The 144,179-nt window shown below is 41.4% G+C and overlaps 6 protein-coding genes across 17 annotated transcripts in view; 5 read left to right on the top strand and 1 right to left on the bottom strand.

The window, feature by feature from the left end:
- The window catches only part of slc43a3a (solute carrier family 43 member 3a), a 26,716-nt gene extending 6,304 nt beyond the window's left edge, over positions 1-20,412 (bottom strand). The window contains 4 exon segments of the mRNA XM_079649611.1: positions 220-266; positions 7,783-7,912; positions 8,415-8,732; positions 20,323-20,412. Of these exon segments, the coding sequence (XP_079505737.1) occupies positions 220-266; positions 7,783-7,912; positions 8,415-8,604 (367 nt within the window). The 5' untranslated portion in view covers positions 8,605-8,732; positions 20,323-20,412.
- Positions 9,765-29,595, top strand: LOC307019004 (uncharacterized protein; the record flags this gene model as incomplete). Its single annotated transcript, XM_079649600.1, has 3 exons — positions 9,765-9,844; positions 27,658-27,768; positions 28,550-29,595. The coding sequence occupies 3 exons, from the start codon at positions 9,765-9,767 to the stop codon at positions 29,286-29,288; spliced, it is 930 nt and encodes a 309-aa protein (XP_079505726.1). The 3' UTR covers positions 29,289-29,595.
- A 29,135-nt stretch (positions 29,596-58,730) lies between these two features.
- Positions 58,731-103,333, top strand: ctnnd1 (catenin (cadherin-associated protein), delta 1). 10 transcript variants are annotated; one of them, XM_079652733.1, is made up of 23 exons: positions 58,762-58,860; positions 69,304-69,451; positions 72,182-72,256; positions 72,493-72,618; positions 72,850-73,130; positions 73,670-73,760; positions 74,527-74,720; positions 75,752-76,013; positions 77,896-77,967; positions 80,517-80,667; positions 83,536-83,737; positions 88,932-89,049; positions 89,411-89,567; positions 90,683-90,700; positions 90,937-91,002; positions 91,149-91,276; positions 93,839-93,989; positions 94,078-94,273; positions 95,235-95,428; positions 98,502-98,549; positions 98,667-98,749; positions 99,622-99,676; positions 101,375-103,333. In XM_079652733.1, exons 2-23 carry the CDS (start codon positions 69,311-69,313, stop codon positions 101,431-101,433), a joined length of 2,868 nt encoding a protein of 955 aa, XP_079508859.1. In that variant the 5' UTR covers positions 58,762-58,860; positions 69,304-69,310; the 3' UTR covers positions 101,434-103,333. The 10 variants fall into 10 exon arrangements, with proteins under 10 accessions (XP_079508866.1, XP_079508859.1, XP_079508863.1 ...); XM_079652737.1 differs by having other exon boundaries at positions 99,622-99,716; XM_079652735.1 differs by lacking the exon at positions 58,762-58,860 and adding an exon at positions 58,894-59,105.
- Positions 103,334-103,352: 19 nt separating this feature from the next.
- On the top strand, positions 103,353-115,665 carry LOC307021005 (uncharacterized protein). Of its 3 annotated transcripts, none has more exons than XM_079652708.1 (7): positions 103,353-103,490; positions 104,357-104,472; positions 104,565-105,532; positions 106,409-106,507; positions 108,006-108,492; positions 111,569-113,611; positions 114,566-115,386. In XM_079652708.1, the coding sequence occupies exons 2-7, from the start codon at positions 104,370-104,372 to the stop codon at positions 114,967-114,969; spliced, it is 4,104 nt and encodes a 1,367-aa protein (XP_079508834.1). In that variant the 5' UTR covers positions 103,353-103,490; positions 104,357-104,369; the 3' UTR covers positions 114,970-115,386. The 3 variants fall into 3 exon arrangements, with proteins under 3 accessions (XP_079508834.1, XP_079508835.1, XP_079508833.1); XM_079652707.1 differs by having other exon boundaries at positions 103,466-103,620; XM_079652709.1 differs by lacking the exon at positions 111,569-113,611 and having other exon boundaries at positions 103,461-103,620; positions 114,566-115,665.
- A 50-nt stretch (positions 115,666-115,715) lies between these two features.
- timm10 (translocase of inner mitochondrial membrane 10 homolog (yeast)) lies at positions 115,716-118,499 on the top strand. The gene is made up of 2 exons (XM_079652828.1): positions 115,716-115,902; positions 117,325-118,499. The coding sequence occupies exons 1-2, from the start codon at positions 115,832-115,834 to the stop codon at positions 117,518-117,520; spliced, it is 267 nt and encodes an 88-aa protein (XP_079508954.1). The 5' UTR covers positions 115,716-115,831; the 3' UTR covers positions 117,521-118,499.
- A 146-nt stretch (positions 118,500-118,645) lies between these two features.
- On the top strand, positions 118,646-138,740 carry unc93b1 (unc-93 homolog B1, TLR signaling regulator). Its single transcript, XM_079676137.1, has 13 exons — positions 118,646-118,842; positions 120,305-120,421; positions 120,536-120,671; positions 120,743-120,896; positions 120,990-121,151; positions 123,461-123,590; positions 123,717-123,810; positions 125,493-125,617; positions 127,723-127,905; positions 128,622-128,895; positions 129,144-129,265; positions 129,454-129,576; positions 136,865-138,740. Exons 2-13 carry the CDS (start codon positions 120,305-120,307, stop codon positions 137,093-137,095), a joined length of 1,851 nt encoding a protein of 616 aa, XP_079532263.1. The 5' UTR covers positions 118,646-118,842; the 3' UTR covers positions 137,096-138,740.
- Positions 138,741-144,179: the final 5,439 nt, after the last annotated feature.

Raw genomic sequence — 144,179 nt, 5'->3', positions numbered from 1 at the left:
AAAGGTTGTAGATTTGGCGAATAGTATTGAAAACAATTGGCTAAAATGAATTTTATTAGATAAAACATGATATCAAACAAGTTGGAAAGTAATTAATCTCACCTTGTGGGGCAAAAATAAATACTAAGTGTTACTTAAATAGTGTGTGTGTGTGTGTGTGTGTGTGTGCGCGCCCGTGTGCGCGCCCGTGTGTGTGTGTGTGTGTGTGTGCGCACTTGCCTGCACTGGAGAAGGCCACAAGAATGGTCCCAGTCGTGTATAAAGATCTAGGAAGACAAATATGAACAATGAAAAGTACAAACAATTATTGTAAATATTTGAACAGCAATATGAACTCACATTTGTTTAATTTTGATGTATTATATTTTGGGATTTATTCTTACTGGCATTAGGTCATATAACAATGACGTATTCTATGAGTTTGAGATCTGGTTGAAATTAATTAATTAAATAAATAAGGTGGTAGGGTTAAAATATGTTTCAAAACAAATACTACATTATATCTACGTGTTTTTCATCGGTGGACTCTTTTACCTTATTTAACCTTCAACACATATAACTATATAAGTGCATATTTTAAGATATGCATTTATTTGCACAGGAAGCGATAAATAAATGACTTTATTTACTTAAATTGTCAATGTATGAACACTGTAGAAATCCACATTCCTTACCGTTTAAAGAGCAACTTGCAGGTTAGAGACACCAGTGAATAAATGTGTAGGAAAATGATGAATACACTAGATTTTCCAAAAAATATACAGAAATATACACTACATTGACGTTTGGCGTCGTTTTAGTAAGACATTTTCACTTCCACATAAAAAAGCCTCCGCACGTGACCTCTGTTACAGAATGGTTTAGGCTAGGTTGCAGCTCCACCCTGTGGACGTATTGTGCCTGTGTTATATATATATCTGCCTCACGTGACTCTACCCCAGTTGTATGATTACCTGCTTAATGTGAATACACGGCGTTGAGACACAGCCTGATTTGCCTTGTTTATTAATGCACCTACATCTACGAACATGGTGTCAGAAGCTCAAATAGGACCCTGCTGTGGACTGCATGCTACTGTCCGTCGCTGAGACGGCGTGTATTTATTTGTTTTGGTGAGGTTTAGCAGTTTCAGTTAGCCTGTTAGCATTAGCGTCACGTTGGAACAATGGCATCCAGCATCCCACCTCCGGAGCCTATGAAGATGGCGGGGGACATCCACGGCAACTGGGTGAACTTTCGAGCAGAATTTGAGGATTATCTGCTTGCGACCGGGCTCAGCGAGAAAGAAAAGCCGGTACAAGCAGCTGCGCTAAGGAGGCTAATGGGGAACGACTGCCGCCATGTTTACAAACACAACCTGGGACTCACCGCGGACCAACAAAAGGATGCGGGTGATATACTGGTGGCACTGGAGCAATACTTCACGCCCGCAAAGAACGTAATCTTTGAGAGGTACGTTTTTGGCAACCTTAAACAAGAGGATGGAGAGCTCTTGGATGCGTTTGCTACCAGGCTGAGGGAAAAGGCTGCCTCTTGTGAATATGGAGCTATAAAAGATGAACTCATAAGGGACAGGCTTGTTCTCGGGATAACTGACGAGGGTGCTAGACGTCGTTTACTAAGGGAAAAGGACCTTAAATTGGACGAGGCCATTAAAATTTGCCGTGCAGCCGAGGTCAGCAAGTTAAAAACCATGTCACTGGGCAGCTCTGGACCTGGAGACAGCATTAATGCCACACAAGGACAGCGATATGGACGGAGGTCTGCCAGCAGGCCATCCGAGTCCACCAACACATCTGCATAACCACAGAGCATGAGAGACGCTGGCGAATGCAAGTACTGTGGCACACGGCACAAGTGCGGGCGGGACCTGTGCCCTGCTTTTGGTAAATCGTGCCGCTCGTGTGGCACTGCTAACCATTTTGCAAAAGTATGCATGAAAAGAGGCCAGCAGGCACGCCAGTTGAATGCTGTGGATGACCCGTTGCCAGGGGAACTGGAGGACAGCGATGAGAGAGACGTGTACACAGCGGAGAGCGTGGGGGCTGTGAACACTCAAGGTAAAAAGTGGTTTGTCAACCTGCCACTGCAAAGTGGGGTTCAGAGGTGCCAGCTCGACTCTGGAGCCACTTGCAATGTGATGAGCATCAAGGACAAGACGAGACTGGCGTCTAGAACGCCTCTTCTGAAGAGTCTCACCAGATTAAAACTATACAACAGTGAGTGGATGAGCTCATTAGGTGTGTACAGCACACAATGCGTCATTAGGGGTAAGACGCACAGACTGGACTTTGAGATCGTGCATACTGGCCAGAGGCCCTTGCTTTCGGGTGAGACATGTGAGAGACTTGGTCTGATACGCTTCACCATTCCTGAGGAGCTGAATAAGGTGGAGCACTGCAGGAAGGGAGACCTGACCAAGGAGTGTCTTGTCAGCACCTACCACGACGTGTTCACCAGCCCTGTTGAGTCTCTGCCTGGTGATATTCACTTTGAGCTGGACAGCACTGTGACACCGGTGCAGTGTGCTCCCAGGAACGTTCCAGTGGCCCTCAAGGCAGCTGTTAAGGCTCAGCTTGATCGATATGAAGAGGAGGGACACTTGACCACAGTCACTCAACCCACGGACTGGATTAGCAATCTAGTCATAGTAAAAAAGCCAGACAAATTGAGACTATGCATTGACCCGAAGCATCTCAACCGTGCTCTGAAACGGTCCCACTACCTTATGCCCACTTTAGATGACGTGTTGTATAAGCTGCCAAAGGCACGTATATTCACCCTGGTGGATACACGTGATGCATTCCTGCAGTGCCGCTTGGATGAAGAAAGCAGCCTGATGACAACATTCTGGACACCGTGGGGTAGGAAACGCTGGCTGAAACTTCCTTTTGGTGTGTCAGTTGCCCCGGAGCTGTATCAAAGGAAGCAGCATGAGCTGCTGGCTGGCTTGACAGGGATTGAGCCCATAGCTGATGACATCCTTGTAGTCGGCTGTGGGGACACAGAGGATGAGGCCAATCGGGACCATGACACAAACCTCATCGCTCTGATGGACAGATGCAGGGAAGTAAAGCTGAGACTGGGCCTGAAAAAGCTGCAGTTCCGAGTGAAGGAGGTCCGCTTCCACGGCCACATACTGTCCGCGGAGGGCCTCAAGGCTGAACCTGACAAAGTCAGGGCGGTGCTGGACATGCCAAACCCCACAGACGCAAAAGGGGTCCAGCGGTGTGTCGGATTTGTGAACTATCTGTCCAGATTCATGCCACGCTTGTCAGCGGTATGTGAGCCGCTGAGGAGACTGCTGGACAAGGATGTGATGTGGCACTGGCTGCCCAAACATGATGCCGCCATGAAGGAAATCAAGGCACTGGTCACGGCGGTGCCAGTCCTAAGGTACTATGACGTCCGCAAGCCAGTCACCGTACAGAGCGACTCCAGTCAGGCGGGTCTGGGCTGCTGCTTGCTTCAAGGGGGACAGCCTGTCGCATTCGCCTCCCGGGCATTGACCCAAACAGAGCAAAATTATGCACAGATTGAAAAGGAGTGCCTGAGCATCGTATTCGCCTGCCAACGCTTCCACTACTATCTATATGGGAGGGGTGATGTGACTGCAGAGACCGACCACCGCCCGCTGGTGTCCATCTTCACCAAGCCCCTCCTCAGTGCGCCAAAGCGCCTTCAGAGCATGCTCCTCACACTTCAGAATTACTGCCTTGCGGTGGTATACAAGCCAGGCCCTGAGATGTACATAAGTGACACGCTCAGCAGAGCCACCACCCCGCCACAGAGAACAGACACACTGTACCAACGTGAAATGGTCTGCAGCATGCAACAGGAGCAGTGTGACACGGCGGCCATTCAGCAGGCAGACTATTTAAATGTCAGCAGCCAACGCCTGGCACAGATTCGGACACACACTGAGGAGGATGTGTGTCTTCAAACACTTAAGTCTGTCGTGCTGGAGGGATGGCCAGGACACGAAGAGGAGACCCCTGTAGCCGTCAGGGACTACTGGGCCGTCAGAGATGAGATAAGTGCACAGGATGGCGTGCTCTTCAGGAGTCAGCGCGTCATCATTCCAAAAGCTATGCGCCCGGAAATGCTGAGACGGATCCACTACAACCACGTGGGGGGCGAGGCGTGCTACAGGCAGGCCCGTGATACACTTTACTGGCCCGGTATGCAAGGGGAAGTCAAGGATTATGTGCAAAAGTGCTCTGTGTGCAATGAGTATGCACACGAACAACAGAAAGAGACTATGATGTCACACCCGCTCCCCACACGTCCCTGGCAGCTAGTAAGCATGGATCTGTACAGCTACGCAGCACAGAACTTCTTGCTCGTGGTGGACCATTATTCTGACTTTTGGGAGATCGACCTGCTCCCTGACCTATCAGCGGACACCACGATCCGTAGATGCAAGGCACAGTTTGCACGCTACGGTGTCCCAGACAGGGCCATTTCTGATGGTGGAGGCCAGTTTGCCGGTGGAGAGTTCCGGGCGTTTGCGAGAGAGTGGGGTTTTGAGCATGTCATGTCCTCACCGAGGCACCCAAAGGCTAATGGCAAAGCGGAGTCAGCAGTGAAAATTGTAAAGAGCCTGTGCAGAAGGGCAGACCGTGCCAAAGAGGACCCCTGGAGGGCCATATTGCATTGGAGAAATACGCCCACTGAGGGTATGCATTGCAGCCCAGCACAGCGGCTTATGTCGCGGAGACTGAGAACCCTTCTCCCTGTGGCCGACCAGCTACTGGTGCCTCAGGTCGTCACGGGTGTTCCTGACAAGCTGAAAGTGAAACATCAAGCAGCAAAGCTGACATATGACAGATCTGCCGGAGCTGAACGTCGGCCAGCCCATACGGATGAAGCCGCTCCCAGGAGACAGGACGGGCCGATGGAGGAGAGGTGTGTGCCTTCAGCAGTTGGGACTCCGGTCCTATCTGGTCGGTGTGGAGGGGACCACGTATCGGCGCAACAGGGTTGATCTTCGACCAGCAGAGGCGGCCCTTCTCCAGCCGTCAGTTCTCCCAGAATCGGCCCCGGAGCAGCCTGCGAGTGGGGGGAGCGCCAGAGAGGTCGTCTGCGTCCCCGAGGAGTCTCCAAGGCCATCACCCCCGAGGTCGTCGCGGTCTTCCCCGCAGACTGGGGGTACACCATGCCGTGAGTTACAGGGCCGGGCCTTCTCCCGGAGCGGACGGCTGATTAGACCTCCTGACAGACTTGACCTCTAGGACACACACACGCACTCACACACACACACTTGGACTGTGCGCACTCAAACACACATGGACGATAAAGATTTAAAAAAAGAAAAAAAAAAAGGAAGTGGAGAGATTGTAAAACAAATGTGATTGATTGTTCTGGGTTTATTGCTGATGTGTTCTGATCCAGCTATTATTGAAGTGTCTTTGCTAGGTGCACTATTTGTTGTTGAAATCATTTGATTAATGTTCTGTTTAAAGGTCAACAGTTTAATGGCAGTATTGATCCTGTGTTGTTACTTAACAAAAGGAAGGGAGATGTTACAGAATGGTTTAGGCTAGGTTGCAGCTCCACCCTGTGGACGTATTGTGCCTGTGTTATATATATATCTGCCTCACGTGACTCTACCCCAGTTGTATGATTACCTGCTTAATGTGAATACACGGCGTTGAGACACAGCCTGATTTGCCTTGTTTATTAATGCACCTACATCTACGAACAACCTCCCGCGTGTGACGTAACATGGGGGAAACAAGGGGGAGAGCGGCCGGTCTAACGTATGAATAAACATGGATCACAATGCTAGTTTTGACACAGAAGAGGTTGAAAATATATATTCGAATGCATATGATTATAATTATGAGCCTGCTAGGCGTCCAAGAGACCAGGAGCAGCCAAGGATTAGAAAAAAATAACGGCCATCGCAGAGAAATGGAGCTTTGGTGTGTGGAGAACCAGTGGAGAACAGAGCAGCTGTCTTGGTGAGTGACCGGCGTTAGCATGTTAGCTAACGTCAGTCACATCACAACATTGTAAAGTTAGCAATCATATATCAGGCTATAACTAAAGTAGTATTGATAATATAGTGACGTTACTGGCAGGACTGTTGATACTGATCCATAACAGAAACTAATGCGCAAGTATCAGCCGTATCTCGCGTTACCAAATGCAACTCCACACTACGGTGCTGACCGGAGGGGAGACGCGAGATACGGCTGATACTTGACGATCTGGCGGAGAAAGGTTGTGGAGCCTCCGTTGATATGCCGTTGTAAATGGCTTGATGGAAAGCAGGTGTGTAGTTGGGGAGGGTGCACAGCTGATTGCAGCAGGTGAGTGGAGGTTGAGCCGGGAGCCAGGAGTGACAGCCACCACGCCCACACAAACAACACAGACAGGGGGAAACAAACAAACTCAAAGGAGACGGCTGGAGCAGTACAGCCACCACAGCGTTACCTAATGCAACTCCACACTACGTCTTACGGTGCCGTGTACCGGAGGGGAGAGAGAGCAGCGAAGGGGGGAGAGAGAGAGCAGCGAAGGGGGGGAGAGAGATGTAATACAGTTTCTTGATAAAGCTGTGGAGACGGAGTATGTGCTGCAGGGAGGTGGATGCACAACGCACCCAGGAACGAATGCTAGCTCCGGTCCTTTTCCTGTAGGGAAACTGTAGACTCGATGTCCTGACAGGCTTGAGTTTGTGCAACCTGCACAAACACAAGCTCACCATGATTACAAATGGTGAAATGCAATGTAAAATTACCGAAAAAATACCAGCTCACTAAATCACAACTGCTCAAACCAACTACAAACTACTACCGCGGATTGGGAAGAGAAGGAGTCCGAGAAAGTTAACTCCCCCATGTGACGTAATATGACGCGTTTGACGTATGACGTTAAAAAAAAGCATTTTTTAGTAGCAGAGCTCAAAACGGCTCCTTTTCCTCTGAATTCCTGCCCTTATGTCTTGTAAAACATATCAAATCCTGCATTAACATGTTTAATTGTAATTTTCAGGCAAGGTTAAGCATAAATGTAGTAAAAAAAAACCTGCAAGTTGCTCTTTAAGGAAAACAGTAACTTTAAGAAAGAGAGATTTCCATATTAACACAAATATATGCTGCCACAAAAAAACAGGGGGATACAGGCAGAGCATATTCCCCATTAGGTTTTTTTTCAACCATCGTATACTTTTAGATGTGTGAAAATGTTGCAGGCAAATAGGGTTTGGGGTCAAATGAGGTGACTCTAATCTCTCTGCCCAGACACTCTTTGCTTTTATCTCTGCAAGCCTTACTGGCCCTTTTTCATATTAACTGTAAACTGTAGAAATAACTGGAATACAAACTGTATTACCAATTTAAGCATGTATACCACATGGATGTCATGCATTATTGCAGGTAAGCATGCAAGTAAATAGTGGACTGCAGAAGAGGCATTACGCATTAGCTGAAAGGCAATCTGGGAACCCATTTGCTATCATGTGCCGATTTTGCTTTCTATTAGCATGATTAATTATTGATCATATGCAGATATATGTTTACAGAAATTAGCCATAGAACTTGTCCCAAAGCTCTGTTCTCGCGCTAAGTTGCAAATCAGACTGTAAACCATGACTAGCGTACAGAAAAGGATGTCTTTGCTCTGATATCCATTAGCTGCATAAACATGCAATTTATTGGCCGTATTGAGATTTTGACACTGCGAAAACTGATGCTGAAGTCATTTTTTTAAATGGAACCTTGAGATTTTCCTATTTCTTTTATGGTTGAAAATAGGAAAGTAAGATCAACTCACATTGCAAGCAGCCTGGTTACCATGGTGCCAAATCGATCGAAGAGGTAGCCATTGATTAGAGTCATGAAGTTGTTGAGGAACGAGGCGACGGTGAAGACCAGAGAGAACTGCTCATCCTGCATAGTGCAGTCTGTGAGGTTGAGAAAGCTTGGGATAAGATTCTATTTTGAGAACATTAGTGGTTGACACCAAAATGTGTCAGAAAGAGAAGAAATTATACTGGTTTAGATTTCTCAGGGTTCAGAAACAATACTCCAATGCGACGCTAATGTTACTCTGATGTTGTAGCCATAATAGTCGAGACACAAAGTAATCCGCCCTATAGCACATGCTTTATTGTCTATTTTACTTTATGTGACCATGACTTACAAATTGAACAACATGCTGTATTAGAGAAGATTTGAAACTAGTGATTTAGACCGAAAACTGGTCTGAAAAATGTTTACTGAGCCATTTGACTGAGTCATTTTCTCATAGACTTCAATTCATTCAAGTGGAGTAACCCTCTGCAGGCCATCAGGGATGAATTCAGTTTTGAGACACTTGACATTGGCTTTACTTTTCAGACCTGGAGGCTATGCCATACTTCTTTTATACAATCCATGATCAAACCTTGAACGAGGGTTGCTCACCGGTAGTGGTCTTGGTGCCGTTGGTACCTGGGACGCTAACACACAGATGACTGAAGTAGCCATCTTCCTTCAGCACAAACACCAGAGAGGCGAAACCAAACACTACACCGGCAAAGCCCAGACACTCCAGCATCCCCGAGGCCAGAGTCAGCCTGTAGCGCAGCCTGGTACCAGCCTCCAACCCCTGCATGCTCTCCAGGTCTATCTCCAGGTCACCAACAAGTTTATTTCCAGCATAGGTTTGGTCCTAAAAGATGACTTTTGGAGTTTCCCTTATTAAGTACAGCCTGGGCAGTGAAGGTCTCTGGATTAAAGTTTCTAAAGGAAAAAATCAGAAAAAAGTGTTTTTCATATCTCTGTTTACAGCCCACACAGTAAAATATGGTCTCCAGAAATAAAATCATCCTGTTTGGTAAATTAAATGCATTTAACACCTACTGTATGTCATCACAATTGTACAGCTATTTCATGTTGTTTATTTAATATTCCAAAACTGGCATGTTACTCATTTTATTCATCCAACATTATTAATTTTGGAATTTTGTTACTTAAAATACACTTTGTATATCTACATCTCCCATCACTGTGTTTTGTTTTCTATTCATGTCCAACTCACAGTGCAACATGTGGACAGTGTGGCAGTTATCGGCAGGCTGTGCTGACTGTAATCCAGATTAGTTCACTTAATATGTGTACTGACACACATGGCACCACGCAGACAGAAACACACTTGATAATATATTCTTATACCAATACAGGATTTATTAACAATCATTTAATACATAGTGGACATCTGATATCATCAATATGCAAAGCGTATAGGCTATTCATCATAATAGATTACTAGCAATACATTCTGTATCTTTTCTATGTAGAGACGTTGAATTAATTTACCTCAGTACCGGGACAAAGCATGCATAATTCGACTCACACCTGCTATTATTTACATTTTAAATGATGTTTACCTTGTTAGTTCTACGTGATCCACAAATTACAGTCCGCGTGCGCCTCTTCTCCGCAGTATCTGTCTGTTAGTCTGCCACTTAGACAGAGATAAAGTAGTAAACTCAAGCCTAAAACCCATATGTTCCCAGGGCGGGAAACATATGAGTCTTGGGTTTAAATATATCCGCATAATACTAATGAGGTGTTATTGTTCTTGTGAATTATAGGATAATCGTACGGATTTAATAGCCTACTATTTAGCCTACGTGATGACAACACATGTCCCGGAAATCCTGGAGATAAAATATATTAAAGAACTGACACAATGTGACACATGGTAGGATTAAAACAAATAATATAAAGAGTGTCTTGAGGTGGTAAAATGTCAAAACTAAAACATGTCCGATGGTTAACTGTGAGGAGGATGAGACTTTACAGCACCTCCTCATGGACTGCTACAGAGCCGAGGAGGTCTGGTCACATCGGTTTGAAATTCAATATCAAATATAGCTACCTCAATTATGTATTGTATTCTGGATGAAAAGATGGACATAAAAAAACAGGGAACTTTTTTAGCTTTTCATTTGCATCACGTGTATGCAGGTCTGGAAAACGAGATGCAAGATGATATTAAATCAGACATAAACAGCCCCGGAGGATGCAGTTTCAGGACCACGGTCCTGGGAATTGGATGCCCACAAAAGCACAACCAGCGAGTATTGAGTCTCATACAAAGCGATTCTCTTTAGACATTGTAATGTTTGTTATTAACGATCTAAAAATGCATGAAGATGTGTTTTTTTTTACAGAAATTAAATTATCATTTTTTTGTATTGTATTACACCTTCGAAATAAATCAAATCAAATGTGTCTTTGAAGAGGTGCTCATAATACATTACATTACATTACTCATAATACACACATGCACACAGAAGGATTCAAACTTGTATTTCATGATCCGCAAAAGGATTCACACTTTTATTTCCGGATCCACACTTGTGTTTTTCAATGCACACACAAATGTGTTCGGTTTCATATACATGTAAATAAAATCCAAATATAGAAAAAGGTTTTAAATATGTATTTTTGATCCACACATATTTGTTTTCCGTTTAAGACCTCTGAACCTGCAAACACAAACAGCTTTCTGTGCTTGGATCGCTGTGCATTAGTGTGTGTTTTTTTTTAGACTCCCCTGACGGCCAGCCGATTCGTACTTATAATTTTTTCTATCTATAGCCAATCAGATGTCTCCTCAATTCTAAGTCAATCACATGAGCGCGCCCCCACGAGGGTAGATTTTTTGCGTTCATGACGTAGCGCTTCATGTAAGCATTTTGCGCAGTCCGGAGCTGACAGGTCCATGGAGCTAATCAGGACACCTCCACTCAGAGCCGGCCCGACCCAGTAAGCGACATAAGCGGCAGCTTAGGGCCCCGCAGCCACTAAGGGGCCCCCTAGCAAAAAACATTTTTTAAAATATATATATACAAAGAAAAAACAGTACACAGTCGCCGTGATAAGTACGTTTAACTAATTGTGTTAATATGCGTAGATTGCCTAATCTCAAAGTCATGTATTATATTATTGAGTCAATAATATAATACATTAACCGTGCTTTACCTGAACCTCATCATGAGAGGATTGGAGGATTGTAATTTCCCGTGTTCACTGAATGCAACAGAGGCAAGACACCAGACCAACCAGAGAGTTAAATGGAAATAAACATCTGTCTTATTGGCTGACAGGTACCTTTCCTGTGAGCTGTGACAATGTTTAAAATAAACTGTCAGTCGGACTCAGAGTTTTTGAAGATGGACATAAGAAAACATTTTCTTAAAAAAGACGACAATTCATGGTGGCTCAACAACCCCAGAGCCACCACTTGAGCCAGGTAAACAAGGTATGTAAATGTCAGTAAACTTCCAAGTTATGCGAACATGTAAGCAAAGAATAAATTACAGCTACGTTGACGTTACTTTGAATCGCGGGGGTAAGCTAAACCGTTAGCAAGTAGCTATAGCTAGCCAGATATTAAATAAACACTTTGTCATACAATCTAAATGTTATGTTTTTTAGCGTTTCAAAGAAAGCTCTCTGGGAAATGTTGACCTACTGTTCGACATGAAGCTAGAAGCTACCTTACAGTACACAGTTGATCCGGAGTCCTGTCAGTTAAAGTGTTTCATAGTTAGCTTAGCTAAGCATCAACCTAGCACTGAAATACATGGATGTTATGTGACAGTATTTCTGAGAAAAAGTCAGCTGAAATGGTGGCATAGTTGCCACTGTGTGTCAACAGCATGTTTGAACGTATTTGCAGCAGTAAATGTGGCTGTTTGGCCACTGACGTTGCCATAACAACACCTGCATTTAAATGTGCAACCTCTTTTTGTGACAGATTTTTGCAAGAAATTATAATTCTTCTGAATGATATTCCTATTGACAGCTAGTTTCTATGTGAACATTATGAGATGAACAGCCAGAGAGAATAAATGAAAAACAGTTATGAAATACTATATGACAAAACAAGAATACAGTTTAAGTGATTTGTAAAATATCCATAAAGAAAAATCTGTTTACAGTTCTGTTTCATATGGGTGTTGAGAGATGTATCCATAGATCTCTTAATTTTGCTATCAAAGTGCACCAGATTGATGCTTTTAACTTCAATATAAAAAAAAAAAAGATCCAGGCGGAGCATGCCCCCGGACCCCCCTAGAGGAGGTGAGGACCCCCCTAGAGGAGGTTAGGTCCACAGTGTTTACATGCTTATGTATACAATATGTGTGCTTATGCTAACATCATAAGACAAAAGTTGGTTCCGTGTTGTGTGTAGTGAGAACACGCTAGAGTGAGGGGGGCCCCCAAGCCAAAGCTCGCTTAGGGCCCCCAAAAGTCTAGGGCCGGCCCTGCCTCCACTCTCAGTACATTGTCACTTTCCGAACAGGAAATGCACGCAAATACAAGCCTTTATATTATTAAGTTACAGCGCCACTTTCCGAACCATTGATGAATGCTTGTGTGTACACAAAAACGGCGGGCAAAACCGTTTTAAATGCGTGTTTCCTGTATGGCGAATACAGCTGCTTTATTTATGTCTGTATGAAGTTGTTGTGAGTGTGGAGGGAGCAGCTACAGGTTAGCTTAGCCTAATCGATCAGTGCATTAGTGCTAGACAGTGAACTGTCAACGGGGTGAGCCCCCCCCTTGTGAAACAAAAATATATTGTAATATATTGGTAAATATAATACAATATACTGGATCGTACATTTCCATATATGGGAAAGTAGTCCTTATATTTTTAAATATATTGCAATATATGCATGGACCATGTATGGCTATATATTGATACATATAAAAAAATATATTGCAATGAAAACAAAACTGCAGTATACATTTTTATATGTAATAGTTTTATTGAAACACTCATTTATCTTTCATGAGTTACACAAGTTTACATAAAATTGAACAGATATTCATAAACAGTTATCTCACTTCGTTTTGTATATAGTTACCCACTTTATATATGAACATATGTTTGATGGTATATATTAAAAAAGTACAAATTGTCATAAACATTGGAAATAATATACAGTTTATAAATATATACAGACACACACATATGCACGCATATATATATATATATATATATGCATATAAGCACGCATATATATATATATGCATATATGCACGCATATATATATGCGTATATATAAATATGCATATATATATTCACATATATATATACAAATATATATAAATATAAATATGCATATATATACATATATATATACACAATTGTAATGAAAATGGGATCTTACTAACAAAGAACAATCCAATATTTAGATTTTGGGTATCCTTTTGTTGAACGGTCTTTTTCAAATGAATCGAAGCATCAGACTAAAAAAGCTTTTGAAAATAACTGAATATTTTGATTAAGGTCAAAATATAATATTTGTAAATCTGACTCTGAAAGAGTCAGTACCTCACCAGCCTTGAACCTCACTAGACGTCACTGATATATATAAATGTATATGCATATATTACGGCCGACCGGCTATTTGGAGTGGAATGCAGCCCATCCACGGCAGACAACCCAAACAGTAATAGAATGCGCCACTTCCGCTGACAGTGGCTGACCTCCGTCTTCGCTAAACATAACTCTCTAAAACGTGTTAACGTTCTCATTGGACACATTATGTGATCATTACCAATCAATCTCACAGATTTCGGGGAGGCCCCCCCCCTCTCCAGCAATAGATTGATCTGATTGGCAGATTCAAATGGCGGTAATGCACCTACAAGTTGGTTTGCCAACCGCCAATAAACAGGAAAGAAAGAAAGAAGAACTGAGGTTACCTACTGTAACCCCAGCTTCTATGAGTAAATGGCGCAGCCCTCTAAGGCTATCGCTATTGGGTAATCCCCCTGCGCCCCCGCGCAGCACTCAAACACTTGTAGTCCACGCCCACCCGCAAGGTGGGCCCCACCCTCGGGCCTCCTTCCGGTATAAATAGGAAGGAGGCCCGGCAATCTGCTCCCATACCAAATAACTTTTCTTCAGCTATTCGTAGAGCCAGTGGGGCCCAGCGCTTAGAGGGCTGCGCCATTTACTCATAGAAGCTGGGGTTACAGTAGGTAACCTCAGTTCTATTTCGTATATGGCTTCGCCCTCTAAGGCTATCGCTATTGGGTTAAGGGCGAAGCATGATGTAGTCTGCGCCCCACTGGGTCCGCCCGGCACTAAAAGCACAGACACACCTGCTAAATAACACCCCATGCCTGTTGTGCCATGCGTAATGGCGCATCACCGTCCCTGGAACATAGCAAAACATGCCTATCTTCCTGAAGGCTGGGAACAATACATACCGGCCGCTGTGAGAAAGTAGAGACGAAGGTCCCACCTTGCCCAGCGATCATAGAGGGGGAACAGCAGCTCTCTGCGTGTCAGACAGGTAGGAGAGCACCCAGCTGAATCCCTGACGTCACTCACTCTGACCAGGCACTCCGTACAAAGTGTGTCAGAGGAAAAAGGAACATCACTCCTATAAGAGGGGAAAAGGGCCGCTCTCCGCGTGCCGAGAGGCAGGAGAGAGGCGCACAGCTGGCTCCCTGACGTCACTCACTCCGACAGGACACCCAGTAGAGGGTGTGTCAGAGAGGAATGGGAGACATCCCTCAAATAAAAATGAATAAACGAACAGGGGGAAGACCAAGATGCAGCAGTGCAAATGTCTTCCACTCCACATTCCTCCGTGCAAAGCCGTGGAGGGGGAAAGTCCTCTGGTGGAGTGCGCATTGATGTTCTCCGGGGGCTCCACCCCAGAGGAGACATGCCTGTGACACAGCCTCACACAACCTGTGTGACAGCCGTTGTGCAGACAGAGGTTGCCCGATCGAGCGCTCTCTATAGTGCACAAACAGGAGCTGAGAATGGCGCAAGGCAGCCGTGCGCGCCGCCTAGCAAGACAGCGCGCGCACAGGACAGAGGAGATTTAGAAAAATAGCGGGGGTAAAAACCGCGCAAGACACTGTTCCTGTTTCTATCCCATGGAACTGCTGGGGGTAGAGGCTTCTCTGTGAAGTGCCGTAATGGTCTTCATGGTGACGAGCCACGCCATCGCCGCCGCTGCCCGTGAGGCAAAAGGGCTGCGAGGGAGTTTCCACACGCTGCCTTTCACTCCGTCTCTCCTCATGAGGCGCGTACACGCCCAGGGGATGAGAGGTGTGTGCATGCTGTCCACACGAGGCGTTATAACGGTGCTCGTGGGTTATTATGACCGTGTGTAGGAGGCATATCTGGGACAGAGGAATGCCGCGAGCTCTGCAGTTTATAAACCAATAGGTTAAAACAGCAGGCTTCTGCAGCGAATGAACCACCTCTGGAGTGTCCCCCTGTTGGAAGAGACCCAAGGGGATCATCACGTGACCAGCTGACGCCAACGCCGAGCAGCTGCGCCACGGAGAGGGCTGTGTGGGTTGTGACACGCCGGAGGAGAGCTGTCAGTTCCTCCCCTCGCTGCCGCGAGAGTCGCGCTCTCATGCTGGCTGAGTTTAACTCCACTCCCAGATAAACGATTGTCTGAGAGAGAAGAGGACAGCTCTTCTTCCAATTTATTATGAAACCCAGGCTTTGACAGATGCAATACGAGATGTACCGTCTGTAAAGCGACTTCCTCCCTGGAGCGAGCCAGCAAATAGCAGGTCGTCCAGAGAAAAATCACACTCTCATCCCTCCTCTGTGTAGTGGCTACAGCCTTCTCTACACAAATGCGAGGAGCCAGGAAATATCCGAACGGCAGACGATTGTCTCGTCTGATATTCCCTGAATGGAAAACGCAGGAATTTCCTGTATTTCGGGATGATGGGTACGTGGAAGTATGCATCCTTCAGGTGGAAGTGAAAACATTCCAGCACCTGTTTGATCGTCAGCATGTGGAATACTGACAGATCGAGTCTCATTCCCCCAGTCTTTTTCGGGATTAGAAAAATAACGGGAGTGAAAACCCCTGATTTTCCTCCCTTTGAGGAACCCTGGAAATATCCTCTTTCAACAGGAGTTCCAGCAGCTCGGATTGGAGCGCAAGACATAGCTTCTGGGAGGACAGGAGTGTTTCCTGTATCCCATTGAACTGTGGGGGGGGGGGGGGGGGGGGGGGGGGAGAGGCGAACTGCAGGACGTATCCTCTGCTGATCAGCCTCCATCTGTCCATCAGACACACGCGCTGCCACTCTGAGAAAAACTCTAAGAGCGGGCGCACATGCTCGAGATGTTCTGTGGTCGTCATGGCAACGAGCCACGCCAGGGAGCCTCCACATGCTGCGCTTCACTCCGGCTCTCATCATGAGGCGTGTACACGCTCAGGGGATGAATGGAGGTGTGTGCAGTGCTGTCCACACGAGGCGTTATAACAGCGCTCATGGGTTTATTATGCCCGTGCCGTGTGTAGGAGGCGTATCTCGGACAGAGGAATGCCACGAGCTCTGCAGGTTATTAACCGAGGTTAAATCCGGCAGGCTTCTGTAGCGAGCCCTACTGTCTACTTAATCAACAGATTAGTGGCAGCCGGCTTAATTAGCGAGCTCTGCAGGTTATTAACCGATAGGTTAAAACCAGCAGGCTTCTTGCAGCGAGCCCTGGCGCCGTGGCGCTGCCGCTGGGGGCACTCAGCCTGGAATACTGCTCATTCCCCCGTTCTGGCTTCTCTGTGATGCCATTGCCCTCGCCGCCACTGTGAAGCGAAAGGACTGTGAGGAAGCCTCCACACGCTGCGTTTCACTCCGACTCTCATCATGAGGCGCGTACACGCTCAGGGGATGGATAGAGGTGTGTGCAGTGCTGCCCACATGAGGCGATAACGGCGCTCATGGGTTTATTAAGGCCGTGTGTACGAGGCGTATCTCGAACAGAGGAATGCCGCGAGCTCTGTAGTTTATTAACCAACAGGTTAAAACCAGGCTTCTGCAGCGAGCCCTGCTGTCTACTAATCAACAAATTAGTGGCAACCGGCTTAATTAGCGCGCTCTGAAATGTATTAACCGACAGGTTAAAACCAGGCTTTAGCAACGAGCCCTGCTGGCTATTAACTGACAGGTTATAGGCAGCTGGTTTAGACAGGGCGTGAGGCAACCCCAGGTGGGCTTGGACCGAACGGGCTGCGCGGGGGCCTCCACACGCTGCGTCTCACTCCGACTCTCATCATGAGGCGCTACGCTCAGGGGATGGATGGAGGTGTGTGCAGTGCTGCCCACATGAGGCGTTATAACGGCGCTTATGGGTTTATTATGACCGTGTGTAGGAGGCATATCTCGGACAGAGGAATGCCGCGAGCTCTGCAGGTTATTAACCGAGGTTAAAACGGGCAGGCTTCTGCAGCGAGCCCTGCTGGTAATCAACAGATTAGTGGCAGCCGGCTTAATTAGCGAGCTCTGCAGTTAATTAACCGATAGGTTAAAACCAGCAGGCTTCTGCAGCGAGCCCTGGCGCCGTGGCGCTGCGGGCGCTTCCGCTGGGGGCACTCAGCCTGGAATACTGTTCATTCCCCCGTTCTGGCTTCTCTGTGATGTGCTGTAATGGTCGTCATGGCAGTGGCGGTTCTACGGGGTGGCACGGGGTGGCAGCTGCCACCTCAGAAAAATGCCTTGCCACCCCAGCTGGCAGCTTTGTTTTGAAAGAAAAGTTGTGGCTCATCAGACATTTATGAGAGAAAATCTCTAATGTCCGAGTGCAAGTGAATGCAGCACAAGACGCTAGCCTTGTAACCAATCCCCCCCCTTGGCGCGAGCTTGGAAATCTGATTGGCGGCGATTTCGTCTGAACGGGAGGACAGCGCAAAACGAAAAGCATTTCGGATACAAGTAGACAGAAGGAATGAGGAATTTGCGGTCAGGGTATGGCTGGGGTAGGCTACAGCCATACCAATAAATGGCTTAGCCCCACCATGAACAATGATGTTAAAGTAAGCAAAATAAAGTCTGCCAACTCGCGGAGTAAATTGCACAGACAGCAGTTAGTAAAATTGATTTCAGTAGCCACTTGTCTGGAAATAAATCAGGACAGCAGATAGCTTACACATCTTCCGACGCAAACTGAAAACTCATCTCTTTAGACTCCACTTCGAGCGATAAAATTACAAAGCACTTATATACTAATAAAGGGCTGGCTTTCTAAATGCCAGTTGAGTAGCACTTGAAATGTTTGGCTCTATGAAACCTGATGTACTTATATGATTCTGTTTTCTTAAAGGTTGTATCTTCCTGGTCGAATGCACTTATTGTAAGTCGCTTTGGATAAAAGCGTCAGCTAAATGCAATGTAATGTAATGTAAAATACCGAATACTAGAAACGGTTTTGAACACTTTTGTCATGTAGTGATCGTCTTCTCAATAGAACATCTTTGATAATATCTTCTGGCCAATCAAAATCACGATAACGGCGTGGTGTTGTTGCTGGAAGTCCCGACGGAGAATACTTTTGCTGTAGTACATCTCTATATACATCGGTACAACTATAAGACCCCACGGTTTGATGATTGATAGGTGTGTGGGCTGTCTTTCATTTTGACAGACAGAACAATAGGGGCTATCCACCCTTATCCACAATGTAAAGTAATTCACTCTTCCCTCTCCTCTCTGTGAGGAGCAGCAGGTTCAGCTTTCAGAACAAAGTAACAAAAACGGCATTAATTTTTTATAAATACGTTGTGTAGTAATAAATATGTATTTATTTTTCTTCTCAAGAGAGCACCAGAATGTGTATTTGATGTTAGTATTTCAAAAAATCTCCTGGGGGACAATCCCCCCAGACCCCCCTGCAGGGGTTGGGTTTTCAACTCTTTCACCTGTGGGGAAATTGCAGGATTGGCTCCAGGTCGCCCTTTTTATTTACTACAAGACAAATGTGCCTTTTTATTTCATACTGTTACATTTGGATTGAGACAGGGAAATAATCTAAACCTCACGCGTGGCGTTTCACTGTCAAGGGGAGCGTGTATGTAATTACATTGTAAATACTGACTTGAGCCCCACCACTGTATGGGTTAGGCCCTACCATAGATTACCCAACACAAATACTCTGGCGCCGCAACTGTTTGCGGTCTACTATGACAGAGAAGAGCCTGTCAAGTTTGGCTGTACTCAGCATTGAATCAAAACGCACCATAGCTTTAAATCTTAATAAGTTTGTGTGGCGTTTTGTTGCTGATCAAGATGGTAATCGCCACATTCAGCTGTTATAGACATGCCAACTTGATGCTCTGCTCACGGATGAGTCGATGAGAATAATAAACTGTTTAAGAAGATGACCTTACATGTGTAAATATATGTTTCTTCTTTGTGAGGGTCTGCCCCCAAAAACAGTTTCAAGTCCTGAGAAAGTCAAATAAGACGGTGTGCAAAACTTCACTGCCCAGCCAAAAAAAAGTAACCACTTTCATTTAACTAGGCCAGTAGGTATGGGCATTCCACTGGATAATAACTGCAGCGATGTATGTTTTGGCTGAATACACGTTTTTTTTAACCTTAACTGATGCAGTTAGTCATTTCTTTAATGTTTGTTCTTTCTGATGTAAAGTCAAGGTTGTAACTGTTTGCAATGAAGTTGTGAGGCGCTGAACTGTTCCTTTGATTCTTTTGAATTATGATAGTAATTACTGGTTTTTCAAATTTGAAGGAGGGTGAGCAAGCATCTTGAGGAACATTCATCATTAACTCATCCAAAAAATATAGTTTATTTAATAATAACACTGAATATGTGAATCATAACAGTGATTGACAGCTGATAGGAATAATATGATTGTTAATATTATCATATTCATACAGACACACATCGATGAGACAGTTAATTAATGTACTTATTGCAGCAGTCTGCATATTTGGTACCCCTGCTGGTCTAAGAGTTAAACCAACTCATTCAGTTAAAATTAATTAAATTACGCCTGCCACCTTATATATTTATATTTAAGGCTTTACTGATGTGCTACAATAATGTCACCTAATGTTATTTTGTTAAAATATCAATATTGTGGCTTTCCAAGTTAACATTGATTGATATGACTGCGATTAAATCAGAATATACTTCTGCCAGGGGATGCCACCCCTGAAATTCTCCATTGCCCTCGCCGCCGCTGCCCGTGAGGCGAAAGGGCTGCGAGGAAACCTCCACACGCTGCGTTTCACTCCGGCTGTCATCATGAGGCGTGTACACGCTCAGGGGCTGAGTGGAGGCTCATGGGTTATTATGACCGTGTGTAGGAGAGGAGGCGTATCTCGGACAGGGGAATGCCGCGAGCTCTGCAGGTTTATTAACCGATAGGTTAAAACCAGTAGGCTTCTGCACGGAGCCCTGCTGTCTACTTAATCAACAGATTAGTGGCAGCCGGCTTAATTACCGGCTCCGCTTCCTCGGAGGCTCTCGCGGAGCAGACCAGGAGCTGGGGAGCCTCACTCCCCTTTGACTCACCGCTGGGAGACCCTGTCTCTGGGGTGGCGGGGGAGCGGAGACGTGGGACGGAGCCCCTGCAGCCGCCGGGGCGGTTGCTGTGGGCGTCTCTCCGCTTGCGGCCTCCTGTGGCCGGCGTGGACGCCGCGGCTGCTGCGGGCGTTGGTGCCGCTGTGGCAGCTCAGCCGACTGAAGCCAGCTGTACATGCTGGCGAATGCCGTCCACCTGTTCCGCGGCCGTCTTCATGGACTCCACCATGGCCTGGAACTGGGGTCCGAACAGCCCCGTCCGGGCTGATTGGAGCGTCCAGAAGCACTTTTCTGGCCGTCTCCGTAACAGACGCCACCGCGCTGTGGTGACGGAGAGGGGGAAACCATGTTCGGCCGCAAAGCTGGCACCCTGCTCCGACTCTGTCTCCCCCGTCCGGGGGAGAGGAGGGAGGGAAGAACCGAACGGTGAACCGTGGAGGGAGGCGGGGCAGGAGTTGCTCCGGACTCCTGCCCGGCACTCTGCCACGACACGAGGCCCCGTCCGCGGGCTCGTAAGCCTGGACGGGCCAATCGTCCTCCTCGGCCACAGCAGCAAAAGTGTCCGCTCTCCGCTTCCTGTCGCCCGAGGGGAGACGAGCGCAGTGCATGCTACCTGCTGGTTTAGAGCCGCGCGTGCGCTGACCCCCGGCAGGATTCGCATACTGCTTTTATGTCTGCAGCCAGGTCATAACTCATTATGAACCCAGAGCCACATGAGGGACAATCACGGACGCAGTTGTTGCTCATGATGATTCTCAATTGCTGTGCTTCAGTAACTGTGCTGGTTTGCTGAAAAAAAGAGGGAGCAGATTGCCGGGCCTCCTTCCTATTTATACCGGAAGGAGGCCCGAGGGTGGGGCCCACCTTGCGGGTGGGCGTGGACTACAAGTGTTTCAGTGCTGCGTGGGGGCGCAGGGGGATTACCACATAGCGATAGCCTTAGAGGGCGAAGCCATATACGAAATAGAACAGATTCAAATTAGTGATGGGAATTCCGGCTCTTCTTGGTGAGCTGGATCATTTGGCTCGGCTCACTAAGAAGAGCCGGTTTCGGTACCAGATGTGTTCGGGCTACCATATGTGTTCGGGGGCCGTCTCTTACCAATGACGTCACGCATTGTACGCATTGTGATTGGCTGTACGGTAATTTACCCAGGGGTGCTCGGGGGCAAATCACATCTACAGATCATGACGAACCGAATTGAATGATTCCTATGCTCCTAGCGTGTGAAAATGTTTGTGAAAAACATGTTAAAAAAACATGAAAACGGAGCAATGGCTGTACGCCATTGGCTGTACGGCAACTCAAGAGGACCATCATACACGGTCAAATTCCGAACATTTAAACAGCCTACACTTCATTCTTTACTTTGTCCGTTATTATATGTAGAAGATGAACTACCTCTCTGAAAGGTCCCAATGTGTTCATTTTGATGGGCTGTCTTCTGAGTGGTTAAACATCACTAATGATTTTCTGACTTCTGACTGCTTTGGATATATAATTACACCACAATAAGGTTTTACTATCACAGTGCACTGAGATTTGTGACAAACTGTAAAGCACTTACGCATCACTGTACACTGTAAACCAAGGCGGTTTTGCCATCACTTACTGTACTGAGGCTCAGTCACTGGTACATTTTCATTTACAAAGCCATGTTGGATAAAGTACCATCTTATATCTGCTCCCTGATCTCTCGGCAAATTGAAAGTACTTATTGCCTGAGATCTCATGCTGTGGTTTTATTAAATGTGCCAAGTGCTAGGACTGTCTTGGGAAGAAAGCTTTTAGATGTGCAGCTCCACTAACTTGGAACAGTCTGCAAAAAGAATGTAAAATTACCAAGCTGGTACCACTACATGTTTTTAAAGCTTGGTTGGATGCTCCACAGTCAGATGCTGTTGTTACCTGTACATGTGGATAGATATGTAAATTGTAATCCCTGTAATTTTTGCTGTATGATGTCCTTTTGTTGTTCTGTTGTTTATGTTTTTATGTCTTCATGTGGAACCTACTGCTGCAGGTCTCCCTTGAAAAATAGATCATTGATCTTAATGGGATTTCACCTGGATAAATAAAGGTTTTGAATTGAATGTCGAGCATTAACTGCAAGTCACTCAAATGCATAAACTGGAGAATAATTATGTTACAAGTGTTACAGAAAACATATCCAAGTGTAACAAACATCCAGTATTAACCTTACTGTTTTTTACTAACAGTAACCAACTAATAATTTTCATAAAGTGCATATTTATTCCAAACTCACAATATATATATATATATATATATATATATATATATATATATATATATATATATATATATATATATATGTATATGTAATAAAACATAATGCACAATGGTACACAGTATCCAAACTCTTTAGGCACTGGTCAGAGGCATTCATGTAAAGCAGATCACCAGAATCCAATACTGGTAAAAACGTTGCAGAGATCAAATGTTTCCTTGTCTGAAAGGAGAAACCTAATTTTAAAACAACATTTTCAGTGTGTGACTTGAAAGATAAGTTCTGATCAATAATAAAACCTAGATATGTGTATGTAGTGACCCTTTCAATGTCAATGTCAGTCCCTTGAACAGTACAAATGTTGGGGAGAAAAGAAGTTAACTTTTTGCCATTTGAGAATATCATGAGTTTGGAGTTGTCTGCATTTAATACTAACTTGAGTTGAGATAAATGGGATAGAATAACATCAAAGGCAGACTGGAGGAAATCAAGACTTTGCTCTATAGAAGAGGGTGAACAATAAATAACAGTATCATCTGCATAAAAATGGAAAGCAGCCTTTGAAAAATTATTAGAGATTATTTACATACAGTATATGGTGAAATTATTGGTCCTAATATGGAACCTTGGCGCACACCCTTTCAAATCAAATCAATCAAATCAAGTTTGATTTATATAGCACATTTATAAACGATTTTTGGTCGAGCCAAAGTGCTGTACAAATAATAAAAATACCCTACAGTAAAGACATTTTACAGCTAATACAACAGCAGTTTGTTCAGAATATCAGTATGAGAAGAAAACGACACCCTCTGTCCTTAGACCCTCACATCGTACAAGGAAAAACTTCCAGAGAAAACCCACAGTTTAAAGGGAAAAATGGGAGAAACCTCGGGGAGAGCAACAGAGGAGGGATCCCTCTCCCAGGACGGACAGACGTGCAATAGATGCCGTGTGTACATCGAAGAGATAATACATTTTACAACATAGGTAGACCGAATGTTAGGAAATGCATGCGTCTATAATAATAGGATGAATCCACGAAGATGTCAACAATCCTGTGGGAGCCTTCAGGGAGGCAGCACGACGAGACCCAGGCAGGACCGCAGAGACAGGTTCAGCCACGACCCGAAGTCCACGACTTAATCCAGAACTCAGGATAGAGGATCCAGGATGCGGGACCAAAGCAAGAGGATCAGCCTCGACTCAAGATCACATCAAGACACAAAAGAAGAAAAATTTGGCTGGGTTAATCGGAAAACATGAGAATACACAGATACAGACAGACAGAAGGAAGAACAAGCACTCCATTTGGAGTGATTTTTAAAAATATTGAAGTTAAATGCATCAATCTGGTGCACTTTGAGAGCAAAATGAAGAGATATATGGATACCTCTCAACATCCATATGAAACAACTGTAAACAGATTTACTTTGTCTTTATGGATTCGATTGTGGACTTGATTGTGATTGCTGCACATTATCCCTTACTTAATAAATACTTTTTTTGATAATCTATTATCAAAACTCTTTCTATATAGAAAAGTATATCATATTGATATATAATATATAATGTATTGATAATATATAATATAATCAAATATAACAATCAAAACGAAATAAGTAGTCTTAAGTATTAGGGCTAAGAAAATATTGTACATGTGAAATAGTTGTATGTATTGATTTAAATTGACATGCATACGCTAAGAAAAATAGTCCGTTGTTACTGTTTGAACTAACGTACCAACGGCACTGAACATATTACATATTACCTACCATATTACGTTATATACTTCTTACCTTCGATTTCTCTTGTTGTTCTCCTCATTCGTCTTTGTTTTTCTTCAAGTTTTATTGTATTTCTTCAAGTTTTTATCTTGTTGGTCGAATGCACTTAAGCGTCAGCTAAATGCAATGTAATGTAATGATCAAAAAAACCCTCTATACTCTAGACAGCGTGGGTAAATTACCGTACAGCCAATCACAATGCGTGGCGTCATTGACGTCATTACGTCGTGACGTCGTGACGCAAGAGACGGACCCCGAACACATCTGGTACCGACACCGGCTCTTTCGGGGTCATGGCTGGTTATGGCTAGAAAGGATCCGTCTAGTGTAAAACTATCGCGAGAGTTTGCAAGTCACGTGGCTGAATGTTTACGTTTGGCAGGCAGCTTTTCAGTTACGATCGTTAACATCAGTGGGCCACAGCAAATGATAGTGAGAAGCTAATCTATCTATTAATTATGTCAATGACAGGGAGTGTGATTGTTGAAATAGGGTGTTAGCGGTCTTGCTGTTCAAAGAAGAATGACAACACTGTAGATCACCAACACTATGGTTTATTTTTTATTCACAGGCAACTCAACGTTGTCGCAAGTCCCAAGATAGCTCCTGGTGCAATAAAATGTTCCCTTTCAGTGTTTTACTATTATCCTGCTGCATTAATGTGTATGTTGCTTCATGTTACTGCTGTAGATGTGTTTCCGAGCCGCTCCAACGAGAGTTACAACGAGAACGTGACGTCACATTTACACAAGACGGATCCTTTCTAGCCATGACGGTTATGGCTAGAAAGGATCCGTCGGATCCGTCTAATGTAAATATGACGTCACGTTCTCGTTCTAACTCTCGTTGTAATCGGAGCGGCTCGGCTGTAATCGGAAAGGGTCGGGGTGGGCGGGACGCGGAAAGATCGCGGGAAGATCGAGAAGAGACGTTGTTCTAACTCTCGTTGTAATCAGAGCAGTGGTAACCACTCAAAGTCCTCAAGAGATAGGAAACGACAGCAGTGTGGGACCTTATTGCGGGAAATTACTGAGCACACATACCACCTACAGGATGAGACGTTCATGTGTACAGTGATATCAAGACTAAATGATCTTTTGGAGGACGTAAAGCAACACACCCCACATGACAGTAGTCTTCCTCTCACCTTCACGCCCCCCAAACACAAAAGGCAGAAGAGGACCATAACACCTCTCAGTACCAGCCATCGTAGACACCCTTTTTCAGACCGGGTGGGTCATAAAGCTGAGGTCATGAGATCCAACTACAGAGTGGACAGCTTGAACAAGATTTTAAAAGCTAAGTCCCCAGAGTCTAATGCGGGAGGAGCAGGCAGGGGTACGAAGAGGAGGATAGATGCTTTAGGTAAGAACAAAGTATATTTACTTTTGCCATCTCCTCTATATTCACAAAACAGCCAATCATCCATTCCAATCCTATGTGACATGGCACAGTTCATTTCACTCCAATAGAAATTGGTATAAAAGAGACCATTAGTCTTCTCATTGTGCTTATTGCTGTGAATAGGTGTTAACTATTGTTGTTGTATTGTATCATATCAAAAGTTGTTTTCATCCAAGGCACCACCGCCAGGTGAATGTTGGAAGCTTGGAGATGAATGGAGCTGTAAAGAGGTGGTAAGTAAAACAACATTTTCCATTGCATGTGATTGATGTAGTTATAAAAAGTATATCATAAGCTGTCATTACAGTCTAAATATCTAACAGCAAAAGGAGGAGAGTCTGAGGAGGAGAGGAGATGAGGAGAACAGAGGAGAGGAGACAGCAAAAGGAGGATAGTCTGAGGAGAAGATGAGGAGAGGAGAACAGAGGAAACAGGGAAAGCAGAGTAAAGAGCAGAGTTGAAAGAGAAGTTGAAAGCAGAGCAAACAGTAGCAGGAGAAGTAGAGCAAATGTAAAAGTAACTTTGAAAAGTATCAGCAAGAAGATCAGAGTTGCATAATGTTATTTTGTTTTATTCGTTACTGTTATATTAATGTTGTATGTTCATTTTTGTACATAGGATAATAAAGATGATCTTAACCTTGAACTCGATTCATGACCTCATTTCATTATTAAAACCTTAATATCAAATTACAGACTGGATTCAAATTAGGATCTCCAAATGTGTTGATGTAATGTTTGTGATAAACTGAAGGATAAAGTGTTTCTTTATGTGTTGAGAAGATTCCCCTCCCTCTTCAGCCAAGTAAGGTGTTTAAAAAGCCTCTTGGATCAGCTGGAAAATGCATCATCACAAAGCTGAAAACAGCTGTTTCACTTTACTTTTGAAAGATACGACAGAGACAAAGCTACACATATATGATGATATTATAGAATATGATGCATTGCTGCAGATTAAACTACCCAACGGGATATAAAGGTAAACACATCTACAGCAGTAACATGCAACATACATTTTATTGCACCAGGAGCTATCTTGGGACTTTTACTGCAACAACGTTGACTTGCCTGTGAATACAAAATAAACCATAGTGTTGCTGATCTACAGTGTTGTCATTCTTCTTTCAACAGCAAGACCGCTAACAAGTATTTACATACTTAATATAGTTTAGTTTCTCGCCATCCCAAACGTAAACATTCAGCCACGTGACTGCGCTTCCGAGCCGCTCCGATTACAACCGGGCCGCTCCGATTACAACGAGAGTTAGAACGAGAACGTGACGTCATATTTACATTAGACGGATCCTTTCTAGCCATAACCCCCCTGCAGGAGAGGGGAGCGTGCTCTGAGATCAGCTGCTGGGCTCTCAGAAGAGGGGGAGAAAAAGAGATCTCCCTCCTCCGTGTTTTATTCTTATAGAAGTAAGAAGAGAAGCAACGGGCCAGAAACCCTCCTTTTTACGCAGCGGTCCAGACATAGACATCAAACGGCGACACAAATTCAGTTGATATTTACTTTGGCATTAGGGCAGGGATATCTAGATACTTTACAAGGTTTGACATAATGAATTGTGCTATTTTTAAAGCAAGCAACGATGTTTTCAAATCTGTAATCAAAAAGCTCCTCAAAAACACTATCGAAGCAGTTCCTGCCGTTGCTACGTTAGTTCAAACAGTAACAACGGACTATTTTTCTTTAGCGGATGCATGTCAATTTAAATAAATACATAACTATTTTTTAAATCAATAAAATAATTTTCTAAATCCATAGAAGCATTTAAATTAATATTGGGAGTCATGTCGTTACTTTGTTGAGAATGTGGCCATGTAATAAGCGGGATAGTGTGCACATTGCACATTGCATAATGTGCTTTCATACCGATCTAGATCCCTCCGCAAAAAAAAGAAAGAACCGGCTCCTTCGCGGGCGCGAACCGGCTCCCGTCGTTCACTTAAAAGAGCCGGCTCTTTGAGAGGAAAATACAGCACGAGATTCAGGTATGTGTGTGAGCATTTCAAACTATTTTAAATTGAAATAATTCTGCATGTACACTACAAGTAGTCTAGTTGCTTAATCCGGCACTACAACAGCTACATTAGCTAACGTTAGTTAAATTAGTTATGTTAGTTCCCTCGTGTATAAGTGTATAACCGGTCCGCAGCTTTGTGAACATTCAATTTCGAAGTTTTTCGATGTTATAGTCAACTGAAGTCGACCCAAAACAGCCAAAAATATCGGACCTTTAGATCGATAACATTTTAGCATAAGTCAATGGAGTTTAACATAGCGGAAATTAGCACTGCGGTCAAGCCAGCCGTCTTTCACTTTTGCGTGGTCAAACCAGCCGCCCCTGTATTTCGAGTGCGCGATTAGTTACAGGTTTACGGTAATGCAATAAAACAACCCTGGGAAGCTGTATTTCAAAGTAAAGGATGGCATGTGGTTCATTTCTATTATTTGCGATTGAGGAACAGGGTAATTTATGAGAATAATTGTAGGACTTATTGCTTCATAAACTTGTTGCACAAATACTATGAACTACTTTTACTGTGTACTTCTTGAGAATGGCAAAATTCCCTCCAGAAAACAAGAATGAGCATTTTTGTCAACTTTAATGTGGTCTAAAAAACATTTCTTCCATAAGTAGTTTATGAAACTGCCCTGTTTGTACTTAGTACTTCTTAGACTACTTGCAAACATAATATGAACTACTTTTATCGAAACCTGCATCTCTTCAATAAAAACATGGCTGACTCACAATTTCCTTAAACTCAACAGTGATAAAACAGAGCTACTCATCATAGGCACCAGATCAACCCTCAATAAAACAGGACCCATTTCACTCACCATTGAGAATTCGACCATCACCCCCTCCCCCCTGGCACGCAATCTTGGCGTTATCCTGGACCCCACCCTCTCCTTTGACCCCCATGTCAGCTCCATCATCAAGATCTCCTACTTCCACCTCCGCCGCATTGCCAAAATCAAACACTACCTCCCCCCCCGTGCTGCTGAATCCCTCATCCATGCCTTCATCACCTCCCGCCTCGACTATTGCAACGCCCTCCTCACTGGCATCTCCTCCCATTCCCTCCATAGACTCCAAATGGTACAAAACTCTGCTGCCCGCCTCCTCACCCACACCCGGACCCGTGAACACATCACTCCCGTTCTCCGCTCTCTTCACTGGCTCCCCATCAAACAACGCATCATCTTCAAAACACTCCTCCTCACCTATAAAGCCCTTCACCACCTAGCCCCCCCCTACCTCTCTGACCTCCTCATCCCCTACAACCCCCCCCGAGCCCTCCGATCCTCCTCCACTCTCTCCCTCACAGTACCACCATCAAGACTCAAAACATTTGGCAACAGAGCATTCTCCAGATCAGCACCCCGCCTCTGGAACTCCCTCCCCCAATCTGTCCGCCACTCTCCCACACTGTCTACCTTCAAAACCCAGCTGAAAACATACCTCTTCTCCCAAGCCTTCAACTTACCCTACCCCCCAACCCACTGACTTCACTCACACCCCACGCTGTATCTCTTATTCACCCCACGCTGCATCTCTTATTCATACATTCATCAACTTTTTTTCTTTCCTCTTTTCCATTATGTTGTCTTTTGCTCGTTGTCCTATGCTTGCTCCCCCCCTGTGTTGTCCTTTGCCTGTTCATGTAATGTTCATGTTCAATTTTCTTGTCCAATATGTTGTCTTCTGCCTGTTCACCCCCTTTCTGTACTTTTAATTTTTTTTGTAAGCGACTTTGGGTTATTGAAAAGCGCTATATAAATAAAAGTTATTATTATTATTATTATTACTTTTACTGTGTACTTTTTCAGTAATTTGAGTTTCAAAGTCCTCTCCAGAGAACAAGAATGAGCATTTTTGTCAACTTTAATGTGGTCTAAAAAATATTTCTTCCATAAGTAGTTTATGAGTCTGCCATGTTTGTACTTAGTACTTCTTCGACTACTTGCAAACATAATATGAACTACTTTTACTGTGTACTTTTTCAGTAATTTGAGTTTCAAAGTCCTCTCCAGAGAACAAGAATGAGCATTTTTGTCAACTTTGACGTGGGATAAAAAACATTTCTTCCACAAGTAGTTTATGAATCTGCCATGTTTGTACTTAATACTTCTTAGACTACTTGCAAACATAATATGAACTACTTTTACTGTGTACTTTTTCAGTAATTTGAGTTTCAAAGTCCCCTCCAGACAACAAGAAGGAGCATTTTCGTCTAACTTTGACGTGGGATAAAAAACATTTCTTCCATAAGTAGTTTATGAAACTGCCATGTTTGTACTTAATACTTCTTAGACTACTCGCACAAATAATATGAAACACTTTTACTGTGTACTTTTTCAGTAATTTGAGTTTCAAAGTCCTCTCCAGAGAACAAGAATGAGCATTTTTCTCAACTTTAATGTGGTCTAAAAAACATTTCTTCCATAAGTAGTTTATGAGTCTGCCATGTTTGTACTTAGTACTTCTTCGACTACTTGCAAACATAATATGAACTACTTTTACTGTGTACTTTTTCAGTAATTTGAGTTTCAAAGTCCTCTCCAGACAACAAGAATGAGCATTTTTGTCAACTTTTAATGTGGTCTAAAAACAGGGTGTCCGCGGGGTCTTAAAAAGTATTAAAAGTTGATAAATAAATTTAGTGAAAATTAAGGCTTTTAAAAAGAATTCAAAAGTATTAAACGGCATTTTCCAAGGTATTAAGAAGTCCCACAGCAACGACAACATGAAACACCCTTTAATTTACTGAAACGACATGTCGGGAAACCCCCTCAAGGCGGCCCCCATAGCGCGCCGTAAAATGCTGCTTCTTATTTTAAGTTTCTTTGCCTTGCTCCGCTCTGTGGGGGGGGGGGGGGGGGTCCCAAGGTGGGTAGACCGGCATACGCAACGCTCTGGGGGTCCAACGGTTCCGTGTGTAAGCCCAATATGATCATTTTCTGATTACGATGAAATAGCCCGCCTCCCTCTCCCAGCGTCTCCTGCTGCTGCTGGGCTGTCAGAAGAGGGGGAGGAAAAGAGAGGCAGGCACCGTTTATTAAACATTATTATACAGAGAACAGAGTCGTTATCAATTTGTTTTAAAGCTCAATAAATAACAAAGAAGACCTCTGATCGGCACTTTTCAAATTTTGTACGGAAGATTTAAACTTTAACAGACATGTTGACCGGCGGAATTTTTTTTTTAACGGAAACTCTGCCGCACGGTTCCCTCGTCCCTTGGAAGAGGCGGAGAGGTGGGTGTTTTTCATCTGCTGGTGGACTACCTGAGAGATACAGCAGGAGAACACGCCGTCCACCGCGGAGAATAAACAGAAGGGCAACCATGGCAACCATGCTCCGGGGTCTTCTTCGCTGCTTTTGGTGTATTTTGTGGCGGCAGCAGCGCCACTTACAGGCCTGGCATATGTACTACAGCGTTTCCAGCATTTCCGGCGGTCAAGTGTGAACGGACACATTAATGAATCAAATGCGTGTGAACGGAAGACTTTTTTGCGTTTGCGTATGCGTTTTACCGTATGCGTCCTTGTGGGGCCGGGGTCTAAGCCAAACTATATCCTGTCACAGAGATCTGCTATTTTAAAGTAAAGTCAACACATATAGACCCTAAATATAGTCTATATTAAGAACGAGAAAAGTCTTAACATATATATCGTTTTTTGTAAACGTATGACAAATGTGTGAGGGTGATGACGTCAGAGCATCGTCCTATGTGCCAGGGCTTAGCCCCGGACAGCCCCAGCCCAATTTAACCCCAGGGTATTTGTGAGGGAGCTCCTATGGCATTACCCCGCTGAAGCTCACCAAAGTTTAATATATTTCATAGTTCAAAGTTTTGTCAATTGTTTCGTTTATTGGTCAAATACTGGTTTCTAATGGTTTCTGAGGAGTTTTACTGGAATGAAAGAGCACAGAGTACAGAAGCAACAAAGCAGCATACTGCATTAAACCTGCCCTTCACAGAGAGGTCGAAGTTCATGTGGAAAGGAGGCTTCAGTAGTCTGTCTGCACTCTGTTTAGTTGTGCTATCTTACAATCAATATAGTAAATGTGAGGTAAAGTGTGTCTCCAATGTAACCGGTTAGAACTCAAAGTTGCGATGAGGTCTTAAAATGTATGGAAAGGGTCTTAAAAAAGGTCTTAAAAGGTATTCAATTTGACCTCAGGATTCCTGCATATACCCTGAAAAAACATTTCTTCCATAAGTAGTTTATGAAACTGCCCTGTTTGTACTTAGTACTTCTTCGACTACTTGCAAACATAATATGAACTACTTTTACTGTGTACTTTTTCAGTAATTTGAGTTTCAAAGTCCCCTCCAGACAACAAGAAGGAGCATTTTCGTCTAACTTTGATGTGGGATAAAAAACATTTCTTCCATAAGTAGTTTATGAGTCTGCCATGTTTGTACTTAGTACTTCTTAGACTACTTGCAAAAATAATATGAACTACTTTTACTGTGTACTTTTTCAGTAATTTGAGTTTCAAAGTCCTCTCCAGACAACAAGAAGGAGCATTTTTGTCAACTTTAATGTGGTCATTCTTGTTCTCTGGAGGGGACTTTGAAACTCAAATGACTCAAAAAGTACACAGTAACTTGCAAACTTGGAAACTGTTTGCAAGTAGTCCTAGAAGTATTAAGTACAAACATGGCAGTTTCATAAACTACTTATCGAAGAAATGTTTTTTAGACCACATCAAAGTTAGACGAAAATGCTCATTCTTGTTCTCTGGAGGGGACTTTGAAACTCAAATTACTCAAAAAGTACACAGTAAAAGTAGTTAATATTATTTGTGCAAGTAGTCTAAGAAGTACTAAGTACAAACATGGCAGTTTTATAAACTACTTATGGAAGAAATGTTTTTTATCCCACGTCAAAGTTAGACGAAAATGTTCCTTCTTGTTGTCTGGAGGGGACTTTGAAACTCAAAAAGTACACAGTAAAAGTAGTTCATATTATTTTTGCAAGTAGTCTAAGAAGTATTAAGTACAAACATGGCAGACTCATAAACTACTTATGGAAGAAATGTTTTTTAGACCACATTAAAGTTGACAAAAATGCTCAATCTTTTTTCTCTGGAGGGGACTTTGAAACTCAAATGACTGAAAAAGTACACAGTAACTTGCAAACTGTTTGCAAGTAGTCCTATAAGTATTAAGTACAAACATGGCAGTTTCATAAACTACTTATGGAAGAAATGTTTTTTTATCCCATATTAAAGTTGACAAAAATGCTCCTTCTTGTTCTCTGGAGAGGACTTTGAAACTCAAATTACTCAAAAAGTACACAGTAAAAGTAGTTCATATTATGTTTGCAAGTAGTCTAAGAAGTACTAAGTACAAACATGGGAGTTTCATAAACTACTTATGGAAGAAATGTTTTTTAGACCACATCAAAGTTAGACGAAAATGCTCATTCTTGTTCTCTGGAGGGGACTTTGAAACTCAAATTGCTCAAAAAGTACACAGTAAAAGTAGTTCATATTATTTGTGAAAGTAGTCTAAGAAGTACTAAGTACAAACATGGCAGTTTCATAAACTACTTATGGAAGAAATGTTTTTTATCCCACGTCAAAGTTAGATGAAATTGATCCTTCTTGTTGTCTGGAGAGGACTTTGAAACTCAAAAAGTACACAGTAAAAGTAGTTCATATTATTTTTGCAAGTAGTCTAAGAAGTATTAAGTACAAACATGGCAGACTCATAAACTACTTATGGAAGAAATATTTTTTAGACCCAAATTAAAGTTGACAAAAATGCTCATTTTTGTTCTCTGGAGAGGACTTTGAAACTCAAATTACTGAAAAGGTACACAGTAAAAGTAGTTCATATTATGTTTGCAAGTAGTCCTAGAAGTATTAAGTACAAACATGGCAGTTTCATAAACTACTTATGGAAGAAATGTTTTTTATCCCACCTCAAAGTTAGACAAAAATGCTCCTTCTTGTTCTCTGGAGGGAATTTTGCCATTCTCAAAAAGTACACAGTAAAAGTAGTTCATAGTATTTGTGCAACAAGTTTATGAAGCAATAAGTCCTACAATTATTCTCATAAATTACCCTGTTCCTCAATCGCAAATAATAGAAATGAACCACATGCCATCCTTTACTTTGAAATCCAGTTTCCCAGGGTTGTTTTATTGCATTACCGTAAACCTGTAACTAATCGCGCACTCAAAATACAGTGGCGGCTGGTTTGACCACGCAAAAGTGAAAGACGGCTGGCTTGACCGCAGTAAATTAGCCCCGCGGCTAACGGACATTTTCTGACTGGTGAAGATGATGAGCTAGTTAAGTAATGTAACCACAGTTAGTCTATGTCAGTGGTTCTCAAACTTTTTCTGTCAGGCCCCCCCTTTGGAGAAAAAAAAAAGTCGGGCCCCCCCAACACAAATAGTCAGGCTCAGTGGCGGCGCCAGAAATTTATTTTGGGGGTGCTGTGGGGTAGCTTGACGTTTCATAGAGGGTGCTCAAACATTTAGGGTTTCCCATTAATGTACCGGGCGCTACAGTGGAATTTTCTACTGCAACATTCCCCACGCATATACACAGTGAGACAGTTACAATGAAGGCTCGATAATCAGCTCACGGCATAGGGTAAAGTGCTATTTTTATAGGTGGTGTGTGGACCTCACATAGGGGGGTCCGGGGGCAAGCTCCCCCGGGAAGATTTATTTTTAAATATTGAAGTTAAATGCATCAATCTGGTGCACTTTGAGAGCAAAATGAAGAGATCTATTGATACCTCTCTCAACACCGATATGAAACAGAACTGTAAACAGATTTACTTTTTCTTTATGGATATTTTACAAATCACCCTTTTAAACGTTATTCTTGTTTTACTGCCATATAGTATTTCATACCTGTTTTTCATTTATTCTCTTATTTTTTTATGACTATAATGATCATATAAACGTGTGCCTCAGAAATAATTGTTTACATTAATCGTGAACAAACCGTTTGAGACCCACTGAGATAACTTAGACTAAAGTGAACTATCTAAACACTGAGAGTCCTTTAGCTCAGGGGTTCCCAACCCCCGGTCCGCGGACTGGTACCGGGCCGTGGAGGTGTTACTGCCGGGCCGCGAAATGGCTGTGAGTTTATCGTAATATTTGCAGAATTAGAAATATTTAAAAATATTTTATCATTGTTCATTTATGCACAGAGAAAGTTACCGGTGCGCCAATAGGAAGTGGAGCACACAGGAGACAACCGTTTAATCGCAGACTGTTATGTTTATGTGGGGAAGTGGCAGTGCATACATTATTTGAGATATATTTCGAACTCGGACTTCATTTTAAGGACATTGCGGCCAGGGGTTGATGGATTATTTGAATTATTTGAAGGATTAAAGTAGCGTGTTATGGCAGGAAAGTTAAATCTGGTATATTCATTTTAATGTCACCTTATATATATTCATGTGTGTTAAATTTGAAGGGACAAAGTATCTTTTTCCTCCCCCAATATATTGAGGTGAAGTCCTTGTGCTTAGAGAAGAGATGGGAGCATGGGACACCCTTATTTGGGAATAGGGCCAGACGCTGGAATGTTTCCCTCGTAAAAGAAGGGTGTGCTTACACAGGCTTGAAGCAGATGTGTGTGTGTTTTCATTGCAGTAAATAGATCTGCTACATGATTACTGGTCAACTATACCTCTGTTCTTATTCTTTCATGTGTGGGTACTAAATGGCTACAAACATTGTGGAGAAATTAGCTTAAACATCTTTTATTACTCTATATGAAATGGAAGCAGTTTTTATGACAGGGACGAGAGAGGTGGGGGAGGTAGCGCATTCCGAGGAGTTTCAGCATATCAATTGTCAGGGGAATCGACTTGTTTTCAATAGAGGTGTGTGGTTGGTTACTTTGTGTTAATAATAGCAGTATGTGTAAAGGAAGCTGGAAATATACAATGTGAAACCTTTTATTTGAAGTAAAGATGTGAACAATAACTCAAACAAATGGAAGGGCCATAGGTAAGCCTGTGAGAAGTTTGACTATTTGAAAAGCATCTCTAATACTGCTTAAGAGCATAGGTAATGTGTTCCTCGTTGCTATTGATATGAAAGTAATTAACATGTATTACGTATATTTAGCCAACTATAACAACTATATCTTAAAACATACTTTTAACTTGTGTGTGGCAGTCAGGAGGCGGGAAGATGGACACAGGGACAAAGGGCCATAAAGGAGATGTGTGTGTGCTGGCTACAAGCTGCTGTGTCGCACTGATTGGGTGCGACAGGCCATGTGTTGGTCTCTGCCAATAAGATGACCTCTGGGGGAAAGCAGGCACACACCTCCTCCTGTGTTTTAGTATGAAAGACTGTGTTTTCCTTTGGTTCGCGCTCTTGTTTTTCACCGGCCGTTCCTGAGACCTGTCTCACACGGGGGGTAGAACCTGAGCCCGGAGTACTCTGCAGAGTGCTTCGTGATTTCTTTGTATTTGTATTTTGTATCGTTACTGTATATCATTAAAAGCAGGATTATTGTTTAACTTGTATTCTGGTGTTTCTTAATCCCTTCCTTTTTTACGAATTCACCCAGCTTAGCAAACGACACGCGGAGACGAGGTTGGTTTTCAACATCCTCCAAATCTCCAACAGGGTGTAGAGCTATTTTTTTTATTTGTAAAACCTCCTTCACTTCATGAAATGGCTGCAGCATCAGGAGGCAGCCTCTGAGAAGTGCAGCACCAGCGTGTACACACAGCCTTCACTGTGTTCCCCACTGCAGGCTGCTACGTTTCACACACACACACACCGAACGGCCTGAATATTACCCCTATTACTCGTTGTATGAAGGAAATGTCCGGTCACAAAGGCACATGATGTGTGTGTGTATGTGCTCTGCTCAGCTCCGCTGTGTGTGTGTGTATGTTCGGTGTGTTTGTGTGTGTCCAACAACGGCATTTGTTTTCAAATTACCATGAACAGTAATTACACACATCTGGCCAACTCCATAGGTATGTGGGTGTTCCCAAAATAAGTTAGTTTAATCTTAATCTCGATGTAGTTCTAAATGCTGTCGGAGTGCACCGGAACGAACGCCCCGGTATGACGTTATTATGGCTGGCAAACAAGCCTAGGGGTCTCCCTGACATTTCAGTTATATCAATATGTGTACAGTGGTCCTAATTTGTTTTGATTGTATCCTGGTTTTAAACGTTGTTAATATGTTTTGGATGCATATTGTTCTATTATTTGTTACATACAATGTAACAGCCTTATATTGCCATATTAGGCTATATTATATTATATATTATATTAATATTTGTAAAGCGGTCCTAATTTTTTGTTTTAATTGTATCCTGGTTTTAAACGTTATTAATATGTTTTGGATGCATATTAGTATTTCTTCAGGCTGTTAAAAACAATTAGCCTCTGTTGCCACCTGCTGGTGAGTAAATATTAAAATCAGCTAAAATTGACAACCGGTCCGCGAATTTTTTTTAATGTATCTGCCGGTCCTTGGCACAATAAAGGTTGGGAACCCCTGCTTTAGCTCACTGAGTCTCTCAGTCTGACAGGAGAGGACTCTCCTCCACTTTGTTGTTGAAAAAGCTCCTTATGTCCGTTAGCGTAGCTCGCTAGCACCAGAAGCTAACAACAACGATCCCCGGTACCAGTGCGCTCTCTCTCTCTCGCTCGCGCACACAAAATGGCTCGTTCCACACACACACAGAGCCGAGCTTTAATGAAACACAGAGACCCAGACGTAATAGTACTGCATCATATTATTTTCGAATAAATAATTTTTCAATTTATGATTTTTTATTTTTTTATCTTTTACATTTTTACCATTTTTCCTCCTGGTCTCTCGCGCCCCCCCTGGTATGCCTTTGCGCCCCCCAGGGGGGGCGCGCCCCCCACTTTGAGAACCACTGGTCTATGTGTTCTGAATGATGTTAGTAACTATGTAGGCTAACATTAGTTAGGCTATGTGTTGTGGACTAATGCATTCAAGTTAGTTCACATTTTAGTTGTTATTGCCCCTGCTGACTTGTGTGGATAATATGTAGCCTACAGTCAATGGAATTTCACATTTTGCTCTCCAGTGTATGTTATTTTAATGTTGACCCATAATACTATATCTATATATTTTACAGGAGCATTGTTGAAATTCATAGGTCGAACTAAGCCTGCAGAACCACAAGTCAAGAGGACAGAGGAGCCAGATAGCAGTGATGACTGAGGCAGAAGAAATAAGGAGAGAGGGCCCATGCAGAGGCAGACACGACGCTGAAGTTGGCTTCCGATTCAGAGCATCCGATTCGGCAGTTCAGGGGAAAGTTAAGGGACATTTAATTTACAGCGCTGAGCGAACAATCCTCCGTGTTTGAACCTCTTAAATCGCTGCATAGCCGATTTATTTGGACTGGATTATCCCAGAGAGTCTAAAGATTCTTTATAACACAGTTTCAGATTTGTGTAACCTTTATTCTATTTATGAAAATACAAACAAGGGAGATTTTGCAGCTTTTTTAAAATCTAGACCACATTAGACCAGGTCCTGATCTAAAACCACTAGACCTAGACTCATCAAATCTGGACTGGATTATCCCAGAGAGTCTAAAGATTCTTTATAACACAGTTTCAGATTTGTGAAACCTTTTATTCTATTTGTGAAAATACAAACAAGGGAGATTTCAGTGCTTTTTTCGCATCCTGACTAGGCTTGGGCGGTATCATTTTTTTCATACCGTCATACCTTGCTGACATCATACCTTGGTATACGGTATATGACGGTATGACTTGGGTCGACTTGAGCGAGGTGGCGTTCGGCGGCGAATAGATGTTTCGAACGGTATATTATATGTTCGGTGTAAAATGCAGCCCGAGCCGGTAGACGCTCGCAAAGTGCCGCGACATGCGCGCAAGTGCAAAACAAGGGCTGCATACATGACACATTGTGCAAATGGCACATTTTGAGATCGGATACAGGACGCGTTTGTAGATTTCCGACGTTGTTTCCATTGTGAGCTAAGTTAACAATATATCATCATACATAAACATTTTCCGGGAGTAAATACTTGACTTATTGAATAAAGATGGCTATATTCACTAACTAGTTTGGCAATATTATTCCGTGCATGTGTTAAAAACCTTATTTCCATTTGATTCATTGGATTACTCGCGTGAATGTTTAGCACGTTAATGCTTTCGTTTTTAAAACCGTCCGACCTCCACTACAAAACCATCAACCAGTTGCATAGAATTAAAAAATGTCAACACTCACTCACCCCGTCTTAAACATTCCCAAAAAGTGCCTCTGTCTCTCGTTGTGCTGGATGAAGTCACTGGCAACGAGTAAACCCAAAATAGTCCCAAACAGGCGCAGAGGCATTTTTCTTTTTTACTAGTTGTCCGAGTTCGGGGCCGGCAAATGCTGCTGCCATCTTTCTCAGCTCAGCTCTGTGCTGAGCTCTGAGAGCGGGAAAGACGGACTGCCCTCCCCTGCCCTCTGCTGGCACGTGCTGTGCATTACAACCAATGCCGTCCCTATCAAAACTCCGTGTCAGTGTAATAGAATGAAACGCATCTGTGATTTGGCGCACAGTCTGTGACGTCACGGTATTGAAAATCATACCGACGGTATTTCGAAATACCCTGGTATACCGTAATACCGTCATACCGCCCAAGCTTAATCCTGACCACATTAGACCAGGTCCTGATCTAAAACCACTAGACCTAGAATCATCAAATCTGGACTGGATTATTCCAGAGAGTCTAAAGATTCTTTATAACACAGTTTCAGATTTGTGAAACCTTTATTCTAATTGTGAAAATACAAAAAGGGAGATTTTGATGCTTTTTAAAAAAATCTAGACCACCTTAGACCAGGTCGTGATCTAAAACCACTAGACCTAGACTCATCAAATCTGGACTGGATTATCCCAGAGAGTCTAAAGATTCTTTATAACACGGTTTCAGATTTTTGAAACCTTTATTCTATTTGTGAAAATACAAACAAGGGAGATTTTGCAGCTTTTTTAAAATCTAGACCACATTAATAATAATAATAATAATAATAATAGATTTAATTTGTTAGCCCTTTTACAGGTGCTCAAAGACGCTTTACAGATAATAGTGAAGAAAAAAGAAAAGAGAAGAAAGGAACAACAAATAAATATATAGTTAAAGTTAAAGTCAAATAATACGAAAACAATCACACATGAAAAGCCAGATTGAAGAGGTGAGTTTTTGTGAGTTTTTTGAAGGTGGTGAGGTCGGTGCAGTCTCTGATGGGTTGTTGGAGGGGGCAGCGACGGAGAAGGCTCTGTCCCCCCAGGTCCGGTGATTGGTGCGGGTGGGGATGGATAGGAGGTTGGCTTCTGATGAGCGGAGGCAGCGGGAAGGGGTGTGGTGGTGCAGCAGATCTGTGAGGTAGGGGGGGGCCTGGTTGTTGAGGGCTTTGTAAGTAATGAGGAGGACTTTGAAGTGGATTCTTTGACGGACGGGGAGCCAGTGGAGGTTCTGGAGGATGGGAGTGATGTGGTCTCGGGAGCGGGTGTGGGTGAGGAGGCGGGCAGCAGAGTTCTGGATATGTTGGAGTTTATTGAGGAGGTTGGATGGTATGGCATAGAGCAGTGGTTCTCAACCTGTGGTACGCCAGCTCCAGCTAGTGGTACGTGGAGGAATCTGACATATAAAAAAAAATAAAAAAAGATTAATTATTTAAAAAAAAATAATAATAATTATTCAAAGGTGGGGTAGGTAATTTTGGAGAAACCAGCTCGAGTGAGCTATAATTTGAAAATACACAACCGGAAAAAATATGCCACTTCCTTACAGGATTTTTTGTCAAAGCACTTCAGATATTCATTGCTATCGGGATGTTAAGAGCATTCCATGGAATATAACAAAAGTGTATCTCGAGCCGGTTTCTCAAACGTACCTACCCCACCTTTAACCTTTACACATAACACAGACATATAAAATACAGGAAACACAACTAAGTAAACAAAAAGACGAAAAGCAGTCACTACATTGTGCACATTTGGGACATTAAGGTACACAATTATTACTGCAAGAGCAGCTGATGGTAAGGACCTCAGACAACTTCAATTTAAAACAGGCTATAGGGACAAGTGCCATCAGTTTGAGGCTTGATTGAATAACATTAATTACAAAATAAATCATACTATCAAAATACTACAACGAATGAAAATAAGCTTGAGATAATTGAAACTGGTTTAAATGAGTTCTAATAGGCTATTGCTGTTTTTAGATTTAGAAACTAAAACATTGTTTCTTGCACCCATTAGTTTCAGTCTTTGATGTACCATACACCTTGAAATTGACAATACCTGGCCAAATACAGTAGCATTTTGAAGGAGGGCAAAACAGTACAAAAAAAATTGTTTTGTCTCCTTTCTGCACTGAACCATGGACAACTTCATACTGATCAACTTCAGCATGTGAGCAGCACAGAGGTGTATTACTGTCAGCTGCATCGACCGCTGCCCTTGGAATTAAGATAAGGTTTTAAGGTATAAGGTTTTATAGAATAAAGGTTTCACAAATCTGAAACTGTGTTATAAAGAATGTTTAGACCCTCTGGGATAATCCAGTCCCGATTTGATGAGTCTATGTCTAGTAGTTTCAGATCAGGACCTGGTCTAATGTGGTCTACATGTAAAAAAAAGCACTGAAATGTCCCTTTTTTGTATTTTTGCAAATATAATTAAGGTTTCACAAATCTGAAAGGGTGTTATAAAGAATGTTTAGACCCTCTGGGATAATCCAGTCCAGATTTGATGAGTGTAGGTCTAGTGGTTTTAGATCAGGACCTGGTCTAATGTGGTCTAGATTTAAAAAAAAGCTGCAAAATCTCCCTTGTTTGTATTTTCACAAATAGAATAAAGGTTTCACAAATCTGAAAGGGTGTTATAAAGAATCTTTAGACTCTCTGGGATAATCCAGTCCAGATTTGATGAGTCTAGGTATAGTGGTTTTAGATCAGGACCTGGTCTAATGTGGTCAGGATGCGAAAAAAGTACTGAAATCTCCTTTGTTTGTATTTTCACAAATAGAATAAAGGTTTCACAAATCTCAAACTGGGTTATAAATAATCTTTAGACTGTCTGGGATAATCCAGTCCAAATAAATCGGCTATGCAGCGATTTAAGAGGTTCAAACACAGAGGATTGTTCGCTCAGCGCTGTAAATTAAATGTCCCTTAACTTTCCCCTTAACTGCCGAATCGGATGCTCTGAATCGGAAGCCAACTTCATCGTCGTGAGGCAGACATCAGTAGTGAGGAATCGCACCCAAAAGACACGAGGACAGAGGAGCCAGATCGCAGTGGTGAGGAACGCACTGTCGTTTAATTTCACTGTAATTGTACTTTTCACATATCACTTTATTCACTATTCAGCTAAGTTATCCTTGCCATGAAGGAATGAATGGATGAATGTTCTATATTATTTTAATGACAGATTGAACCACAAAATATGTTTAACTGCTTTGCCTTTCATCTCTGCTCTGTGTCATTGTGTTGTCTCCTGGGTTCTTTAGTGCCCGGAGTCTGTCTTTTTTTCTTTTTTTCTCCCAAACCCCATCCCCTCAGGATGCCTTTTGCCTCCTGTCAGGTCATCATTGTAAATAAGAATTTGTTCTTAATTGATTTTCCTGGCTAAATAAAGGTTCTACTACTATTTATTCAGTTATTTTATTACTGGTACTGCTAATTGCACTATGCGTGTTGTTGTATATTGTATATACGTATGTATTTACTACTACTACTTAAAAAATTGAGGGTTGTAGCTTTGTGTCGGTACATATTTCAGGGTTTTTCTATGCCTTTGTTCATCTAAATTCTAATACTCATAGGCAACTACAACTCCTGCCGATGCCGAGGCCCAGTTCTCCCTTCCCACCACCCCAGGCCAGAATTTGTGTTCAATAAAAGTAGTTTTTTAAAGGTGGGGTAGGTCATTTGAGAAACCAGCTTGAGTGCACTAGAATTTGAAAATATACACCCGGAAAAAATCTGCCCCTTCCTTACAGAGCCCCTCCTCCAATACAAACGAACGCGCACATGACCAATGAGGGCACGAGATAAGTTTGTGCACAGATGGAAGGCTGACAGGCAGGTAGGCTATCCAGTTACGTTAGCCGAGCCGGCTCAGATGATTGGTCGTGCTTTTTACAGCACTACGGCTTCCACAGATGACATTTTGTTATGGATTTTTTGTCAAAGCACTTAAAGGTGGGGTAGGTAAGTTTGAGAAACAGGCTCGAGATACACTTTTTGTTATATTCCATGGAATGCTCTTAACATCCCGATAGCAATTAATATCTGAAGAGCTTTGACAAAAAATCCATAAAAACCTGTCATCTGTGGAAGCCGTGGCGCTGTAAAAAGCACGATCATCTGAGCCGGCCCGGCTAAAGTAACTGGATGGCCTACCTGCCTGTCAGCCTTCCATCTGTGCACAAACTTATCTCTTCCCCTCATAGAGAACCGCAGTGACGTGTCGTAAAACCCGGAAGTAAACTTCTTCCGGTTCCTTTTTAATAATAATAATAATAATAACTTTTATTTATATAGCGCTTTTCAATAACCCAAAGTCGCTTACAAAAAAATTAAAAGTACAGAAAGGGGGTGAACAGGCAGAAGACAACATATTGGACAAGAAAATTGAACATGAACATTACATGAACAGGCAAAGGACAACACAGGGGGGGAGCAAGCATAGGACAACGAGCAAAAGACAACATAATGGAAAAGAGGAAAGAAAAAGTTGATGAATGTATGAATAAGAGATGCAGCGTGGGGTGAATAAGAGATACAGCGTGGGGTGTGAGTGAAGTCAGTGGGTTGGGGGGTAGGGTAAGTTGAAGGCTTGGGAGAAGAGGTATGTTTTCAGCTGGGTTTTGAAGGTAGACAGTGTGGGAGAGTGGCGGACAGATTGGGGGAGGGAGTTCCAGAGGCGGGGTGCTGATCTGGAGAATGCTCTGTTGCCAAATGTTTTGAGTCTTGATGGTGGTACTGGTTTTTGAAAAACCGATGCAAATTCTCCATAGGATTTTGGAAAATAGCTCGAAATAACACAGCGACTAGCCTTTTTCTGGCCTCAAGGGAGAAACAGGACTTGTTTCTGAAAAAGAAACTTAGCCTAACCCTCAGTTTTTTAAGCAGGTTATTGACATGAAGTTTAAAAGTGAGACAATCATCAAGCCTGATACCAAGGTATTTTTAACAGGTAACCAGTTCAAGTGTTATTCCTTGCGTATTTACAATATCTAAAACAGGCTCTGGTGTCTTTTTAGCTTTTGAAAAGAGCATTACCTTGGTTTTATCAACATTTAAAAGAAGCTTAAGCGCTGAGAGCTGAGTCTGAATAATGAGAAGCTTAATTTTTTTTTTTCTATCAATGTGTAACAGTTATCAAAATACTCATTAAAAGGACAAGGAAATAATAAAAGAAAAGGCCTATAAACAACACATTATGTAATGACACAAGAACATTTTTATGTAATTATGTAATAAAACCCACATTTTGTAATAGTCTGCTGCATTGTGTAACAGCCTGAACGCAATATAAAATACATTTCCCTGCATTTTGTAATAAATTATTACATTTTGCAATGGTTATTACAAAATGCGTGAGTTGCCCTTTTGAAAAACTGTAATATTCATTATGTAACCATAACCAAACTGTAAATATATCCCAAAATTGATGTTGATACACATGTTGGCTATGAATATGGTAACACTTGATCTAGTTTTGGCCAATGAAAGATATTCTACTGAAATATTTTTAAATTATGAGTAAGGATGATTCATGGTTGAATAAATAAATAAACAGTTGTAATGTTATTGTTTGCAACTCATTTTGTAATAACCACAGCAATATGTAATAATATATTTCAAAATGTGGCGACATGTATTACATATTTGCATTGAACTTGTTTACTACATAATGGGCAAATTATTGCAAAAGGAGGTGTTATTACATAATGAAAGGAAAATGTATTACATTTTGTATAGGTATAGTGAATAAATGATGCATTGTTATTTCATACAAGGCCAAAAAGAGCAGTCTATTATACTATTTAACAATCTTGTTTTTTGTTTCACCTGGTGACAACTTTAAACATGAGCTGATCACTCATTAAAACAAGGTCCGGAACAGGGCCAAAAAAACAGTCTTGTACCCTATTTAATCGTCCATCTTGTTTTTTTCGTGCCTTAACTCACAAATTCTTGTGTTAATGGATGTTCTTATATCTGATGTCTTGGTCCCTGGATGGTGGTTTACTACAGCATCTGTGGAACAGAACATTTACAAATAATTAGAAGTTCACAAAAGACAGCAGGAATTATAACAATATCCATAATATCTAAAGCATGGGCTGGCTTGGTGAATAATGTGGGAATACAAATAGTGGAAGAATAGGCTTTGTATAGTGTATAGTGTAGTGTAACAGTTCTGTTTAAAACTTTTTTAAATGTAATTGCATTCATCTTTAAAGGTGGGGTAGGTAAGTTTGAGAAACCGGCTCGAGATACACTTTTTGTTATATTCCATGGAATGTTCTAAATACCCCGATAGCAATGAATATCTTAAAAGGTAGGGTAGGTAAGTTTGAGAAGGTAAGTTTGAGAAACCGGCTCGAGATCGCTAGAATTGGAAAATACACAACCGGAGAAAATGTGCCACTTCCTTATAGAGCCCCTCCTCCAACACACACGAACGGCCACGCACAAGACCAATACAGAACCGCAGTGACGCGTCGTAAAACCAGGAAGTAAGTTAGCATTTTTAGCACTTCCGGTTCCTTCCTCAAAAAGCAATGCATTTTTTTCCATAGGGTTTTGGAAAATAGCTCGAAATAAGGTCTGTGGTTGACACAAATTTAAGAGAAAAGTCACGTTTTGTTCTACGACATTAAATACGTCAGCAGTGACCCCACTGTGTTCTGCTTGAAAGCAAGTACATGCCTATTTTTAGTATCTGTATATCTATATCTGACCATTAGAATCTGTATTTTTGAAATTGTAGTTTTTAACACAGTAGTTTTACAAATGATAGAATAATTAATTACTAGTGTTTTCCAATTTTACTCGGCAGTTCGTTTCGTTAGCTAACGTTAGCTAAAGCTAGCGCTACTAGTTAGCTATGCAATGGTTTGTTGCTTTGCTCCGGGTTGCAGCCACAGGTCTTCGCATGAAACGTGCTTGTTCTATCGTTTCCCGGCCAATGTTTTCCAAATGAGAGTCTGGATTCGTGCCATGAGGTAAGCTGACGTTACATTTTTGTCCATGTCACGGTGAAATGTAAATGATGGGGAGTGACTGTATCGCCGTTTTAGAGATGGCGCTGCTGAAAAGACCGCAACACAAGTAAAGATAATGAATACATCCTATTAAAACCTGTGTGGCTTATATGATAAGTCTTATTAGTACAAGCAGCATAACGTTTCACCATGTAAATAAAGATTGTATTCAGGGAAATCAGTTTGACATATTGAACTAATAACAAATCACCTCTGGCTGGCAGAGAACTCTCGGCTCCATAGCTTCTCTTGGACGTAAAATCACATGTACATTTTACATTTATATTCAATTTAATATCCCATCCCTCACATACTTTTGTATATATAATAACTTATATTTTGTTTTTCTTGTTGTGCTGCTGCAACACAAACATTTCCCAAATTGGGATCAATACAGTAATATCTTATCTTAATTAATTAAGAAATATAACTATTATAATTAGTGTAGCAGCTGACACCTATTTTCAATATGGATTAATCTACCATTTATTTCTTTAGTTCAGTTTTGATCTATAAAAATGTCAAAATAGTGAAAATGTTCACGAGACTTATCAAAGTGCAAGGTTATATCTTTAGATGTTTTGTTTTAGCCTATGTACTGTATGTCTTAATGCTCTTACAGTATATGTGACGGTGTGACTTCCATGAAACTAATATTTTATATCTTCCCAACAGACGAGCTGACAGGAAACCTAACACTCTAACAACCACAACATTGCAAAGGCGAGTAAATGTAAATTAAAAACAATTCACATTTTCTTTATTTCTTCTTCCTTGCAGTGAGGTGAAGCTGACCTTGCACTTGGTGCCAGTAAGGATGTTCCTCACGCAGGCTGAATGTTTCTCCTTCCTTACTGACACAGAAGCCCTTGATTTGCAATGCTTCACTAATTGTCATTTCCTTGGCTCCGTAGGGACACTTTACCTCCAACACAGCGGAAGACCCTACCAGACCATCTGGAGATGCCCCCAACATTCCTGATAGGGAGAGCCACAAATCTGACTCATGGACCTGCATCTGGGTTGCAGTGGTGAATGCCCTGACGCCCTCACATTCATTCATAGTCCCCCACTGTACAGACAAAACACCATCAAGGGCCTGTTGTTGCCCTAGCACCCTGGCAATAAGGGAAGCAGTCACACGCTTTGACCTCAGGACAGCTCCAAAGTTGCTGGCAGTCAACCTTCCTTCCCTGAACAAATGCCAGTTTGGGTTGGTTTGATGACCAGTGGTAGCCACCTGAATTGCCCTCTGTTGCTCTTCAGACAATGCCATGCTTGCCACAATTGCCTCAGGTCCCTGATGCCCAACAGATTTGATAATTTCAGGAACAGTAAGTGTTTCCAAGCTGTAGTGTTCCTCTTCTGGCTCGGGGGAGGGAAGCCAAGAAATTCCTGAGAACCTGCCCCCGAGTCTATCCCTCAGCCAGTCACGATCTTCGGAGGTGGGCTCTCTTGTCAGCGGGTTAAATTAGTTATTGGTTTCAACAGTCACATTAAAACAGTTACTAAATCAGATTACTATCACCTAAAGAACATATCTAGGATTAAAAGACTAATGTCACAGCAGGATTTGGAAAAACATGTCCATGCTTTTATCTTCAGTAGACTGGACTACTGCAATGGAGTCTTCACAGGTCTCACTAAAAAATATATTAGAAAGATGCAGCTGATTCAGAACACCGCTGCTCGAGTCCTCACTAACACTAAGGATCACATCGTTCCAGTTCTGAAGTCTTTACACTGGCTTCCTATGTGTCAAAGAATAGATTTCAAATACTGCTGCTGTTTATAAAGCACTGAATGGTTTAGGACCAAAATGCATTTCTGACCTCCTGCTAAATGATGAACCATCCAGATCTCTCAGGTCTTCAGGGACTGGTCAGCTTTCTGTCCCCAGAGTCAGAACTAAACATGGTAAAGCAGCTTTTAGTTATTATGCTCCAAATACAGTTTAAAATGTATACCCCAGTTATCTAGGCCCTTTTTGTTTTGTTTCATGTATACCATGTTTATCTAGGCCCTTTTTGTTTTATGTATACATGTCGCACTGTGGGAAACAATATTTCGATGTTTCTGGATGTATAACACATGTAGAATTTTTGACAGTAAAGCTGACTTTGACTTTCACGCGCTTGCATATTTTAACAAAGCTTTTCATTTTAGCCACACTTAATTTAACTAGAAGTCATGGCTGTGTCAATTACCAGTCTGATATTGTTTTACAAAGATGACAAGAAGAGTGTAGAAAAAGGAGAGAACCACTACAAGTCAGGACACGTAAAACAGTGCAGTCTAGATGAAGGTGTGCTTACCGGTGTTGTCAGGGCTAGCATGAAGGACAAGGTTTATAGTGTCGGTGAGTAGTGATAGCAAGAGTACCGTTAACCTAGAGTTAATTTATTCACATACATTCCCATCAACAAATCCATTTTATGTGTCACATTAAATCTTTATTAGGCAAGGCAAGTTTATTTATATAGCACTTTTCAACACAAGGCAATTCAAAGTGCTTTACAAAAAATGAAAGACATTACGAAAATGGCATTTAAAATCAGTCATTAAAAAGAAAAGCTAATAAAATAAACATTAAAAGAAAAAACACATGGATAAAAGTTACAGTGCAGTTTAAGATTTGAATAGTTCAATTAAAAGCAGCGACAAAAAGAAAAGTCTTCAGCCTGGATTTAAAAGTAGTAACAGTTGCAGCGGAACTGCAGGTTTCTGGGAGTTTGTTCCAGATATTTGGAGCATAATAACTAGGGATGCACCGAATATTCGGCCACCGAAAATTATCGGCCGAAAATGGTTAAAAAGGCCCTTTCGGAAAAAATAACACCGAATGTCAGAGAACAGGGTTATGTTGATCATACTCCGCATATTTGTCCGGGTGTTTGGATTTCAAGTGGTGGAGTAATACCGAAGTGGTGAAAGTCTTTGCAGTTACACCCCCTCAAGAAATGTCAGCTGAACACGTTTTACAAATCGCAATCCGCGCCTCTCTCTCTGATATTTTTAAATATCTCCAAGCGGCAGACATGTTGGCTGTGAGCCAGCCGCGAGCATGGTCGCACACCGTGCTTGTCGCCGCGTTTTGATTACGTCATCACAACAACACGTTAGGTTACCAAACTTATAGGTGCATTTGTTGTTGTTGAAGGCCTGGCTGTTACAGTCTTTATTTACACTATTTTGTTGTAGGCCTACTGGCCTAGAAGTTTATGCAGGTTTAAAGCACCTTGGCTTTGTTCTGAATGCACTTTGTTGTAGTTATCCTACAGAGAAAAGAAAATGCACTTGACTTGGAATTAATGTACTGTATGCATTCAAAAGTGCTGAATAAATGTGTTATGGACCCATACTAGTGATTATTATTTAAGTTAAGTTTTGCCATAATCATGTATTTTTCCATAATCAGGTAGCTGAACAATATTGGTTAAAAATGTATACATTATATGTATATATATTTCTATATATATATATATATATATTTCTATATATATATTTCTATATATATATATATATATATTTCTATATATATATTTCTATATATATATATATATATATATATTTCTATATATATATATTTCTATATATATATATATATATATATTTCTATATATATATATTTCTATATATATATATTTCTATATATATATATATATATTTCTATTAATCATTTTCGGCATTCGGTTTTCGGCCAACTGTTTTCTATTTTCGGTATCGGTTTTGGCCAAGAATTTCCCATTCGGTGCACCCCTAATAATAACTGAACGCTGCTTCTCCATGTTTAGTCCTGACTCTGGGGACAGAAAGCTGACCAGTCCCTGAAGACCTGAGAGATCTGGATGGTTTATAATTTAGCAGGAGGTCAGAAATGTATTTTGGGCCTAAACCATTCAGTGCTTTATAAACAACAGCAGTATTTTGAGATATATTCTTTGACACACAGGAAGCCAGTGTAAAGACTTCACAGCAGGAGTGATGTGATCCTCTTTCTTAGTGTTAGTGAGGACTCGAGCAGCGGTGTTCTGAATCAGCTGCAGCTTTCTAATAGATTTTTTAGTGAGACCTGTGAAGACACCATTGGAGTAGTCCAGTCTACTGAAGATAAAAGCATGGACACGTTTTTCCAAATCCTGCTGTGACATTAGCCTTTTAATCCTAGATATGTTCTTTAGGTGATAGTAAGCTGATTTAGTAACTGTTTTAATGTGACTGTTGAAACTCAGGTCAGAGTCCATGACTACACCTAGATTTTTGGCTTTATCTGTTGTTTTGAACATTACAGACTGAAGCTCAGCGCTAACTTTTATACGTTCTGCCTTGGCTCCAAAAACCATTTCCTCAGTTTTATCTTTGTTTAATTGGAGAAAGTTCTGACACATCCAGTCATTGATTTGTTCAATGCACTTACTCAGTGTTTGAATTGGAGCATAGTCTCCTGGTGAAATGGTTACGTAAATGTGTGTGTCATCCGCATAGCTATGGTAACTTATTTTGTTGTTCTTCATTATCTGAGCCAGTGGTAGCATGTAGACGTTAAAGAGAAGAGGCCCCAAGATTACAAATATTACACACCAGAAAACACAAATATCCATGAAATAAACATACAGTAGGCTATAAACAATTAAAGGGATAATTGGGAAGGCATTAAAAATGTAAATATATTTTAAATAATAAAACAATCCCACCACCACAGGTATCTACAGGAGAAGAGGGAATTCTCTCCACAAAATGTGAATGCCCATGTGGAGAATGGAAATGCAGTCATGCGGCTGCATGAGCCATCTTTGCCATCCACAATTTCAGCTGCACTGACACCCCATGTCAGTGGAAGAAGCCAAAGGCAGCTAAACGTATGCATTCAGTGGAGGATGTTGCAATGTTGTGGTTGTTAGTGTTAGGTTTCCTGTCCGCTCGTCTGTTGGGAAGATATAAAATATTAGTTTCATGGAAGTCACCCCGTCACATATAAGAGCATTAAAACATACAGTACATAGGCTAAAACAAAACATCTAAAGATATAACCTTGCACTTTGATAAGTCTTGTGAACATTTTCACTATTTTGACATTTTTATAGATGAAAATTGAACTAAAGAAATAAATGGTAGATTAATCCATATTGAAAATAGGTGTCAGCTGCTAAACTAATTATAATAGTTATATTTCTTAATTAATTAAGATAAGATATTACTGTATTGATCCCAATTTGGGAAATGTTTTTGTTGCAGCAGCATAACAAGAAAATGTTATGACAAAATATAAGTTATTATATACACAAAAGTATGTGAGGGATGGGATATTAAATTGAATATAAATGTAAAATGTACATGTGATTTTACGTCCAAGAGAAGCTATGGAGCAGAGAGTTCTCTGGCAGACAGAGGTGATTTGTTATTAGTTCAATGTGTCAAACTGATTTCCCTGACTACAATCTTTAGTTACATGGTGAAACGTTATGCTGCTTGTACTAATTGGACTTATCATATAAGCCACACAGGTTTTAATAGGATGTATTCATTATCTTTACTTATGTTGCGGTCTTTTCAGCAGCGCCATCTCTAAAACGGCGATACAGTCACTACCCATCATTTACATTTCACCGTGACATGGACAAAAATGTAACGTCAGCTTACCTCATGGCACGAATCCAGACTCTCCTTTGGAAAACATTGGCCGAGAAACGATAGAACAAGCACGTTTCATGCGAAGACCTGTGGCTGCAACCCGGAGCAAAGCAACAAACCATTGCGTAGCTAACTAGTAGCGCTAGCTTTAGCTAACATTAGCTAACGAAACGAACTGCCGAGTAAAATTGGAAAACACTGGTAATTAATTATTCTATCATTTGTAAAACTACGGTGTTAAAAACGACAATTTCAAAAATACAGATTCTAATGGTCAGATATAGATATACAGATACTAAAGATAGGCATGTACTTGCTTTCAAGCAGAACACAGGGGAAAACAAACTTAGCGGGAGTGTTTACGTGTTCTGCGTAATGACGTACAACGGCCTCGACAATTTCTGTAGTCCTATTCAGCCACTCGGAAACAACCATCGTTCTTCAGACACGTAAACTCTTCAAAAATCCCCAGTGGGGTCACTGCTGATGTATTTAATGTCGTAGAACAAAACGTGATTTATCTCTTACATTTATGTCAACCACAGACCTTATTTCGAGCTATTTTCCAAAACCCTATGGAAAAAATGCATTGCTTTTTGATGAAGGAACCGGAAGTACTAAAAATGCTAACTTACTTCCGGGTTTTTGGACGCGTCACTGCGGTTCTCTATTACAGATGATTTTGAGTACAGTGCTTTACTGTGAAATAATAGTTAAATAATGTGAAATCCAATTTTACTGTAGTTTTATAGATATTTTGTTGTGATATTACAGGGGCTTTTGATTACAATATTTCTCTGTAATATGATATTACAGAGGATTTTGATTGCAGTATTTTATTGTGAAATAATAGATATGCATTCTGAATTCAAATACATGTGTTGTGTTTGCATTGTTGTATAACGCTACTGATTTTGGCAGTTTCTGTCCTCGTAGATTGTCACTCTTTCAATTTAATTTTGTTTAGCAGGATATTTGTCAATAATTCCCTTAATAATATCCATTACTGTCTAACTGATATATAAAGATTAGTTTTGTTGTTGGCCTCCTCTTTCTTCAAACTCTATGTACCAAATAGAAAAATGGCAGTTGTTTATTCCAATAGAGTCTTGTGTTTTGTTGTTCTATGCCACACTTTCTTCTAATTTCTGTGTTCATTTTTTTTCCTGTGCATGAGTACAGCACCCAGCTGACATCACTTCTAATCAGCTTATGTGGAAGCAATTATTATGACATCAAGTTTAAGTGATACAATAACACTTCCTAAATTAATGAATATTGATATATGATATACTCTATGATATCAATATTTCTCAGAGCAACAGGTCATGCTTTGGGCTGTTTGTTCTTATTGCTACATCATTGTTTTTCATGGATGGAGGTGCAGAGGAACTCTGACCTGCATCTCTTAGACCCTCCAGAAAAACGCGATTCTGCGATCGCAGAATTTACCGCATAATCAGCAAAATGGCGCAGATTTGTAAAAGGCCGCATATTTATCAAAAGGTTGCATAATCCCCGCATTTTTCCACACAAAGTTGAGAAAAAAGAAAGTTAACTCGTCTTGACGTGACGTCATCAGCTCGCGCATCACAGAATGTAAACAACACTGTATAGAGTGAACGTGTGGAGCTCACACGATAGAGAAAACACCAAGATGAAAAAATCGAATCCATCTCATTTACCGACGAACATTTCTACTAAAGACCCGGCAAAAAGTGGGGGAAACTATTCTGCACCCTGTGCAACTGTGTGTTGGAGCATAAGAGAAAATCGACGGTGACGACCCACTTTGATTCATTCAAACATGAACAAGAAAGCGGACAAGAAAGCCAAACAACGCACGTTCACCGAGGCATCAACCTCCAAAACCCTTTCGAGGGCTACAAGAAACGAAGTGAGTAGCCTACAAGATTGAAGCTGGTCAGATAACGAACGAGTAAATGAAAACAGAATGAGGCGGAGAAGTGTGTGTGTGTGTGGGGGGGGGGGGGGGGGGGGGTGTGTGAGATTAAAATAGCCCAATTGCTTTTACAATAAATAAACATTGAATTTGTTTAATTGAATAGTAAAGGGGTTTAACGTTAGTGGCAGGTTGTGTGTGAGAGAGAATAAATAAGATAGCCCAATATTTAAAAAAATTGTTATTATTTTTTCCCGCATATTTAGCATATTTCGCAACTTTCCGCATATTTCGCAACTTCCCGCAATTTCACCGCATAAAATCACATAAAAACCCCACATGTTTAATCGCATAATCAAGGATTTTAGCCCGCATAATCAAGGAATTTAGCCCGCATAATCAAGGAATTTAGCCCGCATAATCAAGGATTTTTGCCCGCGTTTTTCTGGAGGGTCTAATCCAGGGGTATTCAACTAGATTAGGAAGGGGGCCACAATTGTAAAATGTCTTGAAGGCGAGGGCCACAAGACTGACAATGAAAATGAACAAATGCCATTGTTATTGTACAACCAACCATGCAATAATAAATTATTATTATTATTATTATTATTGATATTGTTATTATTATTGTAGTAGTAGTAAAATAGGCAACCAAAATAGTAATGTAGGCTACTGTGGCAGATTTGTGGTCTGCTGCGGAATATAAGGAGGGAGAGCGAGACGCAGTCGGGTAAACGGATATTTATTTCACACAAGGTTCCCGAGGTGGCTAAAACAGAACAATCCCTCAACGGGCAAATGATAACTGGCAGGGGTCTGGATTCTCGTCCTGGCGTAACGTTCGTCTTTCCGTCTGTCCGCCAGTCTCCTACTGAGAGAACAAAAACACACGTGGTTAAATACCACCGCATTCCTATCATTCTAATCCACTTGACAGCTACGTCAATCCCAGGCAATTAGCCGCTCCGCCCCCTGCTTTACAACCTGCCGCTAAACCACGCCCGCCCCCCCATACCACAGCTACTTTATTCTAATGAATCCATATAGATTTGTGTATTATAACACCAAAATGCTGGGTGGCAACAAATACCAGAAAACAATGCTAGGCCTAGGGTAGCAAATGCGATCAGTAAGAGGCAGAGGAGGCCTAGAAGTCCGAGATTAACAAAGATGCAAGCATAGGCAGCGTCCCATCATTACAAAATAAATGAAAATAGAAGCTACCTGACAAATCAGTGTGAGAAGTTGCATTTCCGAGCCATAGCCAGTTTGCTGAATTCAGGTCGGTGCGAGGTCAGAGCAAGCTGCATGCACTGGTTGAGATGTTCATCCGTGAGTCGATTGCGATGTTGATTCTTTATCAAGTTCATTGTCGAAAATCCGGACTCGCATATGTAAGTAGATCCAAACATGGTTAACAGGTAGATAGCCAGTCTCCGGCAGTGATGAAACTGATGAGTAGAATGAGCCCAAAACTCGCACAGTCCCTCTTCTCCGAATTTTGCTTTCAGCACATCAGAGCTCTGAATTTGCACCAACTCCAGCTGGAATGCAGCCTCGTCAATACCGGGCATCACGGCTTTCGCCTCGGCTGGACAGGACCCGGAAACATCGACCGCAAATGGATTGCGCACAAATAAAAGAACCTGTTTTGGAATCTTGAAGTCGTTGAATCGCTCTGTGAAGTTTTCAGCCAAGCTTTTCAAAAGTCCCTTCATTCCAGCCATTGCTGCGCTGCTCCCGGGGACGTTGCGTAGTGTTGGGAAGTGGATCTTCCTCCCCATTACGTCAGGTAGAAAGAGGTCCAGGTTCACCCGAAACGCACTAACCTTCTCAATGATCTCAGCCACACTTGACCCTCTCCCCTGTAGCTGCAGGTTGAGTGTGTTTAGGTGGCCCATGATGTCGCACAAAAAGGCAATCTGTGCAATGAAATCCGGCTTTTGCATGCGTGCAAGTAGGTCTTTAGCTTTGCTTGATTTCTGGCTTGAGAGGAATTCACTCACCTCCTTTCGCAGTGCAAAGAAACGTTCGAGAACACGTCCTCGGCTCAACCAGCGGACATCGTTATGTTGCAATAGGTCTGAGTATGCGGCTTCCTGCTCTTGAAGCAGCATTTTGAACAGTCGGTGCTGCAGACCTGACGTCGAGCGAATATGATTCACAATTTTTACGACAGTCTCCATTGTTTCTTTCAACTCCCCTGACAATTTCGCACACAGAACTGATTGATGTATGATGCAATGCAGTGTGTTCACTGTGGGATGCTCTGCACATAAGCGAGATGCAAAGCCCCTTTCTTTCCCAATCATGGACGGGCAGCCATCGGTAACGAGAAGGTTGATCTTACCTAGATCCAAACCTTTCTCTTCAAAAAAACTCCAAACTGCAGCGAAAATCACTTCACCTGTAGTGCTGGTTGTCAGTGGTAAAAGGCATAACAACTCCTCTTTAAAAACGTCACCATCGAAGTACCTCACAAACAGCGAGAGCTGTGCCGTATCTGTTGCATCGGTCGATTCATCGACAGCGAGTGACATGTACTCTGTCGATTTGAGATCGGCAATTAATGCTGAAAAACAGTCCTCAAACAGTACCTCTACTCTTCGACTTCCCGATGTGTCAGAGAGCGGTACTTGCTGCAAACGGTTCATTATATATTCCTTGTTTTTATCTCCTGCAAAAGGTTCATCCACCATCTCAAGAGTACACTCCTTCACAACTTCAGCGTCAGTGAATGGCTTTCTCTTTTTGGCTAAAGCGAACATCACTCGTAGGGAAGCAGCAGTGGCCTTTTCCTGGGCTGTAGAAGCAGTTGTAAGAATAGTGGTTGATGCAGTGTAACAAGATTTAAGTATTTATATTTTACCACGTCTAGCTGTGCTACCAGGCGGGTAAGCAGCATTGAAGTTAGCAGCATGCTTGGTCTCATAGTGGCGCCTCACATTAGCAACCTTGCAGACTGAAACAGTTATTTGACATATTAAACATAAAGGTCTAGGATTGGCGTGCGATGGTAAAATAAATACAAAATCATCAGTCCATTTGGGGTTGAAGTGTCGGTTTTCACCGTCAATTTTCCGCCGTTTCTCACCGCTCATTTTGGATCAGTAACGAGAGTAACGAGATTGACACGATATCGCGATAATTACACACTGATCAGTCCAATGCAAGATTGCCTTTTAAGAGCTATTGAAGGAGAAATAATTTGGACTCATTTAATTCGGATAACATAATAGCGAACATATATTTACATTTATTTAAATGATTATAAAAATAAATTCTGTAATTTGAATTCTTTTTATATATATTTTTTTTAATATTTTTTTTTTATATATTTTTTTTAAATATTTTTTTTATATTGGAATATGGAGTGCGTTCCAGGGGCCACGAGAAAGCTCCCCGCGGGCCGGATTTGGCCCGCGGGCCGCCAGTTGAATATCCCTGGTCTAATCTCTCTAGTTACACTGCATCTCAAGTAGTTATTCTAGTTACTCTATAGTGCTACTTACTGGTTGTGTGTGGGACTGGAAATGTTTAAATGCTGTCTTGCCAAAACTTGTTTTTTTAATTAGTTTTGTCTGATTGGGTTGTTCTAGGGTGGCCAAGAGATGCAAACACGTTTCAACGGCCCAACACATTTCCATTAGGATAAATGCGCTGAAGTGTTGAAATCAATGCAAATAAAAAAACTAAAATGTGCCGAAACACATGCAAATGAAAAAACATCTGCAAAAACTTGACAACACATGTGCAGCGTTTACTAAAATAACTGCAAAAAGGTAAAAATACAACGTAAACGGGGAAACTAAAGAGTGATCAACACAGCATTTGTTGACGTGTATAACGTTGGCAAACTGTCACTGTCAATGGAAATGTACCTGCTATGTAAGTTCGGTTTTGGGCCAATGTAGCTGGTTTGCACCTTTCGGCCACCAGTCTTCTGCTTAGTTACATAGATATTCTGTGCAGTGCTGTAGAGGCTGAAGAATTCACTTAAAGTCAAGCATTTTTTTAAAGAAGCAGCTCCATGCTAAATTATCTTTACAAACACATGTTATTATATTGCTGGTTATGGCTAATATTATAAATGTATTATTATTAGCAATTACAAGCAACTTTTTTATTGAAGCTGGTTAAGGCGTATATCTAAGTTTTTATAGCCTAAAATCCATCAGTCAATTAGTCAATCCCCCAAAAAACTAAATAATTATCCAATCAATTAGCAAAAAAGTTGCTTAAATAATTTTGTGATTTTGTCTATTCAATATTCTTCTGGTGTTGGACTGACGGTCAGAAACAAGCAATAAGAGGACATTACTGTCGGAAATTGGGAAGGGATTTTCATTTTAGCTTCTGGCCTTTTTTATACAAATGATTAAACAACAAATTGTTTAACTGGGAGATAAAATGATTATTAAAATCAATGTTTGCAGCAATACTAATTTTAACTTTTATATTTACTACTGGGTAGTTTAAGCTACAGTACAATATTTGCCTCTGACATGTAGAGAACAAGTATAGAGTAGTTAAAATGAGGATACTGAAGTTAAGTGCAATACATAAAATGCCTATAGTCTGCAGCTAGGTAAATGTACCAGTTTAGTTACGGACCACCAGTGACTCCCACCAGTGCAATATCACAAAAAACTTCTAAAACGATTATTCTGCTCTGTAATAGCACAACCACGACCACATGAGGGCAATATCGGAACTCTTGAAGTGGTGTCATTATTTCTAGAGAATGCTTCAATATGCTAAATAGAAATAATGTGGGGTGTTGTGGCTGGAAGCTGAGAAAAGGAGAAAATGCTGAATTATTATGAAGGTGATGGGCTAAAAAAAACACATCGACTGTAAAAGGAATCTGAAAATAGTCGTTTTCTTCTTTATTTTACTTACGGTAAATGCAATTAGATTAACGATTCATTTCACGTTTTAAATTGTATTTTACATTTGGTCTATTAAAGTCAAAAGCCATCCCAAATCCAATTATTGTAACGTTTTTTGTTGAAGTGATGTAGCCAATCAACAAAAGCTCTCCTACGAATTAAGAATTATAGAAAGTAATATTGCCGGTATGTCAATTTATATTTCAAAAACGTCCCCCCCCTCTCCTCCTCCATGCTCTTCTATTCCCTGCTGCCGACCCCCACCTCTTCCCCCCAGCGGAGAGGAAGAGCAGAGACAAGTGAACAACAAGCCAAGGCAAGGAAGATAGGACATTACAGAGGTGGGTGTTTTCTCCTTCTTCTCTGAGAGTCTCTCGCCCCGCGGTGTACACTTCTCTGTGCAGTTGTTCGGTGTTTGCTTGACCACACCGAGCTGTTTTTGTTGCCTCATCTCAACTCTTCTCCGGGCTGCGGCTCTAGCTTCGGATAGTGTCAGCACAGCAGCAGCAGCGGCTAGGCTAGGCCTGAATCCACCTCGCAAGCATTTATGGACTTTGAAAAACAAGCCTAACATTCTCCAGAATTGGTAATGGCCTGTCTTTTTTGTGTCAATGGCCGGTACTGCTGTTTGGGATTTGTTATGTGTGAATAGAGTGAATACCTTTTTATTTTGGGGAACTTGTTTGTTTGTAAACGGAGCGTTAGCAGGTTAGCTAAAATAGCACGAGCTAACTCAGCTAGCACTGGTGTATTCCGGTCGTTAGCTTGATGAATAACTTATCTAGAGTGAGACTTCGGGAAAAGTTATACAGAACCAATACATGCAGTTAAAATTTTGTTGATATCACGATGATTAAATATGCTAATTAACCAGCTAATGTAACATTGAAAAGCTACTGTAGCAGTCTTACATAAATGGTCTAGTTTACGTTGTCTGGAATAACGTCATGCCATAACATGTCGAGTGTTTTCTATGTGTTGCGTTTAAACACCGAGGCAGCAAAACTTCTGCGCTAGTTTTTTACCGAGCTACCCAGGTAATTAAGACAGGTGAGAGTACACGGAAGTGACCGGCCAGCCCGCCCCGTCACAGACCGCAAGTTAGGAGTCAAAGTCCAGCCTCGGTTTACTTGACTTTCCTATTATGTATTCTACCTGAGACGCCCACTCTCTGCGGACAGGGAAGCTGCAAGGTGCGTTCAGGTGAATATGGGGGTGTATTTGTCGGTTTATTGTAATTTTTGTTTAGGTATATGTGTTGAAAATGTACAGTGGAGACACACTGTTTAATGTTTCAGCAGCTGTCTTTTGATGTGGTCTGTAGATGAAGGCAGGAGTGGTGGTGGCGGTGGAGCTGCTAGGGCGGGGGGAGAAAAAAATAAGCAAGAACCTGTTGTGTGGGTCTGGAAGTGTGGGGTGTGGTAAGGTAGCAGGCGTGATTGTTGCTTCATTATTCAGTCCCTTGTCTACTTCTCAATTTACAGTTCTTTGGTGTGAACGGATGCTGTATTTCTCAGAGGCTAAAATCTGTCTTAGTGGAGCACTTAGACTGAAAGTAGCAAGCTTACTCTATTTCTTAATTTCTGGTTGAGACATTACACAATAACAATACATAAGCAAACATGAGACACGTTTGGCAGCTTCAAGTAACTGTGATTTTTCGATTTTCATTGGTACAGTCAGCTGATTGATGAGTTTCAGTGCATGACTGTCACACTCATCTAAATACCCAGCAGGCATGTCTGCTTTTTTTTTGTTGACCTGCTGGAACAGAGATGGGAAAGATTGTGAGCAAGTTTGGACATGCAAGTTTTTCAGAAACGTCCTCTCAATGAGATTAAAAAAGGAGGGGCTGAAAAAAGTTGTGCATTTCTTTTTGATGCCTACTGGTGCCTAGAGTTTTTTCCGAGCCATTTTGTTTGTGGGGGCTGAAGTCTTGCTGCTCAGCCAGTTGTTTTAACCAGGGCTATCATTTGTGAGCCTCTGTAATGACGGGCTTTCAGAGCACTCCACGGGTGTGTCCCTCTGACACACAGAAGCTGGAGTTTTGTTTTATTTGCTCCTCCTCCCTGTCGGTTTTCTCTCTCTCTCCCTTCCTCTCTATACCTCCAACGGTTACACCTGCAGTCTGTGTTTTTATTTGAACTGTGAGCACGGCTTTCCGTGCAAGGGCGGACGTGTGAGAAAACAAAATCAGAGTGCACAGATTTATAAAGCCGTGAAGCAAAACTGTCACACTGTACCCTCCCTCAATGTTCATGGTTAACTTCCTTGGAAAGGTTGCAAGTCATTTTGCACTTTTATGGTCCTCACTGCAGCAATTTATTTGACCCACTTCCTTGTTAAGTGGTAGCCACACTCTGATTGCAAGTCACCACTGGGAAATCTTTACCAACTGCTGAGTGCTGGTTCTTAGTTTGCCTGGCTGTTATCATATATGAAATGGCTGGAAATGTTCATTATTTGTCAAGCTTTTACATGTGTTTTGAAATGATACTAATATATTATGGATTCTGGTTATGGTAACATCTCATCATTGATTGAAGTTGAATTAAAGACTGATTCCTAGATGAAGAGCTGGTTTATGTTGACTAAATCTAGTTTGATGACTTGTATGATTTAAAAAACGGGTAATTAATATTAGTTTGTCATGAGTGGTTAAGTCAATCATAAGAAGATTCCAGGAAAACAAGTTCAGTTTTTCAGGTCGGATTGTTGTTCGATGTATCCTAATGTATATTTTTGTTATGATTTGTTGACTTTTGATTAACTTCAGTAACATTTTCCATAATTTGATTAATACCAGTGTTTCCATGGTATATTTATTTCAAACGGATCTCCTAGTGCCCTAATATGTTTGACACAGTACCAATATTAATAATATGATGGTATGAGAGATAATGTCTTACCCTAACATGGGTGGTTAGCCATGCAGACACGGATTAATCTTGTCCTTCGATCAATTATAAAGGATTATGACCTATTGACAACTATAGACATTTGTTAGGTGAAATAGGCCTGCACACTGCTGGAGGTCAAATTCAGTATTAATTTGGTGTACAGTGTTTCCCACATACCTGAAATATAAACCTTAGGAACCTATCCATGTGATTTTAAGTGGTGGTGGACCTCAAATCCTCTAGGGGTGTCCGGGGGCATGCTCCCCCGGTAAGATTTATTTTTTATTTTGGAGTTAAATGCATCAATCTGGTGCATTTTGAGGGGAAAACAAAGAGACTAGATCTATGTGAACACCTACAGTTGTGCTGTGGAACATCCAGGTGCTCTTTTGCAAACTTCAAACGTGCAGCAATGTTTTTTCTGGACAGCAGTGGCTTCCTCCATTTTATGACCAATTTATGCAGAAATCCAGGTAGTTCCAAAGGATTCACATACTTTTTCTTGCAACTGTATATGAAACGGAACTGTATACATTTCAATAATCATAAAATCATGGCCATAAACAATAACATCCCATTTCCAACATGAAAAAAAAATTGAAACTTGTTTATTTATTTTTGGTTCATTTATAGTTGTGAGTGTGTCTGGGTTCCTGAATTAGCCTCTCCTGTCCCCCTCCTCTCCTCCCTTCTCATTTGAGGCAGCAGCAAAGACTAGTTTTAGCTCTCAACCAGTTTTAAAAGTTACCTTTTTTCACCTAGTTAACTTTTTTTTTAATTCATGTATATTTGACTAATCACTACCCCCTCAAATGGAAATATGTGTTTACATAAATTGTGACCAAACCGTTTGAGACCCACTGAGAACTTAGACTAAGTTAACCATCTAAACACTCAGTCCTTTACCTCACCTGAGCTGAGGTTATCCCGAGCTTGAATGACACACAGAGTAGGGTTGAACGATTAATCGATTTTAAATCGAAATCGCGATTTTAAATGATGCACTTATCAAATCGCAAAGCCTGCACATTTTTTTAACATTCTTTTTTTCCCCTTTTTTTTTGTGTGTGTCAGTCATCCACACCAATCAGAAGTGTTGTGCTGTGCTCCACATGTACCAGCCATTGTTAACAAATCAGAAGTGGCCCATGATAGAAGGTGAAAGACAGATTGATCCAATCACCTGCCAAGTATTTTTGAAAGTGCCTGCCCTTTCCAAATGGCTTCCAATGGAGCTTTCCTAGATGGTTTAATGAAACAAACCATCGGAGTCAGGTTAGTAATGCTCCATCACATGTTTTACATCTATTACAGGGTGAATCTTAAACTGAAGCTTGACTTTAAAGCAACCCAACGGAAGTTTCATGTAAGTTTAGTTATTTCACTCGTAGCTCGGGCTGCAGGGGTGCTAGAGACGGGAGCATGTTGATGCGACCTTCCTAGCTGGCGGAGATATGGCCGCACTTTACAGTAAACTTCCGTTGGGTCGCTTAGAAACAAATATCGCAAATCGCAATCGCAATATTTGTCAGAAAAATCGCAATTAGATTTTTTTTTTTTCAAAATCGTGCAGCCCTAACACAGAGACCAATCAAGGGCTCTGATTTATGATCTGTATGACAGTGGCCATGTCGGTAGGCCACATCATGTAGACAGCCAGTCACCCTCTGTGAGGCAGTCAGACCCACATTTGCGCAGTGTTACGTACACAATACATAACAAATAAATAAAAAATTCTCAGGCCACTTAACAGGCCAGGCCATCGGGAAACCCCGGTCCTCCTGATAGCCAGTCCGGGCCTGGGTACAGGAGGCGTAGAGCGAGGGATCACTGTCCACAAGTTAATTTGATCGCAGATAGCGTTGTGGTCGCGGACGGATACAAGTTAAAAAAGAAAATGGGTCACGAAATATACTTGGGCGGCCGTTAATATACCTGGGCGACCCGCCCAAGTAAAGTCTATGTGTGGGAAACCCTGGTGTAATGAACAACATGCGTTTATTGTTCATTTCCCACAGCGAAACATTCAGCGGATCAGTCTATCAACTGAAAAATAACAAACAACATTTTATACTGGTAATAAATAAATGATTAAGCAAGAACAAATACCAAACATTTTCTATTTCTATCTTATTAAACATGTGGTTTTACTTTCATATCAGTTTATATCATTGTTAGTTCAATATCTTGGACTGTTGGCTTAGCATGTTTCCTTTTTGAAATGGGCAGAAATCAACCATGGATTTATCAAAAATAATAATCAATTGCTGCCCTCATTGGACAGAATATTTCACCCAAACAAAAGGTAAGTCCATATCATGTCTTAGGAGGAATTCATTTTTAATGTGGGCATGATAGCAATAATGTAGAGGCATTTATGGTTTATTTCCCAGCTTAAACTAACTTATATCACATAAATGTATTAGACTTGTTGAATTTAATTTCTAAGCTTTATCGTGATATAATGATTATATTGTTTATAATTATTTATCCAGCCTCAGATCATCAATATATCTCTTTGCTTCATCTAGGTGGACATAGACTTAAATGGTTGCCCCGTTTTTTTGGCAGTTTTTTTTGCTCTGAGCTCCAGTTGCCTGCACTTTTCCATCCTCACTAAGAATAGTAAGTTGGCGTTCTGTAGACAGCTGGCCTTGCAGCGGTCCCGGAAAAGTGTGAGTGAATGAGTGTAGGTGGGTGTGTGTGCATGTGCAGCTACCACACTAGGCCACATGGGAGATAGCTAGCTAGAGAGAGAGAGAGAGAGAGAGAGAGAGAGGGGGGGGGGGGATGTTCATGGTTTCATGTTAGGACAGCAAAGGCGGTAGTGTTTGGACTAAAGCCAAGGTTAACACACAAAACACACAGCACACAAACAAAGGCCAAATCTCTCTTGTGACCATTCAAATGAGGCTGAGTCAGCGGAGCACTTGGCCAAGGTGTGTGTGTGTGTGTGTGTGTGTGTGTGTGTGTGTGTGTGTGTGTGTGTGTGTGTGTGTGTGTGTGTGTGTGTGTGTGTGTGTGTGTGTGTGTGTGTGTGTGTGTGTGTGTGTGTGTGTGTGTGTGTGTGTGTGTGTGTGTGTGTGTGTGTGTGTGTGTGTGTGTGTGTGTGTGTGTGTGTGTGTGTGTGTGTGTGTGTGTGTGTGTGTGGAGAATATGATATACTGCAGTCACAATACTCAGAGGGGCACTGGGTGATGGACGAAAAGACTCGATGCGAGTGTGTACTTCAAACTTTTCAGTTAGTAGTCGACACAAATGAGCAGTACTGAAAACTGTACCTTAATTTTGACAAATAGCTTTGGCTATTCTTCCTGGTGTCCACACACATGCACTGCAGTCAACAGATATTAAGACACTAGTCACATGAACACAACAAATGTAAAAAAGCACAACAACACAACGATCAAGTACGGAAGTGAAACAAAAAGGATCCTCCTTTTTAACCATCATTAAGCCATACACGATATTAATAATCACACAATATCTCAATAATTAATCTAATACTTTCACAAATAAATAGTAATTCATAGCAAATATAATTCTGCAATTTGAATATTTGTCTATCCTGTGCTTTCATCCATATTTTAATCCAGGACAAAAGTAATGTAATTTTAATGCTTTAATTTGCCAATGTTCAGCCAATTTAAGTTACTTTGTAAAATTTGGGTTGGTAGTTCAGCAACCCATCGTGTTACATTAATGTAGTTAAGTTAAAAGTACACATTTTGACTGTAAAATGTGGTGGAGTAAGAGTATGCGTAGCCTAAAATAAATGTAAATACTGAGTACAGGACAAGTACATGAAGTACAAGTATGACAAAATAATAGTAACGTACAATACTTGTAGTAAATGTAATTGGTTATATTCCACTGCTGCTGATAAGTGTGTTGGTGTTTGGCTCTGGACTAAGTGGCTTAGCGACATAATTCCACAACTATCCCATTAGCAGATATGATTTAGCACTGCGGCTAATGGCCTTCCAATAGCTCAATGACTAATGTGCTGGCTTTAAGTGGCTAAAGCCATTTCTAACTCTCTCACGAGAAACTGCTCCCTGCCACAAGAATGTAAATGGCGGGACTCACATAGCTGTGGAGGTTGTGTGTGTGTGTGTGTTGCACTGAGGTACTAGACTAGAGACTATCTTCCTCTCGCTATCAGAGAAGTGTTGATGTTTTGATAGAGCCGTGAAGAACAACCCACAGTGTGGTATGTCGACTTATCTGATGTACGGTGTCAGGCTCGGTCCCTGATGCAAAACTTGATGCCTTCTATAGACTTACCTCAAACATTTATTTGTAGTTTGCTGCCACATCAAGTTTCCTTTTTGTGTTTGGGATCACAGCCTATACCCAAACCCTAGTGGTGAAGGAATGAGTCTAAAAACCTTGAAATGAGTTAGCATTCTAGTACTTTCGGTTCCCTCGTCCTAAAGTCAAAGCGTTTATAAATGGGTTTTTGGTTAGATGCCTAAAATAAGGTTGGTGGTTTACACTAGCTTAAGAGATGTTCTCCCTATGTCCCTTGACATGAATAATGTCTGTAAATACTAGGGATGCTCCGATCAGGGTTTTTGGGGGCGATCACCGGAATTAGAATTGGCCGATACCGATCGCCGATCCGATCATAGGGTGGGTGGGGGCTATGGGGATCTTCCTTTTAAAGTGATTAAAACTCAGTTAATGGGGCAAATTCTTATATTGCTTCAGTTTATAATCGTAACGGATCGAAGTTCAGATTCATTTTTCAATAAATGATGCGCTTCCACAAACAACATAATTATTACATTCAAATGAAGTACATTATTCAAGTTTACATCAACTGGATAATAACACGGGAGAAATGAGCGGAAGCGCTCTCTTTTCCTCTCCCCCTCTCTCTCTCTCTCTCCTGACAGCCCGTCAGTATCTCATGCAGCTCGCTGATCCTTTAATGAGTGACCCGACAGTGAAGAATAAATATATTTATAACAGTTTAGCTTGTTCCAGAGCTAGATAAAATAGCTAAGTGTGTTAGGTCTAACTCTTGTGTGTGTTGCTCCGCTCACCGGTTCGTCACAGCGGGTGGAGCTGCAGGATTTCTGCTTCACACACGTTGCATACCGCTATTTTATTGTGTTTTTCGGACACCTTGAACAACTGCCAGACTGGTGAAGCCATTTTGGTGAGCTTGTTTTGCACAGAGAAAAGTGTCTTGTATTTTGCGCCATCTGATCGGCTCTCACGATTGGCCTTTATAGAGAGCACCGATCGATCACACTATTAAGAGTGAATATCGTCCGATAACGATCGGCGGCCAATTGATCGGAGCATCCCATGTCAATACCCCACTGGTGATTAATGAAGCTTGTGTCATAACAATGACAGTTGCTAACTAGTGACTAAATAAGACTAATATTTCAAGTTAAGTTTTAATGTACTCTTAGCTTTTCACAGGGGGTTACTTATACCCACTTGAGATCATTTTAAACCATCTATCCATTTGTGACCATTATCCACTGAAGAGGCACTTTGTCTGTTTGTGGCCGGACGCCCTGATAGAGTCAGAGAAAGTAATGGAGCCCACGCTCTCTTTCCAGGATTAAGGTGTTTGTCTGGGAAGAGCAAACACGTGCTAGTGTTAGAGATGGAGGTCAGCATCACAATGAGAGAGTGAAGGGCTCCCTTATTAGGACAGCTTCCAGCAGCTGAGACAGGATATAGCACGCTAAATCTCACTGTGGAATGTATGACAATGGAGCGTGAATGCCTGTGCTTCTGTCCTGAAGTGTGTTTTTACCCTTACACAAATGGAAAAGAGAAAAGTAATCGAGGTTATTATCGTCAGCTACGCACAATTGCCACCTTTTTATTTAGTCTCTGACCCACATACACAATCACTCGGCCTGCTCACACAGATGCGTGCACACACAAACTTCATACAGGAGTCTTTGTTCGCTTGGCCTAGTCCTTTAGGGGCACACGGACAGCAGATTTGATCTCCATGAGTCACTGAACTTTTGAAGTAGAAAATGTATTTAGCCCTGGTTTGGAGATGAGCCACGCTCATGTCATCCCGTTATTAGACAGACACTGTTCAAGGAAACTTCCCCCGATTCGTCATTCAAGGCAAAGTCTGAGAAAATACATTTTGTCATTGTCTTAATTTGGTCTGTAGTGATGTCTGCTTATTATCATGACTCTGTCTTAGGTCATCTATGGCATGTTTTTAAGCGGCATTGTATTCCACATGTTCTCTTTCTTGCTCATTTGTACCCTAACTGAGTGAAAGGACTTAACTTTATTCGTGCAGAATGGATCATTGGTGACTCCTGAGTGAATGCTTCCACAACTAGCGGTCTTCTAATTTACCTGCTTGTTTTGAAGTGCCTGTTGCGTTCACTTGGAACAGAGTGGTGTCAATCAGCACAATGTTACATTTGAACAATCATTAAACTCACCATGATAGGAAAGTGAAAGTTCAGGAGGTGGATCAGACCGGTTCCACCAACTTTTGAAAAGTGTGTCAAAGTTTCTGAATTATTCCTGTTGTCTGAGATCACCATTGCTTGATTTGTTTGTTAGAGGGAATGCACCTTGGATTATACATTTGTTTGGCACTATTGTGCAGCTGGTTTTGTCTATAACATTCAAATCAGTTGTACGGTTGGCAGCTACTTGTTGTTGTAGCTCGTAATGTTTTATCAATGGAAGCTATCCCATGCTGCCGTAGCTTCTCATTTTATCGGGTTAATAGATTGAAGTCCAACGCATATATAAGGTAATTGAATTGCTGCACCTTTATGACTTTACTTCGGACTCTCTTTTGCTTTTAGTTTGTAGAAGTAAAAGCAGTAAGGCCTTAAATAATTTGACCTAATTTAATCTGTGGTTACAGTTAACTATCACGTGAAAAGAAATGCACTATTATACCTTGTGGGGTATAGTAAGTGTATTACCAATAAAGAAAACTAAAATAATATTTGAAAGGAAAGACATTTTTTGGGGCATTTACAACATTCATGGGGAACTTTAAAAAAAAAAAATGTAAATGTAGCTTAAAATGAATTAAATTGTGTTTTATTACGATAGTGGTCTTAACTGGTAAATCATTGTATTTTATCTTGGTGTCAGTACTTGCCACAATCAAGTATGTTTTTGGGCCATTCTGATTCTTCTTAGGGTAGTTAAGCCCTTTTGCCTCTCAAACTGAAAACGAAAACATCTCCTGCCAACTCTTCTCTGAGCTCGGGGACGCTCCTCCCAATTAAAAACACCTCTTGCGTCTTACGCTCTGTAACTTGATGGTGCGATGCCTACTCGATAACTCCCCTGAATGCTCTCACATTTTGCACTCGTCTCCCCCTTCCTTCCGCACTTTCTCTGCACCTTGGAATGAAAAAGTGTTAACAAGCTTGGCGGGCTGCTGCAGCAAAAAAACCTGCTGTAATCGTCTCGCATCTCACTTTTTCTCTATTTTTAACCGTGCAATGCAGTAGGTGAGGAAACGTGCCGGAGATGTGATGGCTTTGCTTCTGCTGATGCTGGTCCCACCTTGAATTCTCAAGAAGCTCTTTCTTTGTGCCTGCTGTTCCTCTTGCTCCTGTTCTCTGTACTCACATTTTCTCTGTACCTGCGTCTTTATCTCCGCAGTTCTCGTTTATCTTCCCTTGCCTTTCCTGCGTCAGCACCTGCTGCTTTCCAACCTTTACATTTCAACTTCATTAGCACCTCCCAGATTTTCACTGTGCCACAGCTCTTCTGCCTTTTTATATCTGTCTACATGGGTGATTTATATATCTGTTCTTTAATGAAATCCCGCTGTTGGTTTGAATCTCTTCTTCTCTCTGGTGTTGACCTTTGTCCTGTCCTGTCCTGTGCTCTGATCTGCTCTGCTCCCAGCGTGTGAATGGAGCAGTGTGCGAGTACGGCCTCCCTGCTGGCCTCGGTGCGGGAGCAGGAGAGGCAGTTTGAGATGCTGAGCCGAGCTCTTGAGGAGGAGCGGAGGTCGTGTGCCGGCACCCTGCCCCGCCCCCTCCCCAACATGCAGGTAACATGGAAAAAACTCCCCTCGCCCCATTCCATTTTTTTCCCTCCATCACGAACATTTTCCATCGAAAAACGTCCCTCGCATTAGGGCTGCTCGATTATGGCAAAAATCATAATCTCGTTTATTTGGGTCAATAATTGATATCACAATAATATAAAACGATTATCCATTTACATTGGAAAAAAATGTGAACAGCATGTTTTTAACAGTTGATTACCCTGAACTTTAAGTGTAATTCAACTGAAAAACCAATACAAATAATTAAAAAAATAATAATAATCGTTTTATTTCGATGATGTTGTTTTCATAACCGTTGCAAGCCAAACCGTTGCAAGCCAAAATCGTAATTGCGATTTAAAATACGATTTAATTGAGCAGCCCTACCTCACATTCAACCTTGATCCGAGCAAGTTCATCCTATGTTTCATCTCCATGGTCACCTCCATCCCTTCTGTGTATTCTGGCTGTATTGTAGTGCATAAACCAAACCTGCTGGCTAGGTTAAATGTAGATAGTAATGAAGCATGCTTGAATTTTCGGTTAAATAAAGGATATGCAGCTTCCCCAGAGTGGTGCAGAGATATTTGTAAGCCGACCTGGAAGTTAGAATCGCAAGTGGTCCCTCAACAAAAGTCAAAGGGATGTTTTACTGGATTTTATTATATATCTGAAAAAATATCTGTGCCACACATTTTGTTCAGCAGGATAATCTCCACATATTAACAACAACTAATGTTAGGCTATAAATAAAACTACATCAAAGCTTTTTGGGGTTTTCCCTTTCGTGTAGTGTGTTATTTAGTTTTTCAAAATGCATCCATGTTAATGGCCTTCAAATGCTAAAATCCCCAAATTCCCCCCAGAGGGAGTTTTTTCTCCCACACCTTGTCACAGTAGAGGCACAGAATACAAATATTAACTTGAAAAAGAGCACATTATCTCCTCTTTAAAAAGACTCGACTTGGACAGGAAGGAACCAGAATTGGTTGCATTTGAACTCATTTCTGGGTTTTAGGACTAATTCCTGTACCACTCTTTAGTTTTCCTGAGGAGGTCCTTTGCACCCTCTGTTGCTCCTCGCGTCTTTTGTTGATCAATGTTTTTCCAGCCTCCAACGGTTCCTCAGTATTGTTCTCATTCAAAACAAAAGTCATTGCATCGTCATCCTCTCCCTTCACCAATACATCTTTACAACCAGCTGTAACTCATCATGTTTGTCTTGTCCGTGAGAGTTTGCATGCAGAGCCATGACTTGTTTAACATTTTGTATGTTGTGATATTGGCCTTTTCTGGACCATCATGAAGAGTTAACCTTTGTAGCTACAGTATGTCAGCCATCTGGTTTTTCTACGATTCGCTTTCATGTTCTGGAATAAGGAAGACGTCCTTGGCTACTTTTTTCAGCGGGAAAAAGTCCGTTAACTGGTTTTCCTTCAGTCCTGTTTCATCAGCTGTGAATCATTGGGTAAAATCTGAGTCCGAGTGTGTAGCTAATACCATTTGTTTCACTTTTTGCTTACACACCCTGTGTAGCATGCATGAGTCATATACCTGGTTCAGGCACTGTCGAGTGACTTCATACTCAGACAGGCACACCTACGTACTCTCGCTCATTCTTTTACTTCCTTTTTGACACATTCTACTATTAGTGTGCGTGAATAAACTGGCACACTAGCATACTTTTGGCCCTTAGGCAACCTTTGAAACAAACAGGACTCCCTCACTTTCTGTCTTTGTCGCACATGCATGTGGGCAGGAGGACACATTTCAGCCCCAGGTAATTCTGGAGGCTGATAAGAAGCAGAAGCATAGTATGTGTGTGTGTGTGTGTGTGTGTTCGAATGGGACAGAAATGTAGCCTATGCAACTCTAGTCCTTATCTCTGCCGTGTGTGTTTACATAGCCCAAAGGCTTCGGCATGCCTCTGCCACTCTCCCAGGCAGCGCAACACAACCTGAGTCTCCACTGACAGGTTCCCACACGCTCACATCTGCCATCACACACTTTCTATTCTTCTCTGAGTCCTTGCCTGAATTAAAGTGTGTTCATATACCAAAAGTATAAAAAAAAAAAAAAAAATAGATTTAGGCAAAGAATGTAATTACGAGCAGCATTCACTTGTTTATGTTTTTAAGATTGAGAATACAACATTACTGTCAGTATGACATGACTGTATGCTATCTGATCACAGAAGGGATCTACCCCCCTTAACCCCCATGTAGTGGAGATAAGAGAGGTGCGTAGGTCCCCCTGTGGCTGGAATGGGAAGTTAACACCCATCACCACTCGCTAGCTGGACATGCCGGTGGTGTGGAATTTGTTGTTTTTGTTTGTCTCTCTTTATGGGTCATTATTCATTACTTATTACTTCATCTTTTCATTGCATTTTACAGTTCATTCACAAGATTGTCGGCTGTCATTAAGAAGTTGCTTGGGTTGAATAATTGAAATAAATGTTTGCTTAGTGATTATTTTCATTGACAATTCCTAGTGTAATTTATTTGAGTTGTATCACTGTAAGGAAACACATGTAATTGAGTAGCACAGTAATCATAGCACTGAAGCCTTACAGAATAAAGCTGGCTTCACTTTACTGTACATGAGTAGCCTGTCACTCTGGACACCTTTTAAACTGCTCAGTCCATGTCGTGATGTGTTCAGACACGTATAGTCATTCCAAGCAGTGATTGTGTGTGCTGGATTCCCCTCATGTATGTTTCTTCTCTTCAGAACGGTCGCATTCCTTGTGATGCAGACATAGAGAGGCTAACACTGAACGAGGGTTACATCAACGGGACACATCACGTAAGCATATTCTGAAGACAACTTTTTCTTTCCGTGCTGTTTAATTCCTAAAAACGTAAGGGCTGCCATATACACCAGGGACCAGGGTTCAAATTCGGCTTGGGACCACTTGCCGCATGTCATCCTCTCCGTCTCCTTGTCTCTAAAATAAAGTCACTTACCGCCCCAAAACTATTAAAAAACATATCCTTAATAAGGCCTATATTAAAGTTTTTTTTCCACTGAAATATGTGCAGTTCAGGATGGATCCTGGACAGATGGTGCAGGAGACGTACATGGTGCAGGAAGACCCTCAGGAGGCTCCACCTGTTATCTCCGTGGAGACCAATGAAGACGGGACCACGAGGCGGACAGAAACCACGGTAACTTGAGAGGATAAAAATGGAAATGACTAATTGACTATATAAGAAAAATAGTTTTGAGTTGCATACATCCGAAGCCCAGAAAAACAGATACACATTAGCTCCTGCTGTCAGCACATGTCACATTATTTGCAAATATGGCCTACATACATTGGTGCATCTTTACTTGTAAGTGACATCATTTTAAGCTTACATACTAAATGTTGTCTCTTCACCCCTTCGCTGTTTCAGGTAAAGAAAGTAGTAAAGACCACTACCACTCGCACAGTCATCCCCTCCGTGTCAGACACACTGTCCCTGGATGGGGGGGGTTCAGTGACAGGAATGAGTGCCTGCACTGGACCAGTCTACAGACAAGCACAACCAGCTGGACCCATGGATTACCCCACTCACACTGTGCCCCGCAACTACCACTATGGACCGCCAGCGGGCTACGAAGACTACCGCACCGGGCCCCCGTCGGAGGCCTACACCAGCCTGAGCCGGGGGGCGCGCATGGACGATCGCTACAGGTACAGTTTGTTGTTGAAAGCCATCAAGAGAATCTGAATACTTCATTTATCCTGAGGGCAATCAGGGTTTTGTGATAGTTTCCTACTTTAGAATCAAATAAAATGCAAAGATATATAACATGTTTTAATTGGTGGTGGCTCAGGGTTGAAATAGGCCTCTGCCAATAGGAGCGGCAGTGGTTCGATCCCGACACATGCTGTCCGTACGTCAAGTGTCTTTCTGCGAGATACCTGCTCCTGTAGGCAAATCTATGGGATGGAAAAGTATCCAAGTTGCTTTGGATAAAAAGAAGAAGAAAATAGCATCAGATAAATGACGTCATGTAGCGTAACATAAACAAGTTAAATTAAATAAGAAATAAATAAAACTGATTAAAATATTTGTATTGACATAAGAGGTCAAATATGTGCACGTTATACTCTTTAAGTAGCAGTAAATGTGTATTACAATATATACCTTGGTGTATGAGCATTAAAAAAGACAAGTAGACTTTGAAACTTTAGACTCATCTTCTCTGCCCCTCCCTCCCCCTCCCCAGACCGGTCCATCCTGACGGTTACAGAACTCTGGATCTGAACTACAGAGCCGTCAGCAGGAACCAACTGGACCCCTATGCTGCTCAGCCTCAGGTATGATCAACAATCAGCAGCTCTGACATGCTTTCACCTCTCTGAACCTGGAGCAGAGTCTCTGGGTTTTACTGACACACTCCTCCCTGAGGCCTCTATGGAAACACACTTATTACACTATAAATCATAACAATTATACAATTCAGGTTCAATTCCTTTCACAAAAATTGGATACAATCTTTATTAATGAGATATTTTCAGGTGACCACAAGTGTTGCTATTATAAGAAAAAAATATGCTACACATATCTAACTATTCCGACTTTACAACCTCCTGTGCGTCCTCCCCTCTCTGCTTTATGTAAACAGCCTGCAGTTCAGTTTAAGTTTAATGAGCTTTTATCACATGACTGTCTGTCATAGCTGAGTCATTCGTGACTTCCCAGTTGCTCTAAGGTGTGGAGAATGTTATGTTTTCACAAGATATGGTGTCTGGAAATGAGAAATGTTATCAAAAAGTTATTTTGATACAAAAAAATCACTATTTTAGAAATAGATTTGTATGATTTTGTTCCTGACTAAAGCAAGGATAATTATATGTTCAAGGAACGTTTGAATTTGAAAATTTGTTTTGCTAGTTTCAGACTATGATAAATAAGTCCAATAAAAAAATCATCATCGTTGTTGGGTTCAGAGGGTTAATTGTTATCTGACACACTAAATGCAGTGCTTTGCTTCCATGCTATATGTAGTGAACACATATGCAACCCGTAGCATGGGTTTACCAGCAGCATTTGACTTGTATAATTTATTGTGTCCCTGTGAAGGTCGGGCGTATGGGAAGTGCCGTGGAGCTCTCCTCCATCCCCAGGTTTGTCGCGGAGCCGTATGGTCTGGAGGACGATCAGCGCAGCATGGGCTACGACGAGCCCGACTACGGCATGGGACACCAGATGCATTACAGCACCGTGCCCCGCAACCTGCATGGCTACCAACATGGGCCCCCCCCACGCAGGGCTGGGTAACACATGTTTTTTTTAAGTGACACAAAGAATTATGATTCTATGTATGTATAAGAGTGATGTTGCGTCCCGTCCACAAACAATTATATTTGAGAGAAACGTCAAAGTAAAGAGAAAAATATATCGGATTTATATGCGACAGGTGGAAGTGATATTGGCACACCAGAAAGGGCAACGTTTTTTTTTTACCAGACACAAGGAGGCCACTGGAAAGACAAGACAAGACAAGAAGACGTGAACAGATATTGCCGTACTATAGGATATTGTATCTTTGAAAATAAACTGCACAAAACAACGTTCTTGCCTGAACTTCTTACCCTTTTCCCTGCGTAAGATTCTGGTGCCTTAGCAGCAGTTCACATTTTGATTTAATTTTCAGTTTTATTTCTTTATAGTTTTGCAGCTAAAGGCTGCCGTTTAGTAAGTAATGTTATTCTCTTAATTCTCCAATTCCAAGTGTGTTTTTATTGCCTTTATCCACAAAATATCCTCACTACATCAATATATAGGGAGGCGTGTGGCGCAGTGGGCTAGTGCACTGGTGTTCGGATCAGGGGGTCACAGGTTCAAACCCCACTGCAGTCAGCATGTCACACTTCACCCCAAATTTCTCCTGCGGAGATTGTCCACAGTATTGAGTATGTAAGTCGCTTTGGATAAAAGCGCCTAACAAGTAACATGTAATGTAATATAGGGTTTTTAGTCTAAAACATGTTGTTATTGCAGCGGACTCTAAGGAAATAACTCTGTATAGTCTACCTTCACCCTAACACAGTAACAGTTAGACAGTGCAACCGTAGGAACATATAATATTGAGAGTTTCCAATTGTTTTCTGGTTACGTTTTTAGCTTTTTTAGTAAACGACACACACCTTGTGTATTCAAAGGTAGTAGATTTTTGTCACTGCTTTCTCCCAATTTCTATTACATATGATTTTGGGCCCTAGCACAAACTTTTTTACACTTTCCCTCTCTGCTTGAATTGTTGGATGTCTATTTTCCCTCAACTCATATTCTCCTTCCTCCTCAGGAGTTACGAGGGCACGTTGGATGGCGACATGAGCGGCCCAGGGGACCAGTACTACTGGGGAGCCGGAGCCCCACTGGCGCAGGGGGAGAGGGGCAGCATGGCCTCGTTGGACAGCACTCTGAGGAAAGTTCCGGGTCCCGGCCCCGGAGGCTGGCGTCAGCCAGAGCTGCCAGAGGTCATCGCCATGCTGAACTACAGGCTGGACCCCGTCAGGAGCAACGCAGCGGCCTACCTGCAGCATCTCACCTACAAGAACGATAAAGTAAGAAGTGCAAGCGTATATGTTTATGGTTTATATCGTATCCAGTGTGATTTAGACTGGACTTTGACTCGGGGTAATTTGATGGGGAGTGCAGAGGTCAGAGCACCTTCTCTCATGACTAAGGATGATGAGTCATGTGTCTTCTATGCTTGATATGGGCATGTATGATGGAAGAGCAAGACAGTCTGTTGTTTTTCTACCAGAGTGGAAGTAAAATAAGCAGTAGATGGATGGGTAGAATACTTCATTTAAGAAAGTTTTCAGAGGAAAGCTTTTTTGATTGCTTTTCTCTTATTGGATCATTATCTATCTGAATCAAAATACTTTCCTTTCCTGGGGGGAATTGCGTTTTATCACAGTTGCTCTATTTTCAAATGAAAAATTATTTTAAAGAGAAAAATGTAATATGGTTGAAGTTTGAATGTGGAATTAAAAAATGTAATTCATAACTCAGAAACAAATATTTATATATAAAAATAGGAAGCTTAAGTAAAGTGTCCAAGCAAATCAATCAATAAAAAAAATGGATTGATTATTTAATAGGAAAGTTTCCTACCATCAACGCAACATAAAGTTTCTTCTGCCTTTTCTCTGTTAACGGCATAAGGCTCCAAAGTTGTTGTACTGACTAGAGAGGCGCTCATGTGAATTCAGGACCCCCCGCAGTTCGTTTTGTCCATAGGCTATTCTAATAAAGTTTATTTGAAGATAACACACTGCTGCATCCTCAATAGTGTGGACAAAAGAGAGCCCCCCCCCCGGAGCGGAGCAACAAAACGGAAATTAAGAAGCAGTTTCTTATGGCGCGCTATGCATGGGGCCCCCTTGAGGAGGTTTCCCGACATGTCGTTTGTTTGTTTGTAGCCTTTATTTAACCAGGTGAAAATCCCATTGAGATCAACGATCTCTTTTTCAAGGGAGACCTGCAGCACATTGGTTACACATAAACACAACAGAAAACAAAAAGGACATCAATACAACATAATTACAGGGGTATACATTAGCAACCTATTCACAATGACAGATATCTAATAACATTTCATCTATCCGAGCTTTAAAATGATGCAAGGGAACCAAAATGCTCAGTTTCAATTTGTTTTGCATAGTGTTCCAAGCTAGAGGAGCAGCACACATAAAAGCTTTAGTACCTAAAACAGTCCTAGCACTTGGCACATGGATTAAAAACACATCCTGGGATCTCAGGCAATAGCTACTTGCCACTCTCTGTGAGATCAGAGAGCATATATAAGTTGGTAGTTTACCCAACATGGCTTTATAGAGAAACATGTACCATATCTTTGCAGTAAATTAAAGGGTGTTTCATGTGGTCGTTGCTGTGGACCTTCTTAATCTACCTTCTATGGGGGCCCCCTTCTGGTCCAAGCACTCTCTAATCACTAATCTCTCTCTCACGCACGCACGCACGCACGCACGCACACAACATACAGTATGATGGCTTGAACTAGTGGGAGAAATGGCACTGTTTGTCTGTTGCCAAAGCCTTGAACCTTGGCAAAAAAGGCATTCGAAGCATTAGGTAAACTTGCTTTTTTAATATTTTTCACGCTCGAGCACACAAGTAAATATACATGCACGTTCATTCTCACAGCGCGTCAGACACAAGAACATATACATTAATTTACATCAGAATCAGAACGTTTTTATTTTTTTATTTTGTATAATTTTTTTTTCTTTCTAATGGGACAAAGGGTTCGGTCCGGATTGATTTTTAGTTCGGTCCGGATTCGGTGGTCCGGGGTTTGAGAAGCCCTACAGTAGAGGAACAAAATACAAATATGAAACCTGAATATGAGCATTGAAGGCCGCTTTAAAGCAGCCCCCTTCCACATCTCCGCTTTATGTCCATTCTTTTGTTTTCCAGGTCAAGACTGATGTGCGTCGAATGAAAGGCATCCCAGCACTCGTCTGTATGCTCGACAACCCAAACAGAGAGGTGAGTCCTGATTCTGTTCATTCCTTATTCAATAGAAGGGTATTTGGACGGGACTAGGTGGGGTAAAAGAGAAGCTTAAGGGATGTAGTTTATTTGTTAAGTAACAGTGCGTGTGTTCATTGGACTCAACAAAGGAACTAGAAATAAGCATTAAGTGTTTGACATCTCTTGGTCAAATCCTGTAGGTCAACATTTGTGCTAAATATGGTTTTAGCCAAAACATTCTGTACGTTTTTCTTTCTCCATGATTCCCTTTCATTTAGCAGAGGCTGTGGCTAGGTTTTGCTGATCTTAGTGTGGGCATTACCAGACAAACCACATCATGCATTCCGTTCTGAAAGCAGAGAGACATCTAAATTTGACGTTACATGCTCTAGAGCAGGGGTGCCCACACTTTTTTGGCTGGTGAACTACTTTTGAAATGACCAGCTCACCGAGGTCTACCAACCAAAAATAGAATTCCAAATTGCAAGGGTTGCTGAATAACACGTTTTATTTATACATGGGATAACTACAATAGGGCTGCAACAAACGACTAATTTGATAATCGATTAATCTATAGATTAATGAAATGATTAATCGACTATTCGGACTATTACTGCCTTGCACAATTTCTCAAACGCTCTTATTTAGCCATCAACTTTTATATTTAGCTTGAGGTTGTTTTAGGCATGTGGAAACTAACAATGAAGACAATAAAGATGAATACTTGATTAAAAAATACATAAATTATTCAATTAACTAAACAAACTGTGAACAAAATTAACATAGCTTTTTATTAATTAAATAAATAATATTTCACATCAAAAGAAATAACAATGTTTTACAAAATGGTATTAAATAATCTGATGACAGAACTGTAAACAGAATAGCTGAAACTTTAACAAAAATAAAGAGTAACTCAGTTACCTCTAATCATTAACCCATGTTTGTATAATGTAGTTAACTCCGTGTGTTGCTGCTAGCATACATAACACCTGACGTAAACGTTACTCGTGGATGGGGGGGCTACAGCGCTACTAGAAAGACAGTCGAACCCGGTGCATTCCTCCGTCAGAATGTGGTGCACTTTTGCTAAATGTTTAGACAAATTGCTCGTGTTACCGCCCTTACATGCTAAACACTCTTGGCAAAGAGCATTTTCCACCTCAAGACGGGTAACATTTAACCACACCTTGGAGCATTTCTCTCCGCCATGCCCGCCGTTTGTTCCTGCATGTAGCAGCTGCGTGTGTGTAAACTGCCCCGCCCCCTCGCACACAGACGGGGGAGAGAGAGATCTCGTCTCGATTGGAAAGATCGAAAATACACCGACCATAGACGCATTTGTTTGTCTTTTTGCATGTTAGAAACGAGTTGGCGACACTAAGACTGCGAGATAATGTTTTTGTAGCAATAATAAATGACCTTTCTCTTTCTCAACTCGCTACTCGGAGGGAAGTCGCTGTCATATGCCTCTCCACGTTACCTTTCTTTGGCAGAGCGACGCTTGCTTTACAAATAAGACAAATAACCTTTGAATGTGACATCACAACAAAATATTCTTCCTCCCATTCTGGGTGGAAGTGGTATATTTTTAGCTTGTTGCTCGGTCCCGCACTCATTTTGTTGTTTGTCTCTTGTTTGCCTCTTAATTTGAGTTTTCCCGGCACTTGACTGATTTTGTATCGCTTTGCATTCTGGGTTAACAGACTGGAAAGCGATAGGTCGATTTTCCTGTCAATCAAGAAACTCCTGAATTAAGTGGCAGGGAGGCCAAGGGAGGAGGGATCAAAACCTGTTTTGTCTATTTTAACGGAGCTGGATTTTTTTTTTTATGAAGGACTCGCGATCTACCAGCATTGCCCCTGCGGTCGACGTACTGGGCACCTCTGCTCTAGAGCCAGGGACAAGTTTGATGTCTGAGTGTGTCGGATGACTTACTGGCTGGAGAAATGGGTCAAACAGCGACTGCATCTTGAGAACGTTTCTCATTAGTCTGTCGTATTTGTGTGGGCCCCTCAGGGTTTTGCAGTTGAGACGTTAAGCTCATTCTGATCCTATGGACCGATAAGACATACTTCAGATAATTCACAGATATAATGCATCTGACATGGTCGTAAACCAAGAGACAATCAGGCTGTTGCATCTCAGTTACACTTAGATTGATGAGTTTTATTTCACTAAACTATTGGACTGTTTGTTTTCATGAAATTGAGCCCTAAGGTAACGAGAGCTTCTCTTGAGATGTATAGGTATTTTGGTATTTAGAAAAAACTAACAGATTTTTCCCATGAACATTTTTAACAGAAAACTCCGATAATAGTCATGTTAATTCAGAAAAGCATGCATTACGTTTAAGTATGTGGCCGACTATCGAATATAGATGATGACTTGCACGAGTAGAAAACCTCAGAGCTGTGTAATCAGTGATGTACAATCTACCATAAAGACACGCCACTACTGCACTACTACTCCTACACTGAATCCATGTATGTGAGAGCAGTGCTCTGCCTTAGTGCTATTCCATTGTTACTCATGGCTCAATGACCTCTTAATCTTTGTTATAGGTTCACTACGCAGCCTGTGGAGCGCTAAAGAATATTTCATATGGCAAAGACCACGACAACAAGATCGCCATCAAGAACTGCGATGGAGTGCCCGCTCTGGTCCGGTTGCTGAGGAAGACCCACGACCAAGACCTCACTGACATCATCACAGGTGAGAAGGTCACATGACCAATCAGCTCAAGAGTCACAATGCAGAGGTTTCTATTTTCAATGCACAGTAGCTAAAGTGCAGTTGTTGGCAATACAATTTTAAAGAGGCCCTATTATGGTTTTGGGGGTTTCCCTTTCATGTAGTGTGTTAAATGATCTGCAAAAGCAAAAAATATCCCCCACCCCCTTGCCTGCTATTGGCTAGCGCTCCAACACATTGTATTAAGGGGCGGGATATCTCGACGGTTGACCTGTTACAACAGAGTTAACCAGCTAAGTGTAACTGATACAGTGGTGCAAGTAAAATACAGGAATAAGCAAAGATTGGAGAAATGGCAATCAGTGAAAACATTAACACATTCATTAAATATGAATGCTGATGATAGCTGTGTTTTTAATAACCAGTTTCTTCAATACCTGACTTTTATCACTCTTGTTTCATCACGACTTTGCAATAATAATTTTAAATGGGAAGCATAAATGTCTTTTTTATTGGGGAATAAAACAATAAATGATGAATGCCCCATTATAAATGCTTCTTCCTTTATCTCTTCCTTCACTTCTGCCTTGGCACATAGTTAGTCAATACCAAATATGTATACCAAAGGATTTGTGGAAAAAGCCTGTGTGCGTGATATTTGCATATTTGTATGTTTCTCCAGCTTCTTATAATATTACAGTTGTTTGTAAATGTGTTATGCTCTAGCCATGTCGTTTTAGTGAGATTATGCAAGAGTGAAAGTATATATATATTTTTTTTTGTTTAAAACCAGTTGAGCCCCGAGCCTGTTTTTCATGCCTCAGGCTCGGAAATGACATGCCCAGAACAATTGACTATATCTTCCCTTCTAAAAGGGGTACATTAATAATCTTTTTTCTCAAAGCAATGATAAACCTGTGAGTTGGATTTAGAAAAGTCAGAATCAATATAGAATCTTTTTATTTTAAAGTAAATGTATATATATATTTTTTTATTATATTATATTGAACATAGTAAAAAATTTTAAATTATAGTGTCTGTCCAAAAGAAAACCATTACTTAAAATGAAAACTACCCTTGAATGATGGGATCGGAGACTAAAAGCTTTAGGAATCAAAACTATAACATATAAGTACCCTGTATCAAGATTGATGCAAAACAAGTGACATTTGACATTTTAGAGAGATTTAGAAAAAACCCCACTTCTGGGGTCCTTTGGGTGGATTTGCCATATCTCTGGAACCCATTGGACGATTTTGATGATTGACACCTCTTTTGAACCGTTAGAGCCAATAGAATAGAGGAGAAGTTCCTACAATCCATCTAAACATTACCCATTGGTGAATAGAGTGATGTGTAGCCAGAATGCCCAAAACCGGAAGCTGTCATACACTCTCGTAGCTATCATAGCAGCTATATATGAAAACTCCGTTATTGACATAAATATGAAGATGGATTATCAGTAATCATTTCAAAGTGACAGACACATTGGATTAACCTATGGATTAACCTTTAGCAGCGTTTTTATCGTTTTAATGCCATTGAACACAACTTTTGATCAGAACAACAGCATAGTAGACCCTCCAGAAAAACGCGGGCAAAAACCCTTGATTATGCGGGCTAAATTCCTTGATTATGCAATTTAAAAATGCGGGGTTTTTATGTGATTTTATGCGGTGAAATTGCGGGAAGTTGCGAAATATGCGGAAATATGCTAAATATGCGGGGGAAAAGAATAACAATTTTTTTAAATATTGGGCTGTCTTATTTATTTTCTCTCACACACAACCTGCCACTAACGTTAAACCCCTCTACTATTAAATTAAACACATTCAATGTTTATTTATTGTAAAAGCAATTGGGCTTTTTTAATCTCACACACACACGCACACACACACACTTCTCCGCCTCATTCTGTTTTCATTTACTCGTTCGTTATCTGACCAGCTTCAATCTTGTAGGCTACTCATTTCTTTTCTTGTAGCCCTCAAAAGGGTTTTGGAGGTTGATGCCTCGGTGAATGTGAGTTGTTTGGCTTTCTTGTCCGCAGCAGCAGAAAGCATTTTCGAATGTTTGAATGAATCAAAGTGGGTCGTCACCGTCGATTATCTCTTATGCTCCAACACACAGTTGCACGGGGTGCAGAATAGTTTCCCCCCACTTTTTGCCCGGTCTTTAGTAGAAATGTTCGTCGGTAAATGAGATGGATTAGATTTTTTCATCTTGGTGTTTTCTCTATCGTGTGAGCTCCACACGTTCGCTCTATACAGTGTTGTTTACATTCTGTGATGCGCGAGCTGATGACGTCACATCAAGACGAGTCAACCTTTTTCTTCTCAACTTTGTGTGGAAAAATGCGGGGATTATGCGGCCTTTTGATAAATATGCGGCCTTTTAAAAATCTGCGCCATTTTGCTGATTATGCGGGAAATTCTGCGATCGCAGAATCGCGTTTTTCTGGAGGGTCTATCATAGGTAAGAATTTCACCGGTTTGCTCCGTAATGCTAAGTGTTGTGATGTCTATATTTGCTTCCCCTGTAGCGAGTTCTGATCGCTCAGTGATGATACTTATATGTCCGGAATCTGTGGAATCTCAGCTTGCTAAGCTGTTAAGTGGGCATGACACATTCATAGTTTATTAAATGTTAAGAAGCCCCCAGATGCTGTTTCTTGTAAGATGTTGCGTTTAACCCCCGCCCGCTGGGCCGTGGGGTTTAACAGGTTTTAAATGCTTTATTGTGAAGCTTAATTCCTAGGAGGTATCAAAATATGGTATTACTGTGCTACTTTTCCATTAAAGCCAACATAATGCCAAAAGACAAAAGAAGAACTCTCTAAAATATAACTATTAAATAAAGTATAACTCAATATTATCCGTTTTTCACCAGGGACGCTGTGGAACCTGTCGTCTCACGACTCGGTGAAGATGGAGATTGTGGACCATGCACTCCACGCCCTCTCCGACGAGGTGATGGTGCCCCATTCTGGCTGGGAGCGAGGGAGCAATGGAGCGGGAGGGGGGGAGGAGAACTGCAAGCCCAGACACCTAGAGTGGGAGACGGCCCTCACCAACACGGCTGGCTGCCTGAGGTAAGGGAGGAGCAGGGAGAGCAGGGCTATTCAATTACACATTCAGTTGGGCCAGATTTTATAACTACAAAATTCAGCTGGGCCAGACATTTAGCGTCCTGTAAAAACGGGTAATGACACATTTTAAACCAACACATATTATTGAGATGAAAAACATGCCATTTTTATTCATTGTTCATCTTACAAAGGTAGGTCAAAAAGTGCATAAAAACACAACTAATTAGCCTTAATTTAACAAAATCGGAGGCATCTCAAAGTGCATAAAAAAAAAAGTGCACAGTTGTAGCATTACATTTGTTTGCTTTAGAAGTACAATATTCAGGTTAATTTTTTTGAACCAGACACAAACTATGTCCTCACATACAAAATCAAATTGGATACATATGACATATGCACATCAACATTGGACGTTGGTGAAGAGTGCTGTCAGTGGGAGCAGCGAGTGCTACTTTGTATTGAGTTCATGTGTGAAAAGCTTGATTCACATTTGTATGTTGATCCAAATATACTGAGCCCACAGATCGCTACTTTCTGAACGTTAGGGAACTGCTGTTTTTTGATGTCACTCCAAAACTTTGCTGGCCAGTTAGTGCGCTGCTCTTGTGCCATGGTTACGGATGAATGCATGTCAATAAGTTCCAGTGTAAATGTCCCCTCGTCGATGGAGGGGACCACCTCCTTTGCTTTGGTGGATACGTCCCCCTCTATTGCAACAGTGAAGGGGTCTCTGGCAAAGCCCATTACCTCTGTGGGCAGAGCAAGTCCATCCAACCGACCGGCAAGGTTCTCTTTCAACCTCGCAATGAAATCTGTCATCACATCCGTGATTTGTGCCGGGGATGTGATGTGTTTGTGGAGCGTCGGAAAATGCAGCATCCAACCCGTACTCAAGTTGGCCGCGAAAAGGTCCAGCTTGACTTGGAATGCGCGCATCTGCTCCACAAGACCAATGACCGTTTTGTCTCTGTTTACACTTCAGAGTTGAGAGAGACATTAGAGTTGCTATCGTAGGACCACTGTTACTAGCACCACTAGATGCACTTTGAAAAAACGTGCCGCGTTTTGGTTTGGTGGTTTCTGTGCAACGCGGAGTGTCGCGTTCATGGTCTGTACTACCGTGGGAGGCTGGGCCACTCGGTAGTTGGTTCTGGGCCGCATCTGGCCCGTGGCCCGCCATTTTGAATAGGCTAGATAGGTAGAGGATGTGAGGAGGGAGGGTTCATGTACTGAGGAAGGTGGAAACAGGCCTGCTCAACAGAGTGGCAGAGCAGCGGGGTGGATGAGGAAGGCAATAACATTTCAACCGAATAGAAAATAATGCACCAATCAGCTGACTGGCCCATTCTACAAGCTTTTGTTGCACTTCAAGGAATACTTCACCAGCTAACTGTACATTCGTACATAATCTCTCACCCCATGTTAGCTTTTAAACTCTTGTACAGACTTAATTTTCCTAAAATGCCCTCTGTTGCAAATGTATGGTAAATTCTTGATAAATTTAAGTTAACAGAAGCCGTGCTCAACAAAAACAAAGCTAAAAACATCAGTTTACAGACTCTCGTTCAGCTTAATCCTTAAACTCTTATATAAAACACTTCAATGAAGATCGTTTGTGTGAAAGTGCTTTGAATGATACAGTTTTAGTAAAAATGAATATGTCAAGGAGAAGGAAAAGTTAGTTTTGCTGTTAGACAAGGCCCACCTTTAATACAATTCCACATTTTATTTAAAAGGTTTTTCAGGTACTTAGGGTAACATGTGATAAACAAATAATGAACAAATGGTTATTTTGTGGGATTACAATTTTGCTTCCAATTGCTTTTTAAAAAAAAGTGGTTTAAATGCTGTCAATGTGGATATTATCCCAAACGTATAGAAAGCTACTCTTTCAATAAAAAGAAATAGAAGGATTCATGTGGTTTATTGTGCACGTCAGAAGCCTTTACTTTGACAGAAGATCTTATTTGTTTGGATATAGTGCCCATTAAAAGACTTAAAGGTTATTTATTAAATGTAATATCTGCTTATATTTAATAGAAGTGTGTCCTCCTCACAGTGACTCTGTGAGACCGGGTGAGGAGGGTTCACAGGGAGAGGCGAGGAGAGGACAGTGGGGCATTGACTCGCAGTGTAAACAGTCTGTTCAGCCTGTTATCTATGCATTCCCTTTGACCACTCGCTTCATTACAGAGAAGTATGTGGGAATAACTCTGTATGTTAAAGGTTTATAAAGTTCAGTATTCCCCGCAATGATCTGGACAGTGTCATACGCTTATGACCAGACGCTTGAGTTCAAGATCATTACAAATAAAATTGACCAAGAGTAGCACCGCATCATATGTAAAAAAATAGCTTATTGCGATTATTTGACTGGTTTTTAAATTGCGGTATGGTTCTCTAAATAAGAGGGAATTACCCAATTTGGAACACAATTTGCATTATCCTTGAAAAGTCCAGGGACTACAGATAAAAAATAGCCTCTTTGCACATTTACAGAAATGTGTAATAATGTGCAGTATCCCTGTTAATTAAATACAAATATTTAAAATGATCATGGTGTATTGTAATTTACTGATAAGAGGATCAGTAACAAACACGTGCTTTTTAATACATCTTTAAAATACGAATTTTATGAAAGTAATGTAGAGAAAATGTGTTTTGAAATTGAGTATACAAATTAGACTTTATTTTGGTTTAGTCTTTTAAGAAGAGTTTTTTTTAATATGACTTGGGAATTTCAAAAAGGCAAAGAAATGAACATAAAGTTTAGTACTTGTTAAAAGCCACGTTCAGATGTTGCCTCAATGGGACTCACAGTGACAGTAGTATGTAACACTGACGCTTCTATTGGCTATTGCTCCAACACATTTAACGTGATAGGCTAAGTTGCGGGTATCTCCAGCAGGTTGACCAATCACAACAGAGCCAGCCAGCTAACCAATCAGAGCAGACTGGGCTCTGGTTTCAGACAGAGGGTGCAAAGAGGTGCTGCAGCACAGGCAGTCTGAGAGAAATAAAGAGCTTTTTGAACATAGAAGCATGGGGACATGTCCCAGTAGAGCAGGGGTGCCCAACCTATTTTGGCTACTTTTAAAGTTGCCAGTCTGCCGAGATCTACCAGTCCAAATAGAGAGGCGTAGCCATTACTGACAGCCTACTACCAGGTAAATACACACTTCTACTTGTATAAAAATGACCTTTGTATGATGAATACTTCATAAAATACTGCAGATCCTTTATCTTACCTCTTTTTAATCTACACACATACTAGTATTTAACTTAAGTTACACAACAGTGTTGTTGATACAGAGTTGGAGTTTATTCACACGTCACATACTACAGTGGGTAATGTTTTCAAGAAACATTGAACAGTGCTGCCACATATGACACAGGAAAAAAAGAAAAGACTGAACCCTTTCTTTGCCATTATATAAAAATAGTGTTGCTACAAAAGTATAAATTAGGCTTACTAATAAGACAACTCAGATCTGAAGCTACACAGGAATCTGCTGCGAAAGAGCAATAAAAAAAGACAAAATGAATAGAATCAAACCCTTTTTTTGTTGCATTTTAGTAGAGTATAAAAAGAAATGCCTTTTTTTTAAATAGGATGCAAGCAACACTAGTTTCTTAACCTAAATTGATAATAGACTATAATCAATTTAAACAGAACAGATCTTAATGTTTTGCATTCTTATACCATTTTGTACAATAATTATAATGAATAAGTTCAAACAAACTAAAACTTGCAGCTGATTAATAACGGTATCTAACTTGAGTTTTTATTATATCAAAAACCTGTTGAAATGCTGCTGTTATTTTTACTGTCCCCCAAAAGCGCGCCGGCAGCCTCCAGGAATGCTTCTTTCACAACTTCGCCGTCTTTGAAAGACTTCATGTGTTTCGCAAGAACGTGACTGACCCGATAAGATGCTATGGTAGCAGCCTTGCTCTTGTTGTTGGGCCTGGTGAAAATGGACTTCTGTGCATTTAGCTGTCCTTTCAGGTCCCTCCCCTTTTGGGAGCGTAGGCAGAATTAGGAGGGAATTCCGTCTCGTAGCGTTTGTGCACTGTTTTGAAATGCCGCTCCTAAATTACCCTTCTTCGATAAAGCCACTCTCGCATTGCAGATGAGACAGATGGACTTTGAATTGGAATAGATAAAAAAATAATCATCCTCCCACTCGGAGTGAAAATTATATATTTTGGGCTTTTTTGCTTTTGCCATAATTGTGGTCTTGTGTGTGTGCGGGCTGTCACTCCTGTTGACACGGACAATGTCAGCGAACTAGTGCCCACTGCCCACCAGCCACGCCCCGACACATGGGGTCACGCCGGCCAATCACAAAGCTTTGATGCGTTCAAGTGCATTATTCTGGCACAGGAAGATTATGTCATAGGACATTAACGATAAAACAGAATATTGTTGTTCTATTTTTAGACACATCTCGCGATCGACTGGTTGGGCACCCCTGCAGTAGAGGCACCACATACAAATATGAACCTGAAAATTAACATAATATGGCCCCTTTAAGTAACTTGCTGAAAGTGGTTGCTCCAGACTCCATTGACAAAATAAGTAAATTACTCGCCAAACATAAAAGTTGCTTGTATCTACTGTTGCCTTGATTCGTCAGCCACATTGTGTTATTGTGTGACTAGTTAAACTGAACTAACCCTTAAAACACCAAAGTCACACAATAACACAAACCTTTGTTTGCCGCCTACAACGTGTAAACAGACCTCCTGAACTACGCAGTGCGGTTAAATCAGTGCCCCATGCTCTGGTAGGAAATGTGTCCTGGCATTGTGTGAGAGGGGCGGGGCCTGTCACTGGGAATATCGAGCCAAAACAAAAGAGCAAGGCTGAGTATCATTCCAAACAGTCCCCCCCCCAATCCATCCTGTCCTAAGTAGCACTGAGTCATAGAGAAATTGGTCCAGAGCTGAAACTGGATCCCCCCCCCGAACTGTACTCTCTTTGTAAAGCAGGAGTTTCATTCAAACAACTCTTAAGGTCGGGGCGTGTTCAAGCATTGTGTGCAGGAATCCTTTTGTAGTCATTTTAAATCAACTCTTTCCCCTCCTCTCTCACCTTTAACCTCTTCAACCACCTCAATTATTCCCCCGACCTTTCACACCACTAATCCACGTTTTGTTTTTCTCCTCTTCTCAACTTTCCTCTATCCTGAAGAAATGTGAGTTCAGAGCGGAGCGAGGCGCGGAGGAAGCTGAGGGAGTGCACGGGATTGGTGGATTCGCTCATGTACATCGTCCAATCCCAGATTGACTGTAAAGACGTCGACAACAAGGTAAATGAAACTCTGATCTGTTTGCCCGTCTATTTTTTTAATTTATGTAAAGAACGACCACCAGGTTTTTTTTTTTTATTAATGTTGTATCTAGCAGGAACAAATTTAAGACCCTGCTCTACAATCATCAGCATAATAGTGGCGTTGTGTTCAATTTACATTTCAATAAACTATTAATAACTGGGTTCTTAAATGTAATAAAGATTACATTTAAAGTAATTTATTTGAAGAAAAGGTCAACTGGTCCCAACACATGCTGTTTTTTTAGAAGGTATTAATTAAAGACATCAATATTTTGTCTCCACCTGTCTTTCACTTGACTACTTGGTGACTCAGAAATACTCCCTCCGTATATTTGCAGCTGATAGAGAACAGCGTGTGTCTGCTGAGGAACCTGTCCTATCACGTGCACCGTGAAATTCCCGGCTGTGAGCGCTACCAGGAGGCCGCGCCCCTCAACCAGGGCCCCGCCCCCTCCAGCCAGAAGGGAGGCTGCTTCAGCTCCCGCAAGAGCAAAGGTCTGTGTCACAGAATCAGGAGGAGGAGCAACATCTGTGGGGGGTGTCACTGTGACAGCAGTGTGTCGCTACACTGATACACACACACACACACACACACACACACACACACACACACACACACACACACACACACACACACACACACACACACACACACACACACACACACACACACACACACACACACACACACACACACACACACACACACCTCTCACACATACAGGAATGTCAGCAATTTCCCCAACTCTGAGAAAGCTCATCCTCTCTCCTGCTGCAATCTGTTTGTGTTTCGCTGAGAGTACACCCCCCCCCCTTTCTACTGTTTTGTGGCTTTGACCATGTTATTATAAAGTCCCTCAGCATCTGTCACAATAATATGAATGTTTCAGATGCTTTAATACCCTCCCTCATAGTTTCCCCTTTGTTTTTGAAATGTTCCTTTTACTTTGATATAATGAGGCAATACAGAAACAATGTTGAGCATAAAAGTAAAATACGAATATCTATGTTTTCCCTTCTGTCTCCCCACTTCAACTCTGTCTCTACAATGGAGGCACTGGTTTCCTCAAAAAATATTGTTCAAAAGTGACTGCGTCGGCTTGTTTAATGTATAAATATTTTCTAGTTGCACAAGTCTATTAATGGTACTCGTTTTATTCGAAATAGCCTGCTTTTCAGTGAAATATAAACATACATGTCTTGATGATTCTTTATATAATCTTTCTATCAATGGTTTTTAAGCTTGACAATAAACAGATAACATTCAACATTTTGAAAGCAAACACAGTTTATTAGTTTGTGGATGAAATGCTTTTCTGTGTATTTATAATATTCAGATCGGTTAAACGGAAACATATAACAGCAACAAACTGATACATAGCAGTCAGGATGTGTGTGTTTATAAAATGACCTGCTTTAATTGGCCTTCACACTTGGCATGTCTCATTGCTGATCTGTGTGTGGTGGCAGGAAGATCTGTCGGGATTTGAGCAGGTGTTAACTGGGTGGCTCAGTTATGGCTGCTTTCCTCTTACTTACTATAAATGCTTTCTCTTCCTCCTCTTCCTGTCCTCCTCTCCTTATCTCCCCCTTTCTGCGCTGGGCTACAGATGAGTGGTTTTCCAAAGGTAAGCTCTTTACCTCGGTATGACTGCACTTTGCTTCCGCTGCCTGTTGTTGTCGAAGTAATGGAGTAGTAGATGACTAGCTAACAGGTCGGTAGTACTAACCTGCACGCCTCACGCATCTCAGTGTTCAGTCATAGCATTCATTTCCGAGAATAAACAGTAGAACTAATTAATCTAAATAAATGTATTATATTTAGATTCTGTGTGTTTTCTAAAGCTGTAATGTTCAATTTCAGGTAAGAAAGATGATGATGCAGCTGCAGACATAATAGACATACCAAAGAGGACCGTGCCGGCTAAAGGTAACTACACACTTTTACAGTACATAAAAACTAAGAAGAATTATGTATTTCTTCAAAATATGTATACGTTTGCTTACCACTTAATCTTCCCCTCTCTTTCCTGCTATCCTCACTTTCTTCCCCCACTCTCTTCTTCCCCCCTACAGGCTACGAGCTGTTGTTCCAGCCTGAGGTGGTTCGCATCTACACCTCTCTGCTAAAAGAGTCCAAGAACCCCACCGTGCTGGAGGCCTCGGCCGGAGCCGTTCAGAACCTGTGTGCCGGACGCTGGACCGTAAGACCTCCTATCCATTATCGTCTTCTTCCTATTTATCCAACACTCCCTGTGCTGAGGAAACATGCACTGTCCTAAGCTGCATTCACATAATAAGGGATTCTGTCTTTTATAGTTAGCTCCCCTGCTATCTTATGCTGCTACATACAGCTCTCATCTGATTGGTTGAGCATGGAAAGGTCTGTGATGTCAAAGTGAATTAACTTGAACTTTGAGCGGTGCGCAACGCCGAGGGGGAGCGCTTCCTCCACAGAAACAAAACGGGGACATCGGCATAGAGCCGTTTGGCCGCTTGTCAAGTGAATGAAACTTTAGATTGTAAGAACCTGAGCTAACATTAACCTGTGTACAGCTCCTAAATCATGCAGCATGTCTAACAGTAGGATGTTAGTCATTCAAATCTTAAAATGTTTTGGGAATGGACTAAGGCTTTTTCCTTGGAATTGTCCATGACCCCAAATACCTCTTATTTGATCTTGTCAATCCACTCATTACTGCAGAGGAAACAGTAACTCCTGTGTTAAAGGACTTATGTCCTGTCTTGAATGACTTTATAAGGACTGTGGCTAAGAAGTGAAGACTGCTGCATGTAGATTAGTGAATAGAATAATCCGGGGAAATGGGAGTTTGAATACTAGTTGTTCAATAATAATAATAATAATAGATGTATTTTGTTAGCGCTTTTACAGATGCTCAAAGACGCTTTACAGATATAGTGAAAATAAAAAAAAAAAAAATCAATATATATATATAGTTAAAGTCAAATATTACAAAAACAATCACACATCAAAAGCCAGATTGAAGAGGTGAGTTTTTTGAAGGTGGTGAGGCCGGTGCAGTCTCTGATGGGTTGTGGGAGTGAGTTCCAGAGGGAGGGGGCAGCGACGGAGAAGGCTCTGTCCCCCCAAGTCCGGTGATTGGTGCGGGTGGGGATGGATAAGAGGTTGGCTTCTGATGAGCGAAGGCAGCGGGAAGGGGTGTGGTGGTGCTGCAGGTCTGTGAGGTAGGGGGGGGCCTGGTTGTTGAGGGCTTTGTAAGTAATGAGGAGGACTTTGAAGTGGATTCTTTGACGGACGGGGAGCCAGTGGAGGTTCTGGAGGATGGGAGTGATGTGGTCTCGGGAGCGGGTGTGGGTGAGGAGGCGGGCAGCAGAGTTCTGGATATGTTGGAGTTTATTGAGGAGGTTGGATGGTATGCCATAGAGGATGCTATTGAAGTAGTCGAGTCGTGAAGTGATGAATGCATGAATCAGGATTTCAGCAGCAGAGGAGGAGAGTGATGGGCGGAGACGGGCAATGTTTTTGAGGTGGAAAAAGGCGGTCCTGGTGATGTGATTTATGTGGTGGTTGAATTTGAGCTGACTGTCGAAAAAAATGACTCCGAGGTTGCGGATGAGAGGGGGGGGATAGAGTGTGGCTGTCAAGGGGGAAGTTGAAATTCTGAATGGTTTTGGTACGGAATGGGGGGCCGATGATGATGATGTCTGATTTGGCACTGTTCAGTTGGAGATAGTTTGTTTGCATCCATTCTTTTATTTCTGAGACACAGTTGGTGAGAGTGGAGTGTGTTGTGGGGGTGATGGTTTTTGTTGAGATATAAAGTTGGATGTCATCGGCGTAGCAGTGAAATTGAAGGTTGTGGCGACTAATTATTTTGCCAAGGGGGAGCATGTAAAGGATGAAGAGGAGGGGGCCAAGCACCGAACCCTGGGGGACGCCTTGGGAAAGAGGAGCAGTGGAGGAGGTGCAGATGTTGATAAACTGATGTCTGTCGGTGAGGTAGGATTTCAGCCAGGAGAGTGCAGTGTCGGTGATGTTGAGTGATGATTCGAGGAGGGACAGCAGGATGGTAATAAGTCTCCTTAGGGTAAACGCCTACTGCCATTCTTAACTGCCTCAAATAATAATACATTGTTATAATTTAGCTACCTACTTTATGCACATTTAACAATAGTCTGTAGGGTTGTACCAATGCATCTATCTGGAGATATCAATCACTGCAAAGTTATAATCATCATCTTCAAGAAATGCCTTTATTTAGAAAGGTCCACTCCACATTGTGTTCAAGCCCACCTCCTTAAATGTGAGAAATTAAGCACTAGAGGTATGTCAATTGTTTTTCATTGAAATACCTTAAACAGCCCAGTAATACAATTGTCTAACCCTATTGTAGTTATGTGAGCTTATACAAATAGAAGGGATTGTGGGGCTGAATTTATTTAAATCAAAAATAATTATTGCCAAAGAATCGATAACATTTTGTAACTTGTGATTATCATCCCTAAGAATCAGTCCTTTCGCACTTGTTTATATATATATAAAGAATATATTGAAAAGGTTAGAAATAATTGTATTGCTTTGTAAAAGGAGACCACTTAAAAAATGACTCATGAATCATGCGTTTTCACACGATAGTCTTAAAGGTCCCTTATAGCACAGTGGTGTGTCTACTCAGTAGAGCTCCTTTAGCAGGAAATACACACATTGCTCTCATAAAATGCAACAGTCTGTCATAAAGAGTACTTAATGCTCTGATTTAATGAAGGAAAATTGTCTGTTTCAGTATGGGCGCTACATCCGCGCCTTGCTGCGGCACGAGAAGGGGCTACCCATGATGACGGAGCTGCTCGCCCATGGCAACGACCGCGTGGTCCGTGCCATGTCCGGAGCCCTGCGCAACATGGCCATTGACGCTCGCAACAGAGATCTCCTAGGTGAGACTAGGAGGGACTGAGCTAAAAGCGTCAGTATTTAAGTATATTATCAACATTTTTAACGCTCTTCTCATGCTGCTGTTGTCAGGGAAACATGCAGTGCCTCACCTGGTGGCCAACCTGCCCGGCGGCGGGCAGAGTCAGCCAGTGCGAGCGCTGTCGGAGGAGACGGTGGTGTCGGTGTTGAGCACGCTCCAGGAGGTGCTGGGCTCCAGCCTGGAGTCCGCCAAGACCCTCAGATCCTCGCAGGGGATCGAGAGACTCGTGCTCATCAACAAGGACGGGTAAGGGTTCATGTTTGAGATCATTCTCTGCCGGGTCACATTCACAACCAGGGTAATTGCCAAGTAGGTTTACACATGGACATTTGATTTTGTGTTTAATGGTGCATAGATAAACACAGTAAGAGGAATTAGGCTCTAAAAAAGGAAAAATGTAGGACTATTTTGAAAGCTATTATTTGAAATAGATTTACAAACAAATAAGTGCTAAAATAAAAATGAATTACTATTAAAGAATATAATAATGTGCATTATATCTGAGTTTAGGTGTATCTGAATTTAGGTGTGGAAGAGCGGTGCAATTTTTAAAAGAGGTGTTTTACAGGTTTTTCGTCAGTTAAACCTGCATTTTTGAAATACTTGCATCCATTATGAGTTTAAAAAAAGAAAAGTAATTATTGTTCATAAAAATACTATAATCATAAGAGAATAACGGATGATCTTAGCCTATTTGCTAACTTCTATCTGCAGTCCCTCCCTGGGCAGATACACAACTAACAATGAAACTAACAGTGACAACATTAAACAGTTTTACAATTAAAATTGTAGAACTGATGAAATACAAATAAATACAGTACATATACAATGTTACAGTTCATTGCAACTAATGCCACAATTTGTAGTCAAGGCATGACTGTTTGCTCAATAGCCATTTTGTAGCACCATGGGAAAAAGAAAGAAAGTCTGTGCTTGTTTAAAGGTCAGCTAGAAGCATATTCCAATGCTTGATTGTTGTAAATGAGAAGGCAGATTGTGCAAAGTCATTCAGTCAGGGTGCTTTAAGGATTTGTTATCAAACACTTTTTATGAAAAACCTCACTGGGTTTCAGCACAGTCTCACTTGAGACCAGCAGGTTATGCAACACTGAAGATTTAAGAGAATCATAGCGTGCAACAATGTTTTAGGTGCTTCTATAGTTAGATTGTTATTGTGAGAATATGTCTCACTCCCTTCCCTCTCCAGGAATCGCTCTGAGCGGGAGGTGCGTGGGGCCGGCCTGGTGCTGCAGACCGTGTGGGGCTACAAGGAGCTGCGGCGCACTTTGGAGAAGGACGGCTGGAAGAAGACTGACTTCATGGTCAACCTCAACCCCCCCAGCAACAACACCAGGGCCAACGGAGGATACGAGGACAGCACCCTGCCGCTCATAGACAAAGGTCAGGAGCCAGAGTGGAAGCAAGTGTTTGATGTCTATCCAGTAAAATGATTGTTTGTTGAGAAGAATTTGCCTGGCCTCCTTACATTGTTTCTCTAAGCCACTTCAGACACCTTTTTTAAAATAGACCTTTCCAACTGGTATTCTTTCAAGCTTTTAGCTTGATCCTAATTGTGATGACTTGTCTGGATAGTGAAGCTGGCTTGATGTTGTCCTTCTGGAGTCAAAATATAACAATTAACAGAGGAAATAGGCCTTTTAAGAGGTAAAACCAATCAAAAAGCAAAGAAGAAAACTCAAACAAGATGATTCAATTGTCTTTTTTTCTATTAAATATATTTTAATCTCAAATAATTCAACGTATAAGAACTTTCTCGTGCTTTCACGCTGCCGTAGAGCTCACCTTTCAGACCTGGCGGCCCATGTATTGGGGCTCAGTTACTGTGCGGAGAACCCAGGTTTGAATCCGGCCTGCAACCGTTTACACATTGCATTCTCTTGGTCTCCCCTTTCAACACTGTCACTGTCCAATAAAGGCTAATGCGGCCTAAATATAGACCCTCCAGAAAAACGCGGGCAAAAATCGTTGATTATGCTGGCTAAAATCATTGATTATGCGATTAAACATGCGGGGGTTTTATGTGACTTTATGCGGTGAAATTGCGGGAAGTTGCGAAGAAGAATAGATTTTTTTTTAAAATATCGGGCTGTCTTATTTAATCGCTCTCACACACAACCTGCTAACGTTAAACCCCTTTACTATTCAATTAAACACATTCAATGTTTATTTATTGTAAAAGCAATTGGGCTATTTTAATCACTCTCTCACACACACACACACACACACACACACACACACACACACACACACACACACACACACACACACACACACACACACACACACACACACACACACACACACACACACACACACACACACACACACACACACACACACACACACACACACACACACACACACACACACACACACACACACACACACACACACACACACACACACACACACTTACTTCTCCGCCTCATTCTGTTTTCATTTACTCGTTCGTTATCTGACCAGCTTCAATCTTGTAGGCTACTCACTTTGTTTCTTGTAGCCCTCGAAAGGGTTTTGGAGCTTGATGCCTCGGTGAATGTGAGTTGTTTGGCTTTTGATTTTCTCTTATGCTCCAACACACAGTTACACGGGGTGCAGAATAGTTTCCCCCCACTTTCGTGAAAGACATCGGGGTACTGCTTTGCCCGGTCTTTACCAGAAATGTTCGTCGGTAAATGAGATGGATCAGATTTTTTCATCTTGGTGTTTTCTCTCTCGTGTGAGTTCCACACGTTCACTCTACGGTGTTGTTTACCTTCTGTGATGCGCGAGCTGATGACGTCGCGTCATCATCACTACTTCACGTCAAGACGAGTTCACTTTTTTTCCCCTCAACTTTGTGTGGAAAAATGCGGGGATTATGCGCCCTTTTAAAAATCTGAACCATTTTGCTGATTATGCGGTAAATTATGCGATCGCATAATCGCATTTTTCTGGAGGGTCTATTAATAATACCTCATTCACATCAACGCAACTCCGGTTCAAGCTCCGTGCTAGAGCTTTTCAGGTTCAGAACCGGTTCTTCGGCTCTTTTCACACCGCCCAGAGTCCGACTGGTGCTGCGTCATCGTTTGTGTCATGACGTATCCGTTTGCGTGCCTACTTCATAAAGCCAAACCGCGCGGAAACCCCTCACAGCTCACACCGACAACAACAACAACAACGGCCGATTGTGCTCCAGCTTCCTCTGTACCTCTTCAGAAGACCAGATTCCCAGTAGGTAGCTGGTTCCTTCAGTGGACCACTGCTGCTTGTTAAGTGTCTTCATCGTTGTGTACAAACTGGATAAAACGCCAGCTTTTTGTTGTTGTTCAGGAGTTGATCCCGCCCCTGCCCCCACCTCAACGTAAGCGTGACATATGCGGTGCTTTTGCTCTAGCCGGACAATTTTTTGGTGCTTGAAGCGAACCGGATTCCGGAGCTAAGAGGCTGCTCCGCTGCAGTGTGAAAAGGAAAACCCGGTGCTTTTCAAGCTCCAGCTCCGAACCGGCCCTGAAACACTGTTGGTGTGAATGAGGTATTAAGAGAACACTGTTGTTGGCATCTTCCACACAGGTTGACCATATTTGTCTCTCTTAATAGGCTTCCTCTTCACTTTGTCCCTACTAGGTGACAATATTAAAGGACTTTTTCCCAAAACAAAACTTGCTCTAACAGCATTATTAGTTCATAGTATATTTCATTGTTAATTTAATGTCAAAAACACAAAGATGACTTATAGTATAATGGTAAAAGTTAAACCGTTGGGGGTCAGATGTAGATCTTTAGATGTAGCTTTTTATTTGACTTATGAATGACTTTGCACACAGGTCAGATTCTGGTTGATTAAAGACTGATTTAATGAAGATATGGAGTTTGCCGCTTTTGATGTAGGGCATTGAAGAGCTCTAATTCTAGTGTTTCTGTCGCTTAATCTCCACAGTAATGCTTCACATTTTACAAATGTAACTGATGTTTTAAAAATAATCTGCACTCCATTTCCACGTGCTGCAGATAATAAGTTGTTAATATGATATGACAATAGGCTGTTTGCAGACTTTTAGGGAATGAAATGGGAGTTGTAATGGACTCGTTTCTCTCAACCTGCTTATCATAGGACACATTAAAGGGTTTACCACTGTGGGGGTTTTAAGATAATCCTTAACAGGGTTATCTGTCATTGCCTTTATGGAAAAGAAAAATCCCCTTCAATTGTTCAAAATATCTTTTAAGCTATTTGGCCTGGATTTGTAAAGTTACTAAAATCCACCCATCACACAGTCTAAATTATATATTTGCAAAAACTCACTGGCTCATTTCTGACACTTGAAACTCTTCCAAAACACTCACACGCCTACACACTGATCTATCTTTGGAAGGAGATGGTCCAGCTGCTAACACTGGCTCACTAACAGCTATAACATTTCTCATTACATGTCCATGCTCAGTGTTTTTATCTATTTTTTTCACACAGGGGGCAAAGGGGACCGGGACATGATTCCACTGAACGACATGGGACCAGGCAAGTGGGACAATTAAAAACACACGCACACAGCTTTATAATAGGCGAACTTGTCAATGTTAGTGATATTTTTGCGTTACAAACACCTGTGGTTTAACATATGATTTTCTCCCTCAGATGCCTACTCCACACTGGACCAGAGAGGCAGAAGGAACACTCTGGATAACACACTCGAACCTGCTGACAGAAATGCAGTACAGGTAAAAACCTGGACACAAACACAGACACACACACACACACATTCTTCTCACTCTTCCCACACACGTTACCCTGCCTGACTGCACTTTAAAGGGATAGTTTGGATGTTTTGAAGTAGGGTTATGTGCGGTAGTTATCCATACGCAGTGTATATATAAGTATGGAGCAGCAGCAGCAGCAGCAGCACCGCATAGCATAAATAATATCCTGACTATGGACTATGGAAATACCTGATGCAACCCTACTTCAAACATCCAAACTATCCCTTTAATGAGAATAACTCCCTCAGTCCTAACATAAACTGATGCATACTCTCTGCATCCCCTTACCTTATCAGTTTCTAGAAAACACTTATAGTGCAGGCCAGTTCCCGATTTGCTAAACATCTTTTAATAATTAGCTTGCCTCTGCTTCATCCATGGACTCGTTCCCTCAGGAGACATCAGCATTCTGGGCACCTAGCTGAAACATTTGGAAATATGAAAGTTGTTAATCATGTGCAACACACACACAACTTTTTAAGGTTTCAGGACAACACACGGACCAATATCCTCACCTCCTGCTAAGAATGTTAGCGTGTGAACGGACGTGCTCTCACACACACCCACAGACAGCATGTCTATGCATGTCTTGTTAAAGCACTGCGTTTTGATCCGTGTGTTTCACACACATTTCTCACCGATATTCTTTTTTCTCCCCCTGAAACATGACCTAACAATAAACTAACCTTTTTATAACCCTTCTTTCTTTTCTCGTCTGATGGCCTTATTTCCCTTTTACTCGTTTTCCCTCTATAACCCTCTCTATTCACCACCTCCTGTATGTCACCTTTCTCTATCACACACTCCTGTGTATCTCTCCTTCTCTCTCTCAGGGAGGGATGTATGGGGAGAGGCAGGCCTCTTTGCCTCTAATGGATTCTTACGATGGTTAGGCTTCACCCACTGTCACACTGCATGTCAGCGCATGGTATGTGTGTCCCACCAGCTGCTCCTCTCACTGCATGGCCTAATATCTCAGTGTACTAAGAGCTGTGACTATTTGTGTTTGACAGTGACCAGTGTAGTCAATGAGCTTCCATTGTACTGTTTTTGCTCCCCCTGCTGGTGAAAAGTGTATATTTATTTCTCCTGTGATGTTGTTTATTTCTATGTGCACAGTTTGTGTCATTTTTTCGTCTACCATGTGCTGACTTTGTTGCCAGCAGCCACTTTTGTGGAATGTGTTTTTTTAAAGCCTCGTCTGTGAATTCTTTTATTTTTATTTTATTTCTTTCCCGTCTCACATTATGTCTAAATTCCAAACCGACCCATACACAAGCCATCTCAGTGATGGAGTAAACTCCCTCTGTAGTCTCATTTTTTTTAATGTTGCGGGTGCAAATACAGCGGCATGCTTTGGGACTCACTTCGTAACCATGGTTTGAAATCAGTATAAAAAAAGATTACGTAAAACTCAAAGAATCTTAAGTGCCGTTTCTTTTTAGTCTAGTTTGTAAAATGTGATGATTAAGAGCTTCTTGGTTTTTGTTCCTGTAAATATAGAAAAAAGCTATCAGGCAAATGCACACGTCAACCATTTTCTAGACCACACCCGGGTATATATGGTCCCAAGTAAACCCTGAAGTTGTTACATAAAACTATCTTAGTTTGCACAGTTATTTGTAAATGTTTGCACGAAACTATTTGTACTCATTCGTTCCATAATACGTTCTCAGGTGGTGCAGATTAGCTGTTGAAGGGTAAATGACTACCTGTTGGAGAGTTCGCTAACCCCCGCTCCCCACAAGTTCGTTTGGAACGGCACTTAATGTGGGGGACACTCTTTGCGAGGGTGTAAGGGTTGGTTATGACCCAACTGCCCAATTCTAAACCAACCCCTACACCCTTCCATTCTGTGTTTGTGTGGAGAGTCCACCACATTAAGTGATGGTCCAAACCAACACGTGGGAGTGGGTTATCAAGCCCTCCAACAGCGAGTTTGCATCGGCCCTGACTATCCACCTGCACTATCTGATCACATGCAAACAGTGTTTGTGTATGTCAAGAAACATGCTGTCGACAAACAGTTCCATATCAAACATTTATGAGTAAACTGCGCAAAATAAAATACATGTAATATTGTCATACAGATGATAACTTGAGGGTTACTATAGAAGGTTATTATACCTGTGTCTATTCTAGAATATGGTAGACTTGTTAGATAGATACTTTATTGATCCCACTTTGGGAAATGATTTTGTTACACAAGCAGCAGTGTGTTCAGACATTAAAATACAAATAATTAAAAAGTGGAATAGAGAATTTGATTGTAACATTTTCTATGGACTGTTGCAAAAACTAATTGCCACAAGTTTTTGGGAGTTTTATTATATTATAATTTTAAAAAATGTTTGGTCTGAGAGGTGCCTATTTGAAAGCGTTATTGTGAAAATGACATTTTTCTGTCAGAGAGAGTGTAGTTGGATCCAAAACACACTGCTGTATCTATGTCCTCTAACTGAAAGAAGGGAGCCTCCTTCAGCTCTGAGTGTGACTACAGACGGATTGGGACCCCATAGGGGTAGGTTTAGAATTGACCCTACCTGTCACATGTGATCACCTCTGACCCTTCTTCTCCTCCTGCAGAAAAACTGATAGTGTGCATCACGAGACGACAGCCTCCTCCCACCTACTGCCCTTGCTGAACTGACAAATGGGGGACCACAACACTACGGATGGGACTCAAAACTCCATCCTTTACACTCAACTCTCCTGTCCCTTCTTCACTCTTTTTGCAGCTCCTCTTCTTTCTCTCTTTCCCTTTTGGTTACATTCCTTTATCGCAGCTTGGAAAACTTAACAAAATCACACGGAGACAAACGGACGTGGATCTACGCTCCCTGTGGAAAACCGGACGAGACACTTTGACCACTTTTGTGCGCCGCGAGACCCTTAACTCCAAAACCACTCGATCAGACACCACGGCTACGACACTACATCTCCAAGCTACACTACGACACTACGACACTGCAACTCGCCTGGACAACATTCATTCTCTCTTCAACCAAAGGCAGAGACTGTGGTCAGAACAGGACCCTTTTTGGTGAACTTTTACACAACACTTCAAGGACATGTCTTTTTCTCTCTCTCTATGATTGTTCAATACTACAAACAAATGTTTTTCCTACCATTGATAACCAATGTTTAATGATCTAATCAGATATGTGTGAAAGCTTCTGCTTCTGTTTTTGGTTGTGGTTGTTCCTCTTCTTGCTCCGCTCTGTACCATAGTTAATGTACATGTGCCAAATGACACTGCTACCGCTGCCAATTCTAAATGCAACAAACCGGCGTCTGCTTTGTTTTGTTTGCAGCTTGTGACGGTCAACATGATTCATGGGGGCTGCTGCGTATTTCTGTATAGGTTTGTGATCTGTAGATGTGAAAGGGTGGAGGTGCCAGTATCAATACAAACATATAATTATTCTCCATCTCGTCTGTGTATTCTACGTTTCTGTTAAGTGGCGTTTCTGTTAAGTGTAAGCATCTTAACTTTGTGATTCTTGGGAGATATTACAGGATTCCTGGGCAGCATTTCCGTCTGTAAATCTTATGAATGTGTTCAAACAAACAGCATCTCTGTATGTGGGCTAACTGGAGTGCCTCGCTTATCAGGATAGTTCTGATGAGTGTGCCTAACATTAAACAGGGGAGGGGGGGGAGGTAACCAAACAAGGTGTATTTTTCTCAGCAGTTGGGGAATACTGTACATTAAACTCGCCTGTTTTCTATTCTGCAAAAAATAATGGGACAGGATCTTGCTCGTGTGATGTAATTGGAAATGTCTTTTTATAAGGTATACAACTCTAATGTACTGCTTCAAAGTCTACCTGGCTTTAACACTACACAACAGTACATGGGAGAAGACCCAGTGCTGTCTGCTTTTACCTACATTTCTTACATACAGTTATGTAGAAACATGTTTAGTGCCGAGTGAGATGTAGATACTGAGTGGATGATTAAAAGAAGCACGGGGGGGAATGTATGTTTTCTTCTTTTTCTACCTTTCCTCATGCCAATTGAATCACGACAGGATGCCTCATTTTTCTCAATGTAACGCGTTGTCTTCAAGAGTGGACTGACTAAAAAAGAGGAGAAAAGGGGAGAGTAAGGGTTGGAAAGTTGCAGTGTATTGAGGCATAGACCAGAATTTGCTATTAGAAAAAAGCAGAGAAAAAATAAAAGCACATTTAAACTATATATACAAGAGAATATTTGTTAATTTTAATGGTTTTATGTATTTCCTTTTTTTAAATATTGATTTGGGTTTAATTGTTTCGGGTGCTCTTGGTGAATGCATATGCAATCAGTTTTTATGTTTTAATTAAAAAACATTCAGCTTCATGTCTTACTTAAATGCAAAACGAGTTGGCTAAACACAAATCCACCAACGCAGCCATCAGATACTGGAACATTATTGGAACATCTGATTCTGGACTACCACTTAATCTCTTTGCCTTGGCTCTTAAAAGTTGCACATTTTCATTTATGAATGAATTATGTAACTAGCAATACTGTTTTTAATAAAAAAGAAATGATTTCGCAGAGCTTTTGTTTTTATTGTCAACTTTTTATCAGCCTGTGCTTTTATAAAGAAGAATAACATTAATTTGTCACGTTATGCTAGTTTTCTAAGTTTCATTTCACAGAGCGGCTGGCGGTGGCTGGCGGTGGCGCTTTAGATTAAGACACAACAGATACGGTAGGAACCGTGTTAGTTTATGCATGTAAAGCTTCTTCTCCTTTGGAAAACACTTGTCATTTTTGCAAATACACTTAAGTAACCCAAAATACCTCTACTCGTGCAACAGACGGTGTGTAGAATGCTACAGGTGAGTGTACTTTCCTGCTAATGCTACCCGACGTTAGCTGCATAGCGCTTAGCTAACAACTTGACCACACTGAGTTGAACTGCTTTCAGTTTAAATAGGTTAAATAAACATGTATTGCAACGGACTGCATTATTAAGCTAGTTCGTGTGAATACGGTGGACATTGCATGTTTATTATTTATTTCTGGTTTATTTTTCTGCTAACTTGCTAGCTAAGTTCTAGCCCCAATTTGCTGAATGTTGACTATGGTTGGTAGAATAAATGGGAGCGGGAAAATACAATATTACAAACAAATGAAATGTTTAACCATCACATTCACCAAGGTTGACATTGCTCGAGCGCAGTTCTCCACGTGCCGCGTAGGCTATGGTAATTCTGCAAAGCTAAAGAGTGACATTTGTATATTTTTGGAAACTCAAACCTTGCTTGCATTTAGAGAAAAACTAGCTTTAAAATGTAATAGATACATCGTATCGAGTGTATATGCATCTATTGACATTGGCAGCATGCGAGGGGCTTTAACAATTGACAATTAAATGAACGAATCGAGATTAAAACACATTCTAAAATGGAAATGAAGGTGACGTTTGATTTGGGCAGTAGCCTACCAGTGATCAGGTAGATTTATACGTCCATGGTAGCAACAGTAGAAGGTGTAAATGCGTGAGTTTCATAATAATTCAAGTCATACTGCTTTATCTGTCCTCCCCTTGTCTTTTGTCCCTCCTCCTCCCAGTACCCATGTGGACATGCAGCGGTACAGGTGGCCAGATTATGAGATGAAGCTTCTAGAAGAGCTGCAGAAACAACAACACAATGCCCGATTCTGTGATACCTTGTTGCAAACTGAGGGTGAGGATGAACTGGGTGGCAACCTTTAACGTTAACGTTTTAAAGAGTAGTTAAACATTAACCCATATTTCTTCTTCTTACTACTTGTAAAGGTATCTCAGTCCCAACCCACAGTTGCATCCTTGCAGCACTGAGTCCTTACCTGTCTGAGAAGCTATCAGCCTCCATGTCTCCTCCAAGGGGCCAGAAGCGGCAGCTCCAGCTCCAGGCCCTGAAGGGCCAGACGCTGCTGAAGCTGGTTGGCCTTCTGTACTCAGGGGAGCTGGAGGTTAAAGGCGGTGTAGAGCAGGAAGAAGTGCTGTCGGTAGCCCGAAAGTTTGGGATCACAGACCTTGTTCAAGGACTGGAACATTTGGAGGAAAAACAGAGGAATGAAAGCAGAACAATGCAGGATGCACAAGTTCAGAATGAGATGGCTGAGAGGAGAGACCAAGAATCTCCATCCAGAATGGGAAAATGTGTATCCATAGGCACGCAAACTGTTGAAAATATAGTGGGAGGTTATTTTACACAGTCAACCCAAACTGAACATCCAACCCCAGGGCCTTTATCCTCTGGAGTTCAAAGTATGGATTTCTCATTCCAATCTCAAAACATTACACTTGATAAACATTTTCGTTCCACCCCCTGCCCACATATTCCCACTATGCACAATCAAACACAGAGCAATGGAGAGTCTACGTTAGACTGCCCCTCTGATAGTGAAGAAAATCCCACGCCGGCTTTGTCCAGCAACGTTGTGACCTTTCCTATTTCACTTAATGTTGACTCAATCTCAACACCTCAGGAAGTGGCCGCCCACCAGCAGTCATCTAAATGTGAGAACACCCTACAGGTGCTGGCTAAGGAAGGGACTAACAAAGGATCGGAAGATGGAAAAACAAATGGCAAAAGAGCTGACGATAAAGAAAATGCGGAGCAGCCGAGCCACAGAGATGAGATGATAAGACAGGGTAAAGGAAAGTCTACACTGAAGAGACTTGCACATGTAGCGAGTAAGAGTATGTCTAAGATGAAGCAGGTGCACCACATGATGGAAACCACACAGATTTCTATTAAGGTAAGGAGTAGTTCATTATTTCAAGTAGAAAACAACCTGGAATCTCGCATAGTGAGGTATGTGCATAAAGTCTAACGCTTAAATATGTTAAGCTTGTGAAGCATGTCGAATACACATTTCCACTGACTTTTATACATAGTCAAATATTTAAGGCCAAATGATCCCTGGGATATGGAGGCTCCCTTTGGGCTGAACGAAACCAAAACAACGTGCAAATATATTGACTGAAATTGCAATTGCGATATGATTCACAATTTCTGAGGGATTGATCATTTCTTTTCAGTATCATTGAAAAATATATTAAAAAAGTGTGCTATTTGTATCCATACTAAACAATGATATTTTTTATTAAATCTGTAGAATACCATTTGTATGCCAGACCTCTATGCAGCAACACAATATTTAATTTAGAAACATGTTTACACTTATTTTGCCTTGAAAACCTATTGTGCCTCCTGCCATTTGACTATTGCACTAGCCCATATCACGATTTTGATTCATTTTCAACACATTTTGCAGCACAAATGGCAGACATTTGAACATTTCCTGCTGTTTCCGGTTATTTCTCATTTAAAAATGAATATCTGTGGAATTATTTCATAAACAAAAATTACATTTAAAGATATCAACATTAACTGCTGTAGCTAATTACGTTTTCATCCATCAAATATGTCAGGCTATCAAACTCACTCAACCACTGCAGCCTTACATTTTGAGTCACAACTGCACTAGAGAAGAAAAGAAAGGAACAGAATTTAGTTTCATGACAGAATAATGGCGTCTAAGCTATGATGTGTTTAAAATGCTTTCAGACTGTCATAACATATCTCTTTTTTTATCCTTGATTTTAATCTTTTCCCTGTATTGTCTTCCCAGGTGAAGCTGAAGAAGAATACGGAGACAGGAGAGGTGTGGGAAGTTGTGAGCAGGAGAGAAACAGAGGAGACGCTGACACTTCCTTTCACCCTGACACAGGTAGATAAGTGTGAGCATGTTTTCATACACAGACAGTTCTCATCCAATTCACTTGGATTCTATTTGATGTTTGTTACAATTAGATCCCTCACTAGAAACAATGCATGGAATACTAAAGGTGTTTAAAGGGACAGCAGCTCAGCATCACGCATTGTGTACTGAGGGGGTTAAATTCTTATGATATATTAAATAACCTTTTGCAGACACAGCTTCAGCTGTGTGAAATAGAGGATTATATTCAGTTTAGGGCTGCTCAATTAATCATATTTTAATCGCAATTACGATTATGGCTTGCAAAGATTACGAAAACAACGTAATCGAAATATAACGATTATTTTTGTATTATTAATGTTTTTTTTTATTGGTTTCTCAATTGAGTTATACTTAAAGTTCAGGGTAAGTAACTGTTAAAAATATTCTGTTCAAACATTTTTTCTCCAATAAATTGGAGGTTTTCAAAGTAAATGGATAATCGTTTTTAATAATCGTGATATCAATTATTGACCCAAATAATCGAGATTATGATTTTTGCCATAATCGAGCAGCCCTAGTTTCTAGCAAAACATTTTTAAGAGATGACTTGAGCAGCCCTACCAACATTTTCCATGGTGGCCAAAACATTTTTATTTGGTATTAAATTGTAGTTTAACATGTATTTCCTGTTACTTCTGGACCATGACGGTGGGCCAGCCTTTAATGTTTAACTGAGTGGAATATGTTGAATATGTTTTACCAAAATGTTGGCTATATGTTAAGGAGTTTTCAGGTTGTGACAGTGCACTGCAACATGTTTGTTGATCTTGTTTATTGGTATTTATTATTTTGATATTATTTATTTAAATGTAGATATGAATGTATAATTTATTTTATTTTGTATTGGTTTTTCAGTTGATTACTCTGAACGTATAATTCAACAGTTAAAAAGTTCAAATTATTATTTGTATTTGTTTTAAAGTACAATAAATGGATGTTTTCAAAGTCAATGAATAATCACATTTAATAATCGTAATTACAATTATTGAGCCAAATAATCGAGATTATGATTTTTTGCCATAATCGAGCAGCCCCAATTCAGTCGTTGTGTAAGTTATGTAGAAAAACAATAGTCTGTTCCACGTCGTACCAATTGCTGGAACTACGGCCACAGCAATGTAACTTGAAATGAAAGCGTCACTGATCAAGGTTTTCTGTAGCTGTCCGAGTCTGTTCACACTTTCTTTTCTATTAACCAGTCTTTTAACGTGTCTTCTCATACCTTGTTACCTTAAGTCTTTACTTCCTCTCTGTCTTCTTCTGCTGATATCTCTGACGTCCAGCACTCTTTTTACCTCGCTCCTTCTCTTGCGCCGCAGATTGATACGAATGCACATAGTTCCTTGATCCTCCTTAGCAAAGGTCTGTCGTCCTTAGCAGCCGTGTAATAAGGAACAGATATGATTTGAATCTTATCAACTTGACTTTTTTTTAAAGATATGTGATCTTAATATTTTTTCAAAAGGATGGTTCCAACAACAAAAGGCCACAGAAAAACCTTACAGACGGTGAGCCTCCTCCCTCCTCTGTCCAGCCCGAGACCCCGATTCTTCAACCTATTGCTGCTACCCCTGAACCACATCCTCCCCCCAACCCCACCTCTGACTCCCAGCTTCTCTCCACTGAATGCTTTGCCCCAATCCAAAACCAAAATGTCCTCGAGTCAGCCCCCCCCCCCAAGCTTTCTGGCCCAACTGAAGAGTGTGACGAGCAGATTGGCAAGCTGCTGGAGGACATCATGATGGACCTGAACATCCTGCCAGACGTGGCGAGAGACTCCAAGAAGTCCAATTATCATCAACCAAGCCAAAATGAACCAACCGCCATTTGCCATGCCCAAGCTTCAGAAAATGAGCAGCCTACGAGTCTGATGCATTGTACTGCTAGTGCTGCCGGGTACGTGTGTTACCAGGATTTTGGGACACAAATTGGTCACTCATCATCAGCTACAGGTATTTAGATCAATTTTTTTTTCCTACAATTTATTATTTCCTCCACCTAACGTAATATTTGCAAGATGTTCTTTAACAATAGAGTGGTGGCAACCCGGATGTTGGCATCACAAGTGATCCCTCCACAAGCAATAGGATTTCCCCATTGGGGTTTTTCTTTTATTGCAAAAAATAAGCTTTGTGTCCTGCAAATGTCTATCACATGTACATGTTTTTTGCAGCAGGATAATTTCAACATATTAAAAAGTTTACGTTAGGCTTTAAAGGAAATATGTCACAGTCCCATGGCTTCACATTACCACCGCTAAGCTAATTACAGCTAATGCAGGGGTTCCCAACCTTTATTGTGCCAAGGACCGGCAGATACATAAAAAAACAATTGCGGACCGGTTGTCAATTTCAGCAGGTGGCAACAGAAGCTAATTGTATTTAACAGCCGGAAGAAATACCAATATGCATCCAAAACATATTAATAACGTTTCAAACCAGGATACAATTAAAACAAAAAAAAAATTAGGACCGCTTTACAAATATTTATATAATATAATATAGCCTAATATAGGTGGCAACAGTGGCTAATTGTATGTAACAGCCTGGACAAATAATAGAACAATATGCATCCAAAACATATTAACAACGTTTAAAACCAGGATACAATTAAAACAAATTAGGATCACTGTACACATATTGATATAACTGAAATGTCAGGGAGACCCCTGGGCTTGTTTGCCAGCCATAATAAAGTCATACCGGGGCGTTCGTTCCGGTGCACTCCGACAGCATTTAGCACTACATCGAGATTAAGATTAAACGAATTTATTTTGGGAACACCCACATACCTATGGAGTTGGCCAGATGTGTGTAAATTACTGTTCATGGTAATTTGAAAACAAATGCCATTGTTGGACACACACAAACAAACACACACACACACACACACACACACACACACACACACACACACACACACACACACACACACACACACACACACACACACACACACACACACACACACACACACACACACACAGCGGAGCTGAGCAGAGCACATACACACACACATCATGCGCCTTTGTGACCGGACATTTCCTTCATACGAGCAATAGGGGGAATAATCGGGCCGTTCGATGTGTGTGTGTGAAACGTAGCAGCCTGCAGTGGGGAACACAGTGAAGGCGGTGTGTACGCGCTGGTGCTGCACTTCTCAGAGGCTGCCTCCTGATGCTGCAGCCATTATATGAAGTGAAGGAGGTTTTCCAAATAAAGAAAATAGCTCTACACTAGGGCTGCACGATTTTGGGAAAAAATCTAATTGCGATTTTTCTGACAAATATTGCGATTGCGATTCAAATTGCGATATTTGTTTTTAAGCCACCCAACGTAAATTTATTGTAAAATGCGGCCATAACTCCGGCTAGGAAGGTCGTATCAAACTGCTCCCGTCTCTAGCACCCCCGCAGCCCGAGCTACGAGTGAAAGAACTACATTTACATGGAACTTCTATTGGGTTGCTTTAAAGTCAAGCTTCAGTTAAAGATTCACCCTGTAATAGATGTAAAACATGTGATGGAGCATTACTAACCTGACTCCGATGGTTTGTTTCACCAAACCATCTAGGAAAGCTCCATTGGAAGCCATTTGGAAAGGGCAGGCACTTTCAAAAATACTTGGCAGGTGATTGGATCAATCTGTCTATCACCTTCTATCATGGGCCACTTCTGATTGGTTAACAATGGCTGGTACATGTGGAGCACAGCACTTCTGATTGGTGTGGATGACTGACACACAAGAAGGAAACCATTTTTTTGTAAAAAATCGCAAAAAAAAAAAAAAGTTAAAAGAAATCGCAGGCTTTGCGATTTGATAATCCCATCATTTCAAATCACGATTTCGATTTAAAATCGATTAATAGTTCAGCCCTACTCTACAATGTATTTCCTGACATATTTTATCTTGTGGAACAACACATTATAATCTGTTCAGCTTGTGTTAACCACATATTATCATAACCATAAACACGTAAAAAAAAACGTTGAATTCATTACATTGGAACCAAATTAGTCAAATGCTAACTAATTTCCGGGTTTTATAACTCATCTCTGCACCAATCTATTGTCTCAATGATACATTTTAGGGTTAAACAGACGGTTTACCCCAAGATGAAAAAAAACCCATATCTTTTCGTTTTACCTGTATTAGGGCCGTACTATTAGGATTTCGTTATTCGGATATTTGTTGCACTGCGGCTGTCAAATAGAATTTATTGAAAACTCCAATATCAACGTAAGAGCTTGTGCCTCTTCGGGGGGTGCTAACACTTAACCATAAATGTTATCGTTTACTTTCTCCGTCTTTATATGTAGATATTACTTTTTCTCAATCACGTTGTTTCCAGAGCAACAACAACTTCCTGTCAACAGCGCTAACTCTCCTTCAAAATAAAAGCATGTCCATACAAAATAGGAAGCCAAGCCAAATTGCACTTAAGACATATACAACTGCAACGAAAGTAACAAACACAATGCAATATCCTTTTCAATTTCAAAGAACACAAATTGGGTTGTATACATGAACAAATAACTATAAAACAACAATACTGTAGAATAACAAAATTAATGCCGTGAATAAACCCGAAATACACGTGTTGAAGCGGTTCGCTGCTGACCCCCCCCCCCCCGCACGGGCCGAATATTCACTGCTGATTACTACCGAATATCCGGAGCCCGAAAAATGGTATTCGGGACAGCCCTAACCTGTATTAATCCAGTTATAGTTAGGTATCCCTTATTTCATAAAATGTATGACTGTGAATATACAGGCCGTTGTTATGAAACAAACATTAAAACAAAATCGGCAAATGTTTTCACACCACATCCACTGACCACTTAGCTTCATTCCAGACCCCATGACGTTGTATAATTATCTCTAGTGGATTGAACAGAAGAGATACAAATGAAAAGAGACTCTTTTTTCCCTATTGACTTAAGTTGTTGTTTTCCTCACATCTGCTTCTGCTTTCCTGTTTGCTCTCACTCAAGATTAATTAATGACATTGTTCTTACCTGTCGTACAGGCATCTATTGTTTAACAGCACAGAATCAGCCCAACTGCTCAAGCCTTTCATCTGTACAGCCCTCTTCTTTGCTTATCCAGCAGCAGCGCTTTCCTCAGTATCCCCCACCCTTCACAGCCATGGTGCGAAAAGATGGATCGCCAATGCCCAAAGCTCAAAATTGTCCATATCCTGAAGCACCCACAACACAATCAGTCATACCCAAAGCTCTATACTCCAGTGGACAGGAAACTGTTACTGCCCTTACCTATTACCCGGTATGCCAGGAACTGTCTGCACAAGGCAATCCGAACATCCTTGAGTTTTTACCCCTGACAAATGGAAATGAGGCGCTCTCCTCGCATCCTCTACCTTCCATGGATGATTTGCGGCTTCCTACATGTCTCTCTCCGTTAGATCTCCCTACCATCAACAACTCAACGAACCAAAGCAGTCAAATCCAGCCACATACCACGTTAGACAGGCGACCTTGGCTCATAAATAACCCCAGACCACTACAATATCCTCTTAATGCCATCAATCCCAAACCAAATAAAAGTTCATCTGTACCACAGTATACAAACGGCAGCGGTTGGTGGCATCTGGAGATAAATCCTAAAATTTGCGAAACACGGGCCGCATCTTGTACTGTGAATGAGGTGGAGGACAGAGGAGCAATATCTGCTGGCCCTGGAAATGTGGCAAAACCGAAATCTGATCCCAGGATAATGAAGGAAAGTTTAAAGAAGGTTGAAAAGATTGGAGCAATATCTGCTGGTCCTGCACATGTGGCAGAAGAAAAATCTGATTCCAGGAAAAAGAGGAAGAGGGTTGAAGACATTGGAGTAATATCTGCTGGTCTTCCAAATGTGGCAGAACAAGAATCTTCTTCCAGGAAGAAAACGGGAGGTTTGAAATGCAAACAAGTACAAGATGTCACGATAGACGATGCTGAAGTGCCTAAAAGGAGGAAGAGCAAGCACAAAAGTTGTCAACAAGAAGCCAGTTCTCTTTTGTCATTGGAATGCGTGAAAGTCAATAATGGAACCAAAGAGCAGACAAACCTGAGCATTAGTTCGTCGAGCAACAATGTGCTGACGAAGGAAAGAGAAATGGCCGATCATTCTAACAAAGATTTAGTGAAACCAGATGAAACGTCAACCATCAAAGAAGATCTGAGCGAGGGAACCAGAGGGTCCGGGGATCTCAAAACTGAACAACGGACAAGGATCCCGACCAGGGGCTTTTTAAAAAAAACTCAAGAGACGCCTAGTGAATCAAGCATAGAAGATTCAGCTTTAAAACCGAAGGCCTGTATAGCTCAGATTGTGAATAAAGAAGGAGAACCTGTGAAGCGGGGACGCGGAAGGCCAAGGAATAAAAAAGTTGTAAGTCCACCGCAGAGCTCTCCTACCGCTGTTGAAAAAATCAGCCAGGATCTCAACGGAGAACCGCAAGTTGACATTAATTTTGCGGAGGGGGTGAAAGATAAAACAAAACCAAGGTCTAGAAAATTGAAGAGGAACAAAAATAAAGTGGCTGCAATACCACTGAAGAAGACCAGAAGTAACGAGAACACCGTCAAGGCCGTAGTAGACGATAACAATGTTGTTATCCCAGCAGGAGGACAATGTGAGACAACCCAAAAGCGAAAGATGGTCAATTTGAAACAGTTTCAAAAGCTTATCAGACAACAACACTCAAAAACAAGCAGGTCAAAAGAAAGCCAGGAAAATGAAACAAACAGAACCTCAAGAGATGTTGAAAGTGAAGGGAAGGAATGCAGGAGCAGAACAAAAAATTTGACTAAAATGGAAAATGCTCAGTCTCAGAACAAGGATGGGATTAAGGAGTCTCACGTCTTCAATGTCCCAGTTGATGAAAATCACAATCAAATCTTCCACAAGTCAACAGAAGAGTGTGGCCAATCACGGCGAAATGACGCAAATGGGACCGGTTTGTTTGGGGATGAGCCCCCTCCCGTGTTTTCCTTTGAGTTCTTAAGAGAAGACCAGGCCAAGGTAGCAGCTGAGAAGGAGCATCCACAAAAGAATCCTGATGAAGGTAGTGTGTTTTTTTCCCTTTACTTGTAATTGAAAGATGTTCACGCCCTTGCATTGTTAACAGTCAGAGTAAAACATTTGAAGTATGAACAAATAGGGAAAAGCTACTTTCACAATTTCATTTATTGGTTAGGTTGGAAAACAACATACTAATGAGAATATGTAACCTTGTCGCATAGTTAGGGGTTAATTTTTCAAGAAGAAACTCAGAAACAACAAGGTATGAGTTGTATATGTTTAAAGAGGTAATTCAGAAAATACAAGCAAAAAACTTGATTAAAATGTATAAAGTCCGAAATGTATGAGGAAATAACCCAAAACTCTTCGGAGATTAAAGTTGGGAATAACAAGAGAAAGTCAAGAAAATAAAATTGTCAAGGAACCCCTCCCCTTTGCTTTTGAAAGTTGGATCAAACTCTCCACACCACAGATTCTGCCTCTTGCAGTGAATAATATCTGGATTGGTTTAACGTAATCAAATTTACTTTGTAGTCGGATTTAGAACAATTAGCAAACACTTGCCTCTCTTTAGTGCGATGAGGTCGATCCAAACTTGCAAAGTGAATTGATGAAAACCTTTGACCATTTTAGCTGTACATTAGTGACTAAATCTGAGAATTTCATAAAAGTTGTTTGCCATTTTGTTTATTTTCAAATATTATAAAAAATATAGTTTTTTCTTGTATATGTTTGAGTTTTTTTCTGTTACATTTTAATTTCATTCGATTTTTCAATTTCACCACTGATGGCTTTGCTACTGTTAAGACAATGGAGTCTTTAATCGTAAAGATCAAAAGATGGATTTTTTAAGTGTTCAAACTATTCTTTGAAAAGATGGGCTAAATGTTATCAAGGCTGATATCAACACATTTATATAAATAATGTACTATTTTATTTCCCCTAAAAATGTCTAAAAAATATCTGGATAAACCACCTTGGTTTCTTTTTTTTTCAGCTCTAAAAGCCCATGATGCAGGAGTGTCAGATACACATCAGACTTCGTTCAACAATAAAGACTCGTCGCACAGCGACACCCATCTGCCTCAACAAAACAAAACTCATTTAAACCCACAGACCCCCAAGAGAACTGCCCCCCCTCTTTCAGACACTGTCGGGTTCTGCAAAACCTCAGGCTGCGATCACGAAGAAAATGAAGAAGAGGAGGAAGTGGAGGTGGAGGAGGAAGTGGAGGTGGACATCCTTCATTACTCCCCAGACCAATTGCCTCCGAGCAGAGAGTGTTTGAACGGACTTCACAACATTGAAATAACTCCAGAGGAAGAAGAAGAAGAAGAAGAAGAAGAAGAAGAGGAGGAAGATGTGAACGATGTTGATGTAACTGGAGATGAGGCAGAGTGACATTTTTTATTTGAGCATAGTTTTTTGGCTATGTTGTGACAGGTTCAGCACTTGTTGGCAAAGCCCTTTGTTCTCTTTGTTTGTGTATGTTCACAGAGATGCCAGACTTGAGTGAATTTTGCTGTGAAGTATTATACAACAGATTTGTATTGTCCTTTTTTACGTTTTACCAGTCAGTTGGTATTCATGGGAGAAACACTTCTGGGTTTGACCTTTTGTTAAGTTCAATATACAAGGTTAAAATATGTTTATATTATTTTATTCATGTTTCTATTAATAATATGCAAAAGTATTGATTGCATAGAGAACAAAGTGTTGTTCACATCTATCTTAATTTGATATTTTCAGTGAAATTAGAATTTTCAGACTGACTGTTGTGTACATTACATAATTATGGTTTATTAAAAAAAGTGTATTTTCATGCGTCTGTTTTTTTTTACATAATCATTCAATCAAAATACAGGATTTGAGTGCTCAGGGACTGTTGTACATTATAAACAGTAAGACTTTACTAAGGTTTTTTTAAACACAAAAAAACACATAGTAAGTTAATGAGTTAGCAGTTTTATATTTCATGATTTTAAATGTGATAGTGTCAGAATAAATATGAATTATAAATTGTATATTAAACTGGAAATGTACAGAAAAGCTAGGAGAGGGCGCGCTTTCTCCGCTCTCAGTTTGAATGCAACTTTATTGACACCGGAAGTGCGAGCGGAAACGTCACACACGTGTTTTCTTTGCAGGTTTGAAGGTTAAAGAAGAAGCACCGGGTAGTTTCTTGTCGTCTGTCCACTGCAGAGGATCACCAGGGCGACGTGTTTGTGTTTAAAGCCGGGGACAGCAGCACTGAGGAGCAGACATGGATCCCATGAAGGCGCAGCAGCTGGCGGCGGAGCTGGAGGTGGAAATGATGTCAGACATGTACAACCGGTAAGCCAATACAAGTTAGCCATTAAGCTAGCTTTAACACATTAATGCTAGCTTTATGACTTTATTAAACTGTCTTCTGGCATTCATGCGTAGTTTTTATTAAACGTGTCGTGTTGCAGTTACAAAGGCTCACCTTCATGTTAGCCAGCTTTGACCTAGCTGCACATGAAGAGTCCCTACATGATGCTAGCTACCTAATAACTGTTGACTGACTGCAGTGCATGTGACAGATGAATTGGTACTCAGCAGAGCCCACACGCTGTAATATTACATCTAGCAACTCGTTTGGAACATGCATGCCACCATTGAAACGAACAGTTGATCGATGTTGAACGACTGAAAGTCCTATTAAAAAAAAATCACGGAATGTATGAAACGACAGTAACACATGACCTTAAATTAAGTTGACAGCATTGATCTCGTCTCAATATTGGATATCATTTATGTGTTTCTGTAATACACCGCAGTTTAAATTTGTAGGGCTTCAATTATGATCAAGGCAAGTTTATTTATATAACACCTTTCAACACAAGGCAATTCAAGGTGCTTTACAAAAATGAAAGACATTCAGACAAAGGCATTTTAAAAACAGTCATTAAAAAGAAAAGATAATAAAATAAACATTAAAAGAAAAAATACATGAATAAAAAGTACATGATGTACAATGTAGAAGTAAAAATGCAATTGCTATGGCATCTATTAATGGTCACACCTTAATATTATTTCGTGTACCCTAGGTGAAGTTGTCTTGAAATATGTTTTATTTATTGTACATATATCTTAGTGATGCAATATTATTTACATTTTTTCCCAAAGAAAATAATAGTATTAATGATTATTATTAATATTATATTAAATACACAATGATACTTATTCTTATTATTATGAAAAGTACTACACTGCAAATACAAAGCAAGTATTTAATAGTAAAATAGCTCAATCTGTCTTTGTTATGAATCTGAAATCTAAATCAAGCTTCTCCAATTTGATATCACCATCCCTTTTCCTAAAAAGTGTAATATTTTTAACAAGAAGAATTAGGAACGATCGGACGATAACTGCTGAACGATCAGAAATAGTCTGGTTGCTACGCTTTTTCTCAAGGCAAAAGCATGCAGTCACTCCTCAAACACATTTTAGTAGCAAGCACCAATACAAGAGTGAATCTGAAAACAAGCATACTATGTCCCCTGTAAGCAATGTAGTTGGTCAAAAAAGTTGCGCTCAAGATCTAAAGAAATGTTTTAGTTCCAGCAGATGGAACTGTTTTGTTTGCCAAGTGACATTAACTATCTGCTAATATTGGTGGGACATCATATTAAGATGTTCAGGCATTATCATGTGTTTGCACACAAGCTTTAATATATATTTTTTAATGTGTTTTACAAATCTAACTGTCTCCTGACTCCCATGTATTCCCAGAATGACCAACGCCTGCCACCGGAAGTGTGTGCCGCCACATTACAAGGAGGCGGAGCTGACGAAGGGCGAGTCGGTGTGCCTGGACCGCTGTGTGGCAAAATACCTAGACCTCCACGAGAAGCTAGGACGTAAACTGACAGAGCTCTCCGTCCAGGACGAGGAAATTATGAGGAAGGCAGCAGTAGGGAGCGAATAGAGACGCTTTTAAACGGAAAGAAGTAGAGCATTTTGGGGGATTTAAAAGTTACGGGATGGGGTCACCATATCTGGTTTCTCTAAGGTGAGAGACTTGTGTTTTAATGAGTGGTTGGGGTTGGAAATCAAAAAGCATAGAACTATAAGGGTCCAGTGAGAGAAACTACTTCCTCCACTGCAGTAGAGGATAAGGATCTGGTGGAACGACAGCATGAGGACATCTTGAAACTTCTCCACCAGCCTTGTGTATATTCAGCTTTGCCTGGTCCTTCAAAATATCGCATGAAAAATAACTGGAAAGAAGAAAAGGATATTATTTCTAAAGTCATACTTTGTGCTAGTTTTTAGCTGCTCTGAAATGAAGGGTGCTGTTTCTACTGAAGAAACTCAAGTAATTTGAAGTTTTGTGGCACCAACCGTCTGGTACTTGTGGCAGGTTAAAACATACACTAGGAATGATTTGCATTTAGTCCCCGTTTTCCAAATCACCCTTTGAACATGGTTAAAAATCAACTTTCAAAGGGGGTAAAAGTAAACAGGGGTCAAAATGTTGCTACACAACATCGTACATTGTCTGTTATGCAGACAAGGTTTTGAACAACACCTAAAAATACAGTAATTTATACATGAATGGATCAGAACAAGCACTGAAAGAATCATGTCTTTTTAAACAAGACGCTATGCATAAAGTTGACTGCCAGGGCTGGATGATGCTTTGTTGGCTCAACAATATCTCCAATGCAGACAGCTGCATCACTCCGGCTTAACGTGGACGTGTGTTGAAGATGGACTGAACTCATAATTGTCATGCTTGTGTAGACTGTATTGTGCACTATGTGAGAGGACCATATTTTGACTGATGTTTTTTTGTTCACGTGCTCACCACTGCGGCAGCTTTTTGCTACATATTGTTAAAGCTACACAGTGTGTTGATGTTATTAAGTACTCAAATAAAAATGTCTATTATCATAACAACACAAGTTTTGCCATGAGGGTATTTTTAATTGTTCCTTCACATTTCTTAGCCATTGAAGTTGCCTCATGTCTCACTATTGTTACGGTAGCACTCAGAGGTCTGGGTTTCCTAAATATGTGCCTATACCTTTAAGACAGACCGTCAAGCAGATTGGGGTGAGGAAGTGGAGACTTTCGTTTCCTTCGCTAAACTTATTTATACCTGCACGTTGTACATTGTACATGAGAAAGGGGAACTGACAGCTGCTGAAACAAAAGCGGCCCAGGGTAGGAGGGGGTCTGTCGTCTCTATGTTACAGGTGGAATAACGTTTCAGACCGGTGCAAGGAGCCCCGCGCAAGAAACACGGTAAATGATGTTCAAGGTGTTTGTAAAAATGAGTTTTGTCGTTAGGTAAGTATGCTAGGTGAGTTACAGCACACTTGGTATTTCAGAATAGTCTTTTTAAATAATAAACCTAAAATGTGTTGATGACGTGTGCTGTTTGCAATGCTGCATTAGGCTACTATTACTGCAGAAGTCGCTATAGGTATGCAAAACTATACCAAAGCATCGTTTCATACCAGACAGTACAATCATTTATATAATTTAGCTCTTTGACCTACCTTTCATTATTCCACTGTTACGTTCAGGATTAAAAGGAAGTCGTTACACGAGTTCTAAAGGCAATGCTGGGGGGAAAGAGCACACAACGTGGATTTTATTTTAAATCTAGACGAGGATAGTTCAATGCCCCTAAAATAAAGCTTGAAATGTCAATGCTATGTCTTGCTAACATTTTGGAGAACATGTTATGGGCTATATCCTCTTTTATATCAATGTGGTCATGTTTGTTGATTTGCACTGAAGAACATTTCAGAACATCACTTAGAATCACGTTGCTAGATATAGTGTCTATTTTTGTACCTTTTTATTGTCTTATTTGCACTGACGTAAAACTGCATACAATCTAGATATGAAATAAAAAGAACTGTAACATGAGGGGTCAATAGCCACAACATTGGACTTTCCACTAACTTAAAGAAAGTAAAAAACAAACAAACGTAAAACAATAATTATTTAATCAAAAAACGAATACAATTGAATTGATTTAGAAATGTAACACACTTTCATAAAGTATTTGTTTTTTCTATTTCTTTAGAGGAACGTTTTATCTAAAACATTTTCTTTAGGAGAGAAAAATAGAGAAATTAATGTCAACGACAAGAGAATGTACCACTGAATATGTCCCATAAATACAAAAATAAGCATTTTCCCTGAGCCCAAACATAACCTTTAATATTGTAACGTCTGAGGTGTTAAGGCTTCAAAGATACTTCAACCCAATGCTTACAATATTGAAGAGACTTCTTAACTCAAAGAAGTTCCAAATATCATGTATGTACTTTTATCCCTTGTTATCCAAATAAGGTAGCTAAAAACTCACATAACAAACAGTAATAGCCGGCCCTTATCTCGCGGTCATAGAATAAACAATTAAGTACTAAAAATAAGCACTTCAAATGAAGTAGTCTCATTATAAATATGACTGCTGCCCATGTTATTTACTCCAACATTAAAAGTCCACAATTTAAAAGAGTAATTATATTGATAATCCAGATTTATCCAGCCTTACATTTTATCTGGAATGTATCGTGATTTTTTTATGACCTGTGATAATTCAACAAAAAACCTCTGACTATATTCTCATGAGTATGAACTGAAGATGGTTTCTACAGAAGCATAATGGGAGTAATGACACAAACACATTGATTGCGTTTGGTCCAGTAAACAAGTAATAATCCAGAGTACTGCCGGTTTTGGTCACTAGATGGAGGCAGCTGATCGAGAGGTGTTGATCAGGGATGCTGATCCGTTTGTAGCGCCTCCCAATGGCGGCATAAATGAACTGCTGAATGTGGACCAAGAAGAAAACGCACAGGAGCAGGTACGTTTTCCTGGGAAAACTCCAGTTCTAGTGTTTCCAGAGAAAGATGTGATTAAATACTACCAACCAAACCCCCCCCCCCCCCCCACCTCTCCTTTTTCTTCTTTAATAAAGGAGTTTCTTGGCCCACAAGCAGAGTACAACGAGGAGGAGGAGGAGAGGAAGTACTACAGGAGGAAGAGGCTTGGAGTCATCAAGAACGTCCTTGCAGCCAGTGTTGGAGCTATGATTCTGTACAGTGTGTACATGGGTCAGTATGGAACAAAATACATCATTTGATGAAGGAAGAAGAGCATAGTTCTATTAAATCTTTCTCTACAGGTCTACTGCAGATGCAGCTAATACTCCATTATGATATGACCTACCGCGAAGTGAAGTACAGCAACCTTGGCCTGGAGGACATCGATCACAAGATGCTGATGGGCATCAACGTCACGCCCATCATAGGTCTGCTGTACACCCCCGTACTTATCAGGTAGCAAACGCACAAATGATAAAACCTTTCCTTTTGTAACTGAATGTCCTTGCTCTATAACAACAATATTTCCTCTATTTACATCCCCGGAAGGTTTCTAGGTACAAAGTGGATGATGTTCCTCGCTTCAGGGATCTACGCACTCTTTGTGTCGACCAATTACTGGGAGCGGTACTACACCTTGGTCCCATCGGCCGTGGCTATCGGCGTGGCCATCGTGCCGCTCTGGGCCTCGTTGGGAAATTACATTACAAGGTGAGCAAGTGGATGTGGAAGAGTGGGCGGATAAAGATGTAACATAAGACGCGGAGGCTGGACCTACGTCATGTTGAAGTACTCAGACGAGTACTGACGACCAGTTTCTGATTGTCGGTTTTACCTTCAGTGCAGAGAGGTACTAGTTGGCAACCTGTGGCCCTGCCAAGTTGCCCTTGAGCAAGGCCTTTGTTCCCACCGCTGCTTTATAATAGCTGCCCACTGCTCGTAATTCTAGGATGGGTGAAATGCAGAGGTTATATTTCACTGTGAGTGCAGTACTGTGTACACGTGGACCTCAATTCTATAAACCCTAAATATATCTTTATAACTACCCTTTGACCTTTACCATGATCCTTAATATTGAGCGTTTCTAATGGTCATCAACGCTTCAATTATATAATTTAGGAACTTTTATCCCCTCACATCCAATGAAGGTAGCCAAAAAAATCAATTCACAAACATAAGGGAGATTTGAGACAATCTAGGAAAATTGCAACATACTGTACAGTTAAAGCAATTGCCTGAAATAATACAGGATTTCAAACCAAAACAACCCTTTAAACACTGCTCTAGGGAGGCTGTGGCGCAGTGGGTTAGTGCGTTGGTGTTTGGATCAGGGGAGCACAGGTTCAAACCCCTCTGCAGTCAGCATGTCGTTGTGTACTTGAGACACTTCACCCCAAAGTGCTCCTTTGGGGATTGTCCACAGTATTGAGTATGTAAGTTGCTTTGGATAAAAGCGTCTAACAAGTAACATGTAATGTAATGTAGTTACAAAAAAATAATCTGACATCACTGATGGAACTTTCTTAACTAACAGACTTTTGTTTATGTAATCCTTTATTTAACAAGAGTCTCTCAAGCATGTGAGCAGTCAAAGTGAGCACAAAATATGAACCTGGACCTTTGCATAATAGTCTCCCTTAATAGAGATATGTGCAAAGTTTAAAACATTAGTTTTACATTAAGGACAGCAATCACAAGTGGAATTACAAACACTTGACAATAGTTTTTTTTAAATCTTCAAGTGAAATGAGAGCTTTTACTTTCAAAATCCTTGCTAAGGTGCTGTCAGTAAAACTGGAGCTGAAGCATCATCGAAGGCCACAGATTATCACAGTCATAGCACACAATGGGCACTTAAGGCTAAAATAGTGAGGCGTCTCGCGCAAGTTCGACGCCGACGCCGTCACAAATTACACACAAAACACACTTAAGCACACACCCTAACTAACCACTGTAGCAGAACTAGCACAGAGCTACACAGAACGTAAGGAGAGCACCGAGAGCCGTCTGACACAGATTCAGACCTCTCCTGTCTAACTGAGATGCACACACTCTTGTAAGAGTCCCCGGAAGGTGTGGGCAGGGATTGGTGAGTCGGGCCCGACCTGCTCCAATCCAGATCTTTGGTCACGCCTACCGGAGGAGGGACAGGAAACTGGCATCCAATGGGCTCCGGGCAACGGCACATCTCATATACATATAACATACACAGCTGAAAACAATCCCAGACAGGTTAACGAGCAGATAGCAGCAGCAGCCGTGACACCTTATTGTTTCCATCAGTGCAATGCCCAAACAATAGTTTGCCATGCTCTTTGTTGTGCAGTGCTGTGTTGGGGGCTTTTGTGTTTGTGATACAATGCCGTTAGAAACCCAATTCACCAAACCGATCTACGTTGTTTTATTTCCATGTGTTGAATGTAGAGCCTTTATAAAAATGAATGAAGAAAAACAGATAATAGAAATCTATATATATTTCATGCGTGCAAGTCATTATTTAATTTCCCAATTGAGTGGTGTAGTGGTGACTTATTTTTGTTGGCCGACCCGGAAATGAGCCTACCAAGGGCTGCCTCGACTAAAAGCACTGGGATCTTTCCATTGGTTAGGGAAAGTTGAAGAAAATAAGATCTGTGGCTAACACACATTTATGATACTTAGACGTTTTCTTCAACGGGATTATCTCAACATATTGACACCACTTTTTAGGATGTATTAACTGTAAATCCAATCGCCAAAAGTAAAAAAAGCTAATGCTATAGGCTATACACAAACTACATGAATTGGCATCGACACCGTTAAGCTAAAGGCTCAGCTATTATTCTGAATGATGACATGACAACAAGTCACTTGTTAGCAACCACTGTTTTTATTACGCAGTAGCCTCAGATAATAGATTTGGAAATTTGCTCCAAAATGTCTAACACATCCAGAAGTGTACAGGTAAGTCTGTATACAGTCTTCAAATGGACACACACCTACAGAACATAAAATGAATGATTGAATTTATGGGCATGCAGGATGGCGCAGCAGTACTACGAGTATGTGAACTACAGAGAAGAGCATGTGCAGGAGCAGAAGAAGCTCCCTAAGGGCGCATGCCACAGCTACATCATCGTCTTCCAGTCCATCTTCTTCATCATCTTCCATGTGAGTCTCATTTATGCTGCCGTTTTATCAAATGAACCTAAGATTGTTCTCACGTCATGATCAGTTTAACATTGGAAAGATACGTTTGAGCATTTGCAGAAACTAATGCTCTTTCCTCCTCACCAGCTGAGTTTTGTCTTCGCTGAGTTCCCGATGCGCTTCGTCCTCAACGGCTACCTGCGAGAAAACGAACACATCCTCAAAAATGTCCATAACTGCGGTAAGGGACAGTGTCACATCCCCACCATTGATGAACAATTTCTAACAGCAATTGAGGATGACTAAGTATTAGGACTTTTAATTCAGTCCATTTTGACCAATGATTTGTATAAAGATTTGGAAAGATGCTTTTAAGCTTTGTACTCTCTAGACCCTTTTTCCAGTCTTTAAGGCAAGGCAAGTTTAGCGATATAGATATTTCAAAAACAAGGCATTCTAATGTGCTTAAAACATTTAAAGAATCAATACATAGTGTAAAAGAATCACATTATAAAATGACTTTTCAAAACAGTCCTTACAAAGCTAAAAGTAAAAACAAGCTGAAATATAATAAGACATACATAAATGACAAAAAAAAAAGTTACAGTACAAATGAAGATATTTATTACTATTTGATTTAAATGGGCAGAGGCAAACAGATCTTTTTGTCTAAGCTAAGCTAACTAGCTGCTTTCCCCACCTGGATATTTACCGTTGTTTCTTTAACTTCAACTAGGTATATTGATTTTGCATCAACTCTCCAAATAAATGTGAACTGACTCAATATTCTATATTGAAAATGAGTAAGGGGATTTAGATCGTTACTAATTTTAAATGTAGGGAAAACATATACTTATAACTACTGTGCTCCCCTAAAAGCCACCAGACTTAATTGATCAAACAGGAATTTTACCATGCTGATCAAAACACACTTTATTCTACCTTGACAGAATACAAACAATAACTAGGTTAAATATAACTCTGCTGTTTTAACAATCACCAACTTCAGTTTGGCTGAAATAAACCCCTGATTCACAAAATAAATGTTCAAACGTTTTTAGACCTAATACTATTTATCCTTGCTTGACGCTCGCATGACTTAATGTCAACACCACTAAGCTTAAGGTGGACTTGGGTTTGGCGTAATGAAGTTTGGCAGTCTTTTGTTTTGTTTGCATTTGATGTCGTAGATCAAAACATGAACATCTTGTGAGCTTGTAATAACCAAAGACCTTACTTTGCGAATACAACCAAAAACTTGGAAGTGCTAAATCACTCATTTCTGCACTCTCTATTGCGTCCAGAAGCAAATCTGTCCATGTCTCGAACTGAAAAACAATATGAGAGGTTCCAGACCAACTAGTATCAGGTCAGTGGTTCTCCCCCTTTAGAAGAAAAATCTCAGTTTTTATTTTCCTTAATCATGTTCATAGATGAGAAAAGTTCCACCCTTATACTTTACTGTTTTGCATGGCTCACGTCTTCCCACGGTACGTGCTAGACCAACGTATTTTTTAGAAAACGAGTACTGTAGGAAGAGAACAACAAGTAGTAATGCAGTGCAGTGCTAGGCTAGTATAAATCTTTTCTACTTCAGTATGTAGCAAAGTGCTACATGAAACTCGAAGTGGCCTCCCAGAGCTGCTCTGAAACTAGCGAGGCGCATCACTTCTCCTCAAGCTGTGATGTTTATCATTTTGAACTTCATGCATCATCACTTTCTTTTTGATTGCTCTCAACAAAAGGAGGAAGTAAAAGTGTAGCGAGGTAACACCTCAAAAATATGATCTGCTTCTCTATTCGTTTACTATTAGTGTTTGGTTATTTCCAAAGATCACAGATGCGTGTGTTACAGGCTTCAGCTCTGACTGCATCCTGAGTGGGATTGAACGCTTGTTTTCCCTCTCCTCTTCCTAATGACAGGAGCAAACATCAAAGGTGTGATCCCCGGGTTCAACACCACCGTGCTCAGTAGGCTGCCTCGCTCCATGCTGCTCATCCAAGTGGAAAGCGTCCTCATGGGCTTCGCCTTCCTCTCCATGATCATCGTAAGATCCAAAGGCCCCTACAAACACACACACCTAGAATTCAGTGTTTTAAGTTGTTTAACATTTATTCATCTGATTGTCTTGTGTCTGTCCTGCATTTTCCTTCTCTTTGAAATAACCAGGGAATGACAGTTAGGGAGCAATGCTAATTATATATATCATATACAAATGGCCCTAATCCTATTCCGTACATTCCGAACAAGATTTAGAACAAAAGTGATTTTGCAGTTTTACTTGCATCTGGATATGTACTGCATAACTAGAATCAATGTACTGTTGGATTTTCTTGTACTTTACATTTGTGTACAACACTACTTCAATTAAAGCTTTTACTTCTGCTGTAAGACCAACAAACACATTTTCTAAATATTTGTCTTTTAAAACAACAATGAATAAGAAGCATAAGAGCAGTACTAATAACTGCCCCTTTATTAAATCGCTTGTAGAATTACCGACTTACTTTAACAGAAACAAGGCAGGATTACTAATTGGACAAAATTGGCAAAACTGTCCATTGTTGTTCTATTTTTGTAGTGATGTGTTTTTTAAGCATGTACTAACAGGACACAATGTCTATATGTATTAATATAGATATATATAAAAACCAAACAGTCATATAATAATAATAATAATAATAATAATAATAATAATACATTACATTTATATAGTGCTTTTCCTGGTCCTCAAAGCGCTTACAAGCAAGTAAAACAAAAATAACAACAAAAGTAGAAAGTGCTAAGCTAGGTGGAATAAGGGCAAGGGGTTAGTGGATTAGGAGTTGAAGGCAAGAGTGAACAGGTGAGTTTTGAGGGATTGTTTGAATGATCTGAGAGTGTTGGCGGATCTGACGTGGTTGGGGAGGGAGTTCCAGAGTGAGGGGGAGGCTGCAGCGTTATTATGGGCCATAAAACCAAAATAAATTAGCCAGACATTAAAACGCTCAGTAGAGCAGAGGGAACTTGTAGGGCTGGGTGGTAATTCTTTGTGGGTTCATAGTTTTGAGCAAGATCTTTCACATTACAAAAATTCACTGATACATTGCTAGAAATATGAATTAGAGCAGATTTAAGCTCGGTTAAATTGATTAAAATGGACATACAATTCTCATTTAAGGTCCATATTTCTATTCTGTGCCTCTACAGTGACATTTTTATTTTCCTCATACTGCCTGTGCTGCAGCAGCTCTTTTTTTCCTCTGTCTGAAACCAGAGCCCAGTCTGCTCTGATTGGTTGGCTGGCCTGCTCTGTTGTGATTGGTCAACCGCTTAGAGATGTCCCTCCCCTAAGCCTTTTATGTACAATGTGTTGGAGCGCTAGCCAATAGAAACGTGAATATAACATAGTGATGTCATTATGTTCGGGTGGTAAACAAAGGAGTTCAATGGAGGTGTTTCAGGCAGGGGGGGGGAGTGTGTGGGAGAGAAATTCCCTCTGGAGGGAATTCTGGATCTTAGCCTTTGCAGACCATTGACATGCGCACAAACCTATATAGAAAACACTACAGGGAAGAGATTAACTCCAAGAAGCAGAATAGGCCCCTTTAACATATTTGAGTTGCACTAAGAACAAAGTGTTTTTTGGTCAGGACACACTCAGGGTTTAAAAACATATCCCTGGGCAACCAGTCAATCATTCCATCTCATTTATTTAGCTGCAATTTTATCCAAAGCGTCTCGTATTGTATTCAATAGAGTAAAAGTGCAAGAATCATCAAAGTACAGCAACTTTATTAAATGCTGATCTAATTCTACATTTAGAGACAATAGGAGATGGAGAAAGAGTCTGTTTTTGTAGAAGAAACACTCTCAGATCCTCCGGTTGAAAGCAGTTTAGAAGTCTGGCTGTAGAAATGGGTTGATATATAAATATACAGTATTGTAGCTTGGCCCATGAATTTATCCCAGCCTAGCTGTAGTTGCAGGGCTTAGGGTGGATACAGAGGCTTATTCAACAACGTGTTTGCATTCAGTTTGCCTTATGATCCAAAGTATATTGTAGAGCCTGTAACTAATGTGCACATGACAATAAAGCCTTGAATCTTGAAACGTATCGAGTCATTCAAAACAATTTAAAGTGAATTGTTTGCTGTTTGCTGCTTCCCACAGTTCCTGATGCTGTGTGGCGCCGCCTACCGCCCCACCGAAGAGATCGACCTCCGCAGCATCGGCTGGGGAAACATCTTCCAGCTGCCTTTCAAACACCTGAGGGACTACCGCCTGCGCCTGCTCTGCCCCTTCTTCATCTACAGCGGCTTCGAGCAGATGTTCGCCATCACTGGATTCTCCCTGGTACTGCACTTTTACTCGCATTGCTTCATTTGTATAGTGTGATACCAGAGGAGCCGACACATTATAGAAATAAGTACAGATTCAATAAGATTTCAATCTCTTAAACACAGTATGGATTGTGATATACATCTATATATATATTAGTACAATGTGCACATTTTACTTTTACTTCTGATGTTGATTTGATCTTTTATTGGACATTTGACTTTAACTTATATTTTTTTGAATTACCTTTTTTGAATTTTATGTTTTTATTGCACATTTATGCTTATAATAATAATAATAATAATAAATTTCATTTTTATTAAGAGTGCTTCTCCAAGTGCTCAAAGCGCTTTACATTACAAATTACATATATTAGACATAACAGTTATTACTGTGGACAACACCCACATTCTTTTTTATTTTATCGTTTTAAAGAACATTCTTGCTTTAACTTTTAGTTTAAAGTAAATACTTGTATTTTGTTTGATCTTTTTTTTAAATTAAATTCTTTGGTTGATATACACATTTTTACTTTATTTTATCTTTAATTGCAAAGGTTACTTTAACTTCTTATGTTTATTTGAATATCTTTACTTTATTTGATATTTTTATTGGTTATTCTTACTTATACTTATTTTCATTCTATTTGTTTATTTATCTTTTATATATGTTATTCTAAAATGAAGCAACTGTGACCCGGGACCAACAGCCTGTTCTGGTTCTCTCCTCAGTCCTATGGCGTTTGCGCTCTGGGCCTGGATAAGCTGTGGCTCCTCATCCTTGTGTACGGCCTCTCCTGCTCCGTCTTCTCCTCCCTCTCCCTCTGCCTCCTCCGCCTCCCGCGCTGGGTGTGTCTGGTGGGGGGGGCCGTGGTGCACCTAGTGCTGCTGGTGGCTCTCCTGGCTTTCTCTCCAACCCCGAAGACGCCTTCATATCTGGGTCCTCTTCTGGTGATCTCTGTGCTGTGGGGACTTGGCAGCGCCCTGAACAAGACGGGCGTCAGTAGTGAGTCACGCTGGTGCTGTTCGAGGTGTTGGTATGTAACTTTGTTCACACATTGTCAGCCTTACTTCTCTCTCTCTCTCTCTCTCTCTCTCTCTCTCTCTCTCTCTCTCTCTCTCTCTCTCTCTCTCTCTCTCTCTCTCTCTCTCTCTCTCTCTCTCTCTCTCTCTCTCTCTCTCTCTCTCTCTCTCTCTCTCTCTCTCTCTCTCTCTCTCTCTCTCTCTCTCTCTCTCTCTCTCTCTCTCTCTCAGCTCTGCTGGGCATGCTGTACGGTGAGGAAAAAGAGCGTCTTGACTTTGTCTTCACCATCTATCACTGGTGGCAGGCCATCGCCATCTTCATCGTCTACCTCTGGTCCAACATGCCTATGAGGGTATGATTTGTGTTGAGAGAAAGTTCAATGTGTTTGTGTCTCAAGTTTAAAGGATTCAAAGCTTTATATGTCCTATGCACAATAGCTACAGGATAGTTTTGGCAATGAACATCTAAAGCCTCCGACGCTTCCAACTATACAATATACTTACACTATATTATTTTCCTATTTTTGCCCCTTTCCCTCAGGCTAAGCTCTCAATCGTGTTGGCCACCTTGCTGCTGGCCTGCTTCTGTTACGGGGTGATGGAGCGCCGGCTGGCCAGGAAGATTCCTTTCAGACTGCCTCGCATCCCTCGGCCCCGGCACAAGGTAACCAGTCACCGTCTGACAGCTGAAGAATAAAGGTCAACCTTTATTTGTCCCTTTATAATCAGTTTCAGCTTGCAGATAAGGAGAATATATTTTAGGGTATTTTAACTGAACAAATTGAACAAATTGAAAACAGGAATTCATTCTCCACTCCACAGCAAAACTAATATTGATGTCCATGTGATGTAGAAAAGCAGCCATTATCTGTTCCAGGGTTTCCGTTAGCCGGTAATTACCGGTTTCTAGCTGTTAAAATGTATTAAAAACCGGTAAATTCAAAACCTGCCGGTCTAAATGTCCGGTAATAATTAGGGATGCTCCGATCGATTGGCCGCCGATCATTATCGGACGATATTCACTCATAATAGTTTGATCGGTGCTCTCTATAAAGGCCGATCAGGAGAGCTGGATCTGATCGATATGGACATAAACGCGAGTGAAGTATAACCGGACGCGAGATAGAGATCAGGTCAGCTGCTGAGTCTGACGGAGACACGCAGCTCTGCATGAAGCAATATAAAAATGAGTCCCATTAACTGAGTTTCAGCATATCCGGTCATAGTCTGGCAATTACCTGCTAACGGAAACTCTGCTACACAATTCTTCTTCTTCTTCTTCTTCTTCTTCTTCTTCTTCGGTGGTGGATGTGTGTTTGAAGAGGGAAGAGGGAATTTCAACTTTAAAACTTTAATTCTTTTGTTTCTGTTTCAATCGTTTCTTTAACTGTATGATCTTTCGTTGGGATTTTTGTACCCTTTGCAAGTACGGTTAATTTGTTAATTTAGTGTTTTTCCGTGCCTCGTGGCGGGGATGGCGTCCTCCGGGGCGCCGCCGGTGTCTCTGAGACACGGAGTGCGGCTGGTGGCTCAGGCCGCAAGCACAGTGGAGCAGGTGCTGCTGGCTGTGGGGGATCAGGTCGGTCATGCAAATATCTCCTATGCTTCCCGCATGAACAAAGCGGTCGTGGTCTTTTTGAAAGACCAGAAATATGTGACGGAACTTATCGAGAGCGGATTAATGCTAAACGAGGAATACATTCAAATTTCACCGCTGGCGACACCGTCCACGCGGATCACTGTGTCTGGCGTTCCTCCGTTCATCCCGAATGAGGCGCTGGAACGGGAGCTGAAGCGTTTTGGTAAGTTAGCCAGTAATCTCCGCACTGTTGCTCTGGGGTGTAAGGATGAAACGTTAAAACATGTCCATTCTCTGCGGAGACAGGTTTTCATGTTTCTGAATTGTCCCACTCAGACACTAGATGTGTCCTTCCGGGTGAGGCACGAAGAGGGTTTTTATATGGTTTATGCGAGCTCAGGGAGCGTAAAGTGTTTTGAGTGCGGGGAGTCGGGTCACAAACGTGTTGCATGTCCACAGAGACGGCACGCCGCTCCGCCGGGTGCGGCTGGGCCCGGGGCCGGGGGCGGCCGGGCCGGGAGCCGCTGGGGCGGCCGGGCCGGGAGCCGCTGGGGCGGCCGAGCCGGGGGCGGCTGGGCCCGGGGCGGCTGGGCCACAGCAGCCCCGGCCGCCCCGGGCCCAGCCGACACAGCTGGCCCCGGCCGTCCCGGGCCAGCTGTGTCGGCTGGGCCCGGGGCGGCCGGGGCTGCTGTGGCGGCCGAGCCCGGGGCGGCCTGGTCCGCGGCAGCGGGACCGGGTGTCGCGGGGGCTGCTGCTGCTGCACCCGCCGGGGCCCCGGTGGCTGCGGAGGAAGTAGGGATGAATATCGTGAGAGATGAAACAGGGACTGTAGAGAGTGTGGTGAGTGTGAGAGGAAAAAATGTGGAAACAGGTAAACGGATGAGAGATGATGTAGCAGGACAGGTGAGGACTGGTGCTGTGGGACAGGTAGAGGTTGTTGGCACACAGAAGGAGCTGCCGTCTGGCTCTGGGCGGCAAAAAGAGTTTCAACAGGCTGCAGACAATAATGAGGTGACAGAGATGGACACAGACGGTGAGGGGGATTCTGACTGTGTTTCAGTTGCAGATAGTCTCTCTCAGAACGCAGAGATATATTCTTTGGAAGAGATTAATGTCTTTTTAGACGAGTCTTTTGGCAAGTCAGTGGAAGTGAGAGATTTTTTCCCTGACATTGACAAGTTTCTTCATACAGTGAGAACTCTTCAGAAAGTTGTAGGGTTAGACCTGCTGGATGAAAAGAAACGTTATCGTCTCAGGAGGCATGTAACTGCTATGAAAAAAGATACGACAGGAAGCAAAAGAGGGAAGAAACTGAAAAGGTCTAAATAATTTCAACATGATCATGCAACACTGGGTGTCTCCTCTCTGCTGTGTGTACCTGTCTGTTCTTTCTCTCTGTCTCCTTCCTCTAATGCAGGCTTTAAGGGTTGCTTCCTTGAACATGAACGGGGGTAGACGTGCACAGAAAAGAGCTTTAGTGTTAGAAGTCTTTAATCAGAAAAAATTAGATTTGATATTTCTGCAGGAAACGCACAGTGATAGCCTGAATGAGACGGACTGGGGGATGTGGTGGGGGGGTCAGTATGTACTCAGTCATGGCTCAAACCTTAGTGCTGGAGTAGCTGTTTTATTCTCCCCCTCTCTAAATGTAAAGATTTTATCCAGCACTGAGATAGTGGCAGGTAGAGCCTTGATGGTGAAAGTGGAACTGTTAGAGTTCAGTTTCACTTTTATTAATGTGTATGCACCCAATCAGGGCCCTGCACGTGTATCTGTGTTTCAGTTATTAAAAGACAAGCTAGACACTAGTGTACAGGGGGAGTGTGTTATACTGGGGGGGGACTGGAACGTTTGCACTAATGTCACTTTATAGGAATACAGAATAGGACGGGAGCCTCATCCTCATTCGTCCCTTTTACTGTCACAGGTGATAAGAGAGGCTGACTTAGTGGATGTGTGGAGGATGAAGCATCCCTCCATTAAACAATACACCTGGATGAGAATGCTAGATGGGGGCGTCAGTGCAGCCAGGCTAGACAGATTTTACATGTCTTCTTCTTTTATTACTCGTGCAGTGAACTGTCACATCCAACCTGTTGGTTTTACAGATCATCAGCTAGTTTCTTTGGATTTGGTTTTATCCAACACAGAGAAACCTAGATCGTTCTGGAAGTTTAATGTTAACATTTTACAAGATTTGATTTTCTGTGAGAATTTTAAATTGTTTTGGATCAACTGGAAATCAAAGAAAGAGTCTTTTCCCTCCCTGAGTCAGTGGTGGGAGGTAGGAAAGGCTCAGATTAGAGTGTTCTGTCAACAGTATACAGCCTACTTCACTGCAAACATTAGGAGAGCTATAGAGCAGTTAGAGAGAGAGATCAGAGAGTTAGAGAGTGTGTCTGCTCGAAATATAGAACAGTCCCTCCTAAAACAACAACAGCTTAACTGTTTTCTTCAGGAGAAGGCCAAGGGAGCTCTGATCAGAGCCCGTTTTACTTCCATGAGAGACATTGATGCACCAACCACCTTTTTCTTCAACCTGGAGAGGTCTGTGGGCCAAAGGAAGCAGATGGTATGTCTGCGTCTTCCCGATGGACAGGTAACCTCTGAACCTGCTGAGATGAGGAGACATGCAGTGTCCTTCTACACGGACCTGTTCAAAGCCGAAGGTTGTGACGTGGAAGCCGCTGATGAACTTTTTCAGGGTCTTCCACAGCTGAGTCCAGCCGAAAGTGACACCTTGGGCTCTGACATTGCGCTGGAGGAACTGACCTCTGCGGTGACACAGATGGCCTCCGGCAAGGCTCCGGACATAGACGGTTTACCTGCAGACTTTTTTAAACATTTTTGGAGCATTTTAGGACATGATTTGTTGGATGTATTGATGGAGTCCTTTGGGAAAGGGACTCTTCCAGCTTCCTGTAGGCGTGCAGTGATTTCACTGTTGCCTAAGAAAGGAGATCTAACCCTGTTGAAGAATTGGAGACCTGTGGCTCTCTTATGTACGGACTATAAGATACTGTCAAAGGTTTTAGCTAACAGACTGAAGTGTTTTATCGAACTTCTTGTTGGTACTGATCAAACATATTGCATCCCTGGCAGATCAATTGTGGACAATTTGTTTTTGATGAGAGACACTTTTGATGTTTGCAAACTGTACAATATAAATGTTGGTATTATTTCTATTGACCAAGAGAAGGCCTTTGATCGTGTGGATCACACTTTTCTGGCTGCCACATTGCAGGCTTTTGGTGTTGGGGAGCATTTTTTGTCCTGGGTGAAGTGTTTGTACAGTGATGCATGTTGTGTTGTGAAAGTGGGGGGAGGGCTGAGCAGACCTGTACCAGTTAAAAGGGGGATCAGGCAGGGCTGCCCTATCTCAGGCCTATTATATAGTATTGCCATCGAGCCACTTTTGTGCAGGCTTAGAAACCGGCTGAGGGGCCTGAGTCTGCCAGTGTCAGCTCAGGCCCCCCCGGTGGTTGTATCAGCTTATGCTGATGATGTCAGTGTTTTTATCCAGGGTCAGCGAGATATCCAGGAGCTACAGGACAGTTTAGTTTTGTATAGGAAGGCTGCCTCAGCCAAAGTTAACTGGGAGAAGAGTGAGGCAGTTTTGGTAGGTCAGTGGAGTTTAGAAAATAGGCCCAGTCTTCCTGGTAACCTCAGCTGGGGAAACGAGGGTTTAAAGGTCCTGGGAGTTTGGTTGGGGTCTGAGGACATGGTGGCACAGAACTGGGAGGGATTGCTGGGAAAGGTGCAAGCAAAATTAGCCAAATGGAAATGGCTGCTACCCCGGCTGTCCTACAGGGGAAGAGTTCTTGTAGCCAACAATCTGGTTGCCTCATCTTTGTGGCACAGACTCCAGGTGTTAACCCCACCGCCGGGCCTCATGAAACAACTGCAGCGGCTCCTCGTAGATTTCTTCTGGTCGGGTCATCACTGGGTGCCAGCATCGGTCCTGTACCTCCCTGTGGCGGAGGGGGGGCAGGGCCTTGTGGACATTACTGCGAGGACTGCTGCTTTTAGACTGCAGGCAGCTCAGCGGCTGCTGTATGGTGCCTCTCCCTGCTGGCTGGCTATGGCCCGGCTGTTGCTCTGGAGGGCAGGGGGCTTTGGTTTTGATAAACACCTGTTTCTGCTGAAGGCCCCTGCGTACAAGATAACTGGACTTGCACCTTTTTACTGCTCAGTCATCAATGCCTGGAAGATTCTGAGTTTTACCAGACCACCCGACCCCCGGCCTGGGATGTGGCTGTTTGAGGAGCCCCTGTTTGACACTGGTTTTCTTTCCGGAACCATTTTCTCTTCAGCCGCCCTAAAAAATGCGTTCATTGAAGCGGGAGTGGTAAAACTTGGCCATTTGACAGGGATCTCCACAGAAAAACTGGCTGAGGTGACGGGCATTCGATCAACTCGAGTTCTGGAGAACCTGGTAGAAGAGGTGTGGCAGTCGCTGTCGCCATCCCACCGGACTTTTGCTCTGGATGCAGATCTGGCCGACCAGTGGAGAAAGGGACATGATTATGTTTTTCCTGCCTTGAGTGTGGGTCCTGCGGTGGGGGAATGGAGAGAGGAGGATGGTCTCCTGCTATCACTGGGGACTCTAACACCTGGAATGTTCAGCTCCTGCAATGGGAAGAAGCTATATCTTAGCTGCGTAAAGGTGCTAAACCTCAGCTCGCTCGCAGGCGTCAGAGAGTCGAAGTGGACAGATGTGTTTGGTTTGGGCTCTTCCCCTCAGGGCAGCTGGCGGATCCTGTATAAGTCTCCCGTTGAAAAACGGATGGCTGACATCCAATGGAGAATTATACACGGTGCAATAGCCACTAACAAATACAGGGCTCATTTTGACCCAGGCACAAGGGGGGGCTGTCCGTTCTGTTTTATGGCAGAAACATTGGAGCATTTAGTGGTGTCCTGTCCCCGGTTGGCTGGTCTTAAAAAAATGTTACAGGAGTGGGTGGAGGGGTTCGGGGAGGTTTTCTCCATACCACTTTTTGTCCATGGCCCCAAATACATCCTGAAAAAGAAGGAAATCCTACTATTGATCAATTTCTTGTTTGCTAATGCAAAATTAGCAATCTGGAAAAGTAGGAAGAACCAACTTGCTGGAGTAGGGTGGACGGATGCAGTGCTCTGTCTGAGGGGGCTGGTGGCAGTGCGTCTGAGGGTGGAGCATGCATACTATACGCTGATCAATCATCTACAGGGGTTTCTGGATGTGTGGGCTGTTGGGCAGGTTCTGTGCTCACTGGGGGAAAATGACTCTCTAATATTGAAGTTTTAAAGGGTAGGTGAATTTTTTTGTTTTTAAAGTGTGTAAAAGATGATGTTTTGAAATGGGTAAAACGTTTTCAAATGACATTTATTTGGTAGACGTGAAAATCTGTTTATTTATTTGATTTGTGTAATGTTTTTTGTTTTTTGTTTTGGTGTATAGTTAAAACAAATGGAAATAAAATTTGTTTTAAAAATCCAAAAAATCTTCTTGATAATATAATAATAATAATATTGGTTAAATAAATTATTTCTGGACATTTGACCGGCAAGAAAAAATCCTAGCGGAAACCCTGATCTGTGCACGTGCTGCTATGTTCATTTTTTATTTTGATTGCAATTTCACAAATAAGCCTTTTCTGCTAGTTTGTTTTATATTTCTCATTTCAAGTCAATAAAATGTTGGTATTAAGTTAAAATGTATTTTTTCTGCCTTCAAAACTCCCCCAAAAAGAAACAGAAATGTGTTTGGCTTATTGTTCCATTACTTGGATGTCATCCATACACTGAACGGAGACGTTTCCGTGTTTCCCTTTATATCTCACTTTAAGCCTTTTATACATGCATTATTTTTTAACATCCCAAATTGTCTGGAGCCATTCATAGTCAAATATGCATCACGACATTTGAAATGCCCAGTGCACATACACTGAGGAACCGCAGTGAGGTCAGTCATCTTTTTAAATCAATTATATTTGTTTCTTTTTTTTTTAAACTGATTCTAGGATTTTAAGGAAGGAAGAAGGAGTACATGTCATTTTTTAAGTAATTGAACTTATTTTTGGAAAACTTTGAACACAAATTGTTATTCAAAGCAGAGTACTTAATATACAGTATCTTGATACACAAAAGTAATAATACTTTTTGTCTTCTTCTACACTATTTACTGTCAAATTAGAGCCATGCGTAAATAGCCCATAACGCCAATTTCTGAAAAAACTGAAGGAACAAGCCTCTATGGAGGAAATCTTTTCGAAATGCGAGTCACTTATTGGGAAACTTTTTATATGTAAATAGAATGAGAGCAAACACATTTTGACTTTGGAACACCTCTTTCCCAGCCATCAATAACATATATTATTTGTATCCGCAGGTCAAAGGCTACCGCTACCTGGAAGAGGACAACTCGGATGAGTCAGACTCTGAGAGGAGTGATGACGAAGAGGACGAGGAGGGGCTGGACGACGACGAGCATGTGGCGGAGGAGATGGAAGCTGAGGACGGGGACGGAGGAGGCCAAGACGCAGGGGGCCCTGGAGCTGAGTCACCCGGAGCTCGGAGGAGAGGGGCCGAGGGTCAGCCCCACAGAGGGGCGGAGGCCTAACTGAGGGAGGAGGGGGAGAGACGAGGAAGGGGCAAGAGGACAGATGGCAGATATGCAGAAGAGGAAGATAATTAGAGAAGTGCTGTTGGGCCCATTACTCCATTCATATTTTACACATGTTTTTATACAATCTCACATACGACACTTAACTAAAGCATTTCGTATTGCCATTTATTTTAATTAAGGGCTACCCCATTATGGCAATATCATAGTCATAGTAATGAAAATATATTAAATTATTTTAAAACAAATACGTATTTTTTTAACAGTGGATTCTCGGCTACAAAAAATATATTTACATTTTATAACATCATTAAATATATAAAATATACACTTTTAAATAAATTATTTCAAATGATAAAAAAAGTATTTATCATTAAAAAAATTAAATGTAAAAAACCATGTTGTAATATTCTCAAGAGCTTTAACAACAGAATAAGGTACACAATACTTTTTTTATGATCTTATTTTTCTTTCCTTGGAAGTCAATATCACAACAGTCCAGAAGAAAGGGAACATAACAATGTAAATAATTAAAAGCACACACTCGATAAAACACGACTACAACAAATACTTTTCTTTTAGTTGCCCATAATTATAGATCATCAAGTATAAAACGTATCTGAAAAGAACAGAAGTGGATGCAACAAAAAGAGATTGAGAAGTTTATCCTCAGTGAAGTCTGTTTGGATGGAGTCATGTTTAGAGCTCTGCTGAATGGGAACAATCTTTTTAAAAATGTCATTTATGCTAATTTCTACCAAAGAAACAACCTAAATGGAGCTACTATGAGAAGCTCAGACAAGATGCCTGGCATGTGTCTTTGGAAAATATCTGTTTCATTCGCTTTTTTGCAGACAATGAATGTAATTGTTTGCTTTTATACAACAGGTACCGGACAATCAGTCATCTATAGCTAAAGTGAGTAAAGTATGTCAGTTGAGGGATATTATAATTACTTATACGTGAAATTGTTTTTTTTATAATCTACAATACAGTAAACAAGATTAAGAGTCTACAAAAATGCTAGCAAGTCTATTATGTGCTTTATCAGCTACCTTTATCAGAGTGAAAATGCTGCAGTTGGCTTAGTAAGCTAAGATGTTAACGTTAGTGTATCAAAGTTCAATTAAAATCTGAAAACGTTAGGATGCTAACTTTACTCGTGTTAACTGGCTTAACAGATCTAATGAATGCTCTGTTCACCACCTAACTTTAGTGTGTTAGCATGCTAACATTAGCCATATAGCGCTGTACATAAAACACAGAATTAACTGTTAACTGCCAAGCTGGTACAGAAAGATTGTGCTGACTATTTCCTAAGAAAGGCACTCAAATTAAGGTGTACACATTAAGGTAAAAATATTTTATAGATTTGTAACAGTTGAATTAGTTAATGCCTCAAAATGTCTTGAAATTAAAAATGATGTCATGATGCAAATTTCAAATCTTGTTCAACTCCACAGGAGTTATTAAGCTACAGGGATTTATAAAGTAAAAATAAATAATGAATGTATCTTTGACACGAATAGCTGGCACATGCAAATGTAATGAATGTAACTTCCAAAAAAACTAAAGAGGAGGGTCTACATGCCTACATGTCTGTTGAAGAATAAATACTTGAAAATAATACTGATACTTTTAACTGTCTAAAGCAGCCTGCATTTCTTCTTATCTTCTAATTAAGGCATTTCCACCATAATTTGGTGCAAAATCAATTTATGGTGGAACATTTGCTAGAAATGCCAAAATTCAATGTTTGACTTATATTTAGTGCGAATTCTGCATTTTCAGCTAAATTCAGCAACAAATGTACACAGTTTACAGCATTCGCAGGCATTTTCAGCAGGAAATGCATTTTCTAGTTATTATTATTTCAACCAATATTTTGCCGTCGAATAACTTCAGCCTACTTTCAGCTAGAGAAACCATTCAAATATGAAAATATTCAGCCTTTTCATCACATGATGGGAAACTTTCAACTTTTTAAAAATATTTTATACATTTGGAAATATTCTGCTTTTTAAACTCTTTTTTTAACATTTAACTCAATGGGAGGAACCTTTAAATCCTCTTTTACCTACACCGTGCGCCAAATGCTACTCCTTCCACATACTTTTAGTTAGAGACTTCATTCCAACTTTTAAACGGTCACAAGACCTTCAGTTATAAAAGGTATTCTTCAGATCTTTCATAGATTTTACACTTTTTGAGATATTTAACTTAGTATGGAGCTTGGTAAAGAGGCCTTCTTCAGATTTTAACATGAGTGTGTATTGCGCAGCTCGTTAAGGCTTAGAGTGCGTGATGTCACAGCTAGGGTGGGGGACAGCTTGAAATTCGCCTTACATTTTTTTTTTTAACTGCCATAATTCCCAAACCCTACACTCCTGGAACATAATTCTATGCTTGAATTGTAGGAAAACCTCTCTTACGCTGAAAAATAAAAAAAAAGATGCCTCCCGAGGGCATGAAGTGACAGCAACTTTCAACATGTCTCCATTAAGGCCCATTGTAAATCAAGTCTGATCTGTCCTCAGAGCAGCAGCTGCACACCTTTAGTAAATTTGCCAAAAATGCAAAGCAGATTCCGACATCCTCCATGCGTTGACATTTTACGAAATCAGCTACCGTTTTTAAACTATAGTTAGAAATGTTTATTTCTCATTCAGAACAATGGAAAGGTTCTCCTTTCACAGCACATCTCCATGGAAACCTTCGATCTCTGGCCTCACGTACACAGATGTTTGATAACATTGTCACCGTGGTAACCTTTGATCTTTGTACTTAAGGCCCGGACACACCAATCTGACAACAAAGAACCGACACAGACGGACCCGACAGTTGCGTCGCCCCGCGTCTCTGCGTTTTGGCCATGTGTCGCAATGGAACACACTGCAAAGAATTCAGCCGACGGCCAAGATGCACGTAGGAACTGCGTGAGTGGCAATAACTCTCCTTACCAGCAGGCGGCGGTAGTGTGTATTCGTCATTCAAAAGAGGCAACAACCGGAAGACAGAGTGCGTGATAACCGAGAGAAGAAGAACAGACTGCGTGATATAAACAAACAACAAATAGCGTGTGCGTTCCATTTTCACTCTACAACGAGAAGCTCATGGGGCTTTCCCGAACCTGTGTCGAGAGCTGGAGTTCAATGAAATCTCAGATTTGCCTTCTTAATAGTTTGTTTGGGTCCCTCACTTCCGTTTCGCTTCTCATGCACTGATTCGCTAGCTGAACAGCCAATCAGAATGATTTATTTTGCCGACTGCTTTTCGGCCGAAAAAGCGTCGGCCCGGCTGAAAAGACAATCTGAGTAGGGCGTGTCGACGCTCATCGTCGGCCTGACGCTCACCGACGCCGATAATCGGCCTGGTGTGTCCGGGCCTTTACACACACACACACACACACACACACACACACACACACACACGTGTTTGTAAACATTCATTCACTACTACTTACATTTAATATCTAACTCCTTCAGCCTATTTTCAGCTACAGAAACCATTCAACTATTAAATTATTAAGCTATTTCAGGACATTGAGGTTATACATTTAGTTGTTTATACCTTTTTTTTTTTAAATATAAAGCTTCTTCACTATTTGTCCTACTTTTCCACTTGAACATTTCACTTTCAAGTTTTCAACAAAGTCATTGCAATGCATTTGAGCTGTAACAATTTTGATTCAAATCATTTCACTTTTCTGCATTTCTCTGCTAAGTTCAACAACACACTCACTTGTTTTTTGTAGCGAAGGTCTACGGTGGCCGGCAGGCTGAACAACAGCCAAAAAATGCATACATAAGCAAGAGACACCTACAAATGATGAAATGAAAAACAAACAAACCCTGAAAACCAATACAACAGAAAAACGCTCCAAACACCGAAACGATATGCAAAGTCAAAAGCACATACAAATCCCCCCAAAAATACACAAAAAAAACATACCGGAGGTGCTAGGCCTCTAGGGGGCGAGCTACGTGGAACAGAATTATGTATGACCAGACATAGAGAGAACGAACAAGAGTGATGGAAATCGGGAAGAAAGAAAGTTAATTTAAAGGTGGGGTATGTCATTTTGGAGAAACCAGCTCGAGTGCGCTAGAATTTGAAAATACACAACCAGAAAAAATCTGCTACTTCCTTACAGAGCCCCTCCTCCAACACACACAAACGCGCACTAGGGGTGGGCGATACCACAAAATCTGGATTCGATCTGATACCAAGTATTTCAGGGCCAGTATCGCCGATACCGATATCGATACCGATACTTTTTTAAATGAAAAGCGTCTTATGTACTTTCATATAGGGGAGAGCTGCATGACAGGATTTTTGAGCTGAAATCATCATAAATAGACTAAATCTGAATTCATTTTCATGAATAAAGACAGGACAGTTTTTATAGACAAATAAACGTTTTACTTTTGCAAATTTAAAGTGCAAACATGACATATAACAATACAAAGTGGCCAGAGTAGCGAACTGTCTCCTTGCACACATCACGGTTCGCTAAGTTTTAATTGCCAGTAGTGAAATTGCTCCACACAACGCTCCTCTTTCTCTCAGTCATCATGCGTGTGTGTGTGTGTTGCACTCGCGAGTCGCTGGCTGCTGCTGTCCTGCCCATAGACTGTGGCCGTTTCTCAATCGCGAGGATGCTTGCTTTGTAGCACATGTCTTCCGAGTCACTTGCTTCAGAAGCTAGGCAAGAATCCTTCTTGGCATTCGGAAAACGAAGAGTGGAATAGGCTATCAAGTGTACAGGTGTGCGTCATATGAGAGGCCCCGCCTTACATTTTCCGCCACAGATTTGGGGAAATTGGTCCGTGCGCAAAGCATTTTGGGGATTTTAAGGACGCGAAGTCTACCCATGTGCAGCCTCGAAATTACCCCCAAACCAAGGACGCGGCCTCGGTGGAATTCCAAGTATGCTGGAGATTGGAACAGTCCTTCGGCGGCACTCGATGACGTAGTATCCTTGAAATATTGGCTTGGAAGCCAGTTTCCTCGAGATTGAGAAACAGCCAGAATATATGGTCCTGCCCTGCTGGCTGCTGTCAGTCAGCTTGATAATCGGCATTCAGGCAGGGAGCGCGCTGCGCGTGCGCGAGCCTCGAGAAAAAGGAGGACAGCAGTGGAGAGAGAAAAAAAGAGCATATTATACTTGTGTTCGTGTGCACATAGTTTTTTGAAGAAATTGACGAGTCGAGGAGAAGGGAAAAAAAGTATAAAAGTATCGATCCTATTGGCTCTAGTATCGATATTTTGAAATGTAACGTATTATCGGAAGTATCTATATTTTGGGATCGATCTGCCCACCCCTAACGCGCACTGGACCAATGAGGGCACGAGATAAGTTTGTGCACAAATGGAAGGCTGACAGGCAGGTAGGCCATCCCGTTATTTTAGCCGGGCCGGCTTAAATTATTGGTGGTGCTTTTTACAGTGCTATGGCTTCCACCAATGACAGTTTTTTTATGTATTTATTGTCAAAGCATTTAATTATAATTATATTCATTGCTATCGGAATGTTAAGAGCAATCCATGGAATATAACAAAAAGTTTTTCTGAAATAAATTACATCCCCCACCTTTAAATGAAATGTCTTTCCTCCCAATTTCTATCACTCTTTTTCGTTCTCTCTATGTCTGGTCATACATCAATCTGTTCCACGTAGCGCGGCCCCTAGAGGCCTAGTACTTCCGGTATGTTTTTTTTTTGTATTTGCTTTGGGATTTGTATGTGCATGTTTTTGACTTTGCATGTTGTTTTGGTATTTGCAGCTATTTCTGTTGCGCTTGTTTTCGGGGTTTGTGTGTTGTATTTAGTTTGCATAATTTCTGTAAATGCAGCGTTTTTCTGTTGTATTTGTGTTCAGGGTTTGTTGGTTTTTCATTTAATTATTTGCAGGTGTTTCCTGCTTATGTATGCGTTTTTGGCTGTTGTTCAGCGTTTGCACCTGCCGCGGCCAGCATAAATAACCAACAAGTTCTCACTCCCAACCCGTCACATATTGACGGATGGTCAGGGCCCCTCCCCGTCACTCTATTACGTACAGGGTACCCCTTGGAAGTCAACGGGCAGGGCATCCCATTGACTTGCATAGAGCTCCCTGAACGTTGGTAATAGAGGAGTTGGGATCGCGGCAAAATGCTCCCCGCAGATCCATTCTCACAGCGTTTATCAACCTTTTTCTTACTCAATATCAAGCCACACTTATTGTTTTTACTTCTTTATTTTAATTGAATAATGTAGGACTTATGTTGCCGTCAGTTATGGGGAGAGTAGGGGCTCAGAATGCTGAAATCTGTATTGTTTCATCGTTTTTTCCTTCTAATTTTGTATTCTTTTCTAAACCACACACTGTTATTTACTCAACAACACATAATTATCCTTGTGTTTATGTATTTGTTTGATTAATAAACACAAGTTGGAGTCCGTCAGGACCGAGGGTCGGAGCAGCTCATAGTAGTTGCTTTAGAGAATTTTACACCCGGAAGTAAGTATTCTCTCCGCTTCGCTTGACAAACCCCGTGATAGTCCTCAAGCTCTGTGATTGGATGTTTGAGTGTGCGCCGAGGGTTACGCCGAGCGTCGAACAACACTTTGAAATGGGATGGAACCACGGCAGACTGTCCAAAACTAGATTTGAACGGGTCCACCCCGTCCCCCTTCCCCCAACCCGTCCCCAGAACTACACATGCTGGCTATTGTGTGTTTTGCAACATGCTCTATGGCACGTCTCTGGGAATTGTATTTTTAAAAGACGTTTTCGTATTTCCCATAATAAGAAGTTGCCAGTATTAAACTGTGTACATCCCTGGAGGTTTAGGGGATAGGAAACACTCAAATTTAAAACATATAATTAATAAATGGGTGAAAATTGCTTGTGCCCATAATGGGCAGCATTACAAATAATACCCACATGCCAGTTAAGGTCAGAAGAGCTTTATTTAACAGCTGTTCTTATGTCTGTGACCCCTCCTGTTGTTAATTGATACGCCTGAAACATGCACTTGTCAAGGTTCAGAGGCAAATATGGCATAGCCATCAATCATCTGACATTACATTACATTGT

Source organism: Notothenia rossii (assembly GCF_949606895.1).
Source record: "Notothenia rossii genome assembly, chromosome: 1".
Taxonomy (NCBI): domain Eukaryota; kingdom Metazoa; phylum Chordata; class Actinopteri; order Perciformes; family Nototheniidae; genus Notothenia; species Notothenia rossii.
The sequence above is the reverse complement of the archived record's forward strand: the minus strand, read 5'-3'. Positions and strand labels throughout refer to the sequence as shown.

What these genes read in the sequence shown, in the direction of transcription:
- ctnnd1 (XM_079652733.1), top strand. Translation starts at nt 69,311, where the DNA reads ATGGAGCAGTGTGCGAGTACGGCCTCCCTGCTGGCCTCGGTGCGGGAG. An exon ending in CCTCACTGACATCATCACAG is followed by an intron (nt 80,668 to 83,535) that starts GTGAGAAGGTCA and finishes GTTTTTCACCAG; the next exon opens with GGACGCTGTGGAACCTGTCG. An exon ending in CTGACAGAAATGCAGTACAG is followed by an intron (nt 98,750 to 99,621) that starts GTAAAAACCTGG and finishes TCTCTCTCTCAG; the next exon opens with GGAGGGATGTATGGGGAGAG.
- LOC307021005 (XM_079652708.1), top strand. Translation starts at nt 104,370, where the DNA reads ATGCAGCGGTACAGGTGGCCAGATTATGAGATGAAGCTTCTAGAAGAG. An exon ending in TCACTCATCATCAGCTACAG is followed by an intron (nt 108,493 to 111,568) that starts GTATTTAGATCA and finishes CCTGTCGTACAG; the next exon opens with GCATCTATTGTTTAACAGCA. An exon ending in ACAAAAGAATCCTGATGAAG is followed by an intron (nt 113,612 to 114,565) that starts GTAGTGTGTTTT and finishes TTTTTTTTTCAG; the next exon opens with CTCTAAAAGCCCATGATGCA.
- timm10 (XM_079652828.1), top strand. Translation starts at nt 115,832, where the DNA reads ATGGATCCCATGAAGGCGCAGCAGCTGGCGGCGGAGCTGGAGGTGGAA. An exon ending in ATGTCAGACATGTACAACCG is followed by an intron (nt 115,903 to 117,324) that starts GTAAGCCAATAC and finishes ATGTATTCCCAG; the next exon opens with AATGACCAACGCCTGCCACC.
- unc93b1 (XM_079676137.1), top strand. Translation starts at nt 120,305, where the DNA reads ATGGAGGCAGCTGATCGAGAGGTGTTGATCAGGGATGCTGATCCGTTT. An exon ending in TTGGGAAATTACATTACAAG is followed by an intron (nt 121,152 to 123,460) that starts GTGAGCAAGTGG and finishes ATGGGCATGCAG; the next exon opens with GATGGCGCAGCAGTACTACG. An exon ending in TCTTCTTCATCATCTTCCAT is followed by an intron (nt 123,591 to 123,716) that starts GTGAGTCTCATT and finishes CCTCCTCACCAG; the next exon opens with CTGAGTTTTGTCTTCGCTGA.